Source organism: Pseudorasbora parva, chromosome 21 (assembly GCF_024679245.1).
Source record: "Pseudorasbora parva isolate DD20220531a chromosome 21, ASM2467924v1, whole genome shotgun sequence".
Taxonomy (NCBI): domain Eukaryota; kingdom Metazoa; phylum Chordata; class Actinopteri; order Cypriniformes; family Gobionidae; genus Pseudorasbora; species Pseudorasbora parva.
Window position 1 is genome coordinate 19363903 of NC_090192.1, and position 106907 is coordinate 19470809.

Consider the following 106907-nt stretch of genomic DNA (forward strand, 5'->3'; position numbering starts at 1 on the left):
CCATCATTCTGTGTTTTCATCTTACATATATTTCTCTGAAATGAGCTCTTTGGCAAAAATGTCATTTGACGGTGAACATGTTGAAGGACCCATGCAGCATTCTCTGATGGCTGATCTAATATTGTAGGGGGAAAGTGAGCCTGCAGGGCCAGAGCTAACAGACAGAGGTTCAGCTGAGCTCCCACGTGTAATGAGAACAGACCTGTGTGTGTGTGTGTGTGTGTGTGTGTGTGTGTGTGTGTGTGTGTGTGTGTGTGTGTGTGTGTGTGTGTGTGTGTGTGTGTGTGTGTATCTGTTACAATGCTCTAATTGGATGTTTGATATACCCTGACCTCCTGACAAAGCACACCTCTGCAGGTGAAAAGCACAGGAGGTGCATGCAGCAACATGCTAGACTAAAGTTAAAGGTCTTGTTGAACAAAGGTGGGTATGTTTGGGCCGTTTTTTCTGACTACCACATGAGGTAATGTTCTAATTGGGATTTCTCCTGGAAAATTCCGTTCTCAGATTGCTGCCACAGACAGTGTGACCTTTTTGGTCTTAACAATGTGCATTGTCCTTTCATTGAAGAAGGAGAGTGCTTAATTCACATACAAGGACATGAGGTAAATTGCTCTTTCGTTTGTTCCATGCCCACTACTGAAGCTAGAGAATGTTATGTTTCAGATGTACGAGTTGAAATAAAGAATAGAGGGCTTACTTTCAATATAAAGGGCTGGTATTATCAGATTTTCTGTTTAGCCAGACTACTGCTTTTGTACAGAGTAGGTTTTCATAAAATATTACTATTACTATTATAATTTTTAATGATGATTATTTTAATATTGCAGTTTTAATTATTTAATGATTTATCTATGCATAAATCTAAAATCTAATCTAAATCTAATTTTAATAATCCATCCATCCATCCATCCATCCATCCATCCATCCATCCATCCATCCATCCATCCATCATCTTCCACTTATCCGGGGCCGGGTCGCGGGGGCAACAGTCTAAGCAGAGACGACCAGACTTCCTTCTCTCTGGCTACTTCCTCGAGCTCCTCCGGGGGAACCCCGAGGCGTTCCCAGGCCAGCCGGGAGACATAATCCCTTCAGCGTGTCCTGGGTCTTCCCCGGGGCCTCCTCCCGGTGGGACGTGCCCGAAACACCTCCCTGAGAAGGCGTCCAGCAGGCATCCGAAATAGATGCCCGAGCCACCTCAACTGGCTCCTCTCGATGTGAAGGAGCAACAGCTCTACTCTGAGCTCTTCCCGAGTGACCGAGCTTCTCACCCTATCTCTATGGGAGTGCCCAGCCACCCTGCGGAGAAAGCTCATTTCAGCCGCCTGTATCCGGGATCTTGTCCTTTCGGTCATGACCCACAGCTCATGACCATAGGTGAGAGTAGGAACGTAGATTGACCGGTAAATCGAGAGCTTCGCCTTACGGCTCAGCTCCTTCTACACCACGACAGATCGGTACATCGCCCGTATTACTGCAGATGCTGCACCGATCCGTCTGTCAAACTCCCGTTCCATCCTTCCCTCACTCGTGGACAAGACCCCAAGATACTTAAACTCCTCCACTTGAGGAAAGAACTCTTCACCAACCTGAAGTGAGCAAACTACCCTTTTCCGACTGAGAACCATGGCCTCGGACTTGGAGGTGCTGATTCTCATCCCAGCCGCTTCACACTCGGCTGCAAACTGTCCCAGTGCATGCTAAAGTTCCTGGTCTGAGGTTGCCAACACGACAACGTAATCTGCAAAGAGCAGTGACGAAATTGCGTGGACCCCAAACCGGACACTCTCCGGCCCTTGGCTGTGTCTAGAAATTCTGTCCATAAAAATTATGAACAGAACCGGTGACAAAGGGCAGCCTTGCCGGAGACCAGTATGCACCGGGAACAAATTTGTCTTACTGCCGGCAATGCGAACCAAGCTCCTGCTCTGGTCGTAAAGGATTCAATATCTCCAGACTCCCTCGGGATCTGGTCGAAGCTCTGCTGGAGGTGGGAGTTGAAGATCTCTTTGACAGGGGGTTCAGCCAAACGTTCCCAACAGACCCCCCGTAGGCACAAATGACAGTGAGAGACCTATCCCTCTCACTCACCGGGGTGAACTCCAACACATAGCGACTGAGCTGGGGGGCTATAAGCAAACCCACTCCAGCCCGCCGCCTCTCTCATTTTAATAATGATGATTATTTTAATATTGCAATTTTTATTATGTAATGATTTATCTATCTTTTTTTTTATTCATGTGCCCTCATAATCTTTAATCAAAATAACTCCCCCTGCCTTTTTGAGCAACATCTCTTATTCACTGAATGTGTTTACTGGCATGAGGGTGGGACTAAGAATTGTCCATTTTTATTTCTTGGTGACTTTTATTTCATGATGACACACATTGTTCATGTGCACCAGCTTCTGTCTTCTGTTCAATTTAGAGTGGATCCCTTCATCATGGTGTATGCAAACAATTCAAAATTGAAGGTCAAGATGATGATCTTATATTTCAAATGATTAAATTATATATTCATTAATTTTGTTCAACTGAATAAATAGATGAATCACCCTCTTTGTAAATGAGTGTAATTATAAAATCAGTCAGCTATTCATATTGTTCTGACAAATTCAGATAATTTTGCTATCTTCCAAAGGCAGGTCTCCTACGAGTTATCGTGCTTTGTTTTTGAGAAAAGTGACACTTTTTAAAATAATAGTTTACTAGGGGTGTCCCCGACTAAGGATTCACACATTCGAATCAGAATTGTCAAATCGTTCTATAGTCGACTGATATTCGAATCATATGTGTGTCTGAAGGGGTTGGAACTTGGGAGGGGCACGACACTAGTCAGCAGGAGGGTAAAACTATTTTTATTTTCCTTTATACACTACACACAGCAACAACTTTTAATAAAGTGACCAAAACTGCCTGCCAACTGACAGACTAACTGACAATGGCTTTCTTATTTAGGTTTAAATAAAATGTAATGTAGTGGATACATTCGTAAAACGTTTTCTCAACTAATTTTAAAGCTGCGATCGAAATACAGAACATCACACAAATATATAAAAGAACTAGGGGTGACCCCGAATAGTCGAAGATTCGATGCATCGATATGCGGAGCCTGATTTGACCACCGATCTCACGGTCAAATCTTCGCGGGTGTTATGAAACGAGGATCATACCATTTTGGCAATATGGGGGAGCTCAATATTTTAAAGAAGTGTCGCGGCGCTGAGCTGAGCATGGTGTGCGACCCCTTTAAGGGTGCTGAGCTTCGCACCGCGCCTTTAAAATTAGGCTATTTAAACCTAAATAAGAAAGCCATTGTCAGTTCGTCTGTCAGTTGGCAGGCAGTTTTGGTCGCTTTATTAAACGTTGTTGCTGTGTGCAGTGTGTAAAGAAAGAAAAATAGTTTTACCCTCCTGCTGACAAGTGTCGTCCCCCTCCCAACCCATTCACACACACATAGATTCGACTATCAGTCGACCATAGAGAGATTCGATAATTCTGATTCGAATGTCTAAATCCTTAGTCGAGGACAGCCCTAAAAAGAACATTTTGATAAATAAACCTAAAAAAAAAAAAAAGCCTAGAGAGGAAAGAACTCTTTGAGTGCGTTTACATGCACGTTCTTAAGCCGATTGCACCTAAAGGGGGCAGCACACCGGACGTGAAGCTCAGCTCCGTCTCTCAGGAATCTCACACCGGACACGCACATTATATAAATGCAAGCTCAATTTTGAATCAACTTCTGACAGAAGAGCTGCATGATGGGTGTATCTTTTAGCACAGGGTGAAATCAGTACATTGACGATTTGATGGAAATATAATATAAATTTAATATAAAAACCTTGAAATGGCGCTCTGTGGCGTGGCAGGATTTTAAACAACTTCCTGAGTCGCCATGGACAGGCACTGAATTCCGCTGCCGGTGTACGTACACTCATTGAAAACGTGTTCAAAATTTAAAGACGAATCGAATCGAATTTTCGACTATTCGGGGTCACTCCTACAGTTTACTTATATGACTTTTTTCTGTGGAAAAAAAGGAAAAAAAAAATATTTATTTATATCTTATATTTAAATAATATTACACATTAATACTGTTACGAACTGCTCTGAGACAGAAGGTTGAAGATCCAAGCGCAGTATTTATTAAAGGGTAATCCAAAGTCGTAGTCCATAAAACAGGAAAAAGGTCATAAACAGGTAGGCAGTTCATTCAGGCAAACAAAACAAGGGACAGAGGCAAAAGGGTAATCCAAGGAGAAGGCAAGAAATCAAAGACCAAGAGACATGAAACCAGGGAAACGCAGAAATGCAGTTGTGACACTAAACAAGACTTCGCAATGAATGACAGAGTGAACAAGGTATATATAGGCAGAGGTATTGAGGTGATGAGACACAGGTGTAAACAGTGAGTGCTAATGAGTCCAAGGATTATGGGTAATGTAGTTTGTGATGGAGTGACAGTCCGGGGTGGAGTGCCCTCTGGTGGTGATCACGTGCACTCACACTGGTGAATTGTGACAAATACATTTAATATTTATAATACTAAACTTTTTTTCTAATACAAATGCACACTTTAATTAAAGGGGGGTGAAATGCTGTTTCATGCATACTGTGCTTTATACACAGTTAAAGACTGTTGGATTCCCATCCTAAACATAGACAAAGTTTCAAAAACTAAGTTGGACGTTTGATGGAGTATTTCTGTTTTAAAAATACTCCTTCCGGTTTCTCACACATTTCAGAGTTTTTTTTCGAGTATGGGTCGGCTTGACGTCGATAGAGCGGAAGGTCCTTGTATGGGCCGTACGGGCTCTTCTCTCGGAAGGGTGCACGCGCGCGCGTGACTGAGGCGAAAGAGCAAATGCACGCCCCATAAACACTGCTCTCAGGTGCAGATCCAGTCATCTGTGCAACACTTCTGTCGCACCGCGCTTTACTTTATTCCTATGAGTGATGTCAAGCGACTTTAACGCTTCAGCACAGCATTCCGGGATGGCAGCGCTGCATTTGAACCGATTTGAACGCAGAAATGACGGGAAGCAGCACAACATCCTGCTTCAGTCGCGTCGCAAAAGTGGATCTCCACGGTCTCTGCTGTCACAGGACTTCATGAAATCAACAGTTACCAAAGAAGTGTGTTTTTGATGGAGCATGACGATAAAGGTTCGTGGTCATGCTTTAGAAGCAGGCGGTGAGTAAAACTGCTTCAAATGTCTATGCTGTTGGCTATCGTCACGTAAGTAAACATCAGTAAACAACACAATCGTGTATAATGTTAGTTAATTTATCAATGGAGCATGCAATCTGTGGTGTGTGTTTAAATACATTTGTTTTGCTGACCAATATAGGTGTCAGTTTGTTTATTGTAAAACCACCCAAACATAAACCAAGCGTTCTCACAAAGCGTGCTTCGTCATTCAAATGAGCTAACGGTTACTCCATTGTTGTTCTATGTATAACGTTACACTAGTCTGACGTGCAAAACCGTTTTGCTTGCTACTGCTAAGGTTTAGTCGCATACAATAGTCCATTAAACCGAATCATGTCCTCATAAACTGCGAGTAAACCCACACAAATGTTGACAGGCCACTAAATACAGTACATACCGCAGAGACGGACGTCCTGTTGTTGTTGCTTCCCCTGTTCAATTTATTTCAGCCTCCGGATCTGATTGTGGATCATATCTGTATTAATTGAATCTGATTTAGGGTAGCGTTCTCTTCTCCAAGCTTGAGGACGTCACTGCTTTGTGCGCGCTCGTCATTCTTTAGCTCCACCCACACGATACGCCTCCAGCCGCTCGTTTTTTTCCGGAAAGACTCGGTACAGCCTATCTTTCTTTTATAAATATAATAAAACTAAGACTAACTAAAACTAGACTTTTCGGAGATATGAAGGATGCAATACTACTCTATAGGTACTCAAGAAACTGATTGTTTCACCCCCCTTTAAGCTGGAAGTATATTTCTTCTTACAACACACAGAAAACTGGAGACTGGAGAAGGTAGGTATCTCAGGTAAGCATAACATCAAAAACTTGGGTGAGTATTTGAGATCAGACAATGAGAGTGCATGTGGTGCAGGCTTTTGAAGAAGGTGTTTATGAGTGTGATGATTGGAGATTATGATTTGTACTCCAGAGAGATTGATCGTTGTGAGGGAGTGAATGTGGAGCCTGGTAAGATCCCTGGCAGTACCCCCATCCATAGCCAGCTCCTGAGGGCCGGAGACCCTGACGTCAGGGTAGTCGCATTCTGCTGCAGGGAGCTCATCAATCTGGTTCTGCTGCAGGGAGCTCATCAATCTGGATGTTTTTTATGGAAGGAGGTAAGTAGGTCAGGGTCATGTATGTCAAATCTAGGTACCCAGGAATGCTCTTCTAGACCCTACTCCTCCTAATTGATGGGTTTCTCCAAATGACCACCCCAGCATCGGGAGTCCAGGATATCTGTGACTGTGTAGACTTCTCCATCGTCTACAACTGATGGCAGGGGGGCTCATCAGTTGTACCAGGATCTGTGGAAGGAAGAGAGAAAGTGATAGGGTTTGAGGAGGGACATTTGGAACACTAGAGGAATGCGATAATGGGTTGACTTGCATATCAATCTAAAAGTGGCCAATAAACCTGGTAGTAAGCTTCTTGCATTAAGGTCGTAGTCAGATGTCATGGGTCAAGAGCCATACTTTTTGTTCTGGTGGATAGACATTAGCATGGCTCTTGTGTCTGCTTCTTGCAGATGATGATGAGCAGAGTCCTAGACCCTCTCACTCTTTTGGTAATACACAGATAGAATGTTGGATGGTTCCCCAGACCATTGGAACAGTGGTGTTTGGAATCCAAGTACACACTAGAATAGTGTCACGCTGGTGCTTCTCTGGCGCAGGGAAATCTGTGTGTACTATGCCCATGCTTAAAACTGGCTACAAGAGTTATGCTGTGACAGAAGGTTCGGAGGAATCATCAATTTCCTGGACTTTCCTTTCTGTCTGCTCGTTGGACTGGGGGTAGTAGTCCAATGACAGACTTATGGTCACATCTAGGAGATTGAAGAAAGCTTTCCAAGAGATGAACTAGGCTCCACATTCTAAAATAATGTCTTGGGGAAGATCATAGTGACAAAATATGTGATTGAATAGTAACTTTCTGACAACTCTGGCAATACTGGGCCACCAGACATGATCTTGTAGCAGCTAGAGGGTTTGATTGGCCCCTGGGTGACCAGTGCCCACTGACGATAGTGCAAATTAGTGAATGATATTGTATCATTGATTTTGAGAAATTTACTGATTACCTCACGGTTCAGAATGGGTTCAGAAGATAAGGGAAAGGTTTCAGAAGCATGAATGTGGATAGTGCATCTGCTCTTCCATTCTTGTCACCAGAACAATAAGAGATTTTGAAGTCGAAATGAGTGGAAAAAGAGAGCCCAAGGGCCTGACCTGGGTTAAGGCGCTTGCCTTCACAGAGATATGGTGTAGAGGATGGATACCCGACCCGAGCCCGATGGGTTACAACGGTAGCCGACGGGTCGGGCCGGGCCGGGTTAGGACAGATATTTAGAAATGACGTTCGGGTTCGGGTCGGGCTCGGTCATGTCAGCGCAATAAGGCATTGAACCTTTTAAATTTAAAACTGGTTATTATGCAAGTAGCCAATGGGCCTGTTTAACTTGATGCAATGGTTTGTTTTTGTGATTAAAATAAATGTAAAATATTACCCTAACATCCGTCTTCCTGCATGCAGAAATTTGTTCATTTCGCGTGACAACAACGCTCAACACGTGCGTGCATATTGCCCGCGGCATCCTTGTCATTCCAGTGAGCGCAACTTCAGCGCTGCTAGCAGCAGGACAGCCTTGAAGCCATCCACAGTTGATGCAATCCTTTTTCTGCATGAAACCTTGATTAGCCTAAACTTTGATGGATAGATTATGTAAACAGATCCCATGTTGCAGTTTAGGAACCATACAGTTTGAGAAAATTGGTAAGATGACTTTCATTTAAATAAGCATTTCAATTGTGTTACGTTAATGTTTTGGACATAAATATTTTAATGCCTGTCGGGCTCGGGTCGTGTTCGGTTACTGCTCTGTCGGACGCGGGCCGGGCTCGGACAGAAAAATGCGGCCCGATCCGCACTCTAATATGGTGGTATATGTGGTCAGTCAATACAGTGAAGGGGTGTTGTGCTCCATCAAGCCTGTGTCTCCATTTTTCGAGTGCAAGATTGATGGCAAGAAGTTCACGGTCACCAATATCATAGTTCCTCTCCACTGGGGTAAACTTACCAGAAAAGGCAGCACATGGATTGAGTTTGGAAGGCAAACCCTGCTGCTGGGATAGTACAACTCCTACCCTGATGATTGAAGCATCTACCTCCATTGTGAATAACTAATAAGGACTTTATGGCATTGGTGGATCAGGACAGATACCTTCCCTTAGAGAATGGCCTGGTAATGCTAATGAAATTGCAGATGAATTGCCAGCAGAAGTTTGCAAAGCCCAGGAATCTTTTTTTTTTACTTTAGAGGGAATTGGCCAGTTGCAGATTGAGTCCACCGTTCTCTCATCAATAGTGATGTCATCTTGATTGATGTTGTAACCAAGGAACTGGGTTTCAGATTGATGGAACTGGCACTTCTCTGCTTTCAGGAACAGGTTAAACTGACGTAGCTTCTAAGGACCTCGTTAATGTGTTAGCTGTGTTTAGCTAGATTTCGAAAGTACACAAGGATACCATAAATATAGACCAATACAACTTGTGGAGAAACTCTGAGTATTTGCATGAAATCTTGGAAGACTAAAGGGAGTGTTTAACAGGCCATATGGCATAGAACAGTACTTACAGTGGCCTGTAGGGGTCACAAAAGCTGTTTCCCCTCATCTCCATCACAAATCCTGTCCAGCTTTGTGAAGATAGTGGTGTCACGGAGGTGTTCTAAGGCTGCCAGGACGAGAGGAAGGAGGTATATGAATTTTACGGGGATCTTGTTTAGAGAACGGTAATCAATACAGGGCCACAAGCCTCCATCCTTCTTTGGCACAAAAAAAAAATGGGATGCAGCAGGGGATGTGGATGATTGAATGTAGCCCTGATGCAGAGCTTCCTGGATGTACTCCTCCATGGCCTTCTGCTCAGGAATGGATAATGGAAACATTTTTCCCATGAATACTAGCTCATCTGGAATGAGATCAATAGTCCTATGACCTTGTGCGGTAGAAGTTGGGAGGCTTTCTTAGGGTAGAACATGTCACTGAAGTGGGTATAAAATTCTGAAATCTCAAGACTGTTGAGACTCTCAAGACTGTGGGTATAAAATTCTGAAAACAGACTGTTTCTCAAGGGGACTTTCAATGGATGTACAACTCACTTGAACAGATTGGACTGGACAAGAGTATCGCAATGGTAGTTCTTGAAAACAGGATGGATAACATCTCTCCAGGAACATATCCCCACCATATGACTTCCCAGTTCTACAAGAAAGCAGGGTGATGTTGGATTAACCACGGTTGCCCTAAAATGATGCCAGTGATGAAACCCTCCAGAACACGAAGATGAATATTTTCCTTATGCAGGTGACCAACTTGTAACTGAATGGGACCCACTCGATACTTGATATTGCTGCAGTTCAGAGGTCTGCCAGTTATGGATTAGGCTTGGTAATTGATAATAATTGACTCTCATTGATAGTTTTTTGCTGATGGCAGATTTCCCCAGAGATTAAATTCTTGGCCGACCCAGAGTCAATAAGGCCTTTGTCTGAAATAGATACATTGGAGGCAGTAATGAGCACTCTGTAAACAAGTGGAGTGGAACTAACACAGAGTTTGTACAAAACTCACCAGAGGATGTGGAGAATGGATGGGGCATGAGTTGATGTCCAACAGTGTCCAATACAAACATAGCCACTGGGTCAGCCATCACTCAGCCATGGGAAGTTGAGTGGATTCAATTTGCATGGGTTCTGGTTCTGGAGAGCTTGCTTGCTCTGGCTGGTTCTGCCAAACACCATTGTAAGAAGGGGAATGCTGACCCTGGGTGGTCTCCAGACACCCCTGCATAGAATGGGAGACATGAATTCCGAGTTGAATTAACTTTTTCTAGACTGATGGTGTCATCTAATGCAAAGCCATATCACCCTGTAGCTCAAGACTGGTATCCGACTGAAGCTAAGCAAGGCTGAGGCTGGTCTGTACCTGGATGGGAGACTAACTGGGAAATATAGGTTGCTGAGGTTGTTAGTGAGGTCAGCAGGGGGTGCTCACCCTGTGGTGTGTGTGGGTCCTAACACCGCAGTATAGTGATGGGGACACTGTACTCTCAAAGAGCACCGTCCTTCGGATGAGACATTAAACCGAGGTCCTGACTCTCTGTGGTCATTAAAAATCCCATGGCACTTCTTGTAAAAGAGTAGGGGTGTAACCCCAGTGTCCTGGCCAAATTCTCTTGATTGGCCCTTACTCAGTCATGGCCTCCTAATAATCCCCATCCACTGAATTGGCTCTATCACCCTCTCACCTCTACACCTATCGCTGGTGTGTGGTGAGCACATTGGCGCTGTTGTACTGTGGCTGCGTCACATCATCCAAGTGGATGCTGCACACTGGTGGTGGTTAAGGAGAGACCTGTCATAAGTGTAAAGTGCTTTGGGTGTAAAGTAGTGCATATGAAATTGCTATATAAATGCCTCATTCAATGAGATGCAGTCATAGAGGTGTCAACCCTTGACGACCCAGCCGCGTGCAGCTAGAGTACAGACCTTCAGGGCATAGTCAGATACAGATATGACTTTCCTTGACTTAGGTGATAAAATTGGTCACGTACAGATTAACTCCTTACCAGTAAAAGATAGTTTACGGCCCCAGATTACTGATGTCAACATTCAATGCACGTTAAAACATCACACGCTAACTTAATCTGGAAAAACTTGGTATAATTATAAAGATTAAAGCCTTTAGCTTCGTTATTTGACCAATGTTTATGAAAAAATTTGATTACAGTGACAATAATTTCTTAATTTATGTAAAAAGTGCATTGTATTCGATCCGTTACGAACAATATTTTGAATGAAATATCAACAAGAATCAAAATCCTGTCATGTCTCCTCCGTTTTATTTCTAGATCAGTGTCCCGACTACTGAACTAGGGAACTGATTGAGACGTACGCATTGGCAACTCCTGAAACAAGGAGGTAATAAATGCATGAATACGATGGCATATGGTTTGTGTGTTTTGCATGTGTTTTGGTGTATTTTCATATATAGAATGTGTCCAGTAACATGCTAACCAGGTGTAGCGATTAGCTCTATATAAAATGCTAAATAAAACATTTTAACATCATTGAACGTCATTGAATCCCACAGTATGTCGCGATCGGAAGTAAATACAAACACTTGCACCTATATATCTTCATATTTAAAACAGTCTGAGTTATTCTGAGTCTTTCCTGAGTTGTAAACTCATAAGCGTTGGCTTAAACTCTTAAGCATTGGCAGTTATCATCACTATGATTTCATTTCAGGTGTTCGTTTTCAAAATAAGTTTAGTCTTAGTTAGTTATCTGATGCTTTAAAAATGGGGTGTGTGACGTCATGATTGACAGCTGAGACTGACGGCTTCTCTGAGTGAAGTTGTCACTGAGGCACTAACAGACTTTTTTCTGAATTTTTGGGAGCAGATTGGTGCTTTAGCTTTAATTTCTACATTTCCATAACTCTTTTTTTCACACCAACATAATTAATTGTTCTGCATCTGTGAGAGTGTGGGCGGGCTTTTGATATCGCGACTGTACTTTCTGCTCTACTTCCTGCGCTCTACTGCGCAACTCCAGTCCCAAAATCTCTATTGCGCAGACTTGGTCCCAAGATGTCAGCGCCGTGCAGGCCGTCTGAAAGCTTCAAATATGGCAAGCGGAAACGGATGATGTCGAGTCGTCCATATTTTTTACGGTCTATGGTCTACTCATAAAGACTTGCGAGCACCAGCCCTTTTATTTGGGGTATGTCAAAATGCCTCATTTGCCAAAATTGGGGGTGACAGGCAAGGGGTTAATAGCCAATTGGTTTGTCAAACTCACCTAAATGGGTTTGCCAAACACGGAAGTGGGCCAAAAAACAGCACACCATTTTTTTGTTGAATTGCATGACCGGTCCAGATTGCGGCCAGATCGAATTTGTCTCTTGCAGCACTCTTCCAGTTAGCAGAAATTATGAATGCATTCTTGGCTCTCTCTGTGGAGAATCGGTGAGACAGCATCTCGAGGGTCAGCAAGCATTGTAGCAGAAATCAATTCCTCTGTCGAGCCAGAGTAGGGCGCTGGATTGGCCATGGAAATGGCAACAAACGTCTGCAGAGAAGGGTGGGACCAGTGTGCAGCGACTACTGTTGTGGTAACAAGTGTGGTGAAAACATGTTGTAGTGAATCCATTAGGTCCTGGAAGGCTTTGCCGTCAGATGAACTCATGGCTGTTGTCATTTTTTCAGTGTAAGTCTGGTTCTCTGTAAGGAAACCCAGACTTGCATGAGTAGTGAGAAACAATACAAACATTTATTAATTCAGGTAAATGGCAAGGTAAGTATATTGCAGGTAGACAACAACCATAAAAATGAGGATAAAGCTTAAGCAGCCCAATAGAGTGTGGTGCCCCAAAGTAAAAGTAAAATAAAAAAAAAGTTAAGCTCGCAGTTGCTGGAAATTCTTGAATTGTGAGAGATAAAGTCAAAATTTTCAGTTTACATCTCACAATTCTGAGGAAAAATGTCTGAAAGGTGAGATATAGTCATTCAATTATGAGTTATAAAGTGTGTTTTTTTCCATGTTGAAAACGAGCTTACTTAGTAAAGGAAAAGGACAAAACATGACATGAGATTTCTCGTGACATTTGATGAGGCTACTTGAGGACACAATCACAATCGTTCTTCAATAAAGCTTTTGTGCTGTAAGAGACTAGCAGTGCTCCTGTTTACCCTGAGGGAAAGTCCCTCACACTTAAGCAGAGAGGTCAGTCTACATTACACTCGAGGAAAGCTCAACCTTCATGAAATCTAGCTCTGTCCTCTAATAGTCATGACACAATACCTGCTTAATATGTAACATGCATGCATATGTGCTACATTCAATTTCATTTAAACATGCTGTAATTTTGCTGTAACCCTTTGCTTTTCATGCACACTGTCTCTTTGTAAGATAGAAAGAGATAACAGATACGATGACGTTAGACTTCTAACCCACAAGCCCCATCATAGACCTCACAGTGCCAGAATTAGCATTTTGTCTTCAGACTTCTAAACAAGAGACTATTTTTAATCTGGTAATTGGCAAACGCACAAAACCACTTAAATATGTGTGAGACTATTAGGATCTGTTTAGAGTGTCTGCAACCTCAAAATGTCTAGCTTCTCTCACACCCATTTAAGCAATGGTAATAACAGACTACATGGAATACACAGTTCTCGTTTAGCAGCATCTTTTTATGAAATGATGAAGTATGTGCTGTGAAATATGTTGAGAATAATGCTAAAGCAAGGAAAAGGGTAATCAAGATCTGCCGAGCACAGCCGTTTTACTGTACAGCTGCACACTGAGGTTGCGAGTATTTCACTGGTTTTCCGTCGCTGTGTCTGCCACAGTGATGTACTTCGTGTAGTGATGTACTAAATAACTGAACTATGAGTCAAGCCTCCATGACCTGACAGCCCCCTCGGCCTAACTCAGGCAGAACAGCTCTGCAAGTGCACTGCAACCTCATGTTTATGCAGGTGTTTGAGTATAGCCTCCTATAACAATACACCATGATGACATTTTGCAAGGAGACAGCCCTGGTAATAAAGGTCTTAGCAAGCACTACTACCTGCCACAGCCAAGTGTCTGCTAACTTATAACTGTGAGAAGCTGCTAGAAGATAACCTGCCGAGTCAGCATTCATATAATTGCCATGTAGGGTAGCTGTGAGTGGTACGATTGTAGAGAAAAGGAAACAGTCAAGACAGCAGAGAGAAAGTTTACCTTTTGAAAAGTTTGGGGAAAACTTCATGAAGTAAATTATAATGGCTATTTATCAGCTGAACATTAAAAGCCTGCCAAAACATCAATAAGGCGAGTCAGACATGCATGTCGAGGGCTTTAAATTATAGAGAATAATATTATACACCATACATTTTGAAATTAATTCTTCCTCAGTAGCTTTGACTTCAAGAAGTGAGAAAATGACAGAATAGAGAAAAATATGTGTTTGAGCATTAGAGGCACAAATCTCATAAATTATTATTTACATAAATAGTATTGGTTTATATATTATTTATATTTATTTTTGTTTAATGTTTAGTAATTTTAGTACCTTTTAGTACTTTTCTAAGTTGTATAAAAAAGATTTTATATTTATTTTTTATACCATAATATTTATAGTTTAATTTTAATTTTCCTCAAAATTGTGTGTGTGTCTATGTATATATATATAATTTTGAGGAAATTTAAATATAAAATGTATATATATTATGTGTAATATATATAATTTATCAATACATTGTAAAACCACATTAATTATACTTTTTATGTATTCATTGACTTAATTTTCGAAAACATAGCTGCATCATACCTGTCTTCTTCTTCTTCCTCTTCTTCTTCTTCTTCTTCTTCTTCTTCCTCCTCTTCTTCTTCTTCTTCTTCTTCTTCTTCTTCTTCTTCTTAAATATAAATAAATATAAAAATAGACAAACTCCTCATGCAAATATTTATTCTTGTTTAATTTATGGGCTAGGTTTACTCATAACGACAAACGAGCACTTGGTTCCAAACGGGCCTATATTGAGTGACAGTTTAATTAAAGCTAAATTTGTAACCTTGTTACTGTTACTGTAATTACTTACATTGTAATAAATTCAAGCCCTGTTTTGTACTCTATTCGTGGAAAGAGTCATCTATACTCAAGGAAGCAACCTTGCGACCATTGGTGATTAGTATTACTGACTCACCACAAGGTTAAAATAGCAGGCGGTGGTGGATAAGAAGGTGAGTGGCCACATTCAGACAGGAAGCTCTTCGCCCTAATCATCTGCACCGGCACATCAAATGATTCCATTGAATAATACATATTAATCTTTAACAGAATGATTAGCTTAAGGTATAAGGTAAAGCTCACCAGTCAAACCTAGCAGACGTGTGCGTGCGGTCATGTTCGCACAAGTAGAATTTGCTCATTTATGTGCTAATGACGACAACTTCTCTTTAAATTACCATGAGATATGCAAATTAACTCTCAGATGCAACGGTAATATTCTTAATCTTGGTTGTACAGTCGGATTCATGAGTGAGTAAGTCCTACATTTATTCAAATCATCCAGCTGAGTTCCTTCGCTTAGCGATGCTAGTCTATGAAAACAAACCAAGAATCCTTGGCTGTCATTTTCAGTTGAATATATATATAGTACTTGAGCAAAATAACAAACAGTGTGGTACAGATGACTGTTATTTGGACAGGGCAAGGGGGTTGTTACTATAATCACTGCTGACCAGCCATCCTTAGGGACGCACATTAAAACCCACACACTGGAATAAACGCAAGCCTAACGAAATCATTTGAGCTAGAAAGCTTCACTGTCAAACCTCGCACTCATTAAAACCATCCGCGCAGAGCTAATTATAGTTTTATATGGGGCCTGTAGTGCGCAACTTATTTCTCTGGTTCATCCACTCAAGATATAAACATTGCATGCGTTGGTTATGTGACCTCTCACTTCACGACGCCTGCTTAAACAAACATATAGGCAAAAAAGGTGTAGTTGCAAAATGTTGCTATAAATAAAAGGGTGAAGACAGAAGGGAAACAGAGTGGGGGAAGCATAAGAGTGCAGGGACAGGCAGATCTTTCATAATGTTATTGCTCTGACTTATTTTAGTCTTGTGTGTTACCACATATCTGCTGGCCCAAGAGTACAATCTCTTCATGAGTACACTGTTTACCTCTTCTGCTATCATAAAAATCATCCTATTTCTAGCTATCATTAGACACTTATGGTTTACTGTACTGTAGCTGAGTGCATATGAAGGGTCAACAAAAAATGATCAGTAAATCAATCTGAAATCTAAAATATTGTACTTTGATTTTACTGCTTAATCGTTTCTATGTGTACTCAAGTCGCGCTAACATGCTCGTATTTCTGACGTTCCCATTTGTAGTAAAAAAATTTTTTTTAGGGCGGTTCACATGTAATCAAAACCTAATATTATCCTTTTATTTGCTGCAACTCAGTTTTCCCTTTCATGAAGTTTGTTTATCGACTGTTTTCTGTTTTCTCTGTTCTAGTTTTCCTTCCATTCTCTCATGAGGGAGCTAGGAGGCATATAAGGATGAGCGACACCAAGGACGAGAGAGGACCAGGCCTGGACTTTACGTTGAGTTTTATTATGTGTGTGCGGGCTGTCATCCGTGAGGGGCTGAGGAGGGGAGTAGAGCGCAGTCTCGGGAGTACTCCTGCAAGGGGCAATGGGGGTATATGGCAAGCAGCGAGGCGAGGGACTGTGAGAGCGGGCTGGTGGCGAGTGATAATGAGTACCAGCTGTGCGACTGCCCTCGGCAGGAGGAGCCACTGCTAGCCGCCAGGGAGCAGAGGAGGATCAAGCCGTCCACCAGGCATCCAGTACCACCGCATGGCACCGCAAGGAAGAGCCTCTCGGCTGGTAAGACCGAGTGGCATTGTGTCCGGGAACTGGAACAAACATTTTTTTTCCCTCTCTCCACTCTCTCATCCTGTCGTCTCGTCTGTCCATACCCCAGACGCAGAAATTGCAGAGTAGGCGCCGTCTCGGGTGTACCCCCCCCCGCCTGCGAGGGGCGATGGGGGTATGTGGCGAGGTGAACGAGTGAGAGACATGGGAGGAGTGAGCCACGCCGGTCTCGAGTCCTCTCATGAGGGAGCTCAGAGGCATATAAGGACGAGCGACACCAGTCAAGGACGAGAGAGGACCAAGCCTGGACTTTACGTTGAGTATCGTTATGTGTGTGCGGGCAGTCGTCTGTGAGGGGCTGCCCACGTTACTTCCTATCTACGAACTTTATTACACAATGCTATAGTTGTTCCCTTTTGTTAATAAAGCTTGTTACTACTTTGGAACATTCATTTTCATCATCTTTGGAAATGTGACAGAATACTGGACCTAAAAAGGATAATGGCTCAAGCCGAACAGCTTTTGCCCATGCTGGGCTTCCATTGTTCAAATTTGAACTTTGCATTTGCAAATTGCAGAATAAACAGACTTTGATAACTTTGACTTTAAAGTCTCTTTTTTGGATTGGGGCAAATTTTCACTACCCTTTTGACTTACCTGATGTAAGTCAAAATTTGTGATGGAAACATGAAGACAAGCAGTTCTTCAGTGTCTGCAGTAAGCTTACCTCGAACTGATAACATCTGGTACAGCCACTGAAGGCCCAAAGTCCACCACGCAGCCAAGCCCAATGCAGCACACAGATTACAATCCAGAGCACACAGATGGGGAGCTTAAGCCCGCCACGGACCCTAACCCAGAGACAATGCCAGCTGAGCCTGCCACCATGCCCGACCTGGAGCCTCTGGCAACATCTGTGAGGTAAGACATTTGGGGAGCTGGACGATGACAGGTGCTTGAGAGACTGGGAAATGGAGGTAATGCTTCCCACCCTTCCCTGCCCTTCATCATCGCCACTTGTCCTGCCTAGCTTAATGCCTGCTTCATCATCCTTCATCTTGTATTGTATGAGTTATCATTGATGTCAACTTCTCCCCTAACACCATGCTGTTGTGTGGTTAAGCCTCTGGTCTTCCTGTCACTAGCTTCGTCCAAGCAAGTGGATCCCCCAGCTATGCCTCCAGTCGCCGATCCTGTCAATCCACCAAGGTCTGTTGACTTATTGGCTACACCTTAGCTCCTCTCTCCCTCGACTCACCAGAGGCCCCTTGTCCCTCTGGCTCCACCTTGGTCAGCCATCACCCTGCATGTTCCACGGCCTTTCAAGCCATCTGCTCCGCTCCTTCTCTCCACCCTGTCGCTCCAGTGGGCTCTGCCTTTCCTCCAGCCACGACTTGGTCTTCAGTAGCACTGGCTCCACCTCCTAGACCAGACCTGGCAAGTGTAAGGCCACATCCAGTGCTTTGGCTATCCTTGACTGGCCCGCGTGAGATAATTCAGGGTTCGACAATAAGGATACTATAGCCCCTGGCCAGCATGAACGACACTCGGGACGGAGCAGTCACTTGCCCAAATGAACTATATAATAATAATAAGAAACTTTCTTTTATATACCGCCTTTAAATGCAATTTCTCAAGCGCTGAACAAAAAAAGACACAGTGTAAAAAAGATAAAAAACTAAATACTAAACACACTACAAACATAAACTAGATTGAAGAAAAAAAACAATATACAACAACAACAACAAAAAAACTATGAAATCACATATAAGCAAGTATAAAAAGTGAGTTTTAAGAAAAGATTTAAAAACACTAACAGATTCCGCATGTCTAATCTCATATGGAAGCGAGTACGCAAGTGAGTTGTGGGAACAGTTAGAAGGCCAGAGTCAGAGGAACGGATATCAAGCATTGGAATGCTGCATTGTTGGTGTGTGATACATTATCAAATAAGTCCCTCACTTTACAAAAGCCAAATAGAAACAAAACTATTGGGAGCACGCACATGCTCTGGGATGTAGGCTTCTCTAGCATGATGACTCGTGCATGTTCATAGTGATGGCTTTCATTGCGTGATTTCTATTAAAATGCATTTAGAATACCCCCCAAATTCAAGATAATGGTCAAAAATGGCAGTATGATTTTTATATTTAGCTATATAATTGAATACAGTTAACCAAAATCACATGATTACAAATGATATTCATGTTATACAACAATTTAATAAGCAAGAAGATAATATTAAGATAATCACTTTTTAGATATCATATTGCCTGTTTTTCGCCAACAAAAATAGTTTAAAAAAAGAGCACTGCACTCTTTTGCCTCTTTGAGCAACACACAACGGTTAAAGAAGGCGATCTCAATGACCCACTTATTATTGCAGTGAAATGCTTCATTGTTGAATTTATCAGTCGTTTGAATGAATCGTTTGAATCTCAATGACTCACTAATTAACGGCGATATGCTGCCGCCTACTGGCGGTTTTAATTTCACATTTAAAGTATCTTTTTAAATAAGTTCAAATTTCAATAAATAACTTACATTTTTATGCACCTTCACTCAAATGGGTTCACGATCATGCAGGACAGCTTTCAAGAAAGCTGTGCCTTTAGCCCTTAAATATGTTAGCTAACATTAAATATATATATATATATATATTCAGAATGTAGAGTTTTAAGAAGGCATGAGCTTCTAAATATTTATTTACTGAATTCAATTGGTCCGGCCCTCTACAACTGCCTCAGTTTCTCATGTGGCCCCTTGGGAAAATTAATTGCCCACCCCTGTCCTAGACCGTCGGTGTCGGCTGTCCCCATCTGCTCTCTGTTTTCACCCTGGCCTCCATTCTCTATGGCTTCATCTCCTTTAGTCATTGCCTGGGTGTAATCAGCAGGTGGCCAGCATGAGTGGCCACCTGGCCACTCCTCCCATCTTCACCTCCCTGTTTCCTTCCACCGTCACCACTACCCTGGTTCCTTCCATCACTAGTTCCTTCACTAGTCCCTCATCCACCTCTTGAACCATCTCCTCAGCCATTCCCAGTGGGGGGTGTTTTGTCACAATTGTGTTCAATTGGTTTCACTTTTATGGACTTTAAATTTGTTTATCGTTTATTTAATGGTTTTCTTTTGTTCTAGTTTTCCTGCCATTCATGTTGCCATGGATAATTTTGATATTTTGAAACTCTTAACCTGTCTTCATCCTTATCATCTTTGGACTTTAAACGTGACAGAAATATAGTTCTAATACAGTTATAATGTTTTGACTAATTTATTTAAATTTTATTTACTCAACCTAAATTTGGACATTCTTACATTCAAAAGTGTTTAATTTACACATACATGGTGTTTATTTTTTTGAAGACAAGTTTTAATTCACACCTCAAATCTGTCTTAGTCACAACCTTGGTCATAACATACTGTATATATGAACTAGAGTTTCTCACTCTTTTAGGGCTTAAACTTTTTTTTTTTTTTTTGCATCACTTTAGTCCTTGCTGCATTACCTTCATGGATTCAGTAATCTAAAAACAAAATGTGCCTAGTGTCCATAAATTATAAATTATACAAAGTCTCTTCAACAAAAAGAAGTAGCATTTCTTTAAATGAACAAAGCACTGTGATCCATCTCATATGTCATTATCAAGTTGTGTATTATTTCAGTATGTCTTTTGGAAGCATGCAATAAAGCAAGTCTCATAATATGAATAATAACTGCAAGCAACAGAAATATCCTTTTGGGAGTTTGGGAATTGTAGGTCAAGTAAAAATATAAGCATTGTCTTGCCACTGAAATGTGTCTTATTTTAATGCTAATTTTAAAATGAAATCAATCCCGTTACACCTCCTCACTGTTCTCTTCTGATCATTGACTGAAGTTGAAGCATATTGACTATACTTTAAATTAATTTCAACTTCCATCAAACCCACGCTCTCGCTCTCTATCGCCATCTGAGCAAATTGTAGCATAAATCTCTGACTAAATAATGAATAGACATGTCAGCCAATGCTTTCATGCCCTCGTCTTATCTGTATCTGTATCTCTATCTTCAGCATAATCCCCTATCTCTGTCCACAGAACTGTATCTAATGGTCCACCCTGATACCTTGCAGAGACATACAGGAGTGGTCATAAATCTATTCAGGCTTATTTACAGCCTCTGCTGTAGTCAGCGCTTTGAAAGGAACAAATCCTCTGTGTTGCCTTTGCCATCTGTAGAGCTCTCAAGCCAGTGCCATTCTGCTAGCCTGCTCACTATGAGAGATGCAACGGAGGTGGACCGAGTGTTGACACAAGCTGTGCATTCTGGTTTAAATGGCTTGTCTCAGTCATTTTTGACATCCTTGCTTGACACATTGACGAAGGACAAAGCTGAGTTATTGTTATGAGGGAGTTATGGTTGTGTTAAGCCAGACTCAGGTGGCTAACTGTTATGGTTTCTAGAACAACAAAAGTTAGAGCTCAGGTTCTTATCACAGAACCTTATCATAGGAAATGCAATAATGTGTGACTAGATGAAAGAACAGAAGCTCTCTCACAGTGAAATCGAACCTTGTTTGAAATCAGTGACCATTAATTAGCTCTTTCCTCAGGCAAGAACCCAAACAACGCTTTGTTTTTCGAGCATTTTTCACCAAATTCAGCAGGGAATTTAAGGAAAACTCTCTCTGAAGACAATCAGCCATTCATTGTCATCTCTGGCAGTTCACTTGTCTGAAATGTGACATTTGACCTAATATATTATAATTAAGTGATTACTAGTGCTGACTTCTTGTCTCTGTCTTGTACTGAACCTGCTCTTTGTATTGGTAGACACGTATTCATTTCAGGATCAGATCAAAGTGAATTTTAATTGCATATTTTATTTAATTGTTTCAATTGTTCTGGTCTTTATTGTTCCTCTTTATCCTTGCTGCTAATATTTTATTGCTTGCCTATCTTTGTCTATTTTACATTATTTAAATGCCTATTCGGAGCTTTACAGCTTAATTGTGGATTTCACTGACAAAATGAAGATTGCATATGTATATAGACAAGATAAGGCATAACGTTATTCCTAATATTGTGTTGGTCCCCCTTTTTTTTGCCAAAGCAGCACTGACCCGTCGAGGCATGGACTCCACTAGACCCCTGACGGTGTGCTGTGGTCTCTGTCACCAAGATGTTAGCAGTAGATCCTTTAAATCCTGTAAGTTGCAAGGTGGGGCCTCCATGGATCAGACTTGTTTGTTCAGCACATCCCACAGATGCTCAATTGGATTAAGATCTGGGGAATTTGCAGGCCAAGTCAACACCTCAAACTCGTTGTGCTCCTCAAACCATTCCTAAACCATTTTTTCTTTGTGTAAGGGTGCATTATCCTGCTGAAAGAGGCCAAAGCCACCAGGGAAACCTGTTTCCATGAAAGGGTGTACATGGTCTGCAACAATGCTTAGGTAGGTGGTACGTGTCAAAGTAACATCCACATGGATGGCAGGACCCAAGGTTTGCCAGTTGAACATTGCCAAAGCATCACACTGCCTTCGCCAGCTTGCCTTCTTCCCATAGTACATCCCGGTGCCATGTTTTCCCCATGCGACACAAACGCACCCAGCCATCCACGTGATAAAGAAAACGTGATTCATCATGTGGCCACTGTTGGCGCTTTCAAACTGTGATATGCAAAAAACTGTGATGCACTGTATTCTGACACCTTTCTATAAGAATCAACTTCTTGAGCAAGTTGAGCTACATTAGCTCATGTTTGATCGGACCTCATGGGCCAGCTTTCGCTCCCCACATACTTCACTGAGCCTTGGCCACCCATGACCCCGTTGCCGGTTCACCACTGTTCCTTTCTTGGACAACTTTTGATACTGACCATTGCAGACTGGGAACACAACACAAGAGCTGTAGTTTTGTCGTCTTGCCATCACAATTTGGCTCTTGTCAAACTCACTTATATCCTTACATGTGCCCATTTTTTCCGCTTTTAACACATCAACTTTAAAAATGATTACTTGTTACCTAATATACTCCATGTAGGTGCCATGATGAAGAGATAATCAGTGTCATTCACTTCCCCTGTCAGTGCTGTATATATATATATATATATATATATTGATAGGCCAAGCCCCCAAGATGCCATCATTACTCATTCTATAATGTATAAAGGACACAAAACACTTAAAAGTAGTTCACAATACTTGTGTGATAGTCCACATCTTGTTACACAATCGCTTTGGATAAGAATACAAAGTCACATGTGAGTGATTTCCTGAAAATCTTGACATCTTCTCTAGCTTGGTGTGTTCATGAGAGAATAAGTGATGTCTGATTGGTGAGCAAATCAATGAATCAGATGATTCAGTTCACAGTGGCCTGGTCTGGGCAATTTCTTCACAAATGAGTCATCCTTCTCTTTCTGTGTATATAGGAAGAAACTCATGTTAGGATTAAACATTTTTTTTTTAGGTGAATTCACTTCTGAGAGATCCTTCTCAGTCTGTACACAAAGATGAACCCGTTGACACGTTTTAAGCATATTATTTTACCTCATCATATATGCAGGATGCTTCTTTGTCAACTGCTCCATGACATGCCACATGGAGAATGAGTCCATAATTTTTCCACCGAATTAGGTAGTAGAGAGTGGTTAGGGCGTGCGTGTTAAGTACATCTTAAAAAGTCATTTCAGACAATAATGGGTAGTAGTGTGTGTTCAGACGCCCTCTTCTTGCACAATTTGACGCTACAGGAAGCGAGCCTGGGCTGTCTGTCCTGATGTTTTCAAGCTCAGCCAATCCACTATGTGCGAGGGGCTTCAGCATCATGATATTTAACACACCCACCCTGAACTCCGACAGAGGTATTTCCTCAAGCTCCTGTCAACGGGCAGGCATCACCTCCATACGAGCTGGATGTTCAGGATGAAACGTTGAAACTTTCTCCACAAATCACATTTATCGACGGAAGGAGCTGCCATGCCAGACTTTCTCGAAACCTGCCACGGACGGCTGCCAATGCGTCTTGTCGCTTTCAACGACTGAACAGCCTCGATTTGTACTGGATAAGAAAAGCGAATGAACTTGTGCAGCTGTGAAAAAGATCTCGTGCGTTGTTTGAATAGCGTCAGATGTGAGCTGGACCGCGGCATCGCGAACACGCACTTTTGTGGATCATTTATCTGACGAGGCTTGACTTAATTATATTTCGCAAATACCTGCAGTTATAACAGCTAGGCTATTAAATGTTAAAATAGACTATGAGCGGTTGTGTCGAAGATTGTTCTCGCGTCTCGTCAACTGACTGCACGGGAGGAATTTAATCGCGAGCGCACGTAAATAACTGGATTATTGTTTCGCATGGATGTGGATGAGCGCTTTGCTAAATAAATCCCCATTTCTGCCTTTAAACTGGCAAATGAAATCGAAAACGTTCCATGTGTTCTTCTCATACATTTGGGAGCTCGTGTTTTATGTACTGTTGGCGATGTAGTGCGCTTGCTCACTTTTATCCCTGCCTTTCCAAACAAGTCATTTCTCGAACAGGAGACCCTGAAGATGATCCTCTTTAGAAAATTCCGCGTCTTGATTCTGATGGTGTTCCTCATAGCCTGCTCTATGCACATTATGATAGACTTGTTACCGAAGCTGGAGAGACGGAGCAGTAGCGCGTGTTCGTGCTCGCACACACCCAGCGAAGAGCCGCAGAACTGGGGTAAGCGTCGAGCCAAGCCGGGATCAGAGTCCGGCTGGCCTAATAAACACACGCTCAGAATACTTCAAGACTTCAGCAACGAGCCGAACTCAAACCTGTCCTCTCACTCGCTGGAAAAGATCACCGTTGGGGAGAGATCAGAGGCTTTGAAAAGATTTGAGAAGTTGACAGGTGACGAGAAGAGGCACGCGACACACGACTCGACCCTGAAGAACGCAGCTGTGAAGGGTTCGAGGCTCTCGGCGCTATTTGAGCATCCTTTATACACCAGGCCGTTGCCTACTTTAACTGATGAAGACACTTTGTTCAATGTCAACACTGATATAAGATTTGACCCTAAAGCTGCAGAGAACCCAGAGTGGTAGGTTGAGGTTTTCTCTCATATAGCACACACAAAACTTGCATACAGAATCATGTTTCCCCCAAATAATATAATTTCCTCATAATAATTTTAACAACAACAACAATAACATTTTTTTTAAAATAAAAAGTACATGAAATTAGCTAACAACATTTTTTGTGTAATCAGAACTGTACATTTTTGACATATTAGCCTACTTTGAGTCACCTCTGATAACAGATCACTCTAAATTGTAATGTAGTAATATGCATTTTTCTGTAAAGTTGCTTTGAAATGATATGTATTATGAAAAGCGCTATGCAAATAAATGTGAACTGAATCTAAAGTATTTTTATTATCATCATGCATCTTGATGCATGGCGTTCGAAACACCATTCTATGAATCATCTCTGTAATGGCTTATGAAAAATGGCAGATCGTTCATTGCATTTGGATTGTTTTTCCGTAGGAATGGGGAAAGTAAAGATGGGGATTATGCTCCTACTGGCGAGATGTCCTCAGACTCGTACCCAAACTGGCTCCGCTTCCACATTGGGATCAACCGGTATGAGCTTTACTCCAGGCACAACCCGGTCATTGATGCAATGCTGAAGGATCTGGTGTCGCAAAGGATCACAAGTGTTGGTAAGACCATATTTGAGATTACACAATTACACAGTAAATAGCAAATAAATAGGGAGGAGATTTTAGGATTGCAGCGGGTGTAATGCGTGATTTAACTGCATCTTTCAGTGCTGCTCCTCCTAACAGATTTAAATAGATTCTTTGAATGAAGTTTTTCCAAGATAATGGCTAGAATCTTCCTGCACTCTGGCTAAGGATGCATCAATAAAATTGGACTGAGATTCACTGCTAGTGGATTCCAGCAGGGTAAATGAATGAGAAGAGTGTGCAATTTAGACCTAATCAAACGCCATGCTGTGGAAAAGTATCTCCTACCAAGCATTCATATCGTCAAGTAGCCTAGACTTGTACTTGATGGGCTACATTTATGTGAAGCCCCAAGGTCAATTTCTCAACTTATTACACAGCTCTCCTGAATACTTGATTCTGATTGGATGATAGCTGTATTCTGCGGTCAGAATATTTTTGTAATAACCATTAAACTGCATATTTGACTAGTGTCCTTGGCAACCAATCTCACTTATAATACGATTTAATAACAATATAGTAATAATAAAATAATAACAAATCATTTTTCATATCAATATTTAATATCCATTATTTACTTATTTGCTAAGTAGCTGAGTAATAAGTTAAAGAATGCACAGTAACCCAGAAATTATCACAAAATAAGCCCATATAGGATGATTCATTCAGGAACAAAGGCTGTTCTGGTTTGGATCCCGGTTTATTTTATATCTAAAGGAAGTTGCATGTTAATCTATGGTGATAGTGATCTTTAAAAAAAACTGGTATGGGCACAGCAGCCTCTTCAGTGACTTGAGGCGGTGTCCCCTTGTTTTCCTTCATCTGTTTGTGATTGCCTGCATATTCAAGCTTTAAAAAACTAAAAAAACTAAAAAATGTTTTATATAAAGTCTTATCAGCTTCCCTAAAAGGACAATGTGTATGGCCAAAATACACTTGTGCTTTGTTTTCTTCAACCGTTTTTAATCATCAAATACAAGACTATAACCATCTGCAATTACAGGACAACTAATTTTCACAATTGATTTTTCACATTGTTTTTGCAACTTGCATAATGACCTAATCTTAAATGGTTCATTGTAAGAAAGCTCAAGTTATTTTCCTGAGACGAGTGTTTAGCGCCACTCTTGTTCTCTCTGTAGCAATGAAATCTGGAGGCACGCAGCTGAAGCTCATCATGACATTCCAGAACTATGGCCAGGCGCTCTTCAAGCCCATGAAGTAAGTGATACAGTAATGTTGATGAAATTGCTAATTTCCCCGTGGTTAAATATTATAGTTGTGTGAACATCTATAATCCCAGAAACTCCGATTTTTACATCTTTATTAGTTACTGTTCCTGTGTTCCAGATTTAGATGCCATCTGATTGTCTTATGGGAATATTTCCTGTGCTATATAGTTGGCTATACTCTGTTATTAAATCTTGTGACGGACACCATTGTGTGGTACTTTTAGCTCTGCTCAATTCTAGTCTGTTATTATAATTGTGTTATATTATGCTGGGATCAGAGCTATTGAAAAAGGATTTATAGTCGTCTGCGTAGTGATCCACAATGGACGGATCACATCCCATTTGAAATGTAGGTTACAAAGGGAGGGAGGTTGTTTTTACGGATTTGACAACCCCTCAGCACAAATAATAGTTGCCTCCCTGTAATTTTCCGGATCTATAAATGGCAGCAAGTAAATCTTTGGTGTCATTGTCAGATTCAGAGCAGCAGCCCCTCCATCTGCATGCGCCTTAACTATCGGTTTCACACAAACTGCTTATGCTTTCTCTGGCAGATTAGTATTTAATGTCTTAGTGGTCTCATTACTATCATTGAGATCCACTCTGTTTCCTCGATGGCTTTTCATAGCACTACCAGTTAAAGAGTAATGTATACAGGATGTGGGGCTTGGTGACTGAATCATTACTAATGTGCTGGCCGGCCGTATGTCCTGCCTGCTGAGTGCCTTTATTGGCCATGAAACTGGTGTTCAGAATGCAGACATCCTGTATTCATAAAGGCACGCTTTAGCATCGACAAACTTTAATATGAGATGCTTTTCCATGTGTGAGCATGAAATCGAAGAGCTGATCAATATTCTTGAATTTTACATAGATGAATGTAAAATGTCCATGTTGTTTTCTGTATTCTTCGATAAGGAAGCAGGTGTGTGAACGTGTCCCAGAGGATTCAGTTCAGAGATGTTCTTGGGGAGTATTTGAGGAGAGATGAGAACAATGGGTCTTTGGTGACAAGGAGCTGATAAATGTTATTAGAGAGAGGAGGTCTGAGCCCAGGCTGTTTCTGCTATAATTAGCACAGACCAACAAAGACACACTTATTTCTTCTAGCCACGAGCTAAACACTTCACCCCCATCTTGCTTTTGGGATCCTCTTTTCTCTTGCATCCTGATAGTTTGAGAGCCAGGACTTGCTCGACCTTTCGTTGAGGACAAGATCTTAGATGTTTGCTAATATAATCAGTCCAAATGAAACTTCAAACATCTTTACTCATCTCTGCCATTGCTTGTAATTACATTTTGTAAATATTGTATTCATGAACTGATTTGTCTACGTGCTTGCCATGCCTTCTCTGACAAGTCAGGCAGGGACGTGTTCTTGCAACATGTGTGGTTGAGTAGGACAAGTTTCTTTCGTTTGATTCATGCCTGTGTGTTCAAATATGTCACACACTCAGACCTTCCTTATTACTTACTGTACAGCTTGAGGAAATTGCCTAATCAGCTTGAATTCTCTTAATCGTTTAGCTTAGAAATAATAGAAAGCTATCATCATTTGTTCACCTTCATGTTGTTCCAAACTTGTATTTTTTTTCTCTCTTCCCTGGAGCACTAACTTTTTGGCCTATAGTTGACTTGTATGGAAACGAGCGGGCTTAAAACCATAAATAACCATAAATATCTCCATTTATGATCTACAGAACAAAGAAAAGTATACAGGTGTGGAACGGCATTAAATGCTTTCTTCAGTTATTTTGTAGCTTGTCTTTTTGGCAGAGTAACTCCTGAAATAGAAAACTGGCTAGATTGTCATCAAATTGTCTATGAACATTTGATAGAATAAAAGCAGTTTGATTGGTCTCAAAAGCAGGTAATTTGGCTCTGCTTATGCAGAAGTACTTAGGCTATTTAACAGAATTAATGAAACTGCCATGAATGGCTGCGTGAGTGGATTAGTGGGTGGACAGATCAGAGGGGGTGATAGTTTTTTAAGAACTTCCACAGTAGGGTTCTTCAAGGTTTAATAAAGAAAAGATACAAGAACTCAATGTAGGAGAGGCGAGCTCTTCTGAATGCATCATTGCTCAAGCACTATTTAAAGATAAAGGAGATTTCAATAGCAAACAGACGTGTATTAAAGGCTGCTCTCTGAGGCATGAAATGCTTAAAATGGATCTTCCTCTGTGCTGAGATAGAAGCGAATGGACAACAACGCAATTGTTCTCATCTGCTTGCGTTGTTTGACATCTGTCTGTATATATCGCATGACACGCATACATCACTGACTTTGAGTAGTGGTTCTCCACAGGTTTTGCTTTAGGACCCAGATTTTCCAGTCAAAAACACTTCACTTCAAGTACCGAAAATGTTTATTATTTGACAAAAGTTTACTGGATGGGATTGGTTTTACTGAATTTGTGTTTTGTTTGGTTTGGTTTTACTGACAATGTATTAATATTATTATGAACTGTATGGGTTCAACAATATGCAAAATGGCAAAACAATACACAGATTATTCTAATACAGCTTGAATAGGAACATTTTGTTTTCTCTTGTATGTAGGTGTATATATATATATATATATATATATATATATATATATATATATATATATATATATATATATATATATATATATATATATATATATATATATATATATATATATATACATATATATAATACTCCCTGATATCCGTATAATCATTTGTTTTCAGACTATGGCCCCTATTCAGTTTTCTGAAATATGAAATTCAAATGTTGAGTCTGAGAATAGTATGGAATTTTTAAATGAAAAATGTGAAGAAACCCTTGGTTAAGTGTGTTTTATTATTTGCATTTAGCATTGCTTTTTTCCCCATGTTGTCTGCACCCATCACTTGAGAACAACTAGATAAAGATCACCTTAGAACATGTGCATGACTCTGAGTTATAGAGTCTGAATGAAATGAATCCGATGAATGAGTGTTTGCCTGTTATCTCTCACTCATGAAATTCTCCATTAGTGTTGATCCACCATGTAGCTGACTGCAGCCCCGCTTCCTCAGAAACACTGACATGCTTCATCCATTATTAGCTCCTCCCTGGTCACACTAGACAGGATTTTTGGACAAACATGCTGTCATTGATTAAGCTAATCTGATGAGTCATTCCTTTGCTGCTCGTTTAGCTGTTTGACTGATGAGAGATGCTAATGCAAAATATATTCTACATATATAAACCCTCTACGGACACCTGGGCAATAGAATCGCCATTGGTTAGAGCATTTTTTGTTTGCTCGCCAGACTGAAATACTATTTTAAATAAATATGTATTTATACATATATATTAGCACTGTCAAATGGTTAATCCTGATTAATCACATCCAAAATAAAAGTTTGTGTTTACATTATATTTGTGTGTGTACTATGAATAATTATGTATATTTGATACACACACATACATGTATATATTTAAGAAATATTTGCATATATATATATATATATATATATATATATATATATATATATATATATATATATATATATATATATATATATATATATATATATATATATAAAAATGCTACTTTTTATTTTGAATTTGACAAAAAAAAAATTTGCTTGCATCACTGGATGTCATTCTGTTGTTTATCTTTTCTAAAACAGTTGTCCTTTATAAAATGTTTATCTTATCTTACGCTATTTCACCATTAAAAATGAAGAGTCATGTTGGAATTCACATTTGGCTTTTGTAAACAATAAAGTTGAACCAGTAAAGCCCGCCTTGTTTGATTTGATTGGCCATTTCAATCTATTTGTCCTTGGCGAGCATTGTTGGACCACTGAAGCAGACCATCTTGAAAAATGTATTTTTTAAACTTTTTGTCATCCTGTAAACAAACAGAGTGGAGTGTAATAAAGTCTGTATATTATTGAAAAGGGATCTTGACAAGCACTTTTGAGTTCTCTTTCATCATCTCGTTTCGAGATCCACCTATGGGAAGGGCATCCGTACCTGACCTCTGCAGAAGCATCCAATTGCACCAAGTCTGACAAGACAGGCAGGAGCGCGCAGCCAATGCCCAGTAAGGCCCCACCCCTTACCAGCGGGCATATATGGGCTGCATACGCTACTGTACATCAGTTGACATTCGCTTCTCGCGATCTCTGTACTGACACAGTTCGGTTAGATTTGCGCTGCTCACTTATTGTCTGCAGGAGGAAATATCGCCAGATCAGCCTCCACCGGGCGTGACAGTTCTATTCTGCCACATTCTGTGTCTGCATTCGGAGCCGCTCGCGCTCTCGTCCGTCTTCCTGTTCCACGGCTGCCGCCACGGACCTTTCTGAGTTTTTCGCGGGTATGTCGCTCTCTCAGTCTTCTCCTTCTGTGTCTAGCCTATTACGGGCCTGCCCGGCCGCGTGTGGGTCTCTTATCGCCGCTAAGGATTTTTACCCTTTCTGTGTGGTCTGCTTGGGCCTCAAGCACGCAGAGGAGGCAATAGAGAACCCGGAGAACTGCAGTTACTGCCTGGTACTGCCTAAGAAACTCCTGCGACACCGCCTTAAAGTTGCCGCTACTCAGTGTGGCGAGCTCGACTTGTCGTACTCGGATATGGAACACGGTGACGATAGCGCGCTACCGGGGACCTCCCGGGGCGCGACGGCTCTTGTTTTGGCTGACCAGCCCAATCCTGAGTTCCCCGAAGAGGACATCTTCACGGGTAACCTCCCGCTCGCCGACGATCTTGCCGGGTCCGGTGATTACGACGACGCGGGCCTTCTTGGAATTTCGGAGGACGAGGAGGCCATCCCGCCCTCTGTTATTCCCCAGGCTAGCGCCCCGCGGCCTTGCCTGAATCCATCCTCCTGGATGTGTGTGAACGAGCGGCCGCTCGTCTCAACATTAAATGGCCGGCTCCACAGAGCGCCACCGACCAGGAGAGGGATATTTATGACGGTAAAGTGTTGGGAGCCCCCCCCCCCCCCCCCCGGCCCGAGGAAAGAACTCTTTCCCGTTCTTCCAGCGTGCGCTAAGCACATGAGGCACTACTGGAACGACCCGCTCGATCTTAAACACGGTCTCGCGGGGCTGGAGGTTAAAGATATGGCGGCTCGCGGCATGGGTGAACCGCCTGCCATTGAGCCCTCCATTGCCAGACACCTCAACCCAGTCCAGGGAGGGCTGCCCGCCCCCCCGAAGCCGGTCCTTCCTAACAGGATGGACCGTTTTTCTGCCTCGGTGCACCAGGCCGTTTATAAATCCTCGGCCTTGGCTGTTAGGACTCTGAATGTCTCCTCCCTCCTTTCCGCTTACCAAGCGGAGATCCTGGACGATCTGGGCCAGCAGTTAGATAAGGGATCTTCTCCCTCTCCTGCACTGTGGAAGGAGATCATCACGGTTAACGACCTCGTTCTCCGTAATGCTCGTCAGGTCGTCCAAACCTGCGGGCGCTCTATGGCGCTTTCCGTGGTAGGAGAGCGCTCGCTCTGGCTCAACCTGTCTGGTCTCCCGGATAGTGAAAAGAAACGTATCGCAGGCGCCCCGGTAGAGCCCGGCCGGGCTCTCTTTGGCCCCGCAGTTGCTATGATGCAACAACGATGCGACGACAAGAAGGAGCACGAGGCCTTCATATTGTATCTTCCCAGGAAGACGGTCCCACGCCAGGCGCCCCCTGTGCGTTTGCCTAACCCCCCGGTCCCGGGACGTAATTTTAATCAGGTCAAGGAAAAGCCTCGAAAGAAGTTTTCTGGGCTTTCTCCCTGCCCCAGAACCCCTGTCCAAAGGACGGAAGGTTCCTGCTGTAGGGTGTCCCCCTCCCGTGGCTGCCCAGCCCATATGTTTAGTGGACGATGTGTGTTCCCCCCTGTTCAAGGGGATTGTCGTGAGGAAAAGTTCAAAAGCAGTGTAACCACACCGCACATACTGTGTTCCCCTCACCCAAATAATAAAGGCTTCGGCCCCAGTGTTTCCCAGAAAACACAACACACACAGAAACACAAAAAAACACAATAAATCTAACGAATCAAATGAATTCGTCACAGCGAGATACCCTCTCAATGTAGGGAAATACCCTTTCTCTCGTAATGGTGAACCTGCACGTGTCGTCCCTAGTTTCTCCACTAGAGGGCGCCATTGCATCACAAATAAGCCAGCTAGGCATGCTCGAAGCCAGCACGGCCTGGACGAGCATTCACACGAGCTGTGTGTCAGCCTGGCTTACTGTATTACGCATGATATTACAGGGCTATCGTCTGCAGATTGCTATGAAACATCCACGTTTCAGCAGCGTTCTCTTTTCTCACACAGAGGAAAGCACGGCCCACGTCCTGAAGGAGGAAATCTCCTCTCTTCTAAACAAAGGTGCGATTCAGGTGGTTCCCCACAATCTGATAAACCAGGGTTTCTTTTCCCGTTATTTCCTGGTCACAAAGAAGGACGGTTCCCTCCGTCCTATTCTGGACCCCAGGGTGTTGAACAAACATTTGAGGAAATACAGATTCATAATGTTAACCCTTGGTTCGCTCGCCCGTGTCATGAAACGGAACGACTGGTTCACATCGGTCGATCTGAGAGATGCTTTTCTCCACATAAGCATTTATCCACCACACCGGAAGTTTCTTCGTTTCGCCTATCAAGGCATTTGTTACGAACTCACGGTGCTTCCGTTCGGGCAAAAATTAAGCCCCCGAACTTTCTGTTTGCGTGTGGAAGCGGGCTTCACTCCCCTAAGAATGTCTGGTCTACGGATCCTGACATACATATGCGATTGGCTCATCATAGCCGATTCGAGGGAAAAGGTGTTGCAGGACACCTCCCGTGTGCTCGCGCACACCCGATCTCTGGACTTCAGGGTGAATGTGAACAAGAGCAGCTTTACACCCAGTCAGAGGGTGATCTTCCAGGGCATGGAGCTGAACTCAGTCTCCATGCGAGCGCGTCTCTCTCAGGAGCGCGTTCTCTCTCTGACGAACTGTCTGTCACAGTTCAGAGAGGGGGCGAGGGTGCGATATCGCACATGTCTCAGGCTACAGGGTCTTATGGCTTTAGCTATCCAGTTTTTGCCACTAGGACCCCTGAGGATGAGGGCGTTCATGAAATGGGTTTTGTCACTACATTTCAGCCCGTTACACGATCTTTGCCGCTCTGTAACAGTGACGCGCACCTGCGCTGCAGCTCTGCGCCACTGGAAGAGCGCAGACTTTTACGCACAGGGTACCCCTCTGGGGACTGTCATGTTGCGGAAAGTCGTGACGACGGACGCGTCCCTAACAGGCTGGGGTGCCACCCAGGAGGGCAGAACTGTGAACGGTTTGCGGCCGAGCAAACTACGTTCAGAGCACATAGATTATTTAGAGCTTCTAACCAATTAGAAGGCTCTGAATCATTTTCTGCCTCGTCTGCAGGGACATCATGTGCTCGTACGCTGCGACGATACCACGACAGTGGCTATCAATCGTCAAGGCGGCGCGCGCTCGCCGAAGCTTCATGCCCTAGCTTACAAGCGTTTGGTATGGAGCGGGCGAGTTTTCCTGTCGTTACGCGCGACTCATGTTCCGGGAATTCTGAACAGAGGCGCGGATCTTCTATCGAGGGGGAACCCGCTCTTCGGAGATTGGCACCTCCACCCTCAGATAGTAGACATGATATGGATGAGACTACGGGCGCCCGTAGATCTGTTCGCCTCGCGCGAAAACAGCCATTGTCCTATGTTCTTCTCGCTAAAGGACTTGGACGCGCCCCTCGAGGTGGACACACTGGCCCACCCGTGGCCCAGAGTGCTGCTGCTGTATGCCTTTCCTCCCCTGTGCCTGATAATTCTCACACTGGCCAGGGCGAGAGAGGGGGGGTTTTCTCTCATCCTGATAGCACCCAGGTGGCCCAAAGCGCCGTGGCTGGCAGAGATAATCCCTCTGTTGTATGCCCAGCCGTGGTGCCTCCCCCTCCGCACAGACCTATTGTCTTAAGTGAACGGGGAGATTTATCACCCACACCCGGACAGGGTAGCTCTCTGGGCTTGGCCCGTGAGAGGACGAACCTAAGCGCGTTAGGGCTTCCCCCGCGCGTGGTGGCTACTATACAGAATGCCAGGGCCGTTTCTACACGGTCCTTGTATGGCTGTAAGTGGCAGGTGTTCGATGAGTGGTGTGATGGGCGGGGTCTCACGTCATATCAGTGCTCAGTCGCTGATATCTTGTGTTTCCTCCAAGACCTTATGGATAAGGGCAGGTCTTTTTCCACTATTAAGGTCTATCTGGCAGCTATCTCTGCTTGTCATGTGGGTTTTGAGGGCTCAACGGTTGGGCAGCATTCTCTAATCCGCAGATTTATGAAGGGCGCCCGTCGCTCCTTGCCAGTCATTAGGAGAACGATCCCTGAATGGGACCTCTCCATGGTGCTGGAAGCTCTGTCTCAATTCCCTTTTGAGCCTCTGGGGAATATTCCCCTTAAGTTGCTGTCCTTCAAAACAGCCTTGCTCTTGGCCTTGGCGTCAGCCAAACGTGTCAGTGAGTTACATGCACTCTCGGTCCACCCCTCGTGCATCAATTTCTCTCTGGGTGGAGATAAGGTTTTCCTCAAGCCTAATCCAGCATTCATGCCGAAATGTTTCCCTGCGTTCACATCGGAGGTGTTGGAGCTATCCGCTTTTCACCCTCCGCCCTTTTCCTCCGCGGAGGATCAGAGGCTAAATGCCCTGTGTCCAGTCCGTGCGTTACAAACGTATGTGTCTAGGACCAGCGCGTTCCGGAAGAGTGACCAACTCTTCGTTTCATGGGCTCCTCCTCGCAAAGGGGATCCCCTGTCTAAACAACGCCTCTCACATTGGCTTGTGGACGCTATAATCTTGGCATATGAATCAAAGGGAGTGCAACCCCCAGGGAACATCAGAGCTCATTCCACGAGGGGCTTGGCCGCCTCTTGGGCTCTGTTCAGGGGAGTATCACTGCAGGATATCTGTTCTGCGGCCAGTTGGGCTTCTCCCCATACGTTTGTGCGTTACTACAGGCTGGATGTCACCAGAACCTCAGTAGCACATTCGGTCTTGGGGGTGGGGTCTTCCTAACCCTGCCTTCCTTATGTGTGACACACATAGCCTATGTTTCATGTCCTGCTTCACACCGCAGTTACGCGGTTGCGTCGGTGTGGCGAGTTCATGATTATGAGACGCGTCGTGCACCGCCCCTCGGGGTGACCGTCTTTTTCTGGCTAACAGGACCTCACTGTGAGTGTATTGGGCAATCGGGGAGCTGTCCATGTCTCTCCCATAGGTGGATCTCGAAACGAGATGATGAAAGAGAACAATAGGTTACTATCGTAACCCCGGTTCTCTGAAACATCGAGTGGAGAGATCCACCAGCGTTGCCCCGCTTACCGCACGAGAAGCGAATATACTTACTGATGTACAGTAGCGTATGCAGCCCATATATGCCCGCTGGTAAGGGGTGGGGCCTTACTGGGCATTGGCTGCGCGCTCCTGCCTGTCTTGTCAGACTTGGTGCAATTGGATGCTTCTGCAGAGGTCAGGTACGGATGCCCTTCCCATAGGTGGATCTCTCCACTCGATGTTTCAGAGAACCGGGGTTACGATAGTAACCTATTGATTTCATTCTTTTCCCATACATTTTCATTGCCTTAAAGGGAATTTGGTTCAGAATGGAAAAGAATGATGGTAGGCCAGTGGACAGTGGACCTAATATCAAAAGCTTTTATTTCAATGAAGTTTCAGCATTTGCAAACATGCAACTGTTAAGGATTCCTAAATAAAACTATAATGTTTTAGCCCCTAAGAAAACAGTTCCCAGCCACTACTTGACAACCCTTGTGTCCAAAATATGATAAATTACATTTAAATGTTTACTGTAACATTAACTAGGGCTGGACCAACTCAACCTCTTGGCAATTTGTACGTATTTTACGAGATGGCTAATTTGTATGAATTTGTATGACCTCACTCGTACGAATTCGATTTTTGCTAAAACGTATGTATTTTACAAGTTGCCTGGTCATGTAAATTCGTACGAATGACCTTCCTTATAAACCCTGTCTGTCACTGGGGTTTAGATAAATCGCACAAATTCGTACGAGTGAGGTTGTACAAATTCGTACGACTTAGCCACCTCATAAAACATACATATTGGTCGTGAGATGGCATTAGCTGGAATGAGACTGAAAAATCCAATGCTGGTCTGTGTATAAACACAATGTAGATAATCTCCCACTAAATGTATTGCTTATAAACATAATACAAACTACTGCCTGCTGTACATTCCAGTTGATATTGATTTTGTACTGTGTGTGAAATATGTTAACATCGGAAAGGCAGTGCAATTAAATTACACAACAAATGAAAAAAAAAAATCTATAAAGTTGAAGTTTGTAATTTTGTTATGTTCAAATCCTTTCTTAAATCCTAGATTTATATAAATAAGTCATATTTTTGTAGGCTCACTCATTGAAAAATGTTAACACTGTGGTCCTGAGCATCCCAAACATCACAACACAACCACATTGGCTTGAGTTTGGATGGGACTATGTTTGACTTACCAGTTGCAGACTAAGGCGAGAGACTCAAACTGTCCATTTGGAAAAGCCAAAGTGTCATTAACATGTCTTTATGCATTGTGTTTATTCTGTTTAGTAGCCACAGGATCTTGCTGAAAGCATCTTAGTTATTTTATGTGGTTTATACTGAAGCTTGATTCACAGTCTCGGAAGCATGTGCTTCAGGGTTGTCTGTCATAATGTATTACTGTCTGAATACTCTGAGGTTTTGCGCATCCACAAGGTTAATGGTATCTACCCTGACAGTATAGTTTCCGCAGATCTGTTCCCATCCCAGATACGACTCTCATGACAGACCTTAAGTCTTCAGACATCTCCGAGCTCACTCTCATTTATAGTGCTTTTGCTTTGTTCTTGTCCTGTCTTTATCAAGTAAATAATAAGGCAACCAGGTGTACTAATTATTATTATTACTAATTGATTTGGTAAATTTTTACAATAAGGTTTCAATAGTTCATGTCAAGCTGCAGTCTGTAACTTTTTGCACTCTAGTGGTTATAGAGTGAACTGCATGCATTTTGCAGAAGAACATTGCAGCTGGAGCTACTTCTCTCTGTTTATGTCTATGGCGGATCACGCAGGGACTGTGCTCCTCCGCAGCGGTACCTACCAGTCTGACCTGAAATAGTCCCAATATAAATACTTATTACACGTGTACCATAATGATTCAGGGTAAGACAAAAACACGGTTTGGAAAATGGATTAATGTTGTACATTCTCATTATATAATTTTTGTAAATCTTGAACACAAAAAAGTTACGGACAGCTTTAACTATACACTGTTAAAAATTTTTTTTAAAAATAAGTTACCTGGATGCCTTTAAATTTTGAGTTCATTAAAAATAAAAATTTGAGTTAATACAATGAAAATTTTTTGAGAATTGACAACCTTTATTAAAATAGTATTAAAAGATTTTGTAAGCACATTGGGTAATTGTGTGTGTTTTATTTTTGATGACGCAGTGAAACATGCCAAATTGTGCTATTTTCATGATTTATCACATTTTTTAGGTTGATACAATAATATTTTGAGTTTCTATTTATGAAACAATTTCCTTTATTGTATCAATGCAAATGTTTTATTTCAATAAACTCCCAGTAACCAAAGTAAGTAAGTAACCAGGTTACTTGCTTTTTCAAGTTAAACCAACAATTTTATTTCAGTACTTTTAGAGCATCTATTAATATTAGTTGATTTCAACATTTACTAAAACATTTACTGTATGCACTGTGAACTAACATGAACAATGACAGACTGTATTTTTATTAACTAACATTAACAAAGATTCTTAAATAAATTAATAAATGTATTTCTCATTGTTAGTTCATGTTACCTAATACATTAACTAATATTAACAAATGAGACCTTATTGTGAAGTGTTACCATTTATTTTTTGAATTGTTCGTTTTGTACAAATTGGTCATTTACAAAAATAACTATATCAGTCTATCTCTGTTATGTTTACTTAACTGGTGGCTCAATTGGCTACCTCATATGTTCAGTGTCAAGCTAAAAAAGCGGTCAAAGAAACTGTTCAGAACAGACCACTTGCTGCACTTTTTAAAATTCCATTGTTATACTGCACTTTATTTACTTTTCAAAGGCTTGTAAGCAACATTTTCAATAAATGGAAAAACATTTCTCAACACATCTTTGATTCATTTCGTCCAGCATGTGCAAGCTTTAGACTCTCTGTCCAGTCAGAGACATATATTGTGTAATTGATGTTTTTAGTTTTCAGTTCCATTAATTCAATCCAAGTAAATGGAACACTCACAAGATCTAATCAAAATCACTCTGTCCCCTTTAAATCTTTCAAAAAATAAAGTAAGTGTATCGAATTATATCGAATCGAATCGTATCATTGGCTGAATACTGTGATATCGTGAGCTGAATATCGGGTATCGTATCGTATCGTGAGATTACTGTATCGCTACAGCCCTAGTTATGTTGTGTCTTCTGTTGGTGTAGTTTTAAAAGCAGATGGGTATATAAGCAGCAACACAGAGCACAACAGCAGAACACTGATCTATTTTATAACCTGTAGTTACTGTCAGCCACGCACCTCGGGGAATAATTATCTGATAATGAGGCACAAGGTAAAATACTGTTTTCGCAGTTGTTAAAATTCTTGATTGTCACTCTTAATTATAACAGCACAGGCGTTACATGCACCATTTTATCTTCTTAGTAGGACAAACTCACTAATTGGCCCTGAAAGTCCCAGAGTATCTAACACATAACACTGAATGAAAGAGATAATTGGGGGACAACACCCAACTGAGGAAAAACAGAGTACACTAATACTAACTCATATAAACTCAACTGAAGCTTTGAACACATCTGTTCTAAAGCTTCAGATAGAGCTGATCTGTGAAGGATGTGGACTGAATGGCCTTGACTTTCCTCTTTACTTTCCTCTCGCTTGTGTTGGAGTAACGGCGAGGCTGGGCAGACAAAATAAATGATGTAACTGGCCGGATTCAAATGCCCACAAACTAATCTGTGTTAGCAGGCAGACTCCCTCCCTCCTACCATGTCTCTCTCGCTTATTCTCTCACATTCTTTCTATTTCTCCTTCTGCCTCTTCCAGGATTACTGCAGATACTTGTTTGTGTTGTGATAAGCGCTTCACTATATCCAGGAAAAGCACAGAGCATTGTACCTCTTAAGCCTCAGCATCAGGGCTCTTTGCTCCTCTCCATAGACTTTCATAGTGAAGGATCAAGAGCAAAGAGAATAGCATTGCAGGGTCATATACTGTGCAGTACATTTGTATGTCTCCATCATATATGTCTTAATATATTGGAATTCATATTCTTTTTTCTATCATGGTATTACAGTTATGGGAACATGGGTTAATACTTTATTCATTTCACCAGTTTGCTTTGAGTGGATGCCACTTGTCCCCAGATACACTAACTTCTGAAATAAAAAAATTACAGTTTATTAGAAAATATTTTAGATTCAGTTCCTACAGTCTAGTTTCATCATATGGAGTCTCAAAGGCTTCATTTGTTTGTTTAAAAATACAGTACAAATAGTAATATAATAAAATAATTATTTTAGTTTTCTATTTTAATATAGTTTCATTTATTCCTGTGGTGGCAAAGCTGAATTTTCAGGATAATTTTTCTTCAGTGTAACTGTCACATGATCCTTCAGAAATTATTCTATGCTCATTTGGTGCTCAAGAAAAAAATCGTATTAAGTTGCATCAAGTCCTCTAACCAATACGCCTATATAGGTTGTTTGTCACTTCCTTGAAAAACGACCCATAGAAGCGTATACTAAAGTTGCGCCCCTATCGACAATATTTTAATTAATTAAATACGACGCACAGGAGCTTTTTCTAAAGTTGTGCTCCTATTGACAGCAGGACACTTTCATTTTAAAGCATTTTTCCCTTTTATCTGCTTAATATTTCAGGTTTTGCATAGCTCATTTGGTAAAGCATTGCACTATACAACAACATGTAATTGTGAGTTCGATCCCAGGGAACATGTGCTTAAAAGTGTGTATGCACAATAAATCACTGGGTAGGTTAAGGGATGGGGTGGGTGTAGTTGTAAATGTAAAAAATATTTTTGCTAAATGGAAATATGACAAATGGTGGTAAAAAGTCCACACATTGCATTAAAATGAACACCCATTTTGATTGGTAACGTCAGTCATACGTCAGTTCATGACGTCAGACGTAACTTTTTACTAGTCTTTTTATGCCAGCTAGAGGGTGCATGACTTTAAAATGTCAATAATTATAGGTTGTAATAAGGTGCTTGAAAAACGACCTATAGAGTCGTATTTTTTTGGAGGACAGGTTGTTACTATCAGTTTTGTTACTATCATATTGCTGCTGATTAATATTTTTGTGGATTTTTCTATTCTTTGATTAATAGAAATTTCAAAAGAACAACATTTATTTGAAATGTTTGAAACAATGCAATATATCAAAATGATCTTGACACCGTCTCAATCCTCACTACGTTAGCTCTTTATTTCCACCCTGTTGGATTCCATCCTGTTAATTTTATTGCCAAGACCAAATGAATAAAGTGTAAGTAGCTGAGCTTGACCAGAGCATATTTTTTGATAGCCTGGCTGCCGTACCCTTTCATATATACTGTGTGTATATATATATTACCTCAAATTAAAACCCCAAAATATTACATTTTTAAAACTCAAAAGGTACTGCATAACAGAAATGACATAACAATAGATAAACATTGGTTAAAATTGAATGAGTGACAAAGTCTGGATCTTAAACCTAAGGCGCAGTTGTAATGGGCTGTTAGACTGGGAGATGTAGCTGAATGACTGAACAGCAAGAGCAAAACAGCTTGCAGGAACTCATTGATCTGTTTACTCAGGATTGCAGAAATAGGCAATAGACCTGAGAAAACATGTGACCCCATTTGTGGTACAGCATATGCAAATATGAGCTTTGGAATCTAATTTTTGGTTGATGCACAAGGTTTTGTGTCTAATCTGAAATCATGCAAAACAGTTTGCAGCCATTATGTTTTGGGCATTAGAATAATGCTGTTGCTCAGTTAGAGGATTGAGAGGAAATGGCTTTTGTCATGCGGAAGAGTGCCATAGAATATTCACAGGCACACCTTCATAATAGCCAACACCCAAAAAGCTCTTATTGAGAAACTGTCTCAAAGTTCTCCATAATCCTTGTCTCTACAAACACAGTCCCACATATAAGAGCAGCCTAACCAACACACATTATATAAGCCTAATGATTCATTCCAAGAGCAAAATGTATGAAGTTTTTGTGGGTCAGAAAGTCAATGAAAACTTATATATCACAGAAAAACAGTCTGTATATATGCACATGCTGTATAGAGTGAGGGAGATCCAGGATATTTCTCTATTGTCTACCCTTCCTCTATAATCTATATAGCCTGTAATCTTCTTGCTCTTCAGAAAGGCAGAATGCCACGTACTTCACTCTACCAGTGGGACTGCTGAGGATTTCAGGGCTTGCAGCCTAGCAAATGTGTTTTTTTTCTTTCTTTCCCCTGTCTTTTGTGTCTATGCTCTGGGAATTATGAAAGGAACTTCTACATAGCTGGAAAATGTGAACTCTTCAAACCAAGCCAGCTTCAAAAGTGTAGTTAATCCAAGCTTTCTCTCACAAACTTGTCCCCCCTCTATAAAGCATCTCAGACTGTTCCTATAAATGTTTAATGATTTCGATTCTGGCATTGCTTTCTTCAGTGTGGCCGATATGTTTCCTATTGCGCTACGGCCAGCTACCGGATTCCATGTTCTCACCACACGGTCAATAGCATGTGATTTCAATTGAATTTTAGAGTATTTTGACCCTTTGGATGAAGCTATATTTCATTGTGTGAGATCTCAGAAGTGCAGAAGTCTCTTTTAGTCTGTGTTGATTTAATTACAGTTGTCTGTCTGTCATCTCTTCACAACTATAAAAGAATCAGATAAAACTTAATGGTGCAGTGTGTAATATTTATGAGGATCCATTGAAAGAAATGCAATATAATATAAATATGTTTTCAGTGGTGTATAAAGACCTTACATAATGAACCGTTATGTTTTTATTATCTTAGAATGAGCCATTCTATCTACATACACCACGGGTCCCCTTACAGTGAAGTCACCATATAGCAGCATCATGTTTCTACAGTAGCCTTAAACGGACAAACTGCTCTACAGAGTGCTAGCTACTCTCTGCTGTCTCAGATGACGGCATCTTTGTCCTGTGTCGGCCACCGTAGCTTCTCTATGTGCTTCGAAAGGGAGGGGTGAGCAGTGGGCGGTTGCAATTCACAACCTCACTGCTAGATGGCGCAGTATATAAGTTATCAATCTGCATTTGTGGCAAAAAAAGTAATAAAAAAAATAAACTTGAGGCAATTACAATGGAAGTAAATTGGGCCAATAGTGCTTCAATAGCTTTTCTTTATGAAGGTAAACATTTTTTTTACAAAAACCACAGGATAAACGACTAGCACAACTTTATAACCCTAAGAATTGAACACGTTTAACAGAGAAACATAATGCACACCATTCAAAAGATTGGGGGCAGTATGTTTTTGAATGTTTTTGAACGTTTTAGTCATTTAATTTGATCAAAAATAAATACAAACGATGGTTGCCCGAGAGAGCTGAAAGTGCTGAAACTTTTTTGTTTCAGCTAGGGATGCACGATATTATCGGCACGACATCGGAATCGGCCGATAAACGCTTAAAATATAAAAATCGGCATCGGTCGATATGAAAACATTATGCCGATATGCCTTGCCGATATGATAACGTGTTGATATGCGCCTGCAATAACTCACGTGTGCAAGGAGTGCTACAGCGATAAGACCATGTCAGCACTGCAGTCATTCTTCAAGTGAAAACAAGACAATACATTGCATGTACAGTGATTTATATTGGCTGTTTTTAAATGCTGCCTTGAATTTCTGAATACACGTACAGAAGGACGTGACCGTCAGCAGCAGATTTGCCACGTTTTCACAACAAAACTAGCCCAAAACAAGCCCATTCGCGTCTCCCCACTCTCTAGCACGTGCGGCAGCCTCCACAGCAGCAGAAGCTCCTCCAGGTCCTAGTGCCCTCCCGCTAGACCGCTATATATTTATACATGTAGTGGGTGCGCTGTTGTTACACTAATACAATGAAAAGTAGAATACACAAATAAATTGAAGTTACTTCTTGTTCTGAATAAACAAATCAGTAATGATGTCATAAATCACAAGCATGACACTTGTAAATTAAATACTTTTATATACAGTGTATTAATCTGTAATAAAATTTTACGAAATGGATGATGAAAAATAATCCAAGGAGCTCTACAATAATTGTAGAATTAAAAGACAGCATCAATGGATGTCATGCCACCCCCACTTCATGTGCACAAACGTTAAATCCAAAAATACAATATTTAGGTTACAGCTGCATCTGGGGTGAAAAATTACTGACTTTATTATTGTTATTTTCAGAGCTTTTAATATACTCTTATCATAAAAATAACTTTATTAACATTTATTTATCTTCAACAAGAATCCTTTTAGTTAAGGATACCTCAGAAATCTGAAACCAGAATGAAAAAAAATGTTTGCTCAAAATGGTGTTGTTTCCAAACAAAGGGAAAAAATAAACATATATCGGCATCGGTATCGGCATCGGCCTAAATGAGCTGAAAAATATCGGCATATCGGATATCGTCAAAAATCCAATATCGTGCATCCCTAGTTTCAGCGCTTTCAGCTCATGTAAATAGAAAAAAACACCAGCAAATTAAGAAAACATCTTGATCAGTTTTACTATATGTGCTGCAAAAGTTCACAACACAACTCACATCAAGATGTTGGGTCTGTGAACACACCATTGGCAGGGCTCAATCCGGGTGGCGGGATAAACGGTTGTCTTTCAAATTCCTTCTGCAGGCAATAGGATAAAGCTACAACCAAACAGAGCAACAAAGAATGTGAAGCAGAGCTAGTTGATAGATTTAACTTTTGCCGTATCTGGTCGGCAAAACTCTGAAAACATGGTTGCCATTTTTTGATCTCAAAAAAGCTTAAGAAAATCTTTCAAAGCTGATTCGAAAGAACGCTGTTGGCCAGATTCTTTGTTTTCAAGAAGCATGTGGAACCGTCACAATTCTGCTGTCATTATGTTAAGCCCACCCGGCACCCACCGACACTATACACGATGTGACGGCCTGACTAGAGTCTCACGGAGAGTTGCTAGACGCCCTGGCTGCAAGTGATATTTGCTGCCACTAGTGTGCGTCTAGATTTCTAGGCTAGTCTTCAGTGACACTAGCCTGGGTCTGCCCTCCTACGTACTTCCGCTCAATTTTCATTTTCCTTCAGTACTACGTCTGGGACTGCTGTGTAGTCTTAGGTTTTCTCCGAACAAATTTTTACCGGTCCAATAAGCGAACAGAGGGAGTGGCTGAGAACGATGAGGTTGATGTCGAGCGCTAGTTTGAGATGTAGTTCAGTAATGGCGGCGGAGAAAGATGGAAACTAAACCATTCATTGCATTGTGGCACCGCTGCCGAATTTCCAGAAGTTAAAGCCCCGAGCAATAACAGTTTTTGCTGGGGTTTGTTGGTGGCCCTCCAACAGGGTAAATTTGGGAAAAGTTTGATTTTCCAAATCGCTTGGAGTTGGCTGAAACTATTCGGACGCTAACTGTTTCTTGTGCGGTCGGAAGGTATTGCCATCATTTAAGTTACAGGGACTGGTCAGTTATTTTATTGCCGTCCGTCTCTTACCACCCGCGTAATCCCCGGCCGAGTTACCGACTGCTTTAGACAAACGCAAGGTCGTGTTGATGTAACAGCTGTCTGATTCCACATCTCTGAGTTTTCAACAATATATCACTTCAAAATTCACTGTTTGTAATCATTTTTGACCACTGCAGAACACCATACAGTTGCTTTGCTGTTATTAGGATGCATTTCTAGCCTTGTATTTCCTTAAAATGCTGGCAAGTATTTAGAAGAGCAATATATTTCATCACCGCTCAAACAAATTAAAATAAAAGCACTTGAACATTTGAATTGGTCCGTTATTTATAGCAGCATTTATTATTATACCAAGCATATGACATTTTATTTACAGCATACAATGATGTTACGGACCACGTGAGCGCCGCGTTCCCGATCACAAAGCTCTCCTGTCCACCATGGCGTGAATAAATCACAATCCGAATGCACGAGTTTTAGGTTTTAACCTATAGTTTTATCACTGAGGTGGCATGCACATGTGCACTTTTATTTTGACAGATTTCCATGAGTGAAACAGGCGAAGGGCGCATGACATACGTCACGACCAAACGTTAGCGATTGGTTATGGCAGATCGAGAGGGGCTCAGGGCAGATCCAATAGTTTTAAACTTCAACAGGGTGCCCGCCTTCGCGGAAATAAACCCTTGTCAATGGAGAGTGGCCAGACTCTATGTACAAATGAAATGTACAAGAGTCTGGTAAAACCAGGCTACAGTGACACATGATTGAAACCTTAATTTTCGTCAACACTTTTTTCAATGAGACGGTAACCTAAACCTGTTTTGGATGACAAAAACTCTACAGTACTACTGTACTCTACTAAATCTACTGTAATTTTCATCAATGAATAAAAATGAGGGAGAGACTATTAGGGAAGAGATCCAGTCAGTACTGATGTATCTTACTGTGTAATAAATGCGCATATTTGAATTGTAACATAGTGGTCTAACCGCGCGGCAAGACGTGGTGCTGTTGCACATTCTACATGCTCACGCAACAGCTTTTCAGAGTGTTTTTTTATGACAGGCAATTGTTTATGAACTAATGTAGAGGACTAATGACAATGTTTACCTTACGATGTTTCTATAGTAATTTGCAGTGGTGTCAAGTAACGAATTACAAATACTCTTGTTACTCTAACAACTCTAAACTACTTTTTTAAGTAGTTTAAAAACAGTGTACTTTTACTTTTACTTGAGTACATTTTAAGTGCTGTATCGGTACTTTTGCTGCACTATTTTCCCTAAACCTGCCATCGCCACATTATGTTAATTTCTTTCCTGTCACAGGATTGGCTAAGACGAATCAGTCCTGTGTCTCCATGCGTCACGCGTGTGACTCCCGTCAAATCAACCATGACAGCGACCAGCCTAGAGTGAGAGCACGTGCGGTTTTTGAAAGAGGGTTGTTGTTGGTTACTATGATGACTGAAATTGTGAAATTACGTTTAATCGTAAACAATTACTAAAAAATTAACTGCAGAATATTACATTTTCTAACATTCTTACATTCTTTTGCAAATGGTACGTATTCTGTTAGCGCTGCACAAGCTCGCGGTGCCATCTGCTGGAAACACTTCATTTAGCTTGATTGTTTGCCAGGCTTCAAAGTGCATTAGGCATTAATCACTGCTAGATTTTTGTCCCTTACATCGATTTTGTTTAACATGTAAAGCATTAAACATGCTTTTTGTAAAATTATTGAAGTGCATATTTTAATGTAATGTGTTCTTCTCAATTTAAAGTGTTAGTCAATTTATATAGCAAATAACGTTCATAAAACATATTTAAATCAGGTTTATTTTTTAATTGCAAGCACAAATAATCTGTGGTGAAAAGTTACTTGATTCTGATTTCTTAAGTGTATTCTTTTTACAGAGAGAACAAGTCACCAGATTATTGGTTGCTTTCTCAAATATTACATGGCTGTATTTTTAGTGCTAGCAGCCAAAAATAAAAAGATATAATCAAAGAAATATTGAAATACTGTTGGTGATCTCATGTGTTTTTGTACTTACTGAGAATCATCCATAAAAGAGCAAGCTACATTTTTTATTTACAAGGTGTAATGTGGAATAACATTCATAGCATGATACTCACTACTCTTGACTACTTTTAAAAGGGCTACTTTTTACTAGTAGTATTTAGGACAGGTAGTTTTACTCTACTAGAACTAAATTTTTAACAAGTAACAGTACTCCTACTTGAGTATGCTTTTTCAGTACTCTTTCCATCACTGGTAATACTTTTTAGATGGTTGTTGTAACTGCATATTTTATCTCCCTCATCTGAACTTCAGCAACTGCAAAAGTAAGGTGCAGACATTCCAAAATAAGAGTCAATGTGTATTTCGAGTTTGTTTATAATTTAAGGTCACGCATTATACATACATTGTTGGTTACACAATAAACTGTATTTAATTTCATTCCCATTTAATTCATAGTCAGGAGGAAAGACTAAGAACAGTATTTGACACATATTATTCATTAAAGTTTCAAATAGTTAACTAAAACCGTAAAAAATAGTTAAAATTAAATAAATGTTAACTGAAATTAAAAAAGAAATCAACTTAAACTTATTTGAAGCTTTAGCTTAACCTGATATACTGTATTAACTAAAACCGAAATACAAAATTATAGAGATGTTTTAAAAAATAAGTTAAAGAAAAGTGAATTGAGCTCTCTTTTGTGTATTTTTGCACTTGAACGGTCAAAACACAATGATGTCAAAATGTCAGTTTTGACATGTATTCAGGTATAACAGTCTGTTATGTACTGCTTAAATGCTCAATTAATGCTAGATTTAGTCAACTAAAATCTTATATTTAGTCGACTAAAACTAGACTAAAACTAAAAAAACAATTCAGGTGACTAAATATGACAAACTTTTGAACAGTTGAATAAGTGGTTTAAAAAATGGATGAATCTAATTGTGTTGTGTTTATCAACATTATGCCACACATACTGTCTGCTGATCTTAACTTATATTGAATATGGAATATTATTTTTTTAAATGCTTCTAAAGGGGAAAGCGCAATGTCTGCTAACACAAGTGTGTGACTGTTGTAACCAGGGCTGGGCCTTTTCTTGCCCTTTAATTTATAGAGCTCTGCTTATCAACTCTCGCTTTACTTTTCCACCCACTAATTTACCTAATTTCATGGTGGGATGCTTACCACAGACTCAGGGAGTTTTTTTTCCCCCTGTTCATTGCTTACGGCTGCATTTTACCTGAGCATGATGTTTGTTATGGGGCTGGAAGGAATACTAAATATTACTCTGGATAAATGAACTGCAATTGTGGCGACTTTTTAAACAGAAAGTAACCTAATGTGTATTTATAGAGAAGAGGTTTGATAAGTCTCATTTAGGGAGTCTGGCAATTGTTATTATTATTAGATCTTAAGATTTGTGGAAATGTTTTAAATGTGCATTTAAAAAGTACAATATTATGTTCAACCAATTAACCCCTTAAGTTTAACTGGCCCACCGGTGGGTCCAAAGCCATTAAATATTTTGTAATATTGTATTCTAAACCTAAACTAATCTTGACAAACTATATATCATTGGAGACCTTAGAGATTGTATTTTTCATATTTAACCACTGTTTTATATTTCAAATTATGTAGTGACAGTAATTCATTTATTTGTGACAAGAAAATGTAGCAAAAAAAAAAAAAGAAGCTAAATTCCTGTACAATGTGGTTTCAGTAGTGGTTGTTTTATTGCATATGGTCATATACATTTTTTATTGTCATATTTATGGTTTAAAAAAACAATTTACAACCTATCTAGAATGTTTTATTGCTGTTTGAAAAAATTTTTCGTCGTCCATTCAGTCGTCCAATCAGTCGTCCATTACAAATCATACAAGGAGCATGACTAGTACCTAGTGGACATTGTTGGCATAGCGACTAAAAATAATCATTTTTTGTGATGATAGTGTCAAATTTGGACTTATTTAGACTAAAGGCTTTTCATTTGACATGAAATTAAATTCAACACATATTTTATTTTATTTTTTAATAATAAATAATAAATATTAAATTACTTTTTTATTACAACAAACTTAAACACCTATAACTTTTTTATTTTAAATTAATCAACTTCTTTCACATGTATAAGAAACTTATTAGGTTCATATTCCAAACCATTCCAGAATTACATTCATTTGAATATGGACATCAAAAGGGGGGTGACACTTAAGGGGTTCAATTCTCTCTAATTAAGAAGTTAGCATTTAGCTGAATATATAATTGTCCTTTACTTATTTCAGTAATCATTTTTTTAATGTCTTTGCAATGTGAGCATCATAACAAAGAATGTACATTTTGTGCATTTTATTATAGGCCAGGCTTAAAATGTGACACTCAGTTTTATATATTATGTAACACGAATCTCTGGCTCTCCACCAAAGGGGTCGCTGGCCTCAGAAGGTTGAAATAATTTAAACATATACAACAAAGGGATGCTGCTTTTTGCAATTAAGTATGAGAAAATAAGAAAACATGTCAGGCACAAGTCAGGCCTTGCCAGGCCCGTTGCCACCAACAGTCAGACCAGACTCTAGCAGTATAATTACTCTAATTGTCTCAGCAATAAATCTGAAGCCAGACATGAAAGAATTCAGGGAACATCTTTAATTATACTCAGTGGGGACCAAATAAGCTCTCAGCAACTGAAAGATGTTTTATATAGAATTTATCTGGGGAGCGTTTGATTTTAAAATATCGGGAGGAACGCTTCAAAAATGGTGTCTCTTGAGTTTGTTGATGTGCCAAACGCTTAAGCCTCATTTCACTTCAGAAGACCTGTTAAAACAGTGGAAAACAAGGAGACTTCTCATGTCTTAATCATATCCATGCACAGGAAAGCTGCATTTGAAGCACCGGTGCAATATGTTGTTGTCATCAAGAATTTCAGTGCTCAACAAGTCAGGCGTCAGGAAACTGATCTTGAGGGTCTACCCCCCTCCCCCTTTTGACGGGACAAAAGAGTGTCTCTGGTGCAGGTGCAGTGTGCTGCTATTGTCTGTCTTCTGATTGCTCCCCCTCAGGGCCTGGGGAATCAGGAAGTGGGGTGAGTCCGAGGAGTGGGTGTTGACTGCCTGCCCATGGTAAATGCACACTGTTGTAGAAAAAGGAGACAGCGGGAGACAGAAGGGGCGAAGATTTTGCTTTGTTTTAAAACCTAGTGAGCTGCCTTGCTGTTAACTGAAACTGAACCTCATAAACTAAACTTTTAAACAGTATCAACTCTGTAGGTGAGTGCCATTTCTCAAAAGACGCAGCTTTCCCTACGTAGCAGATGGAGGGGGGGTTAAACATGTTAAATATTTTTTGAATCGCTGAAAATTCTGTGATGGGTTCACGGAAGTGATGCCTATGTAAGTCAATGACAGGCAGCATCCGTGGTCCACACACGGATTCCCAACACACATTTAATTATTTGCATTTGTAAAAGTAGACATGATTTTTATGAATATTTATAGCCTACTTTTATATTTCAGAGCAACTAACTCCACTCCTACCTTAAACCTACCCACTTATCAACAATATAAAACACATAACAGGCAAATAAATGCCGACTACAGTCACAGACAGTTATTTATTGGAAAAACGGACCAAAAACAGTAAAGAGTATTAACTCATGTTGCATTCCAAGTCTTCTGAAGTCATACAATATTTTCATGTGAAGAACAGAGTTGATCTTAATTTTTTAATCGTTGAAATGATGATCGCGCTCCACACACGCACTCATTCATATTTTGTATTCAAATGATACAAACGACTCTTCAGCATGACGCCATCGGTCACGAGACACACGAGAGCCAATGGCATTTTACAATCAAAGCTGACGTAATGACGCAATTGGTCACGAGACACACGAGAGCCAATGGCATTTTACAATCAAAGCTGACGTAATGACACAATTGGTCACGAGACACACGACAGCCAATGCTGTCAAAGCTGACGTGACGTTTCTTCCGGCGGCAATATTTGAAATGTATTAACATTCAGCGGATGGACTCGATGTTACTGATCGCTTTTGGGGATTTTCTTCACACAAATCAATCGTTTGGCCTCGGAACACTTGGAATATTTGTACTTTCTGAATAAATTGTGCCTGCCGTATCTGTGTATCTGCCTGTTATATCCTGATTTTTTATAATACACAAATGGGTAGGTTTAGGGAAGGGATTGAGTTAAGTGTTCAAATCGTGTCTAAGTATAAAAAGAAAATAAAAGTAAATCAAATTATGCTGACTGAATCAAACTGATGAATATAAGGCGTTGGAACAGGGAATCCGTGTGTGGACCACAGATGCTGCCTGTCATTGACTTAAATAGGCATCACTTCGGTGGACCCATCACGATTCCGTGAAACTACCACAGATTTTTGAGTTAAGGGTCCGTATTCATTTCATGGAATTCTTTGAGATCAGGTTGTTTAATTTGGTCCAGACCAAAAAAAAAAAAAAAAAACCTTTAGTCCATTTAGCGTTCAGATTGGCATTTTTATCATCAAACCTAAAGATATTGAACCTATTGGCATAAGGATATGTTCACAACCTGATTGGTCAACTTTGATAACGTATTGCCTATTTTGAGACGGAATGTACAGAACATCCAAAATAATGCTGTGCGCTGGAGCCTGGGATAAATTCGCTTGTTGTATGTGAGTAGCTTGAGATGGTATTTTGACCGGCTGAGAACTCATGAAGATCTTATAAAATGTGCAAAAGAGTCAAAACAGCGGCAGGAATCCCTCCTTCACACACACAAGCAGATATCTGCGGCAAGGAGATGACGTTATGATGCCTGTAGCAAACTGTGACTGTGATGACAATATCATGACTATGGCGAGGTATGCATAAGCATTCTGTCCTTTTTAGGATCTCATCTTTCTGTTTTTGGTCAGTGCCAAATAATCATACGAACCGCACCAGAGTTCATCTGGAAGGGGACCCAGATACTTGTTTGGTTTGCACCAGGGTTCGGATGGCAATGTTCACACATATTCAGATGAACTGCTCTAACAGGGCAATTGCACCAGGGCTCATTTAATCGAACCAAACATGCCACACCCTTAATCTACATTTTCTTTTGCTTTGTTCACCATCTTGGATTCTGTTTGGATCCCCTTAAAATGCTTGCTAGGTTTAGGAGCATGACATGTAATAGTGTGATTATGTTATATTGAGAGCCAAGAAATTTCTTTGTCATAAACAGTACAAGGCCTCTTGTATGAGTCTTTCTCAGCAGTGACATTTTTACCGTTGCTGTCAGAGCACCAAGGACAGGAAACAACAGAACACCCTTCTGCAGGCAGATGTTTCTTCCATTGGCCTCAGTAAATCCCTTTGGGCAAAGTAGCCAAGCTGTTTAGAAGGAAAATAGAGACCAGCATCCCAGCAAAAGAGGAAATGCCTTTTACTCGCAGTTGATCTTCTGAATTATCTGTGCAGCTGCAGCTGAGGTTGACACCATCCTGACCTGAGAAAAACTCTTGAAATGTCAATAAATGTCAAGTGCTTGATCCTGAAGCACGTTGACAGGGTATTATAAAAGGAAAAAGCATTTAAGCATCCTGCTAATCCCCTTTTGTTTCTGCATGTGGCGACAGTTTTGCCATGCTTAGAGTAGAGCAGCAATCACTTTGTGATGCATTGCATATTGTACAATATTGTGAATTTTGTAAAGTAAATGAAGGGAAAGCAACAAAAAATATTAAAGGCCTTCCTATTAATTTGAGCTTTAAAAAAAAAAAAAAAAAGTTTTTTTAACTTTTGTTTGGTCCTTCCTTCCTTCCTTCCTTCCTTCCTTCCTTCCTTCCTTCCTTCCTTCCTTCCTTCCTTCCTTCCTTCCTTCCTTCCTTCCTTCCTTCCTTCCTTCCTTCCTTCCTTCCTTCCTTCCTCCCTCCCTCCCTCCCTCCCTCCCTCCCTCCCTCCCTCCCTCCCTTCCTTCCTTCCTTCCTTCCTTCCTTCCTTCCTTCCTTCCTTCCTTCCTTCCTTCCTTCCTTCCTTCCTTCCTTCCTTCCTTCCTTCCTTCAACTTTCCCTTGAGCTTTTGATAGATAAAAGGTCATGGAAATATAAGAATATCCTGTAAGTGTCAGAGCTGAAAACTTCCTTGTTAGTCAGCGTTTATAGACACCAGGCCCAGAAAACAATCGATCTTAGAATATGCCTCTCCTTGACGTCATTGTGTGGCGAAACATGCCTCTACAGAACAATAAGCAAGCCTAATTCAGTAGCCCCTCCCACCGACTCATGGAGCCGTTCGGATGGCGCTAGCCAGCAGCAACATGCCGAAGAATTCCTCTATTCCTGGTTTTGGAAGAACACAGTCGCTGCATAAGCTTCCTTCAGATCCTAAAAGGAGCGTGTGGTTGAACTTTGCAGCTCAGGTGTGCAAGCCATTATATGCGTGTTCGCTTCATATCTCAGAGGAATCGTTTGTAAACAAGTCTCAGATCAACTGGTTTTGCAGACATATTGAGATTAAAACACAATGCTGTGCTTCTATATTGGATCCGACAGGAAGGGTGCAGTACAATTATGTGAGTAAAACATGTTTTTTTTTTAACATGTGATAGTATTGCATACAGATCGTTTTGATTATGTGTATGTGTCTAACAGAACCTACCTTACTTAGCACACTAATTCAGGCTGGAGAATACTTTATTTGTTGGTTCTTTGTGATTTGGGATCAGACTCGGAAAGCCCAACGTCCCGGGGCTAAGTGTTTTCCAGACAGGCTACCAAAACGTAAGCCTGTCGGCAGGCCGGTGAATCTAAAATAGTGAAATATAACATTCCTTTCTTTATCTACGATATTTGAAGGGCGCGCACGTGTGTGTGTGTGTGTGTGTGTGTGTGTGTGTGTGTGTGTGTGTGTGTGTGTGTGTGTGTGTGTGTGTGTGTGTGTGTGTGTGTGTGTGTGTGTGTGGTTCACGCTTATATCCACCGATTGGAAGGGCCAAGTAATACAGAAATACTATTCCAATCAATAGTGGGTGGATAAGAAATAAATCATTGTGTTTGTTTGATAAAGAAGTTTACGAGCTCTCTGAGAGTAGAATTATTCTGGTTGCTGCATTCAAAACAATCCCTCTTACATGTGAACTGACAGGGGAATTGAAGCTCATTAAATATGCAAATCTTAACCAATCCTAACCATGCGCTTTTACTTCCTATCTACTCTGCGGCATGCCCAACAAAACCGAGTTTTTCTTGAGAGAGCCTCAAAACCAGTGTAGAAAATAGCCTATTAGTTATTAGTTATGTTTTTTAATGTAAAAACCACACGGACATCATTAGTTGTGCTCAGACAACAGTATAAAAAAATAAAAACAAGCCAGTTCATGACACCTTTAACCTCTTCAATAGCGCCTTGTGTCTTTTGCAGCGTCTTGCGCATGACACAGCATTCTAAAAATGTGACACTTAAAAGAAGTTGAATTTTCCACTCTCCTGTGTCTCGTGTTTTTAAAAGCAAAGATGCATTAAGTGTGAACTGGCACTTATAAATATATTTTGGGGGATAAAGAAAACATTTAATGAATAGTATAAATCATTTGCTAAGTATGTTGCTTCAAAAAATATTAAAAAATGTTTTGTTGTTGAGTCCTAATTCCCAGCGAGAAGTCTAGTATGTGTATTTTCATGTTCTGTATCTGAGCCAAATCTGGCTCTTAACAGCATCCCTCTATTCTCCACACCCATTCTCTCTTCCCGCCCAGAGGGATATCACTGCCTTCAGAATGACCATCCCCTCCGGAGAGGTTTTTTCTTCTCTTTCACTCCCGTGTCCCACTCGTCCGCGTCTGTCTCGATCTTTCTCGCTGTCTTTCTGCCCTCACGCTGCGCTCTGGCCTCGGATCCTGTCCATTAAGCTGTTTCCAGCAGCTTTATAATATGAAGAAATGGAGTGCCCTCGGCACCCTGACATTCTGGCTGTGTCATCATTAACCTGCCCGTCTGTGTATCTGCCCTCTACGGGGCTTGCATTTGCTGCATGGCTGAGGTGGGCGCTGGAATGGCACAAATTATGTGCTTTTTATTAGACGTTGGGGTTATCCTATTAAAGGGAAGGTAGAGTGGGGTGGATATGATATTCAGTGTAAAGCCCTAAAAAGCTCTCTGAATGGCGTCTAGAGATAATCCCTACCTTCACAACACAGGCGTGCACTTTTCTAAGCCATTTTCCCATGCACTTATACACATTCATCCAAAAGCACTCCTAAACTGCTCACTGAATGCATAGTGATAAAGAGAATAATTATTGCTATTATAGCTAAACACTGAGATTTTGTCAGTTCACATATTTTAGTAATCATTTTATTATTTTATTTTATTTTAAAGTGCCCCATTATTCTTTTTTGAATATTACATTTCATCCGGTGTTTAATAGCTGTTTGTGAATGTAAAAGTTCTGCAAAGTTTTAAAGGTCAAAGTGCACAATAAATAAAGTAATTGTCTCCTAAAAGAAAGAATCAATTTTACACTGCTGAAATGAGTCATCAATTCCAGTCTCATTTCCTGTTACATGCCTACGTAAAAATGTAACAAATGTGTATAATGCTAGCCTATGGGCTTCATTTGCTGCCTGCAAGCAGCTACTTTGACCTGCCCTCAAACCCTATAACACTAACTATAGTTGTAGCTGAGAGTTTGGTTTGTGTTTGGTTTGTGAAGACACTGTTTTCAGCGCTGCAAATCCACTTTGCATGCATTTCGAAAGGGATGAGGACTTGCACTGGAATTGATCCTGAATAAAACAACGGCATCATTATGTTCATATCACTGTGTATACACAATGATGTTTTGAAAAATTAGGTGATGTGCAATGTATATTATGGGAAAATTATGTTTTTTGACCTTGGATGTATGTAAGCCTAATGTTGGAGACCTCCAAAACAAAACTAGGAACCTTTAAAATGATAGCCTGAATGCCAGCCGAACTCAGCCCCACCCACAACATCTCTGGGAAAAAACAAATTTGGGGGGTAAAATTTCTGTTATTTTTGCAAGGTTGCCTGCTAAAATTTGCATTCCTGGATCTATATATCACATACGGACATGGAAAACAACCCGAGGGAATACCACAGACTTGGCAACACAGTGCAGTTGAGTTCTGTTGACATTTGTCAACTAACGTTATGCGTCGCATCGTTACTCTGATTGGTTTTAGGTCTATCCAATTAAGGTCTTTCCTGGTTTGGTTGATACGCCCCATAATTATAGCCTAATGGAGCAGTTTCAGACTCATATTCTGACTAGAATTGAGTATGATGACATCAGGCTATTTAAATGGCATAATAGGGGCACTTTAAAGGGATAGTTCACTTTGAAATTAAATTTTGATATGTTTTAGCTTACCTCATGGGCATCCGAGATGTAGGAGTATTTGTTTCCCCAGTAGTTTCAATTTCAACACAGAGAAGTCCAAATTAAACAATCCCCCATCGTAAGTACACACTGATGGCCTAAGACACGAAAGGAGTGGTTTGTGTGAGAAAACGAACAGTATTGAAACATGCACGCTCGCCCTTGGATCAGTCTGACGTAGTGGTGTACAAGAGGTAAAAACTATATAAATACTGTCTTAGGGTGCGTTCACACTTTGGTCCACACCGGACCAAAAAACAAAAACAAACATAATAGTCCTGGTCCGCTTAGCGTTCACACTGGCATTTTTAACAGCGAACCTAAAGTTACCGAACCAAAGGCATAGGGAGACGCTCACAACCTGATTGGTCGGCTTATATGACGTAGGAGCTCGCTTACCGAACATTCAAAACAATGCTGTGTGCGGATTACACGCGCGGGCATTTTATGCGTGTACATGGTATTATTTTTTACCAGAGAACTCATGAAGAGCTCATGAAATGTTCAAAACATTCAAAACAACGCGGTGTGCTGGATTAAACGCGATAATTTTATGCGTGTAACACATTTGGCATTATTTCTTACCAGAGAACTCATGAAGAGCTCATGAAATGTTCAAAACAACGCTGTGTGCTGGATTAAACGCGATCATTTTATGCTTTTACATGTGGCATTATTTTTACCCGCTGAGAACTCATGAAGAGCTCATAAAATGTTCAAAACATTCAAAACAGCAGCAGGATTTCCTCCGTTGTGCAGAACAGAGACGGCCGCTGTCGTCTGCACCTGCTAATAATGGGAAACACAGGTCCTCTGATGAGAAGAGCCAGGTATGCTTTTTGTGTGTTTTTTCTAGCATTTTCGAAACATGCTCGTCTGACCAAATATTCATTAGGCACTTCCTCGTTGCTCCACGTTTGCCCTCTAATGTTAAAGTTACTCATTTTGGATACACCGATCTTTCCGCGTCGTCAAATCAGCTGCATTATGCGTCGCATCTTGTGACATTACGTCCTGTTTTTGGTCCGTTTACATGTCTTTGGTCCGTTTTGCGTTCATATATTAATCGAACCGCACCAGAGTTCGTTTGGAAGCGGACCGAGACCCATCTTTTTAGCGGTCTCGGTCCGCTTGTTTGGTGCGCTCCAGGGTTCGGATGGCAGCATTCACATATGTTCAAATGAACCGCACTAACCGAGCAATCACACCAGGGTTCGTTTTAATCGAACCAAACATGACAAGTGTGAACATACCCTTAGTGTCTTAGGCCATCAGTGTGTACTTACGATGGGGGATTGTTTAATTTGGACTTCTCTGTGTATGCTCTTTGAGGTGGTGACCATAGACCTGCATTATGTGAGGCACAGACAAGAACGGTTTGACCTAAAATGATCAAAAATTGAAAATACTGGGGAAACAAATACTCCTACATCTCGGATGCCCATGAGGTAAGCTAAAACATATAAAAATGTAATTTCAAAGTGAACTATCCCTTTAAGATAATTTGCTGGTTTTGATTTGTTTTGTTTTCAAGACTTGAGGACAGATGTCTTGTGCAAAAGACTGGAGAGACAAAAAAGTTATTGGATTGTACTGGAATTCCAGTCGGAATTGTATTACTCCATTAAACAGAGCTAAGGGTCGCTCAAAACAACCAAAATAGCCATAATGTTCAAATACATGAACGCAGTGTTGAGATTGTGTACTAATTTCTAGAGCTATCTGCAGAATTCTGCAGGCACAGATTCAGTGTGGGACTAGTTATCGTAAAATGTCTAGTTGACTCATCCTGTGCTGTAAATAATCGACCTTTAAATGCACACATACACACAACACACACAGCAGCTTATGACCATTAGGCTGTTGGAATGCTAGACATTCCTGGTAATGCCCCTTAAGAGAGGAAGGGGAATATGGAATATAAATTATGTAAAGCCTTCTCCCGAGATGCTCTGTCATCCCGCTGTTTCGCCTTTGACTGCGTTGCAGCAAACTCTTGTGTTGTTTTCCCGTCAGAAGATAACACCCATTGCTGCGGACTGATATTCGCCTCAGTAAAAGGCTTTTCTACTGTAAGACAGGCTGATGTGGTAGCTTGTATTTAACAATAAAGCAAACGTCCCCTTGTAAAGTGTTGGTCATCCCCTGTGCAGTTATTCTGCTGTTCCCCGGGTTAGCATTAGCATTGTTTTCCTGCGGTTGAAGAATTGCCTTTGTTTTCTCAGCTGCAGGCTTTAGTCTGAGGAGAGACAATTAAGGTGTGCTACGTGCATTGAGAGCCAAATCCAAAATGGAGGACTCAGCCTGACTAATTAGAGCTAATTGCTGTATAGGCAAAGCAATTTGCTTGTTTTCTCTTCTGTACGGTAAGTCATACATCTAAACACACGGCTTTCCTTTCAGAGCTTTAAGTACACCATGCTAACATATGAGTGTTTTAGAGGCAACAGTGATTAAAGGGCTTGTTGAGAAGGTGTTGTATTGTATGATTCTTACATTTGGTTTTGTTTTAAAACAGTGACATTTTAAATGCAGCATGCAATCGCTCATTTTCTGTCCTGACTAATGAAATGCTCATCCCCCTTTAAAAAAATAGGATAAGGTTATGTCAGATCCATGAACAATGATTTGCTATTTGCAGGTTTTATATTTTATTTGTTATATTTAATTTTGTTAATTTTTATTTTATTATTTTAATTTAAAAAAGCAAAAATGTGTGCAGTTTTTTTGTTCCTTTTGTTTTTCCTATAGTATTACAGCCATCCAATGTCGAGGTTGTCATTCTGTACTGTAAATCAATAAAGAGAATAAAAAATGCCTCTTTGTGTGGGGGATAGCATATAGATGACTTCAAAGATAAAATCTAAAAGCCATAAAACTCAAATTTTTGACTTCATGGAGCCTGTAAAACTGTGTAGAAAAGAAGAAAATAAAGAGAATGGATTTACACAAGGTTGCAAGATACTAGTCAACCGTTAAAGTGCCTTGAAAAATGTTGAAAAACAAATGATATTTTTATTGAGATCTTTGTATGATGGGAATCACAATAACCTCATTATACTTGCTTTCAACAGAAAGCTAAATCTCGGATGGTGCATTTAACATTGACCTCGTCAGGGCTTTGTTCTATTTTTATAAGCAATGAAAAGGACATGTTTGCCTAGAAAAGCATAGCTGAGCACCGGAAATCAATGAGAAATACTCACCGATCCCATGGGTCAGTTGTAATTATAAATGATAATGGCAGATGTTTTCTTGCTGCTGGAAAGCAGCGGCTGAGATGGAGCAGTCAATTCCAATTACATGAAGGTGCTTGGAACTCCAGTACTACGCAAACTTGACATGACCCATAAGCAGAGTCGTAAATTACCCGGGGCATGGGGCAAAAATGCCACCAAAATGTCCCTATTAGGGGTCCCTATTGGAATATTATGTTTGGCGATACTGTATAGATTCTCAAAAACACTGTATTAATAATTATTTATTTGTTTACATCCAAGATTTGTGTCAGTGGCTTTGTGTTTGGTTTAAACCCGACTGCCAGATGGCAGTGTTATCTCAGAGCGCAAACTGTGATGCGGAGGGGAGTAGCGTTAGCGTTAGCATTAGCAAACCCAGCTCACAAGACGATAGAATTATACCGGCTCCCATCGCGGTGTACAGAGCTGAAGTGTGGACTTATTTTGGCTTCCACTATAAAGAAACCAAGATATGCTAAAATCCAATACTCAGGAAACACATTGAATCTGAGAGCTCACTTAACATCCCGACACCATCCGCGCTGCTGAGAGTGCCACTTCAATAAAATAAACCGTGTCAAGTAGTCATGGAGTCTTTTGTTAAATAGTTGAGAAATTACAAAGTACTATACTGTAAACCTTTAAAGAAGGATCCAAGAGTGTATATATATATATATATATATATATATACGTTTTTACTTAGGTTTTATGCATATGGTGGTGTGTTCTTTATGACAGTTTTTCTAAAATTAGATTGTGTTCCTAAAAACATGAAGAATTATGGCAATATATCGCCTTGGTACTATCGCAATATATTGTATCGTTGCCCCTCTTTTGTGATTATGTTTTGCAGCCAAACTCGTGGAGGCGTGCAGTGGGCGGAGATAAAGAGTCTCAAGCACACACGTAGCCGTGGTTTTGCTCTGGCTGATGTGTGCATGCACTCATTCGAGGAATTCCGCCCTTTATGAAGTCATACAGGGCCATACTCGAAAAGACTTTACAAACCTTGTTTAAATCCTGAAGGAGTGTATTTGGCGCAGAAATACTCTGTCGTACACAGGCCCGGTTCTACGGGGGTGCTAGAGGGTGCTAAGCACCCTCAAACGCAAGCAAAAGCACCCTCAGTTAACACCGTAATAATATTGGTGAAACAGATTTGGCAGATTTTCACATTTGTGTCCGAACTCTGGAGAGCGTCAAATGCATCTATTTGCAGCGTGTTTTTGCAGCTGTGAGTGGTGTAGCCAATCACAGACTCAGCACTGAGTGATGCAGCACATCACAGGTAGTTGTTGATCTCTAGAACGCGATAAGAATCTCACCACTCAAAATTGCAGAGCTCTCATTCAATGCAGAGTTATTGCAGGCTTGCGAAACCTCTTAATAACAAACAAAGTCAAGCCACTATGTAAGTAAGAGATTTATTGTATCTGCAACTGCATTTTTATACGAAGCTTTGAGATCACGATGAACTGACAAAGCAACAGCATTGTAGTGATCGTAGCGATCTTGGCTCTTTTGAGGCTACAGTCATTCATTGACAAAATCGACGGCCAATATTGCTTGCTGCAAAGTTTTGGAATTGACATCTAAATGTACATGACACTCTGCACGAGACAGAAATATCCCCCTGAGACCCAGAATAGAGGTTTGGCATCAGTAGAGGACATTATTTAGCGAATTTCTCTAACAACACACAGTTTTAAGTATTCTTATACAACATTCTTATGAAAATATTATTACATGTCTTGGTACATTACATATAGTCCCAAAACACATCAAAAATGCAAATTAGAAAGGAAATGGCATTTATGGCCATGTTCACACATTGCATTAAGTAAAATGGTAGCCTATATCAAAGTATTCTATATCTTTCATAACATTGAGAATCATCTTTATACAAAGTTTGGGTAAAATAAATGGTTTGGATGAATGAAAAAAAAATCCCATTGTTTGTCTTTTTATGTCTTTTAATTTCCTCAATAAAGGGGTTCTGGTGTCCTCTGTATAGTAGAATATATTGCATATAACATAGGAATTAAAAAAAATATCTAAATTCACATAACCTTTTTTTGGTTCTCAGGAAGATGACATGTTAGAATATTAGTAACACATTAAAGTAAATGGCCTGTAAATAAATGATCATAAAGTTCTCACGTTACACCGCTATGGTGGAGCCATTGCTTAGAGCACCTTCAGTAATTTCGGAAGCACCCTCACTAAACTAAGAACTTAGTTTAGACACCAGTGATAAAGACTGTTGTTTAGTGAAGTCTCACCTGAAGTCTGCACTCTTGCGGATTCTCTCCTCATAAGTAATGAAGTGCAGATACGATATAAAGGACATTAGTTTCGCAGTGTAAATAACTTCAGTGATTATACTGGAAATCATAGGCCGCTTCAGTGATGGGGAATGTTCTTTGCTTGCTTTCTGTATATAATTCATATATTCCTGTTTTTAAATGTTACTATTTATATTCTTCACATCGGCTATATGCATGCAGTTTGTCATGTAAATACATGTAAATAAACATGCCATGCCATGTCAGATGCAGATTCTGTTCCACCTTTGCACTGTACTGATGACTTTGGGTGATGTTGTTAAAATTGTATTGATGTCTATAGTATTCTGATTGATGGAAGTAGTATTTGGAGTATTATTATTATTAACCAATTAAATAATACAGGTGAAAACAGTAGTATCGCATCACTGCATGTTTAACCATATAGTTGGCGGCTGTTTGATGTTGAAACTTTATTGGTCATTTTGACAGATGTATTGGCAGTGTGATTCATCGATTTGAATCCCTTGTTGTCAGCTGGTTTATGACTGTTATTCTTGGTTAACGTTTACTGTCACGTTTGATTTTAGGTCATTACAAATCATGTGTCCCATCTCACCATTTCGTCATTAACCCACCCTGAGGTTTTTTACGACCGAGCAGAAAGTGATAAAGCTCGGTAATAGAGACTGACAGGGTCACAGCCTTGATCATGGATACATAGCTCTATTTCACAGTGTACGCTGCCAGAATTCACCTCTCACATCAGAGGTACCTGGGGGCGGCATTCATGGCCGAACGGCCCATAGACCTGCTATTAAATGATACACGTTTATGTTTGAATGACCAAAATAAATGTATAAAGGAGTGAGAGTTTTGATTCAGTGAGGTCGGCCAGCCAATGAGAGAGGGATTCCCGTCAGCGAGAGAGGAGACGAGCAGACCTGCAGGGCAGAGATAGGAGCCATTTGTCTCTGGATGTTAGGCCTGTGTGGATCATGGCGTTTCAGTACGCTGTCTCTCAAGGCAGCGTGTGAAATAGGAAATCATATTTTTAAGCCTGTTTTTAAAAGGCTTTAATTAACTTGGACATCTTAAATTTGAGGAACAAGAGAACATTCTGAGAGTTTCTAAGACATCCAGTGAGAGGGTTTGTGATCCAGTGAGGGTTAATGTGTATTGCTGCAGTAATTCTAGAGCCTTATGATAATATAAATAAATCGTATTAATGAATAAAAATACAAAAAAATTAGAGAAAAATAAATGAACAGTAGTAAAGTATTATCATGGATTATAATAATACAGTACAGTCAATACATTGTTGTTGTTTTTTATTTAATATTTAACATGCGTTTAGTTCTTCGTTAGGTAATAGTAATAATTTAATCTTCCGTCATAGTAAATGATAATGATGATAATAATAATCCTGACAACATTTTTATTATATTTTAACTTGTATCTAGTTTCTCTATTAGGTTTGCTTTTATTTTTTATTATTTATGTTTTATTATTTTAATAATTAGCAAAAAATGTACTTACGTATATCTGTTTTGTTTTTATTTTATTTTACATACATTTGGGTCATCTTTGACTATTTGTATTGACCCATGAAATTGTCATATTAAAGTCTTAAAAGAACACTCCACTTTTTTGAAAATAGGCTCATTTTCCAAGTCCCTTAGTGTTAAACAGTTGAGATTTACCATTTTTGAAACCATTCAACCGATCTCTGTATCTGGCGGTAGCACTTTTCGCATAGCTTAGCATACATCATTGAATCATATTAGTCCACTAGCATTGCTCTCAAAAATGACCAAATACTTTATTTTTTCAAAGATAATATTTTTCCTATTTAAAACTTGACTATTCTGTAGTTACATCATGTACTAAGACCAACAGAAAATCAAAAGTTTAGATTTTTATGCCGATATAGATATGAACTATATTCTGATTCCTGCCTAGTAATCATGGCACTTTGCGGTCGTACCATGGGTTCAGCGGCACGATGATATTACGCACCGCCTGACAGTAGTCCTCAGATAGGTAACTTCCAATGGGACTGTCACTAAGTTTGTGCCGTTGCAGATAATGCAGAGTTGCAGCCGGCAAATTATGTAATGGATTTACTGTGCCATGTATTGTTTAACCATGGTTCTGTGTGTAGTAAAGAGCTGTGATAGTGAGTCGAAGCTATACTACCATTGTGTTTCACAGAATACCAACGAAAATCAAGTAAGGAAAGAATCAGTGGTTGACTGCTCTGAACCATAGATGTCAAAACACTGGTAGATTCAAACAAGAAACTGCGTGTTTGCTCAAAGCATTTGGGACCAGATGACTATTTGGAAAACATGGACAGTGATATCCTTTAGTACGTCATCTAAATGATACGGCCAGACAGTATTATCCCCCATGGCTGTAAGTATAACTCTTTTTTTTGTTAGCTTGAACGACCAGATTGAAAAGCACTGCTGTTGTCTTTAGCTAACGTTACCTGTGAATGCAATCACTAAGCGTGGGGGTTTGCGCGGCCATTTGGTTTATACAGTATATAACGTTAGTAGTTTTGTTGTAGAGTTCTGGTGAGGTATAGTTTGATTAAAATAGAATGTGGAATTGTTATCTACACTATATTGTTTATCTACACAGTTTCTATGGTACGAAATACTACGTTAATGATGTTACGTTCTGTGCCAAGGCTTCGGAGCGTGTCTCTTGCATTGAAAATTATTTGGCGGCCACCAAAAAAAACATTTGGCCCATCAAAGCCTTATTTGATCTGTTTTTTTTTTGTGTGTGATTTATGAGTGAGATGACAGGGCGCATGTTAGTGACATAGAGAAACAACGGATCGCGCGCACTCTCTCTGTCTTCATAATAAGCAGCACCGCCGTCTCAGCATATTTCATTAACATATTACGTTAGTCAAAATCAAAAGGTCGGCAGACTGAAACCATGTCGGACCATTTTTCCTTGAATTGTGACTCTTCGCTGACTCACCAGTTTGAATCTCGTCTCCTCGTCCCTTCTGCCCCAATCTGCTCAGCCACACTTTCTCTTTCACATTTCAAAAGCTCGTCTTCAGTGTAACAACAGGTTCAAATATACGGTTCGGGATCCGCACCAAAGTAAATATCTTCTGAATCGTCTCTCACAAACTTCTCCATGGCTACAAGGCATGCTCTCTGTGCAAGCAGATCGTCACGCTGGTTATATTGATGGAAATTTGCCTATTTTCAGGCACTGTGTAATATCATTGCGCCGCTGCACCCATGACGGCCGCAAAGTTCTACGCAGGACTGAGAAAATAGTTCCTAGCTATAACGGTTTAAAAAAATAGCAACCTTTTATTATTCGTTGTTCTTAGTACACAATGTAACTATAGAAGAGTCAAGTTTTAAATGGGAAAAATATTGAAAGCCTTTGGTCATTTTTTGAGCACTGATGCTGATGGTCTAATATAATTCAATGATGTATGCTAAGCTATGCTAAAAGTACAACCGGCAGATACAGAGATCGGCTAAATGGATTCAAAAACGGTAAAACTCAGCTGTTTAACTCTAAGGGATTTGGAAAATAAGCCTATTTTCAAAAAAAGTGGAGTGTTCCTTTAAGGAACAGTATATATCACAGTACATCAGAATATTATTGCACCTCAAAACATCACTAATCACTAAATGCATCATATTGTTGGCCAGATATTGTATAGTGGTAATCTAGGTGATTTCCAACTCCACTTTGAGATGTGTGATAGCAAGTGGCAGCCCCTTCAACATCTGAAAGCTCAGATCGAACCACAACAAGGCTGAGAGCACACCGTCCACACACTTCACACTTTAACCTGATAGCACAGCCATCACCTCCACTTGTCAGAGAGGAGATGTGCTGTTGCTCGTGTGTGTGCGTGCATGTGGGGGATGTTATCCAAGACGTGCTATCATACAGGGAAGCCTGTCAGCCCAGGCCAGTAAATCTGTCAGAGATTATGTGCAGATGATGGATTCCTCTTTATGGCCTGTTGATCTGGCTGGAATATTTACACGATGCCATTACAGGGATGATGCGCATGAGAGGCTGATGCTGTGGTCGCGCTTATTTAGGCCTGCCTTTCTGTCAGCTTAGTGTGTCCTCTCTTTTATTTTTCTCTCTCTCTTTCTCTCTCTCTTCATCAGCCCCCAGCTTTTCCACTCTGACTCTGTGTGTGTGTGTTTGTGTGTGTGTGTGTGTGTGTGTGTGTGTGTGTGTGTGTGTGTGTGTGTGTGTGTGTGTGTGTGTGTGTGTGTGTGTGTGTGTGTGTGTGTGTGTGTGTGTGTGTTTCCTGTGAGCGCCTGGGTTTTCTTTGCAGTCAAGATCTGTTAGTCCATTGTCATCTCAAAAGTCTCATGTTCAGTGATTGTGAGAGCACTCAATGCTTATCTCAGAAACACAATACAAGCGCAAAGGATCTTTCATTATTTTCGGCCTAGCCAAGTTTCTCAGATTTTTTTTTTTTTTTTTGCTCTGTACAAAAAGAACTGCTCCTGCTCCTTGTTTTAGTTTTAGTTTTTTGGTGTTGTGGGTTGTAGTCTCGTATTCACGTCAAGCCGTGCATTTATGCTGGACTTAAAGAAAACAGCTGGCTCACAGATCCGTATCTGATGCCCTTGAGCACAGCTGTGAATGTGAGAAAAGAGAGAGAGGCGAAATGCAAACATTACACTTGAAGATGAAGTGTATTTTTTTTCTGTTAAAAGTCAGATTCTAGATTAACCCTGTAAAGCCTGACATGCTATTATATATATAATAGTAATAGTCAGAAAAATATACTTTTTGAAATCAAACAAGTTTATTGAACTTTTAGAGAAAATTTTATCTTTATCTTTTATTTTAAAGCATGGCTATGGGAAGAAGGCAAGCCGGCGGAGACAGTGTGATGCTTTGGCCAAAGTTCTTCTGGGAAACCTTGGGTCCTGCTGTCCATGTGGATGTTACTTTGACAAGTACCACCTACCTAATCATTGTTGCAGGCCATGTGCACCCTTTAATGGAAATGTTATTCCCTGGTGGCTTTGGCCTCTTTCCGCAGGATAATGCACCCTTAGACAAAGCAAAAATGGTCCAGGAATGGTTTGAGGAGAACAACGAGTCTGAGGTGTTGACTTGGCCAAAATCCCCAGATCTCAATCCAATCGAGCATCTGTGGGATGTGCTGAACAAACAAGTCCGATTCATGGAGGCCCTACCTCGCAACTTTCAGGACTTAAATGATCTGCTGCTAACATCTTTGTGCCAGATACCACAGCACACCTTCAAGGTTCTAGTGGAGTCCATGCCTGGACGGGTCAGGGCTGTTTTGGCAGCAAAAAGGGAACCAACACGATAATAGGAAGGTGGCAGTGTTTTAGATGTACATTTGATTATTTAATTTCTGTTAAAGGGGGGGTGAAATGCTGTTTCATGCGTACTGAGCTTTTTACACTGTTAAAGACTTGGATTCCCATCCTAAACATAGACAAAGTTTCAAAAACTAAGTTGGACGTTTGATAGAGTATTTCTGTGTTAAAAATACTCCTTCCGGTTTCTCACAAGTTTCTGAGAGTTTTTTCCGAGTATGGGTCCGCTTGACGTCGACAGAGCGTAAGGTCCTTGTATGGGTCGTACGGGCTCTTCTCCCAGAAGGGTGCGCGCGCGTGTGTGACTAGAGCGAGAGAGGAAATGCACGCCCATAAACACTGCTCTCAGGTGCAGATTTATGGTCACGCCGCGCTCCACTTTATTCCTGTGGGTGACATCAAGCGACTTCAACGCTTCAGCACAGCATTCCGGGAAGGCAGCGCTGCATTTGAACCCATTTGAACGCAGAAATGACGGGAAGCTTCACAACATCGCTTCAGTCGCGTCGCAAAAGTGGATCTCCACGGTCACTGCTGAATATACTGCCAATATAGGTGTCAGTTTGTTTATTGTAAAACCACACAACATAAACCTAGCGTTCTCACAAAGCGTGCTTCGTCATTCAAATACGCTAACGGTTACTCCATTGTTGTTCTATGTATAACGTTTCACTAGTCTGACGTGCAAAACCGTTTGCTTGCTACTGCTAAGGTTTAGTCGCATACAATAGTCCATAAACCAAATCATGTCCTCATAAACTGCGAGTAAAGACACACAAATGTTGACAGGTCACTAAATACAGTACATACCGCAGAGACGGATGTCCTGCTGTTGCTGTTTCACCTGTTCAATTTATTTCAGCCTCCGGATCTGATTCTGGATCATATATGTATTAGTTGTATCTGATTTAGGGTAGCGTTTTCTTCTCCACGCTTGAGGATGTCAGCTTTCAGAAGCTCTCGTGCAGTAGCTGTGTGCTTGTCATTCTTTAGCTCCGCCCACACGATACGCCTCCAAGGCGCTCGTTTTTTTCCGGAAAGACTCGCTACAGCCTACAGTCCTCTCTTGTCGCTTATCTATTTTCTAGAAATACCTGATATTAACCTGACTTTTAATTAATTAATTGGTGTTAGAAATAGCTCATATGAAAAGCTAAAACCCTCCCAAATGATGTTTAATGCACTGAAATAAATAATTTTCACAGAAAAAATATTTATTATTTAATCAAGACAGAAAGGTCAAATTTGGGCAAGACAAAAGTTTTGTCGCCTATACAGAAATTGAACAAACTTTACTGCAAATACAAAAATATGTCAGCAAATTAAGTTGTGGTGCTGTGAGATTCAAATTTAATATCTTGTATGACTTCCATGAGCTTGAAGGACTGCATCCATGCGGTTTGGCAAGGATTCATACAATTTATTGATGAAGTCATCAGGAATAGCTAAGAAAGCAGTCTTGCATGCCTCCCAGAGTTCATCAATATTCTTTGGTTTCGTCTTCCATGCGTTCTCTTTCATCCTACCCCACATATGCTCAATGATGTTCATGTCTGGTGACTGGGCTGGCCAATCCTGGAGCATCTTGATCTTCTTCGCCTTGAGGAACTTTGATGTGGAGATGGAAGTATGCGATGGAGCACCGTCCTGCTGCAGAATTTGGCCTCTTTTATGGTTGGGAATATAAGACGTAGCTAAGATTTCTTGGTATTTTAGACTATTGATGTTGCCTTCCACCCTGCAGATCTCTCGCACACCCCCATACTGGATGTAACCCCAGACCATGATTTTTCCGCCACCAAACTTCACTGTTTTCTGGGTGAATCTCGGATCCATTCGGGCACCAGTAGGTCTCCTGCAATATTTGCGGCGACTGTGGTGTAATTCAACAGAATATTCATCTGAAAAATCCACCTTCTGCCACTTTTCCTGCGTCCTTTTAGCAGGCTGTGGGCCTTGGCAAATGCCACACGGTTTTTCAATTGTCTTTTGCTTAGTGCTGGCTTCTGGGCACTGATTCGACCATGGAGGCCATTTCGAGACAGAATCCGACAAACTTTTCTGGTTGACACAGGGACTTCAGGTGACCAGGTCTTGTGGAGCTCTGCTGCAGTGGAAAATGGGCTGGCCTTGGATTTTTGAGCCAACAAACGGTCCTCTCGAGCAGTTGTCTTGCGGGGTCTGCCTGACCTGGGCTTGTCAAAAACGTCTCCAGTCTCTTCAAATCTTTTTTTTATCCTCTGTACTTGACGCTGAGACACATTGAAGGTGTCTGCCACATCAGCAGTGGATCTGGTCTTCAGCCTCTTGATAATCAAAACTTTAGTCTCTGGGTGAATCTTAGGCATGTTTGCAGAGGTCTAGTTGCAGTTGATGTGAAGGTCTAGCGTACTGGGGTTCTTTTTAAACACACTTGAGACCTAATTGATCCATTATTAGTCACAGGTGAAGCTCATATGACAAGGTGACAACACTTATGTCTTTGCAAAAATTGACTCAATGGGCTTTACCAAGCTGTGAATATTAGAATACTTTTTGAAAGTTTAGTTTTTCACTGAAACATTATCACAAAAGCTGGTGGGATTAAAATGAGCCATTTCTTGTAAACAAATCTTGATAAGAAATAGGGGTGTCAACAATAATCGATTCGGCGATGCAACGCAATGCGGGGCATGAACGATTCAGCATCGATGCGGCAAAGTGCCATAATCGATTATGTCACTGTTTATTTTCTGGCGGACGATAAATTTGTGAAGTTTCAAATACTTCCGGTTCCGGGAGAATAACAACAACAACAAGGAAGATGGCTGAGGCGGAGGGAGATGACCGCGATAGACGGGTTATTAAAAACGACCCGAGGTGTGTAGGATTGTACGTATATATTTTTTGCACAATAATAAATTAATCTACTATAATGACGAAATATGGCGCAATTCACCTTTATTCCACAAGGTGGCAATGTCTGATACCCAATGATGAAGTGACGTTTCACTCATAGTTACCTCTGACAGAAAACGAAACAATAATTATAATCTGCAAAACTTGAAATGGGTTAGTGATTTACTTCAGAGAGCAAGTACTAAACACAATCATATGTTAGTGTCACTGTCTCTTGATGATGGATGTGGTCAAGAAGCTGTCAGTGATCAAAATATTGATTTTGAAGACATTGAAAATGAGTTTGGAGAATATGCTGGATATCGCGAATATGAGGCAGATGCTGAATATACTGGTAAACGAGCTCTGACGAGGACAGATGAATATGGTATTAAAAATCTGCTCAAACTGAATCCTTCCAAGCTCCAAAAGGTAACGAAATAGGTTTTATTTTATTCTTCTGTAGCTGTTACTCAAACATCAGGAGTTTTATATATTATCACGACAGGTAGAGGTCTATCCATGTTAAATATAGATCCGGGTCGCTAACGACCCGAATATGTAAGAATGTTTGGTGAAACAGTCATGCATTTAAGGGTTAATTGCATTTTATTTAATTTTATTTAATTACATTTTATTTTATTTAATAACTTTTATGTCAAAGATACAGGAGACACATAGCAGCCAATACAATCTGTTGTTTAATATCTGCTTGTATTGCCTCATGACTGATGAAAAATTAGCTTTGTGTGCAGTAGAATTTTGATGCATCACAATGCATCGTAGAATCGAATTTAATCGAATCGTTACCTGGTGAATCGTAATCGAATCGAATCGTGAAGGCAGTGCCAATGCACACCCCTAATAAGAAATATATTTCAGCGGCACTTTAGGTCAATTTGTACACAAGCGACAAGACTTTTGTCAGGGACTGTATATGTCTTTTATACATATAAAAAAATTAAAGACTTTTCGGAGATATGAAGGATGCAATACTACTCTATAGGTACTCAAGATTGACATGCGATTAACTGAAACTGAGTGTTTCACTCCCCCCCCCCACCTTTAAATAAACCTAATGTATGGGGGGGGGGGGGGGTAATCCCTACGTTATGGGGAAAATGGACAGTTTTATTGTTCAGTTTTTTTTGACAAAGTAAAAATGCAGAATGTTTCCTGTAGGTTTAGGGGTAGGGGCAGTGTAAGGGGATAGAAAATACGGTTTTTACAGTATAAAAACCATTGGACGCCTATGGAAAGTCCCCATAAAACATGGAAACACTACGTGTGTGTGTGTGTGTGTGTGTGTGTGTGTGTGTGTGTGTGTGTGTGTGTGTGTGTGTGTGTGTGTGTGTGTGTGTGTGTGTGTGTGTGTGTGTGTGTGTGTGTGTGTGTGTGTGTGTGTGTGTGTGTGTGTGTGTGTGTGTGTGTGTGTGTTTGTTTACTACTTACTACTCCTAATGGGATGGATGGGTTAAAAGCAGAGGAAAAATTCTGAGTATGGGCTTGGCCTTCACATATCACTTTTACTTTTTTTATTTAAAAAATATATATTCAAGTGTAGCAGTTCGTAAAAGGAAAAATGTTGTGCTGGGACTTGGTTCTATAGATTTTGAGATGGCAGATGAAGGTGAGCTTGCAGGAGCCAGTTTTAACATAGAAGTTCTGAATACATTACCAGAGAGAAGACTGATGCTTTTGCTGAATGGACCAGTAATGACATTTTGAAATGACTAAGTCTAGCAAATATTTAAAAACACACAAGGATGAGTTCACAATCATTCATTAATAGCTATACCATACATTTAAAAAATAGATTACGGTGATGAATGTTTTGCTTTATGTCAACTTTAAAAGGCCTTGAAGTTGGAATGTTAATACCCACTGTGGACAGAAACAATGGTAGATCCCAGAATGTATGTTGAATTTCTTTGAATTTATTCATTCCAATTCAAATTCCCATTCAGCTTTTTTAGGTTGTGGTCAATTGAATTCAAATTCACATACAGTGGGGATCAAGAATGTTGCCTAATCCTGCTTGCGTTGGTGAATAGATTGCAACAAAATAATGACTGCTTTCACAGACACTCCCTGAAACTTCATCCATTATTTTTGCAATCGCATTCATGCCAAAACACGAGTTTTAAGTTTTCACAAAAGAACAAACATACGTGTGGGTGAGACATATAGGTGAGAAAATCATGACAAAACTTACATTTTTGGGTGAACTGGCACTTTGACGCTCACATTCAAGCACATTCAATTTATAAAACCTATATTCCAAAAATATATGCTGGCCTAGTGCGTAAGCAAATATAGGGATCTACCTGAATAAACCTGTCAGAGGTTTAAAATAAAACAGAGATGCTAAAGCAGCATCCAGAGGCAGAGAGAAAAGCATTTCTCTGTGGAATTTTTACAGCAGGTCTGAATATCCCCTCACATAAAGCAGGCTCAAGGCCAACATAAGTCTTCTCTCTCACACTCATCAACAACTCTACCGCCACTGTCAGACGCAACACTAAATACCAGACATCCCCAGTGACCTGCCAGAAGCACTTCTAGGCCAGATAGGAGGAATGGTTTGGCCTTAGTCCTAACTCAGGAGAGGTCGCCTTTCATAGATGGAAAAGCATTAACCACTTACATTTTCAAACAAAGAAAAATTACACCACCGTTTGCTTTGACAGGTTCTTAGAAAAGCCTGCACTGGTGCAAAACAAGTATAAAAGAGGCCTGGCTAAATATATACCTGCGTTTCTGCACTTTTTTTGCTTTTTTAAACTGTAATGTTATTATGCAGAGCTGTGAGAAACAGCGACTGCTGAAGTTTGTAATGTGAGCTGCCTCTTGACATTACCTGTTACCTGTTATCACAAACAAGCCACAGAATGCAGCTTTATTCCTGTCCTGGTGCCTCCTCCTCTAATATTTGCTCCCAACGCCATGGCATTCGCTCCAAAGGTCATTTCTGCATGCTTCTGCAATTTAAACAATGCTCCGTTTGATCATGATTCACAGTCAAAAAGTCACAGAGTGGCTCTTGTGGAAAACAGCTTGGGAAGTGACCAAATTTTGTGATCGCACCAACAGCTTTTCTTTTAAGTGAAAGTTCACCCAGAAATGATAATTCTGTCACCATTTACTCGCCCTCATGTTGTTCCAAACCTGTATGGCTTTTTTCTTCTGTGGAACACAAAAGAAGATATTTTGAAGAATGTCCAAGCTGTTCCTTTCCATAGAATGAAAGTGAATAGGGACCATGGCTGGTATTGTATGAAAAAGTGCAGCTTGGATACGGCTACCAGAGATAACTCATGTGTTCAAGTCATTCAGGTTTGAAAAGATGCAAGGATCAGTAAATACTGAGTAATACTTTTTTCATTTTTGGGTGAACTGTCCCTTTAAGGCTCCGGAATTGTCTGCTTGAACATAGCTTTTTCTCCTTTCGCCATCACAATTTGACCAACACACCTCCTAAGAATGCTGGGATAAGCTTTTACAAGTGCTGAAGCCATCAGGCTTTGTGAGATGAATTTGCTTTCATGGCTATTGTGTGAGCTTTTTTTGGTATTTGTCCAGTGTAGAACCAACAAAGGGATTTGGCAGAATATAGCGTCCTAGATACCGTGTCCTGTTTGATTCATTTGTTTGCTCCTGCGTGTTTTCTTAATAGATCACATTTTTTTGTGGTTGTCTGTAGCATTTACACTTTGTCCATCAGCAATTTTCTCACCTGCTGCCTTTTTATTGTTTGCAAGGCCAGATTTTTTTTTTTCAGTGAGAGCCAGGGCGATTGATCGGCTTGTATTTGGCTATTTTGTGCCTGATTTGGAGCAATTAACAAAAGTTCCTTGTATCTGTTTAGTGTCAAATCCAAAATCTGGTTTGTTAATTGAATGAAATCCATTAGAAACTGTCACTAAAAATTCTATATTACTCTAAATTTTATGTTCTATATTTCTATATAGTTCTGCCAGAAAGACTCGGGAGAATAAATACTGTGACAATTATCCATTTATTAATAACCCAGCAAGCAATAAAGTACTTTGGCATAGGCCTTGTCCGTAGCTTGCAATCAGAGGGTACGGACTCTGCATATCCTGCCTGAAGACGAAGGCAGAGGCGCAGCCGACCCCCCCGTGAGGTATGGAAGGGACCATCCTTGTGGTGGTGGGGTGGATGTAGGGAAGGATTTGACTTGGAGGTGGTGGGGAGGACGGTGGTGAATTGGAGGGTCAGCATCTGCGAACTCAAACATACCCAAGTATTAGAATGTGATTGGATAGATACAATGTTTATGTGACGCAAGAATTGAGTCTTTCTGGCAGAACTTATGCTTGAACTTCCTGGCAGAACTTATGCTAAAGCTTTCATTTGATTGCTTGACATCCTCAAACAGTTGTCCCTCAGTTCCTCAGTTGTCCTCAGTGTGAAGAGATGGATCTCAAAATCATACAGTCACTGCTTGAAATTGTTAAAATTTGCAAAAGATGTGGGAAACCTTTAGCCTAGAAATCTAGACGCACCCTAACGGCAGCAAATCTAATCTGCTGCTAGCAACTCTTAATACACTTCTGAGCTGTAAAAACCAAACTCTGGTCAGGCCAATCACATTTTGTATAGAGTCGGTGGGCGGGGCTTAAACATAATGACGGCAGAGTTGCGCTTGCGTGCTTCTAGTAAACACAGAAGCTGGAGAACGGCGGTCTTTTGAATCAGCTTTGACCGTGACTCTGGAATACTTGGAGTTAAGCTTTTCTCTGAGAAAAGAACAAAGAACGGCACTGAAGTCATTCTTAAAAAGGGAAGATGTGTTAAAGTTTTGCCGACCGGATACAGCGAAAGTTTAATCTATCAATGAGCTCTGCTTCACGTTGCTCTGGTTGGTTGTAGCGCTATCCTATCGCGTGCAGAGGGAGTTTGAAAGACAACCGTTTATCCCGCCCCTCAGATTGAGCCCTGTCTATGGTGAGTTTCCAGACCAAACATCTTGATGTGGGTCTGGCCTGTCAGGCTAGGAAACCTGGAGAATTTGCAGGAAATCCTGGAGGATTTTTCTAAAGAACGTTAGGCAGTTTAACTGCTTAGGACAAACAAGAGACACATGAACAACCATCACAAAACAAAACAAAAAAACAGCTGTGGATAGGGCTGTAACGATATGCGATATGAAATCGAAATCGCAATACGCAGGTCCACGAACCTGTATCGCGATGTGATTAGGCAGAATCGCGACACACCCCTTCCAACTCCCAGAATTATCCTTCCTGTCCAGGTCCAACTTTTAAGTCAGCATTATGGCAACATTTCAGCTACCCGGTGGAGAACAAGGATGGCAATCGTGTAGTTGACAAGACCCACACAATTTGCTGTAAGTGTTTCAAGAAGCTTCCCCAACCGGCTGGCAACGTGGTGTTAGCGTGGCGTTTCTGTTGCGTGTCATCCGAGGGGCGGCTGCGTGGCGTTTTCCCTTTCTTTGCACACCAGAAGTGTGTCTGACGCGGCGCTTCTGTTGGTATTGATGTACAGGAGGCCCTATACTTCATGTTAAATATATATTGCCTATTGGTACCGCAAAGAAAACGTCGGCAGTAGCCTATTGACCATACAGATATATGGTATTGACGGCAAAATAGGCTACAGAATACTGTACAGAATAAAACTGTTTTGTCCCCCCCATATCGAGGTTTGTATCGTACCGTGGGTCAAAAATCGTGATACGAACCGAATCGTGGGTTTGGTGTATCGTTACAGCCCTAGCTGTGGATCATCACATGACACACAGGGTTAAGAATCAAGGGAAAATCAACTTTTGAAAATTGTGATTTTATTTTATAAATTCCGCTATTTTTTTTGTTTTGTGGACTCTATGTAAACATTTAAACATGTTATATGTAAAAAATCTTATTTAGGACAGTACTAAATAAATTCAAATTCATATTCAAATTTTCACAGATTCTGCAAGAGGTGTGTAAACTTTTGAGCAAGACTGTATATCGGCAGACGCTGGATATGTAATTGGATATAAATGTTAATCATCAGCAAATCTCAAAAAGAATATATATATATATATATATATATATATATATATATATATATATATATATATATATATATATATATATATATATATATATATATATATATATATACATATATATATTTTATTTTTTATTTATTTTTATTTTTTACATTATAATGTTTTGATGCCTAAGTTGACTTGTAGCATTCATTTTAGATTTTGTTTTATTTTTAAATGTGTTTCCAAAATATAATATAGAATTTTAATATTAGCCATTTTTAGTTACTGGCCATTGCATGAAAATAATGATTGGCTTATCAGAATCATCCAGAATAAGTGCAGTTTGGTGCATCCCTATTTATGTTGCTATTATATTGGTCGACGACTAACATTTTCTAGTGTAATTTGTGAGCCTGTGTTTGCCTAACAGGAGTAAACAGTGTGTTTCCCTTGAAGTGCAGGGTCATGGAGAGCTCTCTCAGCGTATTTTGATCACTAGAGACATCCTGCTCTCAGCTGAGTTGGTTTTAAGATGTGTGCACAGTCTGCACACATCCCAGCGGTCCATCTTGGCTCATTTAAGTGTACTGTAAGAGTGCCGACCATTCACATGGCATCTTTTATGGTGAACCACATCCACCAAGAGTGCATTTGAAGAAACTAAAGAAACACATTGCCCCTTTTTTATATTTAGTGCCTCATAAACTTGTCTTACTTATACAGAGGGATTTTTTTCCTCTCCGAGGTGTCGTTCGTGTCGAATGCAGGAAACTAAGCTTTACAGAATTCTTCGGAGGGATTGTTTTGACCCTTTGACAGGCTGGCCTGTGTCTGGTTTCTTTTGTTATAATTTTCTGGTCCAACAGCCAGTTGAATGTTGTTTTCCTCGTGTCTCTCTGGGGTTTTACGGGAATAAATGAGAGCTCTCAAGCTCCGGCTTAACAAGGTTGTCTGGAGTGCCAGCGTGAGAGGAGGGGGTTTCGAGTTCTCCACCCACAGAACACTCCTCAGAGGATTTTGCCATCAGCTGCTGTCTCGAGCTTTTAAAAAGCCTGTGTATGTTTTTTTTCCCCCTTCCCGTTGGTATCATTTGTGTTATGGAGTTGATGTTAAGCACTAATTTTACCTTGATGGAATCCTATTTGATGAAAAGCATACTACAGAACAGAGGCAGATGTGTGCAGATGCTAAGTGCTGTCACCGCAGCGGAGGCCTGGGCTGGGTCAAGTCCTTGGGCACAGTGGTGCTCAATAAGTGCTTAGAGACTTAATATTACTTTGCAGTGCATTAGACAGTGAGCTATCATAATAGCTGGCTGGTGCGGTTCCCAGAGTACTAAAAAAATTAGCTAAAGCAAGTGGAATTGTGGTGCACTGTCACACAAGTGCACAGATTTCCTTCAGATACTTTTATGTCCAGTTAGGATTTTTGTTCAAACTAGCAGATTTGGAAGAAGTTTCTTTTGGGGAGGTTCTTTAAAAATGTTGTATATAGAATATTATTCTAAATACATTATATTATTTTAATGTTTTTGAAAGACATTATATTGTAATTCAAAATGTTTCCTATTTGAATGTATTTTCCTGTGATGGCAAAGCTAAACTCAAGTCTTCAGTGTCCCTTCAGAAATCATTCTAATATGATGTTTTGCTGCTCAAGAAACATTTGTTATTATTATCAATTCTATAAACAGTTGTTGCTTTTTGTGAAAACTATGATAATATTCTTTTTAGGATTTTTGCTAAATATAAAGATAAAAAGGACAGCATTTATATGAAATAGAAATCGTTTGCAACCCTATAAATGTCTTTACTTTCACTTTTGAACAGTGTAAGGCATGCATGCAAAAAGTGCAAATATCTTTGGAAAAAAAATCTAACTTTTGATCAGTAGTCTATTTTTTTCAATCTTAAAATTACATTTTTAAAATTATGAAAAACATAAACCATATTTAATGTTATAATGATCTATTATATTATACCTTACAATTTATCGCAACAAACATTTACACCTAAAGTACAGTATTTCCAAGAGACAATTGTGTTGGCGAAGAGCTTGTTTGTGAATAGGCCTAAATATCTCATGTTGACAAGATTTATATTGTGTATCGTTTCTAGTTGTAGTTAGGGATGCAACAAATCCAAGATTTTGGGGGTTCGCCTATATGCTGAAAACTACTCCAATCCTTAGTCCATTAAGGCAAGACAATTAAATTGTTGTGGAAAAAAAAAATTAAACATCTACCACAGCAGAAATTATTCTCCCATATGCCATTTTTAATGGTTATGCCCTGCCCATCTCGGGAACTTGGCTATTAAAATTATTTCCGAACTTCCCAGTGGTAAACACGACATCAAAAGGCGTTCATGTGCAATTTTTACCTCAAAAACTTGTATTTATGATAATTCCGATAGCACGTGAAGGCAGCATAAGCCCTCATGTTTGCCATATATAGTCTTGGTCGGTTATTGAATGTTTAATGCTACTGTCGGTGAGAGTTTGTTTGGTCAAGTCAAGTTTATGTCAAGTCAAGTTTAATCAAGTCAAGTCTTTTGTTTGTTTTTGCCAAGCCTTTGTTTTACGTTTATGTTTGGATTTAAGTTAAATAAATAAAACTGCACTTGGGTTCTCAACCTCGCCTACAGTGGATATTTGTTACACTGTACCTGAGGTTGCTGCATTTTGGCTGCTGTCAGTAGATTACTTCATTCACAACTCGTATTCTTTTGGATGTTTCATAAGCAAATGTTTTAACAGCGGTGATGTTGATGTTGTGTATTGTTTAGGATCCTTGCCACCACGAGACAAATCGGCATTGCAAGTTGAACATGAACTCGAACTGAATCGCCTTCTTTGGATTGAAAGTCACCAAACAACACATTTTCTGCTCACGAGTTCCATTTACACTTTCCATTTACATTTCTATACCCCCTAAAAAAAAAAAAAAAAAAAAACTTTTGGTCCCCTTAATGTCTAAAGCATGGTTACAGCCTTTGTAAATAGACTGTCAGATGTTGCTTGTGGACAAATGAGGGGAAAAAATGTGACAGTGAAAGGTGCTTTAGGGGAGTTTATTTTCCACAAAAAAGTGCCCTTTGCCGAAGAAACACCCGTGCACACTTCTCTGCCAATTACACATCTGAGCGTCTGAGGGCAAGCATCCAATGGGTTCATCTCCAGGACGCTTCTGGGTTTGTTGCAGAAGTAGGCCTGTTTCTTCCGGCAGAAACACAAATCCATTTTAATTCTCTTCATGCCTGAAAAGAGGTTCACAGTTGGCGAGTGAAGCGATATTATCCGGGGCTCTGAGGAGCGAACTGCAGAAGAATGTGAAGTTGGAGACTCTCGTTTGGCAGGTCCCATGCTGTGTTATTTAACGATCGGTGAGCGTGTCAGTCTTACAGCTGCGCTTCGAACGACTGCCGCCAGCTGAGGACGATACTGAATGCCTGATTTCGCCAAGATAAGGATCTGTTTCCATTACAGAGCTGGCACTCCTCTCGCCGGCTACCTTACCACAAAGATGTTGCAATGTGACAAGATTCAGTTCCTACAGAAGTCATTGTTTAAACTGTTCTCCTTACATGTTAAGACTGTTAAGAAAGGCAAGAAACCAGCTGGATTTAATTGTTCTGACATTCAGACAGCTTTGAGAGAGAGAGAGAGAGAGAGAGAGAGAGAGAGAGAGAGAGAGAGAGAGAGAGAGAGAGAGAGAGAGAGAGAGAGAGAGAGAGAGAGAGAGAGAGAGAGAGAGAGAGAGAGAGAGAGAGAGAGAGAGAAGAGAGAAATCTCAAGTATGTTTGAAATGGAGTCTGCTGAAAACATTTCAGCGGGACCATATGAAGTCGGCCTGGGTTAAAAATAGTTCCTCTGGCTCTTGTCTGTGGAGAAATGTTTGCCTGGAACTTGATCTGTCCTCCATTGACCTACGAGTATTGATTAAATGATGGTTTTCGTATTGTTTAGTCTGTTAATAACTGCTCATGTACAATATCATAATTTTGTTCTCATGAAAACAAAATAGAAGTTGTGTGGCTTTGAGTCCATTTAGGTCCATGACCAGACCCAGGTCAATTTAAAATTGAACATTTGTCCGGGGATTCTGCTCTGTATTTTCTACTGCATAAGAGGCGTGATCAACTGGCATTATTCGAATAATTCTGGATAGTCCTTCAACCAATCAGACCACAAGAGACACACGATCAACAGGCAACGACCCATCTATCTGTCATCGAGTTAAACCCGGCAATAGCGTGTCAGGCTGTGATTGGTTCCCGCAAAACTATAACAGAAGCAGTAAGAATTAACAGGTTTCCAGACAGAGTTGCGGGGCGAAATCAAATAGCCGACAGATAAGGCTAAGTTTACCCAGTCTACATGTAAGCTAGTTTTAGAGCCATCATGCTAGTGTACTCCTAAACACTAACAAAATTATCCTTTAGAAATAAGAAATTTATGTGAAAACCGACTGGGTAATTATTGATGACTCATCCTGCACTACACGTATTTCTGTAAAATAAAATGCTCTCTTAGACATAAAAGTCCCTCCCCCTAAAAACTCCTGCAAATGCTAACAATAGCAACTAGCAGATCGTGGATCAAGGCCTATTGATTACTATTAAAAAAGAAAAAGAAAAGGACAAGTCATTTGATATGTCCCATCCAAACATCCTCTTTCCACCGGAAATAAGTCAATACAGGAAGGAATACTGTGTTCTTTAAGCAATTTCATGATCTTTAATATACAAGCATTAATGTATTAGCATGAATACCTTTTTAGGATTTGTCTCTGTAAATTATTGGAGAGGCTACGCTGTAAAATAAAGTCCGTAAAAATAGGGCACAATGAACTGAAATATGAAAGAATTTTCCGTATTGATTTTTACAGGTGTTTTAACTGTATTTTGTAATTACATTACATTAGCATTAGTTTGTGTTTTAAGGGTTAACGGAAATAATTACTGACTAAAATTACTGGATAATGTACTGGCAGAAGATTACCTGTACATTTTCCTTTTTTTTTTTTTTACAGTGTACACTATGTGAATAAAATGAGATCTTTTTTCAAAAATATGTTAAGAAAAGACAATTTCTTCCAGACATCAATCCAGAGATAATGCAGGGGTGTCTGTTAGTTTTCTTGACAGGGTGGCTTTAGATTCAAGGGCTAGGGTTGCGATTATGGGGCTGTGTTGATGAAAGGGGCTTACAGCAGATTAACCTTTGCCTTGCAGGCAGACACGGGAGCAGGAGACACCCCCGGACTTCTTCTACTTCTCCGATTTCGAGAGGCACAATGCAGAGATCGCAGCATATCATCTAGACAGGTAAAGTGCCATAAATGTCAGCCTCTGGCATGAATAGAGTGTGTATGAGATGTTTGAATTCCCATGAAAATATATGTACGCATACATGCACCACATGCCACTTATAAATATGTTGTCTGCTTGTGTATATCAACCTGTGGGGTCGCATTTGTTTGCACAAGAGTGTTTCGTGTGTGTGTGAATGTGAACGTTTGTGGTGTCCTGCGTGTTTTCAGCACGTTTGAACTTCTGTTTATATGTATGTGTGAAAGTACAGTATGTGAGCATATCTCAGGGCAGTAAGCAGTCTGAAACCTGCAGATTTACACTCATAAACACCAAATCCAGAGAGAACATAATGACTCACTCCGAATGAACACAAACACATCCGTCAGTATCTGATCGCCAATCGAGCTCCATCCAACAATGTCTGCTTATAGGTGATTACCCTTCTGATGAATGTCAGTTAGTGATTGAGAGGCTTTAATTTGTGTCAGCCGCAACAACCCGTGTACATCTGTCCTTGTCAGCTCGTTTCAGCCGAGTTTATTGGTTGTTTGCTATGTGAGTCAGATTTTCCCCCGATTGTGATCTGAGACTCTGGGATTTATTGCCATTATGGTTTATTTCCATTCTCTTCTCATTTTCTCCTCATCATTGTGATGGGTGTGCACAGCCGGATACATTGTTCTGGCCCTGCCGAAGAAAAGGCCCACTGGACAAAAAACATGAGAAATATATTATATTATATTATATTATATTATATTATATTATATTATATTATATTATATTATATTATATTATATTATATTATATTATATTATATTATATTATGATAAATTCAGCAAGGTTGCACTCCTGATACTTTCTAGCTGTATAGAACAACTATCAGGAGTGAAACAATATCCTTATGATGTTTAGGCAAACCAGGCATTAGGCATAGAATATTTATCATGTAAATACAGATCATTTTCATACATTTTCATATGTGTAGGTACACTCCATCAACTCCATATAGATATATATTATTTAAGGTTTTTTACCTTCTACTTTTTTTCTTTTAAGTTTTGATTGGATTCTACTTATTTAATTCCTCCTCTCTATTCTCTTGTGTATATACTATATGTCTGTATTCAACATTCCTTGTGTGTGCACACTTGTGCACACTTGGAGAATAAAACACACATTCTGATTCATTCTGAATTTGATCAAAAGTGACAGTAAAAAGATTTATAACGTTACAAAGAAATGCTGTTCTTTTGAACTTTTTGAAGAATTATGACATATATATATGTCTCCAATTGAACATTTTCTAGTGAATGATCACATCCAAATTTTTAATTTGGCCAAATTGAATTTCTTGATTGATTCAATCTAATTAACAGAAATCCATATATATATATATATATAGAGAGAGAGAGAGAGAGAGAGAGAGAGAGAGAGAGAGAGAGGGAGAGGGAGAGGGAGAGAGGGAGAGGGAGAGGGAGAGAGAGAGAGAGAGAGATTTCTGAAGAATCATGTGATCAGAGGAATACATTTTATTAATATAAATAATTACTGTAAAAAATATTACCAAAGAAAACAGTTAAATTGTAAATATATTTCTTAATATTGTTGTTTTACTGTACTTTTAATCAAATAAGATATAAGAAATAAATATTAAGAATAGTATAAGAAATTAATGTTTAAAAAATATATATATTTAGTCTTATTATCTTACACAATTTTGCTTTTCACACATTTATGTTGTATGTGAATTGTATTGTATTGAATGCTTATTTTAGCTAGAAAACAAATACTCATTAAGAAGATGATTTTTGAAGTGTAATATCTATTGTTTCTTGGGAGAGGAGGCCCAAACATAAAGATCTGAAGGTCCCTCAGGTGATTGGCGTGTCCTGTGCTGTTCTCCAGCCGGCACGGGTCTGTACCCTGATCCTCCTCTCTCCGGCAGCGCGAGCATGAGTCAGACTGAACCCAGCATGAGTCTTGGGCACAATATAATCATTCAGCAGGCCAGCCCGGCCCTGTCCGCCTCACTTCTGCACATCTGGCCGGGAGTAAAATCCAGTCAGAACACACAGGCATGTGTGTGGGTAGAAAGCGCAAACCAAGAACATGAAAAAAACACCAGCTTTTCTAAATAAAGTTCATCTGGGTTAGACAAAAGTGCAGGTTGTTATTTCTATTTTAAAGCGGCATCACCCAGTGGGCCTCTCTGTCCTCGCAAGCCCACCACGGCTATATCTGACAACGTACCATTAATTATCTGATTTTAGTTGATGGGAAACGCTTATTGTAGCGTGGCTTTGTGGAGGAAGACTGGATTGAAGGAGGCTTGAAGGGACAACTTTTCATTTGCCCCACAGTTCCCACAGAGTTATGCATCGGACAGTCAGAGCGGAGGGAAACGCTCCCGCACACAAACTCTCTCTGTCATCTCTGTCAGCATGACTGGGCAATTAGTAGCTTCAAGTGCTTTTATCCCTTAGGCCCCGTCCATTAGTTGTTTCCAGGGTGTTTTTATTTAAGTTGCCCTGTCAGCAGAGAGCCTACACTTGCACGAAGGGTGAACATGTTTTAAAACATGGATGAGCAGGCCACGCTCACACATAACCAGTTCAGTCAGAAAGAAAGCCGACGCAATTTGTTACATTCAGCAATAAATCCTGCATTGTGCAAGGTCAGTTCCATCAAAGATACGGTAAATTCTGAAAAAATAAAATAATTTCCTCTGAATGAAATATACAGTAAATAAAAGGGTTTTGATAAGAAAGAAATGTTTCATCCCGTGACAGGCTGATTTAGTATTCACCATCTATGAAGGGTATTTTATGTAGTATGAGCGACCTCTACTGGTGAAAGTTATTAACAATTTTACCTCCCTTGTCTTTTCCCACAATTCTCTATGAATTTGGTTAGTTGAGCAAATATGTATATATTTGGGGGGGGGGGGGGGGGGAATGTTTACATATCTTCAACAATCTGTAGGCTATGTGGTATCCATGTAAAAACTAATGCATGTCTCATTGGTTGATGGTCAGGATCCTGGATTTCCGCCGAGTGCCGCCAGTGACTGGGCGACTGGTGAATATGACCAAAGAGATCAGAGATGTGACTCGTGACAAAAAACTATGGAGAACCTTTTTCATTTCACCAGGTACTCAACATTCAGCAGTCACTTTCTCACCACTCTCATCACTTCTGTCGTTATTTTCTCTTGCTGCTGTAGGCGACCAGTAGATGGCGCTGTTGGTCAAATCATTGTCAAGTGAGACCTCATTTGACACCAACTTCAGACTTGGGCTAAATAATCCCCTTGATAGGCTAGAATTAAAGGAATAGTTCACCCAAAAATGAAAATGTTCATTTATTCACCCTCAGGTTGTTACAAACCTGTATACATTTCTTTGTTCTGCTGAACCCAAAGAAAGATATTTTGTAGAAAGTTTGTACCCAGGCCACTTTGGGGCACTATGGAAGTTGCCTTCCATAGTACGAACAAAAAAATACTATGGAAGACAATAGTGCCCCAAATTTGTTCAGTTTCCCACATTTTTCAAAATATATTTCTTTGTGTTCAACAGAGCAAAGAAATGTATACAGGTTTGGAACAACTTGAGGGTGAGTAAATGATTACAGAATTTTCATTCTGGGGTAAACTATCCCTTTAAGATATGTTCACTACCCTTATTGTGAAACAGGCCTAATATTACAGTTAAAAATAACTTTTTTTCTATTTAATTTTTTTTTCTGTGAAGGCAAAACTGTATTTTCAGCAGTCATTACTCAAGTCTTCAATGTTACACGATCCCTCTAAAAATATCTGATGATTTGCTGCTTAAGAAGCGTTTCTTATTATCAATGTTGAAAACAGCTGCTTGAGGTTTTTGTGGCAACTGTGATAAATCTTTTCAAGATGATTTGATGAATACAAAGTTTAAGAGAACAGCATTCTTTCGAAATAGACATTTTTTTTGTAACATTATAAATGTCGTTACTGTCACATAGTGCATCGTTGTTGAATAAAAGTTATTTCACAAAACAAAATATTTCCACAAACTGGTGTTTGATCACAATGAAAATAGTTTTTGATGTTGATGAACTATTATTTGACCCTGCCACATAATTTTAAAAGAAAAAATCATCATTTAAATTCAACTTTGAATACTAAAAAATGTTTGATCTCAATATTTATTTGCTTTAATAAATATGTGTGATTTGTGATTTTTCCTTTCAATTAGATGAACCAAACGGCCAGTGTTGTAAAGTCGACTTTAAATGCTTAATGCAAGTACAACACTACATTTCTAGTTAAAAATAACCTAGGCACATACTTTCACTAAGTGTTTAAGGAGAATGCTTATCTGGCTATCACCAGACCAAGCTCAATCTTTTAAGGGGAGACTGCTCTGTATTTTCTACTGCACAAGAGGCGTGATCAACGGGCATAGTTCAAATGACTCAGTACGCAATTGGATAGTCCTTCAACCAATCAGACCAACGATCCATTGCTTCTCTATCCTTCATTGTGATAAACCCGCTAATAGCACGCCAGGATAAGCCGGTGTGTGATTGGTCCCCGCAAATTTGTAACACAAGCAGGATAGAAATATGTACAGGATTACAGCCTAAGCTGCAGGCCGAAGTGAAATCGCCGGCAGATCAGTCTGGGTTTACCCAGTCTAGGAGGATGCATGATCATTTCTAATTTTCATTTATATAAAACAATATATCAATACAGAGTAAATAAACAGAAATACTGAGCTAAATATACATTTTTACTAAAACATTTAATTTATGGAAATCGTGCATACTAATGCCAGGAACATGCATTTTGATTTAATGTTGACTTTAAAAGCATAATGTTAAATATATTGAACTGTTTGTCTGTTTTTATCATGCTCTATCATCCCTGCAGCCAATAACATCTGTTTCTACGGTGAATGTTCGTACTACTGCTCCACCGAGCATGCTCTGTGCGGGAAGCCTGACCAAATCGAGGGCTCTCTAGCAGCTTTTCTGCCTGACCTGGCACTGGCCAAGCGCAGGACCTGGAGAAACCCTTGGAGACGATCCTATCACAAACGCAAGAAAGCAGAGTGAGGAACACACAGCATATGTCATTTAGAGAAATACATCTCAAGAAATGTTAATATATATCTACATATTAGTGCTAGCTGCAGGGTGCTTTCACACTTGGTGTTTGCTGTTTAACCCTGACGCAGGCAGGAGAATGCGGCAAAATGTGAAGCATTGCTCACCTCACTTTTATATTTAGATTTTTGTTTTCAAAGCACCAGCACATAACAGTCTGTCTTCTGCGAATGTACTGCAAATGTTCAAAAGAACGCAGGAGTCCATTTCTGCTGAAGACGAGCAGAAATGAGATATACTCTCTCTCTCTGTTTGCAGTGTCAGTCACGCGTGGCTGGAAAGTGAGTGAAAATACACAGTTCTGTCAAATCATACATCATCAATAGCCAAGTCAAGCCAGCTTTATTTCTATAACACTTTAAACAATGGAGATTGTTTCGAAGCGCCTTTACAGTGATGACAGTTCCGTTGTAAAGATCATCAATTATTAAATGGGTTAACTGATTCTATAAAACATTTCTGGAAAAAATGATGTCATCGTCCAGCTCAGCTGAGTTCAGTTCTCTAATAGTGTCAGTGAAGTAAAATCAATAATATTGTTGAATATATATATAGTAAATGTCCCAAATTAAGCAACCCAGAGGCGACAGTGGCAGAGAACCCAAATCCATCAGGTGACAGATTGGAGAAGTGTGCGGATGTGCACCCGAGTTCAGAAAACAGCGCTCACATCATCCAAAACGAACCAAACTCTGACGTCAATGCAACCTGTGTGAGCACAAAAAGCGCTAGTGTGAAAGCACCCTTAAAGACCACCTGTCATCACATGAAGCACTTTCATTGGAACCGTGCTGAAATAATTGATTTAGAGGCTGAAATATAGGACATATTTATTATAAAACACCGGACTAATAATATATTTACCATGCAGCATGTTTTGTCTACTCACTTTTAATCATCTTAGATTATCATGATAGCCCTCAAGTGTCTCATTACAGTGACCTTCAGCATGGTTTTCTTTGTACAGAGTGTGTGTGTGTTACTGTAAGCTAATGGTGTGTGTGTGTGTGTGTGTGTGTGTGTGTGTGTGTGTGTGTGTGTGTGTGTGTGTGTGTGTGTGTGTGTGTGTGTGTGTGTGTGTGTGTGTGTGCGTGTGCGTGTGCGTGTTTAATGACATGGGTATGATGTATCACAAGGAGAGGGTGACTTATGAGGACATTACCTCATGTCCCCATTTTGCAATGGGGAATTATTATTATTATTATTTTTTTTGAGAAAGTAAATATGTGAACTGTAATGCTTAGGTTTAGGGAAAGGGGCAGTGTAGGGGGATAGAAAATACAGTTTGTACGGTATAAAAACCATTACGCCCATGGAATGTCCCCACAATTCACAATGTGTGTGTGTTTGTAGGTGGGAAGTGGATCCAGATTATTGTGAAGAGGTGAAGCAGACGCCACCCTATGACAGCGGCACACGCCTGCTGGACATCATGGACATGACCATTTTTGATTTCCTCATGGGTAAGACGATTTCACAGTGCATCATTTGTACTTGAACACAGAACTCAAAGGGTTAATTCAACCAAAAATGCAATTGATGTCATTAATGACTCATCCTATTGTCGTTCCACACCCATAAGACCTCCGTTTATCTTCAGAACACAGTTTAAGATCTTTAGTCTGTGAGCGTATCTAAGTGTATGCACACTATACTCTCCATGTCTAGAAGGTAATAAAAACATCATCAAAGTAGTCCATATGTGACATCAGTTAGTTAATTTGAATCTCTTGAAGCATCGGAAATACATTTTGGTCCAAAAATAACAAAACTACGACTTTATTCAGCATTGTCTTCTCTTCCGCATTTGTTTTTAAACCTCAAATAAAGATTTAAATGGTCATGAATCAGCGGATTGATTCATGATTTGGATCGCGTGTCAAACTGCCAAACTGCTGAAATCACTGACATTGGTGATCCGAATCATGAATCAATACGCTGATTCATAACCGTTTGAATCTTTATTTGAGGTTTGAAAAAAAACACGGAAGAGAAGACAATGCTGAATAAAGTCGTAGTTTTTGTTATTATTGGACCAAAATGTATTTTCGATGCTTCAAGAGATTCTAATTAACTAACTGATGTCACATATGGACTACTTTGATGATGTTTTTATTCCCTTTCTGGACATGGACAGTATAGTGTGCATACACTTAGATACGCTGTCGGACTAAATATAAAATATCTTAAACTGTGTTCCGAGGTCTTACAGGTGTGGAACGACATCATTAAAGACATAAATTTAATTTTTGGGTGAACTAACCCTTTAAGCTGAAATGAATTAACGGTATTTATATAATAAATGTTAATATTTATATATCTACACAGGAAATATGGATCGTCATCATTATGAGACTTTTGAAAAATTTGGGAATGAAACTTTCATTATTCACCTTGATAATGGAAGAGGGTAAGACATTATTCTCTTTTTTTACTCAACTGTTGATAAAAAAAGCCTCTTAAATGAATATAAATGTCATTTCTGTCTGATTCGTCTCTTAACCTCCAGCTTTGGTAAACATTCTCACGATGAGCTCTCCATCCTGGTGCCTTTGAGTCAGTGCTGCAGGTCAGTATTATTCATTATGTATTATTCAGTATTTGTCATGTCACCGCAAGAATCCCCAAAAGTTGTTTAGATCAAGACTGTCAAAGTTAATGTGTCAATGTGAATTTGGCATTTAACCAAAGTCAGCCCCTTTGTATGGTAGAAATGAATGAATGTCTTCGAAGGAGGCTCAAACCTGAGGCTTGGTTCGAGCTCAACCCCTTCTAACGGTACTTAGAAGAGTACTTTAGGGAGAATGAGTGGAATAGAGGAGCTGGGGATTTGGAGGGATGCTGGAAAAATTGTCCCTGGGATGACGCAATGACGCAATAAAGTGTAGGAAAGGTTATCTTATTATGTATTATATCATGGTCTGTCTAAATACATCATTTTGATTGGCTGGAAGTTGTGCATTAAGTAAGGGATAATGTACCTCCAGCCTGTTGTTTTTGCAGAATAAACCCAGAGAGCGAAGGGGTCTTGCATCACTCTGAAGAGGTTTATGCTGCGATAACAACCAGCTGGATGTACATTATGAGACTTATTACACGGCTACTTGCCACACAAGTAAAAATTAGACACGATATATTGACTTAATATTTTATATTTTATTAGCTCTTTAAACACAAAGTTTCTGTGGAGAAAGCAGTTGCTAGCAGGTGGCAAGTTCAAACTAAGTGGACATTTAAAGGATATGGTTCATTTCACTTATTACATGGCATTTCGGCACATAAATAACTATGGGGATAAGAGATCTTGATTTGGGATGTTTTAAAATCACACCCTGTTTATCTTATAATAAATTACAGTGTGCAAAATGGCAGCAACTGCATTTGTATGAAACAAGAGAGCGTGAAACCCGGATGACATCATTTAATAATTGTACACAAAATATTGATTTGAGTTTTCATATTTGATTAGCTCTCCAAACGCAAAACTTCCACAAAGAAAAAACATTCCTAGAATGCGCAAGCACCAACTGTTTCCCGGATGAGCTTGTGTTATCAGTTTTACCGGTTGTTATCTGGGAATCACATACCGTTGAAATACGCGATTGACCAATCAGAATCAAGTATTCCACAGAGCCATGTAATAAAACCATTTATTACATGGCTCTGTGAAATACTTTATTCTGATTGGTCAATCGTGCATTCCAGTGGTATTTTATTCCCAGATAACAACCGCCAAAGTTGAATAACACACCACTCGTCCGGGTACTACGCGTTATCTTGACCGGTACTACTTAAATGCTTAACGCTGTCATTGACTGTCTGGTGCCATCTCACTGTAATACACTTAACCACCATGGGTTACATGGAAGACTCCAAGGGTTTACTTTATAAAGTTTTAAATATGGATCTTTTTCTTACATAAACACACAGGCCTCTATTGACCCATCGGAGCCGTGTGGAGCACGTTATTTAACGGACAGCTGCATTTTTTATGGACTTCAAAAACAGCTAACTGACAACTACTGCTTTGATTAATGTTAGTCAGGACTTTTTAAATACAACTCTGATTGTATTCGTCTGAAAGAAGAATGTCATAAACACCTATGATGACTTGAGGGTGAGTAAATCATGGGCTTAGTTTAATTTATTAATTTGTAACATATAGCCCTAGTAAAAAACAAATCTTCAGCAATAAATAAAAGCTTAAAGCAGTTTGGAACTGTTTTTCTTTGTGGAAGCTTTGGGTAAGAGCTAATAAAATATTTAAAGACAATGGGCCTTATTCATGAAACTTTCGTAAATATATGAGCAAATTCTGAGTAATTTGCGCGTAAAATGGACCTTTGCGAAAACTCTCCTCCAGATTCACAAACGCCACAGACTCGTTAGTTAAACGTGTGTATATATTAGTGAATTCCAAACATGCGTAAATAGGATGCGCATGCACGCTCATTCATAGTTAGCATAATCCCTGCCCATGAAATACAACAGCAAATGACGTGACCAGGAACGCTGTGGACTCTTCTGGAATTCTTTCTCAGGTTTGGCTCCAGAATTTTGCATAAATGTTGAAGAGACTAATTGGCCATATGACTAGCAATAAATATTAAATTATCCACCAAAGCATGTTTTAGCCAGCTAAACACCTGGTGCTCTTCTGAAAACGGCCAGCTGGTGGCACTAAAAGCGCTTTGCAAGGGCTGCGTTTTTCCAGCTGAGATACTTTAATACAGAATATCCATGGCAGTAATGTGTGTCTACTAGTATCTCATTTTAAAGAATATTACTGAATTTAGAAATGCAGTAAAAAGCAATATTAACTTCTCTATTATTGTCGTTCGGTTGGTGTATAAGTGGGATGATTGGTCAACGTAGTTTTTGTCCCGCCCCTCCTCCACTGTGATTGGACGGCCTGGTAAAAAAATGACAGTGACGAGCGCTGTGTCACAGGATGGGAAATAACAGACTGCAGGCAGAGAAGCAGGATCCAAATGCAGGGGAAATTTAATAACCAAAAAAAATCAAAAATCAGGAACAAAATACCACTGAGCAAACGAAAAGAAAACACAGGGAACAGAGAACTGAGATATACCTGCATAACAGCAAACAATGACTGACAGAGAACAACTGAATCACAGAGGTATAAATACACACCAGGGAACAAGGCTAACAAGATAACAAGGGGAGTGGTAAATGGGAAACACCTGGGAAAACTAATCAACATAAAAACTACAAGAACTACAAACTTTACAGGAAACAGGACACAGAACAATACACAGACACCTTCAACATAAAAGTCCCACAGATTGCCAGACACCAGTGTTGGGTAAGCTACTTGGAAAATGTAGTGAGCTAAGCTACCAGTTACTCTACATTAAATTAAGCTTCACTACACTAAAGCTAACCCCCTGGGAAATGTAGCAAGCTAAGCTACAGCAACTTGAAAAAAGTAGTTTACTACATCTAAGCTACTTTTTTTTTTTTTTATTGAACCAACTTCATTCATATCATTGCTATCTTAGTGATTAATAAAAGTCAAGCATATAGACACACCTTTTTTTTTTTTGTTATTCATAAAACTGTCCGAAATCAAAACCATATGATCCATAATATTAACAAAACCAGGGATATTTTGGCGGATATTATCCCGGCTCAATTTATCCGCTAATATATATATATTATTATATATTATATATATATATATATTATATATATATATTATATATATATATATATATATAATATATATATATATATATTATTTGCTTTCAGGGTATGTTTACATGACAGCTGTGTAATAAATTTTGCATAAAAATGACAAGATCACCAAGATATCCCGGCTTAATCCCTTATCCTAGTTTTGTGCAATAGGCCCCTGGTGTCGAGAGTGTGTGTGTGTATATGTTCATCTGTATATGTATGATATGGTAGGCCAAGATATCCCGGCTTAATCCATGAAACAAGTTTCGTTCATTCATTCATATCAAGAGGTGGCCAGGCTGGACCCAGATACTTTTAACAAGAGGTGTTTATTTAAGAGACACAATAGATTTTAAAACTTTGCAGTTTCTCTTTTGTCACCGCGCGGATGATGAGCGTGCAACAGCAAATAGACCGCTAGGGAAAAAAAAACGTCAACTAGATCCCGTCTTTACACGCTCCCTGCCAAATGAGTACTTTGAAAGGCTCGCGCGCGCATCTGTGCGCGTCTGCGCGTGGCAGAAAGGAACGTAGAAAGTGAAGTATATCCGCATTCTTATCAGTTGTGTTTCCAATTTGAGCTTGATCCTCAGAAATGCTTGGGAAAATGTAACGTTAGCTTGTGTGGACGCTACCGCACTACTTGATCAACAGAAGAGCTTCGCTACTGAAAAGCTATTTCATTGAGAAAACAGCGACGCTACCACCACGCTACTGAAAAATGTAGTTAAGCTAGTAGTGACGCTACTGCCCAACACTGCCAGACACTGAACAGATGTGACACGCTGCCTATTGCCCAACATTAAACAGTACCAAAAAAAAAACTACAAAAAAACGGGACAAATTAACTCTTGAAATATTATTATGGTAGGCCTGCCCTACATAGTGCATCAAAATGCAATGTCATCAGTTTGCCTTAATTAGAACACAAAACGTTCAAATGTTTTACGCTTCATTTACATGTGGTAGGGAGCAGGTGTAAATTTGTTACCAACTAACATTTTGAAAATACGAACATTTTCGTGAATCTGAAAATTTACATCAGAGCGGCTTTACAAACGATTTACACACAAATTCGTTCTGCTCGTGTTTCATGAATAAGGCCGAATATTTAGTGTCTAATTTACTTGAGACAAGTAGCCGTGTAATAAGCAGGATAATGTACATCCAGCCGGTTGTTATCGCAGAATAAACCCCTTCAGAGTGACACAAGACCCCTCCGCTTTGCATCAGGGTCCTGATCACTCTGTCGGGGTTTATTCTGCGATAACAACCGGCTGGATGTACACTATCCCCTACTTAATGCACAGGTAGTTTCTTAAAGCACACCCACAAACATTCAGTAGCACAGAAACGTACCAATGCTGTCACGTGACTTTATTAATAAAAACGTTGATGATGAATCGCTTATATTATATTTCTCTGCAACTGTTATTGAAGTAATTCAACTCACAGCTTCATCATTAGTAGAGAGAGACACAGACACAAGTAATTCACACACGCATCACCATCTCTCTCTCTCTCTCTCTCTCTCTCTCTCTCTCTCTCTCTCTCTCTCTCTCTCTCTCTCTCTCACCCTCTCTCTCTCTCTCTCTCTCTCTCTCTCTCTCTCTCTCTCTCTCTCACCCTCTCTCTCTCTCTCTCTCTCTCTCTCTCTCTCTCTCTCTCTCTCTCTCTCTCTCTCTCTCTCTTTCTCTCTAAATAAATAAATAAATGCTGTAATAAATGTAATCTTTCCACACTATTATATCTCTGTCTGATTTAAAGCGGGGACAGAAGGCTATTACCGTAACTGCCCTAGAACCGTAACTGGCGAAAATAATTTTACACTTCCGGTCAAATATTGGGCTGCAAACAACAGCTTTAGCTTGTCAATGCTGTCAAATGTCGTTCTTGGTGTGAATGGGCTTTAACTATACATTAAACTATTTCTTTTTTGTTTAATGCACAGCTAGACGTGGATTATCTCTTACTTATTTAACTGATTTTAAATTGTTATTTATAAATATAAATGATGTCTATGAACTGTTATCATAATTATTTTGTGATTTAAATGAAATAAAAAATATTTGAATCAGTTGAAATCCTAATTTTAAAATCCACACAAAATGTTCTGATTGCTTTGTAGTTGTTGGTTATTGATTCTGACTGATCTGTTTGACTCAGGGTGAAGAAGTCCACTCATTTACGGCTTCAGCTGTTGGCTAAGGACGAGTTCAGACTGAGTGCTCTGATGGAGGAAAGTCTACAGACTGACACACTGACGCCCATCCTCATTAAGCCTCATCTGGAGGCCATGGACCGCCGGCTGCGCCTGGTGCTCCAAGTACTTATCGACTGCATTGAGAAGGAGGGCTACAGTAACGTAGTAGAGGACGATCTGCGCACAGAGAGCACAGTCCCACAGAGGTAGTGGGCACAGACTGAACAGCTGCACCCGGCGGGTCCTTTCAAGTCCCACCACAGCTCTAGACCATGAACGTCTTGCAAGAGATGCTCTTGTTGATAAACTTTTCTGAATTCAGTGAATTCCAAAGACTCATTCCTCAACCAATGGACAATGTGTTAAAATAAGGACACACAGTAGACAGAGAAAGCAGTCCTGCATTTATTTGATCCAAAATATCAGCTGATCTTCACATATAACAGTCGGCGTTATAAAGCAGTGGTTCTCAACTGGTGCGGCGTCACCTAAAAATGGGGTCACAGACTTCTGATGCAAATAAAAAGCAACGCTTAAAGGTGCAGTGTGTAATAGTTATGAGGATCTAATGACAGAAATGCAATATAATATACATAACTGTTATGTTTTTATTACCTTAGAATGAGCCATTTCTATCTCCATACACCACGGGTCCTCTTACAGTAAAGTCACCATTTTGCACCGTCATGTTTCTACAGTAGCCTTAAACGGACAAACTGCTTTATAGAGCGCTAGCTACTCTCTGCTGTCTCAGACGATGAAATATTTGTCCTGTGTCGGCCACCGTAGTTTCTCTATGTGCTTCACAAGGGAGGGGTAAGCATTGCATATCCCATGCAATTCGCAACCTCACCACTAGATGCCACTAAAATTTACACAGTGCACCTTTAAATGCAAATAATTATAAACTATAATACAAATATTATTATAGCAGATTATAATAAAATGCAACTACATAAAATAAGATAGATATGTAATAATAATAATTATAAATATTAATTATAAATAATTATTATAAACTTTTATTGTTTACTTTTTTCAAAATTTTCCTATTTATATCATTTGGAATATTATTGGTCTATGCAATAATAATTATTATTATTACTATTAATATTATATATTTTATAAAAATAAATCAAACGTTTAAATGGTAATTTTTATCAGGTTAAAAATGGGGCATATTTGGCTTATGTAGTTCTTATATAGTTCCTAATAATAATTTTCAGTGGAAAAAAAATATATTTTTATGGTAAATAACTTTATTCCTGTGTTGCATTTAATGTCTTATGTGAGATGCAAAGCAAAACCAGTTGGGAACCACTGTTATAACTGATCTGATAACAAAAACGCTTATATTTCCATGTCTTTACAGAACATCATTTAACCAGTATTTACTGTCCCTTTGGGAAATTTTCTGAACTTTAGAGATATATCAGCTGTTTTAAGAAATGAGCGAATCCTACAGCGAATGTTTGCTGAAATATTTGCAGCTAAAGAAGGTTCAATCTTTTGAGGAACTACAGCTTCACAAACTCTTTCGCCGCTGTACATGACATGTGCACCTTTGTCTGAATATATGTGGACTTTCATGTCTTAAAATAAAGTTCTTTATACGCTCTCCATACAAGGAGGAATAAGAGGAGCTGTGCATTCATATAGTAATGCATTTTTATTGACCTCATTTAGGACAAAAAGCTTTGAGTGAAATATGAGTTGTCTCCCAAAAGTGTCTCATCTGTCATGTTAGCTGATCAGAGGTTATTTATTGAGTTTCATATTTATTGTTCCAAACATGCCTCTTACACAATCTGTTACATGAAATCAGAGGTCGATTCATCTGGTACGTTAAAAAAGTTGCAGTATTTGTGCTAGCGAGTAGATGCGTAACAATGTGCAGTATATGTTTGAAACAAGTTGATGGTTTACTGCATTTCAGAGAAATGTCCTTAACATTTAAGAACTCGCATCAATCTGGATTTGCCAACTCTAGTCTCAGTGAAATTTAAGGTGATATCAAAAATTCAAATATGAATAATCCACATTGTCAGTGACTGCTGCATTTTCACCCACATGTGACCTATAAATGTAGCCCTTAAATTGCACAAGGATGCTGATTAAATCATGTCAAATCTATGAGTGACTAGAATTTTCTTGATATTAAAACAACATTTTGACACAATGTTTTGTTGTGCTCAGATGAGTAAGTGAATGATGTTTAGTTCTCTGTTTCTGGCTTTCCTGCTTTTTTTTTTTGACCACACTGAATCATTTAAAAGTCTTCAATTTGTTTTCTATCCATTTATAATCATGGAAAGGTTTAAGAAATTACACAGCCCTTAAAGAAGCAGTACATGACAGTTAACTGACCCGTTTTTGTCATCAGCAGTAGCACAAGGTCATGTTAGTTTTGCTGATCGAGCTTAGTATAATTTTGTAAATATGATATGCTCCAGCGTATGTGTAGACATGCATGTACATTGTAACATTTGTCTTCTCTTTAGTTCAGGGTGGGAAGGCTCTGGGTGTTTATGTCCAGCTCTCTACAGCCATTGTTGTACTACAAAACACATTTCTACTAACTGCTGAAAACGTTCTGTAAATACCATGTGAATCCAGTGCCTGTGCAATTAGAGAAATACTTGAATACTCGGTTGTGGACATGTGAGAGTAATCAGCGGAATAAATGTGTTTTTATTATACTATGGCTTCATTGCAAGTTCATACATTTTGATGATTTCTTCATACCTACAGTTAGTATTTTCACATTTTCAGAGGATTCCAGTATGTTTTACTGTTGCTGTCATATTTTGTCTCTTAACGGGACTTTTTGTTTCAGTTTTTCCTTTGGTTATGGTGCAATAAACAGAGATTAAGCAAATGGTTGTATACAGATAATCTTTTTTAATCATTTCAGTGTTATTATCATAGACTTTTGATAAACGTTTGATCTTTAAAATGTATTAATAAATGCTGTGATTAATATTAGATAAATAAATGCTTTAGAAGTATTGTTCATCATTAGTTAGTCCAACTGATCAATCATCTCTAGATCTAATGACCAGCTTGGTCCAGCTTGAGGCCATGTCAAGTGATTAGATATCTGGGCTATTAATATGACATGGTTATTAGCTCATAATTGTTTTAATTAGTGATGCAGTCAAAACCACCTAATCCGAGACCAAGACATGTCCAAGACCAGATCAGCACTCTTTAACTTCATAAAGATTAACATTAACACCTGAGAAATTACTTATTTTTCAATAAATATAACTAGAATAACACTCTATGTAGAGATGTTATCAATCAAAAGAAATCATTAACAACAAAATTCATCTTTGAACTGCATAGTTGGTACAGAAGATGCATGTGTATTGGTAAACAAATGAGTGAATAATGTTATATATATATATATATATATATATATATATATATATATATATATATATATATATATATATATATATATATATGTTTGTATATGTTTGTATATCATATTTGCAGTCATGCTCACGTTTTTGAAAGCAGCTCTCTTGCTCTTGTGATATTGCTTTCTTATGTAAATCACATTATAATATAAAAATGCAGATCTCACACAAATACTTTTTTGCAAGAATATATTTAGCATACTTTGATGACATTTTTGACACCTCATTAATTTCTGAACCGGCATAATAATTAAATATAATTAGAAATAAGTTATTGATTGCATCTGAAGCAGTAAGTTTTACATCCAATCACATTAATGATTTTAGAATTTTTACGATTGCTATGACAATGTTTAACAATTTCCCTAAACTTTTAACACGCCAACACACACCTACAACACACAATTGCCAAAACACTTAATTTCATTCTCAAAATCACAAAATGTAAATTAAACTCCAACATAAATGTTCAAAGTACAATACACTACCAAAACACTTAACACATGTTCTTTTCCAACCGGAACATTTAGTCAATCATAGCACAATGTCATAAAAACACTAACACCAGAATGAATGACAGAAACTGCATTATTTTAGGTCAGGTCTGTCCTTATACAATAGACAGTATGTTTTATTGATCATAGATTGTGTTTCTATTGAAGCCTCTCAACATTTTTTTTCCAATACAAGAAATGAATGACCGATCTCAGAGTAGCTTTATGGGATGCCCTTCGGTTTTATTTCATTATCAGCAATCACCATGTTGGCGATAGCAAGTTTCTGTTCTTCATTTAGCAGCTTTCCTGAGGGAGGTAGATGTTGAATCCTTAGAAAAAATACAGGTACATATTAGAGCCTAGAGGCATACAGTCACTGTAATACATGGTCAAATTATTTACACTTTGTCCAAGTCAAAGACCTTCAAAAAAATGGTTTTAAGACCGGTCTGAAGCGCTACAACACAGCATGGTGGTGTTCAGTGTTTGTGTGTATCACACTGTGCACCTTCTCAACTTGTGGTTGTGATGAGCTGTTATTCATCATGTCATAATAATAATTAATTACATTTATATAGCACTTATCTGGGCACTCAAAGCATTTTATATATAGAAGGGGGGAATCTCCTCAACCACCACCAATATGCAGCATCCACCTGGATGAAGTGACGGCAGCCATATTTCTCCAGAACGCCCACAACACACACCAGCTGATTGGTGGAGAGGAGACTGAGAGATGAAGCCAATCAGGATAGAGGGATGATTAGGAGGCCATGATGGACAGAGGCCAACAGGTAAATTTAGCCAGATGCCAGTTACACCCCTACTCTTTGTCAAAGTATCCCAGGATTTCAGAGTCAGGGCTTCGGTTTAACATCTCATCACTATTGGGGTGTTGGGACCTACACAGACAGGGTGAGCGCCCCCTGCAGGCCTCACTAACATCTCTTCCAGCAGCAACCTATAGTTTCCCCAGGAAGTCTCCTATCCAGCCCTGCTTAGCTTTAGTCTTGAGCTACAGGGTGATTTGGCTGCTGGCAAATGTGACTCATCACCAGTGTTTGGTGGTTGTCAGTATATTACAAAGGTTGTCCTACAAAACAGATAGTAGTACTTTTATACGTTAGTAAATTAACCAATTACGCAACTCAGAGCTACCCAGATCTCAATCCAATCGAGCATCTGTGGGACGTGCTGAACAAACAACCCCAATCAATGGAGGCCCCACCTCGCAACTTACAGAACTTAAAGGATCTGCTGCTAACATCTTGGTGCCAGATCCCACATCACACCTTCAGGGAGTCCATGCCTGAATGGGTCGGGGCTGTTTAGGCAGCAAAAGGAGGACCAACACAATATGAGGAAAGTGGTCAAAATGTTATTGCCTGATCAATCCTTTGATACCACTCTTTCATTTGAAAGCCATGTTTCAAGCATCTGTAAAACTGCATTTTACCATCTTAAAAATATATCTAAATTACGTTACATGCTTTCAATGCAAAATGCTGAACAGTTAGTACATGCGTTCATGAGCTCAAGGCTAGATTATTGTAATGCTCTACTGGGTGGTTGCCCTGCTCGCTTCATAAACAAACTCCAGCTAGTCCAAAATGCAGCAGCTCAAGTTCTTACTAGAACCAGGAATTATGATCATATTAGTCCAGTTCTGTCAACACTGCACTGGCTCCCTATTAAACATCGCATACATTTTAAAATCTTACTTATTACTTACAAAAGCACTAAATGGTTTAGCTCTCCATTACTTAAGCGAGCTCTTAACATATTATACTCCATCACATTTATAATTGCGGTCTCAAAACTCTGGCCAGCTGATAAAACCTAGAATATCTAAATCAACTGCAGGCGGTCGAACCTTTTCCTATTAAGCACCTAAACTCTGGAACAGTCTTCCTAGCATTGTTCGGGAGGCAGACACACTCTGTCAGTTTAAATCATAGACCTTTAAAAAATATGGACGACTCGACATCATTATCCGTTTCCGCTTGCCATAGTTGAAGCTTTCAGGGGGCCTGCACGGCGTTGACATCTTGGAACCGAGTCTGAGCAGTAGCGATTTCGGGACCAGAGTTGCGCAGTAGAGCGCAGGAAGTAGAGCAGGAAGTACAGCTGCGATATCAAAACCCCACCCAAGGGGGATGGAGGCGCGAAAGCTTCAGTTTCTGAGAGGGGTACTGCAGGTCTGGTTTTAATCTAGACTAAAAACGCATCTCTTATGGCATACACATAGAACATTTTGTACTTACATTATTCAAATGAATTGACTGATTGTTAGGCTGAATTAACTAGGTCAGCCGGAACCAGGAACACTTCCCATAACACCTTATGTACTCGTTACATCATGAAAAGAGTGGAATCTACACTAATGTTAGTCTCTCTGTTTATCCCGCGAGCAGTCAGCCGGATTCAGGCCGTGTCCGGATCGGATGGTGGACCTGCGCCCAGACAATGACCAGCTCATCCTGGAGTGTCAGCTGAGTCCGTGTCAGTTGGTGGCTCCTCTGAATTTGCCTCAACGGCACGTCATCCTCAATAAACCCTGTATCCGGCGCGATGACTCCGATCCTTCAAATATTCATATTTTTGTGTTATCCTCCATAAACCTGTCTCTTGCTTGCTACCCATAAATTTTGAATATTCTGATCTAATATGATTTCTGACTTGTAAGGTTGCCTGAATAATAATCATACACTGTTTGATAATAGGCCAGAGGAGAACTGGCACCCCGACTGAGTCTGGTTTCCCCCAAGGTTTATTTTTCTCCATCATGCCCTGATGGAGTTTTGGTTCCTTGCCACTGTCACCTTTGGCTTGGCTTGCTCAGTTGGGGACACAAACATTTTGATTTAAGTTATTCAACTAAATATACAAATAAAATTAATTTATTAGGTCTTAAAGGGTTAGTTCACCCAAAAATTAAAATTATTTCATTAATTACTCACCCTCATGTCGTCGGACACCTGTAACACATTCGTTCATCTTCAGAACACAAATGAAGATATTTATGTTGAAAGCTGATGGCTGAGAAAGGCTCCAGAAAGGCCTCCGTTGGGATTCAGTACATTTCCACTCTCAAGACCCATAAAGGCACTAAACACATCGATACAAAGTCCATCTCACTACAGTGGCTGTACAATAATTTTACCAAGCGACAAGAATAGTTTTTGTGTGCAAAAAAATCTAAATAATGACTTTATTCACCAAGTTATTGTCTTCCGTGTAGGTCTCACGTGAACTCACGCAATAGCGGCGCTCCTCCTCTTCCGGGTCATGTGTCTGAACGATCTGAACGGTGGAGCTGCGTCATATTCTCACGCATGCATCGAGTTCACGTCAATAACTTGGTGGATAAAGTCGTTATTTTGATTTTTGTGTGCACAATAACTATCTTCGTCACATTGTAAAATTATTGTACAGCCACTGTAGTGAGATGGACTTTGTAGCGACGTCTTTAGTGCCTTTATGGGTCTTGAGAGTGGAAATGTACTGAATGCCAATGGAGGCCTTTCTGAAGCCTTTCTCAGCCATCAGCTTTCAACAAAAATATCTTCATTTGTGTTCCGAAGATGAACGAAGGTCTTACAGGTGTCCGACGACATGAGGGTGAATAATTAATGAAATAATTTTCATTTTTGGGTAACTAACCCTTTAATTAATTGTTTAAACTATAATACTGATCTGCCAACATTTTCGCTATATAACATCACCATTTTATCCAGAACGAATTGTGTTGTATATTGTCCTGTTTAACACTGTGAAGCTACTTTGAAACAATCGTCATTGTAAAAGCGCTATATAAATAAAGCTGACTTGACTTGATCAGTATATTATCAAATCTGTATATATGACCCCATGGAATAAATTCTTTCAATCTGCATTGTAGAGTCTGTTTAAAACAAAACCCAAACAGTATGGCACACCAGTAAGCTTGTAATAATAATGTGTTATCATTTGAGTGGTACTGGTGGATTTCCATGGGAAATTTGAGCATGTCTTTGTGTCATTACGTCACGTCTGTATACATAAAGAAAAGTCCAGCTAGAAGAAGTATCGCATGTGAGGATAATGCAGGTGGCGGATAATTTATAGCCTTTTCTCGCGGTATAGCTGGAATAATTAAATGTATAATTTTGATGGTGGATTGTAATACAGAAAGGTTCAAACAACAGTCATCAGTGACTGGAGACTGGAGAACTGGAGATTCACCCGTAGTCAAAAGCAAAAGATTAGACTGCACAGAAATTCAAATAGGTAACGCTAATACACACTAAATACACATAGCCACAGAATGATGATGCTGTCACTGTTTGAGAAAAAAGTATAACAATAATAATAATACTTTGCACAGTTTGATGTGACATGAGCTAAGTGATCATTAGATCACAGTTTATTGTTATGCTTTTTTTTCTCAGTTGTTCAAAAAGTGCCAGACATGTTCTTTACTTGTACAGATTATATTTTGTGGGGAAAATTATTTTGATTATACTTCCAAGAAGTTAGAATCTGTGATTCTGGAGTAGTATACAGCAGTGAATGAGAGCAAGCCACACATGATACTCCTCAAAACATCGGAGCCGCCAATACACAACCCAAGTAAAAAAAAAAGATTATTTTTTTTAAAAACACAGTGAACAAATAAGTGAAAGTGCAGGTTTCAAACAGAGATGACAACAAAGAGGCAAAATTTACAGACTGCAGCTTAAAAAACAAAACAAAAAACAAGATACTAACTATTGTAGCTATTATTATAAAGGTTGAGGTCAATCTCGAAGCTTATTGGAATAGTTACCCACAAACAAAAAGTTATGTCACGAAACTAGATGGTACAGATTGATAGGTCCTTAAGTCAATTTGCTTGTAATCACATTCTCTTTAGGGCACAGCTGATTCAGTAATAGTGAACATTATATTTTAGTAAATGTAGACACCACATCACAGTTTTAAGTCTGGATGTCCTGTAAAGAGCACATTCAGAGATACCAAATGATTGAAAGATTCACCTTGACAACAGCAACTCTTTGACTGACAAAAAAAAAGGTCTGACGTTAATTTTGTGATCAAATGTAGCATTCTTACATTCTTATTTTATGGAAATATGATACAATTTGTAAACATTATTTAAATAGAACCTAAATCATAAATCAACATCTCAGGAAAATTTTACAGGGTTTATAATCAAAATAAGATTTTCTGTTACAAAACAGGGCATTGATTTCCTACATTTCCACTGAAGAGGACACAGGGACTTAAAGCATGTTTATCCAACACAAGAAGTGAATAGGAAAATGCATTATATATCAATATGTCTATGAAATATTAGATATTATTATGAAAATGTTACCAATTATTACTCCCATTATAACACTTATTTTTTCATTACATGCTGCCCCCAAGAACACATTCATATGCTAATTGGACAACGTACATTGAATTGAATGGGACCATTTTACCCACATTGACTGGTATATCAAATAACTCCTTTATATCTTGATAACATAGTTGAGAATCATCTTTATACAATATTTTTTGGTTAAAAAAAATCCTGAATCCTAAAAATTGATTGGTAGCTAAATAAAAAAATAATTTTAAAAAATCCTATTATTTTGCCTATACTTGTAATTTCATGTATTTTTCCTGGTGTCCACTAAAGAGGGGAAAAAATTGCAAAATGTTTTTACAAAAAAATTACAAATAATAATAATAATAATAATAATAATAATAATAATAATAATAATAATAATAATTGTTTCCTATGCTCAAAACAATGCAATGACATGAAAATTATGGAAATTAAATTATAGGTTTGTAAATTATAGGCGAATATTAGCCCATATGCCTTATTATATAAGGTTTGATACAACAAAATAAGGGGAAATTCAGGGACTTTTTACATATCTGGGGCAGTTTTGCCTCAAGCCCTGGCTAATGTCTGACCCTGGTGAACAGTGCTTTTGTGCTGGGGCAGTAATGGTCTTCTGCGGAGTGGTCTGGTCTGGTCTGGGGGGACAGGGACCACTAATCGGACTGCAGTAATCAGAGCTGCCGCAGACGGTCCAGCAGAGGAAACGGCGTCATGGGAACGGAGCGGGATTCCGCAGGGACCGTTATCAGATCGCACTCTGTGTGCACTCAGAGTCAGACAGGAAACGCTACATGATCGCAAATATCTGTGATCGTTACTGGCGTTTATTAACTTTATTTGATAGCCTACGAAAGAACGCTTGACGTTAATCCTTGTCTGTTTAATTCTCGCATGCTAAAATATCAAATCAAGCCCCAGTTTTCACGAAGCGTAGACTGTCTATGACTTAATAAATAAATAAATAAACAAATAAATAAAAAGTAGGCTACAATTTTTGTCCGAGATGGACAGCTCGATCTCAGGCCACACACAGACATCTCGCGCCGCGGGCTGTTTGCTCGTGTTTCTCAGTCCTTCATATGCCACTTAATGTTCTTTTGAACACACTTCCCCTTTTTAGTCACGGAAACACAATTTATGGCTATTATGTCGCATTATAGATTGCATCTACAGAAGCCAAGAGTTGTTGCCGAGAGATATGTGATTCAAGGGGCCACAACTTTTGAGAGGAACACAAACAACCTGAAAGAGTTGACTTAAAACACGAGAAACATGTTTGTTAATGTTTCATTCGTCATTCAATTATAGTTAAGAGGGGCAGACTATAAAAAGAAACACGACAAAACAAAACATCCAATCCCGAGTAGGACTAGACCACCCAGAATCAAAGAGTGAATGAGTGACTGGAGTTTGTTGATCACGCCCCGGGATCAGACGTTTACAGTAGTTCCAGTCATGTACGCCCATTACATGAGCATCTGAGCAGCAGCCGGTCACTTCCACTACACACACTCACACACACACACACACACCCACACACTTCTCATGAGAGCTGTTTCATTTGTCTTGGCCAGCTAGAGCCTTTTTATTATTAGCCTACACATCACAAAGGCTTGCCACCCTGGACTTCTGATGATGTTTGACAGCTCGCAATATCCTTATAACTGTTTTAACTATGATGGAGAAGGATATCCCTCTTGTGGCACAGAAGAAGAGAAGAAAGTGTGTCGTCCGGCTTACAGGTATTTCATTATAATAATAAGTATTAGTAGTATTAAAAAGTACTTTATTTTGTTATATTATAAAATGTAGTAATAAATTATTTGAGCAATATTTACAATAATTTTATAAATTCAATTAAATATTTTGTTGCAAAAGTTTTTGTTGAGGATTTTTTTTTGTCTTGTGTTGTTTAATTTTCTATTTCAATTATGTGGCAAATAATGAAGTGTTGAGCATTATAGAGGGAAATAATTTTAATAAGTAAGTAATACAATTATATTAGCCTATATTATATTGTATTAATTATATTATATTATATTTTGTACAATATTATTATTATATAACATTATTTTGTACATTTTAATGTTATAATGGCTACAACATATATGCTATATAGGCTATGTAAAACTACAACATGTAATAATAATAATAATAATATTAATAATAACTAGTATTTTTTTATGATTTATGCTGTTGTCTTGATCAGTGAAGACTTGCAATGTTGTAAAGCTTTTGCAATATTTGCCAGATTAATGTGAATTGTTTAATTAAAGTGTTTCAGAACATTTAAAGAATATTATATTAAAGAATATTATATTGTTAGTATATTTTTTATTAATTATTTGTGTGTGAATGATTACAAATGAACATGTATCCCTTAAGTTAGGGGCTACGAGCCATTTTGAAGTGACAGGTTTTCTCTGACATGCGTTTTCTCTCTCTCTCTCTCTCTCTCTCTCTCTCTCTCTCTCTCTCTCTCTCTCTCTCTCTCTCTCTCTCTCTCTCTCTCTCTCTCTCTCTCTCTCTCTATTAGTTACATTGCATTAATAGCGATGGCTATACAGCAGAGTCCAGAGAATAAAGTTACCTTATCTGGAATCT

The 106907-nt window shown here is 39.6% G+C and overlaps 2 protein-coding genes across 2 annotated transcripts in view; both read left to right on the plus strand.

Moving 5' to 3' along the window:
• Nucleotides 1–23461: 23461 nt before the first annotated feature.
• Nucleotides 23462–95986, plus strand: fam20cb (FAM20C golgi associated secretory pathway kinase b). The gene is made up of 10 exons (XM_067429436.1): nt 23462–24731; nt 25180–25355; nt 26525–26603; nt 81870–81962; nt 84986–85101; nt 86863–87043; nt 88452–88561; nt 89427–89508; nt 89608–89667; nt 94965–95986. Exons 1-10 carry the CDS (start codon nt 24214–24216, stop codon nt 95209–95211), a joined length of 1662 nt encoding a protein of 553 aa, XP_067285537.1. The 5' UTR covers nt 23462–24213; the 3' UTR covers nt 95212–95986.
• Nucleotides 95987–105892: 9906 nt separating this feature from the next.
• Nucleotides 105893–106907, plus strand: part of foxl3 (forkhead box L3) — a 2333-nt gene continuing 1318 nt past the window's right edge. Inside the window, exons 1-2 of the mRNA XM_067430413.1 lie at nt 105893–106045; nt 106840–106907. The exon at nt 106840–106907 is cut by the window's right edge and continues 101 nt beyond it. Of these exons, the coding sequence (XP_067286514.1) occupies nt 105936–106045; nt 106840–106907 (178 nt within the window). The 5' untranslated portion in view covers nt 105893–105935. The remainder of the gene's footprint in view (nt 106046–106839) is intronic.

Excerpts from the sequence above, each read along its gene's own strand:
- fam20cb (XM_067429436.1), top strand. The coding sequence starts at position 24,214 with ATGATCCTCTTTAGAAAATTCCGCGTCTTGATTCTGATGGTGTTCCTC. Across the intron at positions 81,963-84,985 it reads GCAGCATATCATCTAGACAG|GATCCTGGATTTCCGCCGAG; the intron begins GTAAAGTGCCAT and ends GTTGATGGTCAG. Across the intron at positions 88,562-89,426 it reads CATTTTTGATTTCCTCATGG|GAAATATGGATCGTCATCAT; the intron begins GTAAGACGATTT and ends ATATCTACACAG.